At 46.1% G+C, this 142,900-nt stretch overlaps 1 protein-coding gene and 2 pseudogenes across 6 annotated transcripts; all 3 read left to right on the top strand.

The window, feature by feature from the left end:
- The first annotated feature begins 52,073 nt into the window (after positions 1-52,073).
- LOC311587147 (SH2B adapter protein 1-like) lies at positions 52,074-54,324 on the top strand (annotated as a pseudogene). The gene is made up of 2 exons: positions 52,074-52,089; positions 53,508-54,324. The product of its transcript is annotated as an SH2B adapter protein 1-like (transcript).
- A 63-nt stretch (positions 54,325-54,387) lies between these two features.
- LOC311587146 (SH2B adapter protein 1-like) lies at positions 54,388-55,292 on the top strand (annotated as a pseudogene). Its single transcript has one exon. The product of its transcript is annotated as an SH2B adapter protein 1-like (transcript).
- An 11,521-nt stretch (positions 55,293-66,813) lies between these two features.
- Positions 66,814-139,171, top strand: USP7 (ubiquitin specific peptidase 7). Of its 4 annotated transcripts, none has more exons than XM_084763144.1 (31): positions 66,814-67,093; positions 107,605-107,709; positions 112,603-112,801; positions 114,729-114,867; positions 115,800-115,888; positions 116,864-116,972; positions 118,018-118,148; positions 118,599-118,653; positions 119,591-119,671; positions 119,766-119,856; positions 121,565-121,647; positions 124,320-124,429; positions 125,992-126,148; positions 126,849-126,993; positions 127,321-127,451; positions 127,650-127,784; positions 128,187-128,288; positions 128,485-128,590; positions 129,307-129,399; positions 129,482-129,549; positions 130,687-130,787; positions 131,977-132,130; positions 132,696-132,763; positions 133,209-133,317; positions 133,415-133,492; positions 134,154-134,254; positions 134,828-134,927; positions 137,008-137,127; positions 137,276-137,347; positions 137,463-137,553; positions 137,902-139,171. In XM_084763144.1, exons 1-31 carry the CDS (start codon positions 66,889-66,891, stop codon positions 138,006-138,008), a joined length of 3,435 nt encoding a protein of 1,144 aa, XP_084619270.1. In that variant the 5' UTR covers positions 66,814-66,888; the 3' UTR covers positions 138,009-139,171. The 4 variants fall into 4 exon arrangements, with proteins under 4 accessions (XP_084619270.1, XP_084619269.1, XP_084619271.1 ...); XM_084763143.1 differs by lacking the exon at positions 66,814-67,093 and adding an exon at positions 87,323-87,693; XM_084763145.1 differs by lacking the exon at positions 66,814-67,093 and adding an exon at positions 101,939-102,024.
- Positions 139,172-142,900: the final 3,729 nt, after the last annotated feature.

Genomic DNA, 142,900 nt, shown 5'->3' with positions numbered 1-142,900 from the left:
CCAGCACCCAGGAAGCAGAGACAGCCAGATTTCTGTGAGTTTGAGGCCAGCTTGGCCTACAAAGTGAGTCCAGGACAGCCAAGGCTACACAGAGAAACCCTGTCTCGAAAAACAAAACAAGCAAACAAAAAGGTATGCTATATTTGTTCTTTTCTCTAATTTCTAACAGCAGAAACCCCTGTAACCTCTCTTCCCACAATATGGAGCATTGAGGCAGGAGAGTTCGACATAAAATCCCCTTTGGAGGCTTAGCGCAAACCAATTCTAAAAAAGGAGAAAAGAAAGAGGCACTGTCTTGGCTTTGGTTTCACAGCTCCTAAGCAGGCTTTTGAAATTCATGGCAGAGGTCTTAATTTTGAAGGCCAAGGCTTTTGATTGGAAAGACTTACTAAAAAGAAACTAGGAATGAGCAATATTTCTCTCTCTCTCTCTCTCTCTCTCTCTCTCTCTCTCTCTCTGTGTGTGTGTGTGTGTGTGTGTGTGTCTTTCTCTTTTGGTTTTGTTGTTGTTTGTTTTCTGTCCTGTCAATATTTTTGGAAGTTGTTTGCCTGCACTTCCTTCAAATTAGATAGCTTTTCCTTCTGGTGTCTCTGATGGGGTTGAAGACTAGATAGCCACAGTATTAATATAATTTTAGTGGAAAAAAAAACTTTAGACATTAGGCTAGGAATCAGTAGCATAGGATAGATAGTGGAATAATTTCTTAAAAATTGTTAACTACAAAAGGACAGTCCTTGTAAATGTGACTTAATGGGTAATTTTTATAATTAATGGATAATTTTTATAATTATTTTGTTGTATGTAGCTTATTTTATTTAATAGAAAGGGGGATATGAAGGAGAGATAAGCATGTGTTTTGCTTAGATCACAAACGAAGCATGAGAAAAAGACTTGTGAGAGAGCAGGTGATGCTTATCCCCTTAGAAGTCGGACCTCCATATTGGGGAGACTGGTTATTAAGCAGCTGAAAAACATCCTTAAACAAATGCTGAGAGGAGGTATAAAAATGAGTCAAAAACATGAGGCGGGGGCGTTTGGAGATGTGGGATAGTTCTGGCTGTTCATCGCTCCACTTCAAGATGCTCCTAGAGAGAACTGCTTGAAGAAAGGCTTCGGGGCTCTGGGCTCCAGCTAAGGTTCTGGGTTCTGGTTACTCCAGATTCCAGCAGAAGAAATCCTGCTGATTATACCAGGAGAATCATTCCTTGGAACTGATATCCTTATGGTTTTGTTATTGTATTCTTTAATCCTCTTTTCCTATTGTTTTGGTTAGTAGGGTTATAAGTGTCGTGCGCTTGGTTAGTAACTTTGTAATAAAATATATTTGTTAGGAAAATTGAGCCTACATTTTTTTGATGCAGCATTTCTCTGTTTTAGGCCCGGCTGTCCTGGACTCGCTATGTAGACCAGGCTGACTCGAATTCATATTGATCCACCTACCTCTGCCTCCTGAGGTTACAGGAGTTTGCCACTATGCCAGACTTGGCTTCTCTTTCTTAATGTGTGTGTGTGTGTGTGTGTGTGTGTGTGTGTGTGTGTGTGTGTGTGTAGCACAGCACAAGTGTAGGGGGCAGAGGACAACTTTCAGAGTTCTGTTCTTTCCTTCTACCATGGGTCCTAGGGATCAAAGGCAAATCAAACATGCTTGACAAGTGCTTTAATTACTCACTGAGCCATCTTGCTGAATATACATTAACTAATTTTTAAAGGGCCTTCTGGGGTTGAGGAACATAGCTTAATAATAGAGGGAGTGCCTGGTGTGCAGGAAAGCCTGGGTTCCGTCCCCAGGACTAAAAGTAAATAAATACACACAAAATAAGGAAACATGCCAGTCAGCTAGGGGAGGGGCTTCTAGTAAAAACAGAATTGAGCCTCTAAAAATAACCAAGAAAATAATTACATTATTGAAAGCCAGGTGTAGGGGCAGCAAGACCAGGAGTTCAAAGGCATTCTCAGCCACACAACCAGCTGGAAGCTAGCCTAGGTTGTAAGATACCCTGTCTCAAACCCATCCGCCCCGAAAGCCTACTTCAGATGAAAACAATTTGAGCGACAGCTCCCGAATATGGCACTGAGAAAACCAAAACCAGGTCAATAAGGATTGCATTTGGGGACCAATGTCTGGTCGGTCAGAAGAGGTAAAAATGACAGTGTGGGCTGCACTCCCATAATCCCAGCACCTGGGAGGTGGAGGCAACAGGGTCAGGAGTTCAAGGTCATGCTTGGCTACTTGCTAAGTCTGAGTGGAGAGAGGGCTTGCCAGGCAATCATGAAAACCCGGGTTAAATCTCCAGAGGCTGTGGGTGTGGTGGCACATCTGTAATCTCAGCGCTGAAGAAGGGGAGACAGGTGATACCCTGGGGCCCTCAGCCCAGTCAGCCTAGCCATTTGGCAAGTTCTAGTCAATGAGAGACCCTGTCTCAAACAAACCAGGTGAAGGCTACCTCAGACCAATGTCCGAGGTTGACCAGTTGACCGCTGGTCTCTCTACACAGGCACATGCATACATGCACCTACCTGCACACATTTATACACAGAAACGTGCATACACATAAAAACACACACACAGAAAAAAATAAAAAGCTTTGTGTGGGTTGAGCCAAGCCATAGCAAATACTGTCACTAAAGCAAAATTAGTCCAGGTTTTCAATTCCAGAGTTCCCAAATAGCTGAGGTCACGGCTGCCTTGTTATGGTGTCTGGACTAATCAGAGCAAAGGTCACACAGTGCTCTGATTCCCAGACACTGAGTCACCAGAGACCCAGCATAAATCCTGTCGCTCTATTTGCGTCTTGAAACCTACGTGTGAATGCATCCTCACCCAAGCCCTCCGGGAGATCCCAGAAGCTCAATTAATTAATATTTAGAAAACAATCTAATTTGTGTGTATCTGGCCTTGGAAACATGACATCAGTGTGTTTGGGATGCAGGGTTCCTTAATTAAATTATCCGACTACAACTCCAGGCATACTTAATATGTATTAAACTCCTACATATGAGCTGTGTTCTGGGGCAGAGCTGGAGGTGTGCACTAGAGCAAGGCAGAGGACCACGCCTTAGTGCACCTTGTACTTGGAAGGAGGGTAGATGATTAATAAGTAAACTCGATGGAAGCTTCCCAAAGCTGCTATGTGCTAAGAGGGAAAAATGAGGACGTCTATGGTAGCTACTAGCTGGAGGGGTCTACTTCTGAAGTAATAGGCACAGAGCGCTCCTGAGAGGACAATGCCGTGCCTGCGCATGAAGCTCCAAGGTGGAGAGACTTTACCCAGCTGTGGTGCTTTGAGTGAGAACCATGCCCCGTGAGCTCTCAGGTTTGAACATCTGTTCCCAGTTGGTGGCGCTGTTTGGAAAGTGTACGTAACTTTTAGGGGGTGGAGCCTTGCTGGAGAAAGTATGTCACTAGGGGTGGGCTCTGAGTGCTTATAGCTTTGCCCCACTTCCACCTCTCTCTCTCTCTCTCTCTCTCTCTCTCTCTCTCTCTCTCTCTCTCTCTCTGCTTTCTTTGTGCAGCTGAGATGCAATTCCCTCAGATGAATACTTTGACCACCTGTTCCCACTCCTTCCTTGTCCTTATGGGCACCTAACCCTCTGGAACCATAAACCAAAATGAACTATTCTGTAACTTGCCTTTGGTCTTGGTATTTATCACAGCAACAAAAAAGTGATAAATAGCTGGGCATGGAGCACACCTTTAATCCCAGCACTTGGGAGGCAGAGGCAGGCGGATCGCTATTCATTCGAGATCAGCCTGGTCTACAAAGCAAGTCCAGGACAGCCAAGGCTAACACAGAGAAACCCTGTCATGAAAAATTTTTTAAAAGTTAACAAATATACATGCTGTGTGTGTGTGTGTGTGCGCGTGTGTGTGTGTGTTTTGATTTTTTTGAGACATAGTTTCTCTGTGTAGCCTTGGTTGTCCTGGACTTGCTTTGTAGACCAGGCTGGCCTCAAATGCACATCGATCCACCTGCCTCTGCCTCCCAATTGTTTTGGATTAAAGGTATGCGCCACCACGCCCAGTTTGAATATATGTGCTTAACCCCCTACATTCAATCTTCAGTGACACACACACAGACACAGACACACAGACACACAGACACACACACACACACACACACACACACACACACACACACACACACACGATCCCCAAGAACAAGTCACGCTTTAGGCAGAAGTGGGGTTTGGACTGTAGCTCAGTGGGTAGAACACTTGCCTAGTATACACAAAACCCTGGGTTTAGCTGGGCGTGGTGGCACTTGGGAGGCAGAGGCAGGCAGATCGCTGTGAGTTCGAGGCCAGCCTGGTCTACAGAAGTGAGTCCAGGACAAGCCAGGACTGTTACACAGAGAAACTCTGTCTCAAAAAACCTAAAAAACAAAACAAAACCCTGGGTTTCATCTCCATCCACAGCACCAGTATAGACTGGTGCGGTCGTACACACCTCTGAAGGCTGGAAACCTTTCACTAACAGCAACAGCAAAAAGAAACAGGAACTGCAAAACTTACTGAAAGTAAGGGATTTTACTAATAATTTTATCTTATTCATTTATTTATTTGCTTATTTTTGTTTTTTTGGCTTTTTTTTAAAGACATATCTCTCTCTCTCTCTCTCTCTCTCTCTCTCTCTCTCTCTCTCTCTCTCTCTCAATCTGTGTGTGTGTGTGTGTGTGTGTGTGTGTGTGTGTGTGTGTGTGTGTGCGCGTGTGTAGCCCTAGCTATCCTGGAACTAGCTGTGTAGACAAGGCTGGCTTCAAACTCACCGAGTTCCATCTGGCTCTGCCTCCCAAATTCTGAGATTAAAAGTGTTTATCACAGTGGTGGCACACACCTTAATCCCAGCATTTGGGAGGCAGAGGCAGGTGGATCTCTGTGGGTTTGAGGCCAGCCTGGTCCACAAAGCTAGTCTAGAACAGCCAGGGCTACACTTGGAAACCCTGTCTGGAAAAGAAAAAAAAAAAAAAAGGAAAAAGGAAACAAGATCTGTAGTGGGGCTGGAGAGATGGTTTAAGAGCACTGTCTGTTTTCTCATAGGTCCTGAGTTCAGTTCTCAGCAACCAATGGTGGCTCACAACCATCTATGCTGGGATCTGATGCCCTTTTTTGGCCTGCAAGTATACATGAAGACAGAGCACTCACGTATGTAAAATAAATAATTTTTTTTTAAAGCACAGAAATGTCATGGAACTATATTTTTGTTTTGGTCCTAGGTGTGGGGCTGCTTCAGACAGTCTACAGCAGCTGACTATGATTTGCCTCATGCTCTGGCAGGGGCGTGATTTTGCCAGCTGAAAATAGTTTCTGCAGATGTATGACATTTGGAATTCTGGGGACTCTTGAGGAGGTATATAAATGGTAGAGTGCCAAGAGGGGGGCTTCTGCGGCTGCTGCTGGTTGTAGTTGTTGAGATTTGTCAAGTGACCATGTGCAAAGAGAGAAGAAGAAATTGAATATCCTAATGGGGTGAAAATCAAACTTGCCCCAAGGAACTGGATACCCCTAACCTTAAGACTACTTCCTATAGTAGTCTAAAGATTAAAACACCCCCCTTTTTTTCCTACTTAGTGTTGTGGGGTTAAAAGGGTGGAAGAAGGGTGAGAAGGGTGGAATAGAGAGCAAGAAACCCACAAAGTAGCAACGCCAGTTACAAAGACCAGACACAAAAGGCATGAACAGGTATGTAGTTTGTTGGTTGGCTGGTTGGTTTATTGGGACAAGGTCAAATAGTGCTAGGAGGCCTCAAACACATGGCCTTGCAATAGTTGGAGTTACAGGTATGCACTACTTGCTCAGTTCCAGAAATAGTGTAAAATGTACAGAAGGATGTACATAGAATACATATAAGTACTGTGCAGTTTATATAAGGGATTTGAGGATTTATAGGATACTATAGGCTTTACTTTAGTATCCATGGTGGAGTCTGGAACCAGGCTCAGTGTTCATAGGTAAGTTGGGTTGATTTTTGTTTGTTTGTTTGTTTTTTGTTTTTTGTCTCGTTAATTGTTGCTTTTGTTTGGTTGGTTGATTTTTGTTTTTATAGCAGGGTCTCTTGTAACCCCAGCCGGCCTGAATATATAGCCAAAGACAACCTTGAATTTTTTTTTTTTGACAACCTTGAATTCTTGATCATCCTTCCTCTATCTCTTACATATTAACATGTTAGCTTGCGGAGGCACACATAACACTCTAGTGTTGTTTTATTTATCACAAAGGGGTTTTTGTTTTTGTTTTTTCTGAAACAGGGTTTCTCTCTGTAGCCTTGGCTGTCCTGGACTCACAAAAACCAGGCTGGCCTCGAACTCACAGGGATCCACCTGCCTCTGCCTCCCTTTTCCAAATGCTGGGATTAAAGGCCTGCACCACTATGACAGGATTATACAGGGTCTTTTTATGTAGCTAAGGCTAGCCGTATACTGATGATCCTCCTGCTTTAATACTGGGATAGCCAGAGTGCAAGACTAGAAATAAGTAGAAGATTGGGGCAGATTCTTCCCCCAAGACATATCAAAGAGGCTTTGCTGTGAGATTTAGCTTAAGCCCAGCTCCTGGTTCCCATGTGACTTCAATCTAGCCATGTAACTTCTTTGAGCCAAGCATCTCAGACATTTGATAAGCAGGAGCATCCCCAAGATGGCCCAGCAGGTAAAAAGCACTTGCAGCTAAGCCTGATGACCTAAATTCAATCCCCAGGACCCACATGGTGAAAGGAGAAAACCAAGTCCTAAACATTGTCCGCTGACCACTATAGACACACTATGACATTCATACATTTGCATGTACACAAACACAGAGAGAAAAAAGGTAGGGGGAGCTGGGGGAGGGAGAGACAGGAGGATGGAGAGAGAGAGAGAGAGAGAGAGAGAGAGAAACACAATGGTGACGATGGTACCTGCCCTGCGCCCCCTTGCGGGCTGGCTTCCTACACATTCGCAAGGTACCAGCCAGGCAGGGTAATGCATGCCTGTTATCCCAGCACTTAAGGGGATTGCTGTGAGTTTCAGGCCAGCCTGGGCTATGTAAGACCCTGTTTGGATGACAGGCATGTGCCGCCACAACCAGTTTTATATATGATGCTGGGAATCGAACCCAGGGTTTCATGCATTCACTCTAAAACTATGTCCCTAGCTCTACCCGACCCCAAGTGTTGATACTGGTGTTTTGGCACTGGGTGGGTGGGTGGGTGTTTAAATGCTGGTCTTCAGCCGGGCAGTGGTGGCACACGCCTTTAATCCCAGCACTCGGGAGGCAGAGGCAGGCGGATCGTTGTGAGTTCAAGGCCAGCCTGGTCTACAAAGTGAGTCCAGGACAGCCAAGGCTACACAGAGAAACCCTGTCTTGAAAAACCAAAAAATAAAAAAAAATAAAAAATAAATGCTGGTCTTCTGCCACTCACACCCTTACCCCACCCCTCCTTAGCTCACCACCACCCCCTTGCTTATTCAGCAAGCTTCACAGTCTCTCCCAGGGAGGACATCTGAGGCAGTAAGTTCTTCCTCTGAACGGCACCTGGGGCACAGTAGATATGAGGGAAGCAAGTAGATATCAGAGGAAAGCAAGACAAGAAAGAACTGATACAAAAGAGCCACGTGTGGTGGCTCACGCCTTTAATCCCAGCACTTGGGGCAGAGGCAGGCAGATCTCTGGGAGTTCAAGGTCAGCCTGGTCTACAAATCTAGTCCAGGACAGCAAAGGCTAACATGGAGAAACCCTGTCTTGAAAAAAAAAAAAAAGGAACTGACTGACACAAGGTTCCCTCAGTCAAACAAACTTTCTAGAGCTTTAGTTCCCTCACACACACCCTACTTGCAGACAGCCAGCCCATGGCGAGCTCCATCCAAGACTACAGACACATCTGCCCTCTGCACCTGCCTTCTGGACTCCAGAGAGTCCTCTAGGAGATGGCTTGGAATACACGAGCATTCAGCTCTGTCTGCACTTGGCTCCAAACTGGAAAGGACTCTGCTTTTGGTTTCTGATTTTTCATGGATCTGAGGAGGCGGGGGTTGGGGGGTGGGGGGGTGGAGGCAGGGGGAGGTTTCAGCTTTATTGAACTATTTGTCCTTGGATCACAGAAGAGCCCCAGAGATAGGCACTAAGGATGTGGCCACTGTCCTTATCCCACCTTTATAGGTTCACCTGGAACCCAAAGAGGAACAGTTGTGATGCGTCAGTGGACTCTAGAGGGGGATGGAGTGGGACCCATGGGGCCACAAGAAGTGTCTTTGTTTTGTTTGTTTTTTCAAGACAGGGTTTCTCTGTGTAGCTTTGGCTGTCCTTGGCTCACTTTGTAGACTTTGTAGAGTGCTAGGATTAAAGGTGTGCAGCACCACACCCACCGAAGAAGTGTGTTTTAGCTTAGCTCTTGCTGTGCATCTTCAGTGTTCTGGGGAATCTAGCCCTTCACTCATTTTTAGATTCTGATTGGTTTTTTCCCTTGGAGGTGCTGAAAAATGAATCTAGGGTCATATTCATGCTAGGTGTTCTATCACTGAGCTACGTGCTAGCCCTGTGGGGGGAAAAGGCTTTTGTTGTTGTTGTTGTTTTGTTTTGTTTCTTTGGGACAGGGTCTAGTGTCCTACCTTCAAACTTGCTATATAGGTAAGAAAGGCCTTGAAATTCTGATTCTCCTGCCTCCACTTCCTGAGTGACAGGAATATGTAGGCGCCACCATGATGGGTCTATGCAGCACTGGGGATGGGTTCCAGGGCTTTGGGTTACTAAGCAAACTCTGAGCTTCAACCTTAGTTGTTTTGTTTTGTTTTGTTTTTGTATTGAAAGAAAGTCTCATTAAATTGCACATGCATGTTTTGAACTTTTGATCCTCCTGCCTCAGCCTTTGGAGTAGCTAGAATACAAGTCTGCACCGCCAGACATAAGATTGTACAACGGTATCAAAATGCTATAAATCAGCCCTGCAAGACTGCTTGGCAGCGAAAAGTATCTGCTGTCAAGTCTGGCAAATTGAATTTGATCCCCAGGATCAACACGGTAGAAGGAAAGAACCAACTCCAGAGAGTTGGCCTTTGACCTCCATACCGGTGTTGTAGCATGTGGCACAGGTGCCCGTGCGTGTACATGTAAATGCACGTGTGTTCAAACACGTGTACACACACACACACATACACACACACACACACACACACACACACACACACACACACACACACTGCTAAGTTGTGTTTATTCTTTGAACCAGCAATTCCCCATGAAGGAATTTCTCTCTAAGGAAATACTCAAAAGTGCATTCCTAAATGCTTAGCCACAAAGGTGCTTGTCCTAGTTTTCTAGAAATCCAAAATGTTGAACCCAATCCAATTATCTTGCAAAGGGGATACCCTTTAGGTCAGCAATGGCACATTTATGGCCAGGGCCAGGTGGGGAGATGGCAGCCTGCAGACAGAATATGGCCTGCCGCCTGTCCAGCCTGGGAGCCAAGAATGGTTTGACATTTATGAAATGGTTGGTAAATCAAAAGACATGCAGAATGCTCTGAAACTCCAATTTAACTTTATTCTGGAATACAGCCACGCTCATTCATGGATGTCGGATTATGACTGCGTCACATGGCAGAAGCCAGGCAGTCTATGAAGCTACATCCTACCCAGCCTTCGGACTAATCATAAACAGATGCCTGATGAGCTGGGTGCAGTGGCACAGGTCTTTAATCCCAGCACATGGGAGGCAGAGGCAGGCAGAGTTCCATGAGTTCGAGGCCAGCCTGGACTACAAAGCAAGTTCCAGGACAGCCAGAGCTGTTACACAGAGAAATCCTGTCTTGGAAAAATAAAAAAGCAGAGGAGAGAGAGGGGAGGAAGAAAAAAGACCAAACTTTCTTTTTCTTGAGGCAGGGTTCCTCTGTGTAGACCTTCCTTCACTTGTTGAAGTGGGAGGTTTATGTCAGGTGTCTTACTCTAGTGTTCTCTGCTTTGTTCTTTGAAATAGCCTCTCGTGGAATCTGAGAGTTACCATCAGCTCCATTGGCTAGTGAGCAAACTCCTCCAGCTTAGCATCTGCTTTTGCCCGTTACTGTGCTAGGGATAGAAACACTGGGGTCAAAGCCGCCACACTGGGCACTTTGTACTTGGGTCCTCATGTTTACACAGCAAACATATTACCCACAGGAGCTAATTCCTCAGCCCATTCCTAACATCTGCATACAACATCCTATCACCTGAAGTGATAGGAAGGGACATACAGCACATCTAATGTGACATCGCAGAGAGAGAGAAGCGGAGTCACAGGTGTTTAAATTTTGTTTATTTTGTGTCTTGTGTGTACAGTTTGGTTTTTGGTTTTTGGTTTTTCGAGACAGGGTCTCTCTGTGTTAGCTTTGGCTGTCCTGGACTCACTTTGTAGGCCAGGCTGGCCTCGAACTCACAGCGATCCGCTTGCTTCTGCCTCCCAAGTGCTGTATGATTTTGATTTGATGTTTAAGGGTGTTTTGCCAGTATGTAAGTCTGTGTTTGACATGTGTGAAGTGCTTTTGGAGTCCAGGAGAGGAAGTTGGATCCCTTGAAACTGGAGTTAGAGATAGTTGTGAGCTACCATGTAGGTGCTGAACATCAAACCTGGGTCCTCTGGAAGGACATCCAGTGATCTTAACTGCTGAGCCATCTCTCCAGCCTCCCCCACCTACACACACACACACACACACACACACACACACACACACACACACACACATACACGCACGCACGCACGCACACGCAGAGAGAGAGAGAGAGAGAGAGAGAGAGAGAGAGAGAGAGATTGATTTTGCAAGGGGAGGTGGTTTGTTTTTGTTTTTATTTTCAGATAATATATTTTAGTCATGTATTTTTCCCATCCCCAACGCCTCCCAGATCCTCCCCCACTTCCCTACCCACACATTATACGTTCTTTCTCTCTTTCAAAAACAAAGCGCTGTGCGCAGAATAAGCCCTGTGTAGTTGGTGCACCCCAAGTCATACTGTATGCAAGCATTAAGGAAGCTGATGGAAAAAGTCCGGCCTTGACACTCTGGTCTTGCCCCCACACAGATCACCTTTTAGCAAACAGTGACTATCCAGGAAAGCCCAGCTGTGGGGGACCCTGCAAACACCACAGATCTTCATGAGGCAAGGAAATATGGCTCAGTATGACTCAGTAGCCGGTGTTGATTCAAACTTCTAGAGTCTGGCCCCAGGTGGTTTATTTTTTGACACATTTAAACACAGAACAACTTTGGAAAAAGATTTCCTGGTGGCAAGTACCACCATAATGTTTAAGGTCAAATTCTTTTGCCAAGTACAGAGGCAGAATCAGAGGCAGGCAGATCTCTGAGTTTGAGGCCAGCATGGTCTTATGTATACCAAAGTGACTTCCAACCTGAGGTGATCCTCCTGCCTCTGCCTCCCAAATTCTAGGTAATAGGACTACTAAGCCCAGCAAAGGGCAAAGTGGTGCTGAAAGATACTAGAAGATTCCCACTCGACAGGCAATTGTTGAGACTTTATTTTTTAAATTTAATGTTTAAGGGCTGGGCAGTGGTGGTGCACACCTTTAATCTCAGCACTTGGGAGGGAGAGGCAGTCGGATCTCTGAGTTAGCGTCCAGCCTGGTCTACAGATTGAGTTCCAGGACACCCAGAACTACACAGAGAAACCCTGTCTTGAAAAACCAAAGCATGGTAGCATATGTCTTTAATCCCAGCACTTGTGAGGCAGAGGCAGGAGGATCTCTGTGCATTCTGGGCCATGTTGGTATATATACCAAGTTCTAGGACAGCCAAGGCTACATAGAAAGATCTTGTTTCAAAAACATCCCAAATAAAACAGCAAAAGAGCAGAGAAAGACTGAATTCGTGCATGCTTTCTGCTCTGTTAGCTCTCTCCCATTTATCCCAAGCCCAGGGAATGGTGCCACCCACAGTGGGTGGGTCATCCAACCTCAATCAGAAAAAACAAAACGTGCCCACAGACCAACCTGATAGACACAGTCCTCACTGAGACCTGCATCTCAAGTGACTCTAGACTGCATCAGGTTGATAATCAAAATTAAACACATGGACTAGTGAGATGAATCAGAAGGTAGAGACGCTTGCTGCCAAACTGTGCACCACAGGACCCACAGGGTGGAAAGAGAGAACCTCGTCCTGGCAGTTGTCTATCCAGCACCATGGTAAGTGTGCTTGCACACTCCTTCTCTCTCTCTCTCTCTCTCTCTCTCTCTCTCTCTCTCTCTCTCTCTCTCAAAAACACACACACACAAAATATGTTTATACATATATTTGTATATATATAGGATATATATATATAGGTTGTTTTTGGTTTTTTGAGACAAAGGTCTCTCTGTATAGCCTTGGCTGTCCCAGACTTGCTTTGTAGACCAGGCTGGCCCTGAACTCACAGCAATTCACCTGCCCCTGCCTCCTAAGTGCTGGGATTAAAGACATGCGCCACCACGCCATCAAAAAAAAAATAATTTTATGCTCTATTTTTTAAAAAAGATTTATTTACTTATGTATACAGTGTTTTGCCTACATGTCTAGCTGCAGGCCAGAACAAGGCACCAGATCTTCCTATAGACGGCCGTGAGCCAGCATGTGGTTGCTGGGGATTGAACTCAGAACCTTTGGAAGAACAGCCAATGTTCTTAACCACTGAGCCATCTCCCCAACCCTAATTTGTGCTTTAAACAAACAAACAAAACCCTGCTGCTTCTCTCTAGAGCTGCTGAGCCATTCCTAGGATGCTCTGAAACATCAACACACTTCTCCTTGCTAAACAGCTCCCTGAGGATCCCAGGGAAATGGAGAATGTTTAAGAGTCCTAGAAGAACAGCAGGCTGTGTGGCGCTGTCACTCCCAGCACTCTGGAGACTGAGGCAGATGGATAGATAGCAGGTTCCAGGCCAGCCCGGTCTATATAGCCAAATCTTGGTCTAGATGTAAAATATCTCCCATAAACCATCTCACACGTGTAAACACTTGGTCCCTGGGAGGCAGTGGAACTTAGAGAGGCCAGGCTTGACTGGAGGAAGTGAGTCAAGCCTTGAGGGTTCTGACACGGCCCTGTTTCTAGCTCCGGTCTCTTCACTTCCTGGTCTGAGATGTAAACAAACAGCTGCCCTTGGCTGTAGGCCAGGCCCTCCCTCCTGAAGTAGACTGTATTTCCTTAAATTGTAGCACATCCTGAACTGTTCATGTGACATTGCTGACATCAGCCAACAAAATGAATCCACGGGGTAAAAGTACTTGTTGTGCAAGACTGATGAGCTGAGTTTGATTCCGGAACCCAGCGTGGAAGGAGAATTCCTTTGACCTCTGAATTCATGCTGTGGCATATGCATGCCCAAACACACACACACACACACACACACACACACACACACACACACACACACACTAATAATAGTTAATAAAATAAAAACACTTAAAGGAAATGGGGAAAAGGGGTTGAGGCCAGCCTGGAGTACTGAGTTTGCCACAGTTTCCACCCGTCTTTATTATCCATCAGCAAATATTGAGGCTACAACCGAAGCAGTCTTAATCAGAGTATTTTAGCTATTGCTTTTAGCAAAGTGCTATTTCTCAATTAGAAAAAAAAAAAAGGAAAGGAAAAAGAGCCAGGCAGTGGTCGCACATGCCTTTAATCCCAGCGCTTGGAAGGCAGAGGCAGGAGGATCTCTGTGAGTTTGAGGCCAAACCTGGTCTACAAAGAGAGTCCAGGACAGCCAGAGCTGTTACACAGAGAACCCATGTCTGGAAAAAAAGAGAGAGAGAGAGAGAGATTATTCAAACCTTCCTGGCACTTAGATGCTTCAGTGTGACTTTATGAACTCTAGATGTACAAAGACACCTGTCAGACCCTGACAAGACGAGGAAGGCGAGGGCTGAGTTGGGGGACAGTGAGGGAGAAAGCCAGAGCTTCTAGGAGTCAGCTCAAGTTGGTGACACAATCTCAACAGAGGGGAGTCCCGCGAGGCACCAGAAATAGCAGGCGGAGGAACCAGCGTGTTCAGGATTGAGACAACAGAGCATATATTGGTTTATTTATTTACTTATTTATTTATTTATTTATTTATTTATTTATTACAGTATTCTGCCTGCACATGTGCCTGCACACCAGAAGAGGGCACCAGATCTCATTATATATGCTTGTGAGCCACCATGTGGTTGCTGGGAATTGAACTCAGGACCTCTGGAAGAGCAGCCAGTGCTCTTAACCACTGAGCCGTCTCTCTAGCCAAAGGAAAAATTTCAACAATGAGCATTAAAATGCAGCCACTTGATTCAGTGCACTTTCTCTCTCTCTCTCTCTCTCTCTCTCTCTCTCTCTCTCTCTCTCTCTCTCGCTCTCTCTCTCTCTCTCTCTCTCTCAAAAGAAATAATTGTGCATTTAGGCTGGGGTGTAACTCAGTGGTGACTTCTTGCCTAGTAGGTAAGAAGCCCTGGGTTTGAATCCCAGTGCTACCAAACACAGGACGGGGAGGAAGAGACAAGTGGGAGAGAAAGCTGGAGGCTGCACAGGGTGGCACAGATACTTTCAATCCCAGCATTGAGGAAACAAGGCCGGTACATCTCTCTGAGTTTGAGGCTAGCCTGGTTCAGAAGCCAAGGCTACACAGTGAGACCCTGTCTTGAGAGAAAGGGAGGAAGAGGAGGAAGGGGAGGAAGGTGGGTATACTATGATCATGTATGTATACTTGTAGGAAAACAGACATGTGGACCCATGGAGCTTTCCAAGAAGCCAGTACAGCCACATTGGAGAGCTCCAGGTTTGTGTGTTTCTGTTGGGGTTTTGGTTTTTGGTTTTTGAAGACAGGGTTTCTCTGTGTAACCTAGGCTCCCTAGGTTCCCTTTGTAGACGAGGTTGGCCTAGTGTGCCACCACTGCCCAGCCGAACCTTCAGGGTTTTTGTTTTGTTTTTCGAGACATGGTTTATATGTGTAGTCTTGACTGTCCTGGACTTGCTTTGTAGGCCAGGTTGGCCTCAAACTCACAAGAGATCCACCTGCCTCTGCCACCCAAGTGCTGGGCTTAAGGGCATGCACCACCACATCTGGCTCCCAATCTCCAGGTTTTAATGAAAGAAATTTGTTTCAAAAAACTACGGTGAGCCAGGCAATAATGGTGCCTCCCAACATTTAGGAGGCCGAGGCAAACAGATCTCTGAGTTTGATTGAGGCCAGCCTACTCTAAAGAGTAAGTTCCATGACAACCAGGTCTATTAAAAAACAAAACAAACCCAAAAACGCCAGGCATGGTAGCGCACTCCTTTAATCCCAGGACTCGGGAGGCAGAGGTAGGCAGATCGCTGTGAGTTCGAGGCCAGCCTGGACTACAAAGCAAGTCTAGGACAGCCAAGACTACACAGAGAAACCCTGTCTCTAAAAGAAAAAATATAAAATAAAATAAATTTAAAAACAAAACAACCAACTACAAAAAAAACCACAACCTTCCACAGTCAGGAGCGGTTGGCTGTAATGTTGCAGGTTCAGAGCCCACCCACAGTTGCTCTTCGGCCAGTGGTTCTCAACCTTTCTAATGCCAAGACCCTTTAATACAGCTCTTCATGTTGTGGTGACCCCCCCAACCATAAAATTATTTTTTGTTGCTATTTCATAACTGTCCTTTTGCTACTGTTGTGAACCACAGTGTAAATACCTGATATCTGACCCTCAAGGGGCTGAGACCCACAGGTTGAGACCCGCTACCTTAGACCACCTTTAGCCCCCCTTCCCCACCCCACCCCACCCCCGCATAGTCATTGTTAGCTCACCTCTGTCTTTAACCTCACATCTTGTCACGATTATTGGACTGAATCAATTTAACTGACTCCTGGCTTCCACCAACCCCAAAGCGAAGAACGTCAGGAGGTGAAATCTAAGGCCCATAGCAGAAGCTTCTCCACTTGGCTGAAACCTGCCTTCCCCGTGTGCTCACTGACATACTTGAAAGGTTCTTGATTTATGACTTTTCTTTGTTCCGACACTATAAAACTTTATTGCGTTCTTACTGTGTTGGGACACAGAAGTTGCAGTAACCTAAACCAGTGTTCCTGGTCACCCATATTTGGTTCCAGAAGAAACTATCTCTTATACCCCTTGAGGTAAAAGCTGTGTTTTTGTCAGCAGGAAGTCAGTAGGGACAGAGAAGCCAGCCTCAGGAGTTGACAGTGGTTGAGGCCTGATGGTGGCCCTAGGGCTGGGTCATTAGTTCTTTCCTTCTCATCAGTCAGTCTACTTTGCTTCCGTTAGAAATTTTCTTTTCAACGCCAGGCATGGTGGCACACGCCTTTAATCCCAGCACTTGGGAGGCAGAGGCAGGTGAATTACTGTGAGTTCAAGGCCAGCCTGGTCTACAGAGTGAGTCCAGGACAGGCAGGGTGACAGAGAGAAACTGTCTCAAAAAAACCAAACAAACCGAGAGAGAGAGAGAGAGAGAGAGAGAGAGAGAGAGAGAGAGAGAGAGAGAGAGAGAATGAGAGAATTCTGTGCCACCCTGCCTAGTTTAATGCAGTGCTGGTGACCTAATCCAGGCTTCATGAATGCCAGGCGAGTACTCTACAAGCTGAGCCACATCCTCAGGCCCTCCAAGGGATATTCTGTAGTGGATGAATATGTTTTTGTTTTGCCCCATGTGGGATATGAAACAGACTTGTGTGAAGGTGAAAAGACTTGTAAGAGAACAGGTGATGTTTGTCCACTAGAAGAGGAGCTGCCTCTTGCCAGGGCATGGTCTTTGCCAACTGATAAACATCCTAATACAATACAAACTCTGAGAGGAGATTTTATACACACACACACACACACACACACACACACATATACACATACATGCCCAAAACAAGAGGCTGGGCTTTTTTGGCTTTTTGGTCTTGGCATCATTTCCTATTGTTTGCAAGGGAATGTTATGGGCTACCTGGTCCTCATGACATGCCTTTTTTGTTTGTTTGTTTGTTTGTTTTGTTTTTCTAAACAGGGTTTCTCTGTGTAGCCTTGGCTGTCCTGGATTTACTTTGTAGACCAGGCTGACCTCGAACTCACAGCGATCCACCTGCCTCTGCCTCCCGAGTGCTGGGATTAAAGGCGTGCCCAGCCACATGCCATTCTTTCATACAGCATGGACATTACAGTTCAAACAGAGCCTTTCACCTGCTCAAAAATAGGGCAGAAATTTTGTCTTTAGATGATTTGTGCACCTTACATATTCCATATATATACATGAAGAAATGTATATATACTAATATATTTTAAAGTTTGTTTATTTTCAGAGCAAAAGATCAGACAATAACGAAGACAAAGCAGGTGGCCCAGGTGATTCAGCCTCGCAGACTTTTACCGCTACTGTTTCCTCAAGAATTCGCATGCCTATCAGCTTCAAAAAGGCTAGCCCAAAGGATGGATCTCATAGAGACTGGACAGAAAAAGACACAGCCAGCTCTTCCAGCACTTGGCCAATATCCTAATTTTCTAAGGGTACCCAAAAGATGTTTTTATCCCCAGACAGCAAAAAGGAATTTTGAGAACATGATTCCCCCGTTCCCAATAGGTGGAGTGAGTGTTTTTGGTGGGTTATCAATGTTTGTTACTGTCTAGGGGGGTTGGTTATAAGTTAATAAAGATTACATTTAGGGATCTCTTTCTTTTTCCCCTCTATCCTACTTTCTCTATTTCTATCCTATCTAGTGTTAGGGGAAATGAGGGAAAAAAAGAATGATAAAGGGGGGAAAATAGAATTATAGGATAAAAAGTAGATTATTGAATCTATTAGCCTCAAATATTATACATTGGTATTGTATATAGATAGAAATTTAAGCCGGGTGCCACCACGCACTCGGGAGGCAAAGGCAGGTGGATCGCTATGAGTTTGAGGCCAGCCTGGTCTACAAAAATGAGTCCAGGACAGCCAAGGCTACACAGAGAAACCCTGTCTCAAAGAAAAAAAAAAAAAGAGAGAGAGAGAAAGAAAGAAATTTAAATTTAATTCCAATTGCTGTTCCATGTTCCAGCTGCTGTGGTTGCAGTCACCTTTGCTGAATTGCTGGCTTGCTGTTTAACGGGTCTGCTGGAATCTTGCCCGATTACATCAGTGGAATTGCTCCAAGGAACTGAGTCTGAAAAGGTCTACTTCTTCTGCTCCCATTAGCCTCTTTTCTCTCCTATCTAGGGTAGGTGGGTTGGAAGGGAGGTATAAGCATTAAAAGAATTTAAAAGTAGGTTTGAACAAGTCCAAAGCCTACGATATTCTAATGACTTCAGGTCTTCTGACAATGCAGATTCTTCATTAGTTCCCATGTAGGAGAGAGCCCAGGTACCTGTGTCTGACACAGTGAGGACAACCTGTCTGTAGCCTCAAGGATGTCAAGGCACACGGAGACATTATGACAGTGTGGTGACACAGCCGCTAGACGTGGCTGCAGCCTGGCTCTGTGGCCTCACACCTAATTGGCTCCATGCCTATTCAGTGTCGGTTCTGTTCCAACAGGGTTTCTCAATCAGCCACTATGGGCATTCCTGGCCAGTTCATTCTTGCTTAATGATCCCTGCCCTGTGGATATAAGAGGCATGAGCAGCATCCAAAGTCTCCACCAATGGGATGCCAGAGGTACCCTGACACCCTCCCCCAGCCGCAATGACCAAATTTAGCTCCAGATAGTGGGATAACCCTTTGCATCACAGATCCTGTCTCTGTCCCCTGTCTGAGAACCTACAGCCTAAGCCAGGCTTAGTGGAAGAGGCTTTTAATCCCAGCATTCAGGAGGTGGGGACAGGAGAGCAAGTTAAAGGGTTAGACCTGTCAGATGACTCAGCCTGTAAAAGTCCCTGACACCAAACCTGAGAACTTGATTGCTTTCTGGGACCCACATGGGGGAAGAAGAGAACCAACTTCCACAAATACTTCTTTGAACTCCACATATGCTCTGTGACATGCACACACCCACACATATACACACAGTACATTAATTCGTTAATTTAAATAAGACAAACAAGTTTTTTTTTTAATTTAAAGTGTATCACAATGCTAAATGAGTGGTTAAATGTGAAAATGTAGGGGTTTTTTGTTGTTGTTGTTTCTTATTTGTTTGGTTTGGTTTTGGTTTTTCTTTTTTCTTGTTTTGTTTTTTGTTTTTCGGGACAGGGTTTCTCTGTATAACAGCCCTGACTGTCCTGGAACTCGCTTTGTAGTCCAGGCTGGCCTCAAACTTACAGAGATCCACCTCCTGGGTGCTGGGATTAAAGGCGTGCACCACCACCACCCAGGTCTTTCTTTCTTTCTTTTTTTAAACAATTTTTTAAATTAAGTATACAGTGTTTAACCTGCATTCTAGAAGAAGGCACCAGATCTTACTATAGATAGTTGTGAGCCACCATGTGGTTTCTGGGAATTGAACTCAGGACCTTTAAAAGACTAGGCTGTGTAATAGCACACTCTTAAACTCTGAGCCATCTCTCCAGCCCTGGTTTTGTTTTTCAAGATAGGGTTTCTCTTGTTGTCTTGGACTTGCTTTGGAGATCCACCTGCCCCTGCCTACCGAGTGCTGGGACTAAAGGTATGCGCCACTGTGCCTAACAGAAACATGGTGTTAAGTAGGGGCCTTTTCTGCTACCTGCCCTAGTTCCCAAATAATGACACAAAGACCTATTAATTTATTCAACGAGCCTTAAGCTCTATAACCAGGCAGATATTCACCTATTATACTAGTCTGGCTACCATCCAGTCACGTGTGCTTTTACCTGCCATCTGTCTTGCCTTGGCCTTCCGCTGTAACTCTCTCTCTCCTCATGGAGAACTCAGGGTGCCTTCTCATGGTGACTCCTTCCTCCTCCTCCTCCTCCTCCTCCTCCTCCTCCTCCTCCTCCTCCTCCTCCTCCTCAGGCCCCCAGACGGGGAACAGAAGTCCTGCCTACTGTCTCCTGATCCCAGTCAATCCAGTGCTCATAAGCTTCTTCATTAACCAACCAGAGATAATTGGGGAGCAATGTTTTCACAACATTGGTACAGGAGATTCTTCAATGATCATGACAGTGCCCACGTCTGGACTGTAACCGGGTCTCAGGGTCCAGAAATCAGCATCTGGATGCACAGTGCAAAAAAAACATCCTCCAACAGTTACGTGCTAAAATCCTACTGCTTAGGAAATGGAAACAGAAGGACAAAGAGTTCAAGACTAGTCTGGGCTACAGGAGACCCTGTCTTAAAAGAAAAAATAGGGGGAGGTGGCTGGGAGTGGAGAGGTATTGATCAAGTGTCTGTAGGTAAGCGCGAATACCTGGCCTCAGCACCCTCCTAAGACAGGGGTGACAGTGTGTTACAGATGACCCTAGTACCAGCGGGTGGGGGTGGGGCCAGGAACAAGTGGCTCACCAGAGTCAACGGCCAGCTAGTCCAGGCTCTGTGAGAGAACCCATGTTGAAAACTGAAGTAGACATAGAGTGAGGAAGATGCCTAATGTTGACCGCTAACTCCCTCATGCACAAACACACATGTGCACATGCAGACACACACAAAGCCAGTCATGGTGTTGCAAGAAGCAGGACAGGAAGATGATTATTTCAAAGCCAGTTTGGGCATCCTTAGCACCACCACAGAAAAGGGGCATGGTGTATGTGTGTGTGTGTGTGTGTGTGTGTGTGTGTGTGTGTGTGTGTGTGTGTAAATGGTGGTGCACGTCTTTAAACTCAGCACTTGGAGGCAGAGGCAGGTGGACCTCTGTGAGTTCAAGGACATCTGTTCTGTATAGTGAATTCCAAAATAACCAGCGCTATGTAAAAAGACTCTGTCTCAAAAAAAAAAAAAAAAGAAATAAAAATAAAACATTTTAAAATAAAAATTTAAAGTGTAACACAAAAATGTCAAATGTGGGTTCTTATGCCTGTACCACCCTTCCAACACTTAACTATCCTAGTCCCTTCCAACCTCCAACACTAGGTAGGAGAGCAAGAAGGCTACTTCCTTCTGGATGCAGATGTAGTTCCTTGGGGCAAGTCCAATCTTTGTTTCATGGTATCTTCAACTTCTTCTCATCAAACTGTATCAACAGCAACCGGGAGCACCAAGGAGGAGTACCAGCAGCCGCCTTCTTCGTTCTCAGAGCTCCCAGCCCCTCTGTCCCTGGCTCTCTCCCACTCTGGTACTTATACTCCCTTAGAGTCCTCAGAACAAAATTATCTATAGCTGGCAAAGTTCACGCCTCTCTCAGAGCACAAGACCAGCATAGTTAACAGCTGTAGACAAACCAAAGCAGCCCCATATATCTGGGATTGAAACAAAAACATGTTTACATAACCTAACCTAACTGAGGTGGAGTTTTTTGTTTCTTTGGTTGGTTGGTTGGTTTTGGTTTTTTTGAGACAGAATTTCTCTGTGTAGCCTGGCTATCTTGGACTCACTTTGTAGACCAGGCTAGTCTTGAACTCACAGAGATCCACCTGCCTCTGCCTCCTGAGTGCTGGGATTACAGGTGTGCACCATCATGGCCTGGCCTCATAACTGAGCTCTTTTTTTTGTTTTGTTTTGTTTTTGTTTGTGAGACCTGAGAAAACCAGAAGTACAGAGCAAGTAGCTTCTAAGACTATAGAAACGACAGAGGTTGCTGGCTACCTGGACAGTCACCAAAAGTTTCTCTATGTCACTGGGGCATCCAATCTTCAGCGTACAGGCCCAGAATATCTTACAGACTTTCCTGTGAAGCAGGGATTTTGAAGGACTGGCCTACCTTGGCTCTGCAAAGTTGGACAGTTGATTTCCCAGTGTCCTGCTTGTCAACAGTTTGGCCCATCTGCTGTCAGCGGTCGCGGTAAGGGCTGATTTTTTCTCAGTGGCTCGCTTTGTCATGTTTGAAGCAAACCCCAAGTGGAGGTTCTTTGGTTACCATCATCTTCGTTGAGGTAGATTGGGGTGCTGGCCGGAGCAGAACTGCCTCTCTGTCTTTTATTAAAAGTCTTTTTACTATTAATGCGTCTTTAAATACCATATTCCCTAGACCTCTGAAGAGCATCTATCTATCTATAGTATAATGGAATTTTGTTTCTAGCATTCTACTACCTGCTTAACTTTGACAACATATATAAAAGACTAAATAAAGCTTATTTCTATAATTAAATAAACTAATACCTAGCAAGACTACAAGTAAGATTATTTATAGGTAGCTAACTGCTAGCTTGCATTTCTTTTTTTCTTTTTTCTTTCTTCTTCTTCTTTTCTAAAGATTTATTTATTTATTATGTATACAGTACTCTGCCTGCAGGTGTGCCAGCATGCCAGAAGAAAGCATCAGATCCCTGTAGAGATGGTTGTGAGTCACCATGTGGTTGCTGGGAATTGAACTCATGACTTTTGGAAGAGCAACCAGTGCTCTTAACCTCTGAGCTCTCTCTCTAGCCCCTTCTTTTTTGTTTTTTGTTTTTGTTTTTTTTAAAACACAGTTTCTCTGTGTAGCCCTGCCTGTCCTGGACTCACTTTGTTGACCAGGCTGGCCTTGAACTTACAGCAATCTGCCTGCCTCTGCCTCCTGAGTGCTGAGATCAAAGGCATACCCCACCATGCCCAGCAAACTAAAGAATCTTGCGTTTCTATCAATATACAATAATCCATATCAATGTAAAATATTTGAGACTAATAAATTCAATAATCTACCTTTTAACATAAAATCCTATATATCTCTCCGCCCTTTTTTTTTAACACTAAAAAAAAAAAGATTTATTTATTATATATACAGTGTTCTGCCTGTATGTATGCCTGTGTACCAGAAGAGGGCACCAGATCACATTATAGATGGTTGTGAGCCACCATGTGGTTGCTGGGAATTGAACCCAGGTCCTCTGGAAGAGCAGTCAGTGTTCTTAACCTCTGAGCCATCTCTCCAGCCCCCCCTTTTAACACTCCTTCTCCTTCCCCCTAATACTAGATAGGAGAGAAAGAAAGAGATCCCTGATGCTAACTTTTACTTTGCTTCTTCCCTGGCCATGACCAATAACAACTTCTAACTATCCCCCCTAAATGACAACAAGCATCCATAGCCCACCAAATGACCAAAACCCACCCATGCACCACCTCTTGTTTTTGTTTGTTTGTGTTTTTTCTTAGGGCTGAGAAATAAAGATAAAAAGACAGTTTTAGGAGAAAAAGGCAGATTTCTAAACAACATTCCACCTGAACCATACATAAGATTTAAGGGCAGTGGTGATCAGCCAGAGATCTTTGGAACTTTGTCAAGCAAAGCCTCAACAGCTGCTCTGGATGTCTAGAGATCATGCTGGACAGTCGGAGGTGTCTGGAACTTTGTCAAGCAAAGCCTTTATGACTTATCCTCATGTCTGTGACGCTTAACCTCTGAGCCGTTTCTCCAGGCCATAAACAAACTTTTAAAGGTAATATTAAAGGTTCGTCTCTGCATACACACACACACACACACACACACACACACACACACACACACATATGTGCAGTGTGTACAAATCAGCTAAAGATAACTTTCTGCTCTATGTTTGAGCAGGTGAACTTTTTTTGTCGTTTTTTTCAAGACAGGGTTTCTCTGTGTACCCTTGGCTGTCTTAGACTTGATTTGTAAACCAGGCTGGCCTCGAACTCACATCAATCCGACTGCCTCTGCCTCCGGAGTGCTGGGATTAAAGGCATGCGCCACCACACCTGGCGAGCAGGTGAACTTTCTAAGTCCATTTAGACTATAATTAAATTCTCATCCATGCTATATGAAAGGATGGCATGTTATGGGGACTAGATAGCCAATAAGATTCATTTGTTATGAAAAGACATTCCTGCCTCAGCTAGTAGGAAGTCTTCCCTAGTCAGATCTAATCTTTATAAGTTTTGCTGGTAAGCATATTTTTTCATTCCCTGTAGATACACATATACAAAACTACATCCCCATCTCAAAACTATTGCAGTTTTCCACTCTGATGTCAATGCAGCCTTATAGTATTTGGGCTGATCTAATTCTGTAGCTTTTTTTTTTTCCTATAACCCAGTGTCTCTCAGCTGCTGTTATTCCTTTTTTTTTTTTAACTAATATTAAGAAAATTTAGGGCTGGAGAGATGGCTCAGAGGTTAAGAGCACTGACTGCTCTTCCAGAGGTCCTGAGTTCACCGCTTAGCAACCACATGGTGGCTCACAACCTTCTATAATGTGATCTGATGCCCTCTTCTGGCTGTAGATATACATGCAGGCAGAGCATGGTATACATAATAATAAATAAATCTAAAAAAGAAAAAAGAAAATTTAGAGTTAACAAAGAATTATTTAGTTTATCCCTGAGTGTCTTTACTCTTCCTTTTTGTTGAGTAAGCATCTCTTTTAAAGTACTACTAGCTGTAGGCTTTGAACTTTTCTTTTTTTTTTTTTTTTTTTTTTTTTTGGTTTTTTGTTTTTGTTTTTCAAGACAGGGTCTCTCTGTGTAGCCTTGGCTGTCCTGGACTCGCTTTGTAGACCAGGCTGGCCTCAAACTCACAGCGATCCGCCTGCCTCTGCCTCCCGAGTGCTGGGATTAAAGGCGTGCACCACCACGCCCGGCTGGCTTTGAACTTTTCACACCTACTTTATTCGGGGTTCTTTAATGTTTATACCTCACTTCCAACCCACCTACCCTAGACAGAAGAGAAAAGAGATTAATAGGAACAGAAGAGAATTTTTTTTTTAATACTCAGTTTCTTGGAGCGATTCCACTGGTGGAGTTAGCAGGATTCCAATAGACCCGTTAAACAGTAAACCAGCAATTCAGTGAAGGTGACTGCAACTGCAGCCACTGCAACCTGGAGCAGCAGCCGGAGCCTGGAGCCTTGAAGCCTTTGCTGGAGCGGTTCTCTCTAGGAGCGTCTTGAAGTGGAGTGGTGAACAGCCAAGACCAAAATAAATAAATAATAAAAACAAAAACCCTACCTCATTTTGGGTATATTGGGTATACACACACACACACACACACACACACACACACACACACACACACACGTATATATTCTCAGAGTCTCCACTAGGATGTTTATCAGTTGGCAAAGACCACGCCCCCACAAGAGGCGGTTCCTCTTCCAGTCAACAAACATCACCTGTTCTCTCACAAGTCTGTTTTCAGCGGAAAACACCGTACACCCTCACACAAGTCGGTTTCACATCCCACACCTGGGATCAAAACAAAAACATGTTCACTTCCACTACAATTAGCTCTTTCTACAACCACTTGTCCTGTAGGGTTGCGTGATATACCAGCAATGTGCTTTATATTATAATATGCAAAGAATTCCTTCACCTTATTGGATACATATATGGGAACATTGTTAGTCTTAATTTGTGCAGGTATCATCATAATTGCCATTATTTCTATTAAATGTGTAATTAAAATCAGCTTTTTCAGAACTCAAAACAGTTACCCATCAAAACCCCAAATATGTATCAATGGTATGGTGTACAAACTCCAGTTTTCCAAGTTCTGCAAATGAAACACATCCATCTGTCAGAGATCATTTATTTTGGCACTCCTATGGTTACTCCCAGCAAGCAATGGAGTTTGGTTATACAGAGAGCACATAGGACATTTTTAAAAATTAATTCTTTGACTTGTTGCCAAGTGACAGGAAATTTTTTTTCTATAAACTTATATTAGTTTTGGGTTTTGGTTTGGTTTGGTTTGGTTTTTTGAGACAGGGTTTCTCTGTGTAGCCTTGGCTATCCTGGACTAACTTTGTAGACCAGGCTGGCCTCGAACTCACAGCAATCCGCCTGCCTCTGCCTCCCGAATGCTGGGATTAAAGGCGTGCGCCACCACGCCCAGCTTTAAACCTTTGCTGTTAACACGATGTTTTTCATGAAATTTTAAGGCTTCTAACACATTTCCCATTAGAAACTGGTCAGTTTTCTCACTTTCTCGTGCCACCTGGCAAACCTGTATGAAACTGAACATGAGTAATACATATAATGGATAGTTTCTATTTCCGATTGCCTGTTGCAATTACATAAATATTCTGAATTATCAGGAATAGATTGAGCACTTTCTATATACAAGCAGTTCTTTCTACAAATGAGAGTTAGTAATTATATTAGGAAACTCAGGAAAATCTAATAATACCATAAGGATTGCATACAATTCAGATCTCTGACCTGAAGTACATGGGCTTTGGATCGCCTTGATTATTTTGTCTAATTTATAGCCTACCGTTCCCAGCTTATTTACATCAGTATATAATGTAGGTGCTTCAGGAATTGTAAGAATTCAATTAGTTCTTTTTTAGGGGGGGGGGTGTTTCAGGTGGTTGTTGGTTTTTTGTTTTTTTTTCCCAGACAGGGCTTCTCTGTGTATCCTTGGCTGTTATCCTGGACTCACTTTGCAGACCAGGCTGTTCTCAAACTCACAGACATCCATCTGCCTCTGCCTCCTGAGTGCTGGGATTACAGGTGTGTACCACTGTGCCTGGCTCCAGTTAGTTCTTTATATAAACTGTAAATGTTTGCTTTTAGGATATTTGTTATTGACTTTCTCCAAGAGTTACTCCAAGCTCTTTGCCAGCCTTCATTGACTATCCATAATGACATAATCTCAGCATTAGTGAGAGGGACTACAATTTCAGCCAGGTATGTTCCTGACAATTGACGTAGTTTTATTCTACCTTTTTGTTTTTTGTTTTTTGTTTTTGTTGGGTTTTTTTTTTTTTTGAGACAGGGTTTCTCTGTGTAGCCTTGGCTGTCCTGGACTCGCTTTGTAGACCAGGCTGGCCTCGAACTCACAGCAATCTGCCTGCCTCTGCCTCCCGAGTGCTGGGATTAAAGGCGTGCACGCCACCACGCCCGGCTTATTCTACCTTTTATAATTAATTCAAAACTTTTTTTTTTTTTTAAGATTTATTGGGGGCTGGAGAGATGGCTCAGCGGTTAAGAGCACCGACTGCTCTTGCAGAGGTCTTGAGTTCAATTCCCAGCAACCACATGTTGGCTCACAACTATCTATAATGTGATCTAATGTGCACTGTATACATAATAAATAAATCTTTTTAAAAAAAGATTTATTTATGGGGCTGGAGAGATGGCTCAGTGGTTAAGAGCACTGCCTGCTCTTCCAGAGGTCCTGAGTTCAATTCCCAGCAACCACGTAGTGGTGCACAAAACCTTTTCTATGTATAACTTCAATTTTATACTTTATGTCCTTAAAAAATCCATTTCATAGTACTATCTTCCTTTTGCATAATGAGCCTAATAGGAGACTGAATTTAAGGCAAAAATTACCAAAATACAATCAGATTTAGGATCAATTTAATCCATATATGCATCTTTTTTCCCTTTGACTCATTTTGTAGACCAGGCTGGCCTCAAACTCAAAGATATCCACCTGCCTCTGCCTCCCAAATTCTGGGATTAGAGGCGTGCACCACAAGCCCGGCTGTCCTCACATGCATCTTACAGTCTCTTCTACCATAAGCCAACTCTCTCTGCTTCAACTATTAATGAGCTTGTAATGTTTAAGTCTGAATCTCCTTGCAATGTTTGAAACAAACTACTTAACTCATGAGTAGTTAATACAGCCAATTAATATCTCCCATTAATTTTTGAAAATCATGAACAGTTTGCAACTGATCTCTACAGATCACTACCTTTGTGGTCAATTTTTTTGTTTTTTATCTTTTTGTTGTTGTTTGTTTTTTATTTTTCGAGACAGGATTTCTCTGTGTAGCCTTGACTGTCCTGGACTCACTTTGTAGACCAGGCTGGCCTCGAACTCACAGAGATCCACCTGCCTCTGCCTCCAGAGTTCTGGGATTATAAAGGCGTGCACCACCGCTGCCCAGCTGTGGCCAAATTTTTTTGCTGACTTATTTCACAACCAAATAGCTAATTGAATCTCCTCTCTGTATTTTTTTCTGGAGCAATCTGTAATCCCCAACACGGCAGAATTATTTGTGTTTCCTTAAACATTTTCTCTAAAGTATCTGCATTAGAATCAGCCAACAAAATATCATCCATGTAATGATAAATAATGGATTGAGGAAACTGCCTAAGAATTATTTCTAGTGTTTGTTACACAAAATATTGACATAAAGTTGAACTATTTAACATTCCCCATGGAAGTACCTTCCAATAGTATCTTTTTATTGGACCTCTGTTGTTCAGAGTAGGTATTGAGAAAGCAAACCTTTCCCTATGCCACTCATGCAAGGGTATTGTGAAAAAGCAAAATTTTAAATCAATTACTGTTATAGGCCATGGCCTAGGTAATAAAGAAGGTATAGGAATTCTAGGCTGTAAAGGACCCATTGGTTGAATTACTCTAGTGACTGCTCTTAAATCCGTTATTATCCTCCATTTTCCTGGCTTCTTTTTTTACAGCGAACGCAGGGGAATTCCATGGGCTGGTCAACTCTTCTATATATTGGGCCTCCAGCTGCTTTTGTACCAATTGTTCAAGAATGCCTAACCCCCACCCCCACCCAAAAAAAGAATACCTTCCTCCAGGAATATCCACCATTTTACCCATAATTTCATCATTGGCTGTTTCTGGGATTCCAAGAATATTAATTTGCGTACCCCATTGTTGTAAAAGATCCCTTCCCCCATAAATGTATGGGTAGGTAAGCCCTATATGGTCTCAACTTTCCTGTTTGCCCTTCTGGCCCCACACATTTAATCTGTTGTATACTTTGTCATAGTTGAGATAACTTGCCAATTTCTATATACTCTGCAAATCCTTCTGAAGTGGTCATTCTGGATTCCAAGAGTTTTGGGAAAGAATAGGGACATCAGCTTCTGCATCTACCAATCCTTCTATTTCAACACCATTCACTGCCAATATTAATTTGCGTCTCTGATCATTAACTACTGTTTGCCAGAATACATGTTTTTCCAGTACTCCCAAATGTCCCTGAGTTTTTTTTTGGGGGGGGGGTTGTTTTGTTTTGCTTTTGGATTTTTGAGACAGGGTTTCTCTGTGTAGTCTTGGCTATCCTAGCCTTGCTTTGTAGAGTAGGCTGGCCTTGAACTCACAATGATCCACCTGCCTCTGCCTCCCGAGTGCTGGGATTAAAGGCATACACCAAGACGCCCAGCCCAGCCCTGTTTTTTTCTACTGAAGCAGCTTTGCCCTTAATGTAAGAAAAGAGTAACAACTGATCGATTTTCCATTGTAATTTGTGAACAACTTCTAGCACAGCTGACACCAATCCCTTCCAATCTTGGGGAATAATTCTATGTTAGAGAGCCCAGTTACTTAATAGTTGCTTACAAAAAGGAAAATGCATTGCATAGGAAACAATAGACTCTTTAAAATGCATTAGCGGGCTGGAGAGATGGCTCAGAGGTTAAGAGCAAGGGCTGTTCTTCCAAAGGTTCTTAGTTCAATTCCCAGCAACCACATGGTGGCTCACAACCATCTATAATAAGATCTGGTGCCCTCCACATGCAGGTAGAACATTGTGTACTTAATAAATAAATTGATAAATAAACCTTTAAGAAAATAAAATAAAATGCATTAGCTCTAACATTTCTATTGAACACCATGTTATCTAATCACATTCATGACTATCATCATTAGGAGGCATATGCTACGTAATTACTGGGGAAACTGGTGGTGACTTTGTAATCCCAGGCAACTCCTCTGGCAGCAGACTTGGCTCAAGAGTAACTCTTTTCCCCTGCTCTTCCTGGTCCCTTGCCTCACACAGGGGACCTGACAGTGAAAGTGTGGGGGGCAGGGTAGGTGGTAATCGGCCTTCCCGCCTAGTGAACTTCCCTCTTTCATCCTACTGAAAGTTCCTATGCTCAGACACCAGACCTAAACTTTTTTGTTCTCCCCTCTCTAGCATTTTCTGTTTTCCAGGCACTTCAATCCCTACTCACAAACTCTCTAGTTGTACAGCCAACTTTGAAATCCTTTGAAAAATGAGAAAATTGAGTAACCCTTCTGATTTTTCAGCTATTCTCCCAACCATTTAAAAAAAAAAAAAAAAGAATACAGGGCCAGGGCAGTAGTGGCACATGCCTTTAATCCCAGCACTCAGGAGGCAGAGGCAGGCGGATCGCTGTGAGTTTGAGGCCAGCCTGGTCTACACTGTGAGACCAGGACAGCCAAGGCTACAGAGAAAACCAAAAATAAAATAAAATAAAATGTTTAAGCTTCCCATTATAGAGACAAATGCCCCCCCCCCCAAGTGGGAACACTGTGGTCTCCAAAGAAGAAAGAGGGGGCATGATGATGTCCCGGGAAGAGCTGCCCTATGCCTTGCCTGCTGCCAGGGGCCCTACACAAACTGTGGACACTTTAGAATTGATTGCCCTACTCTTCCTGATCAAAGTTCCCCCAAGTTGCTCCTCTACAGGAAAATCTCTCAGACTTGGGTGGGCTAGCTGAAGGTCTGCAGCTGTGTGGAGATTAAATGCTGTCCTGTATAACAGCTGGACACCTCCCACAGCTGCCCAGCCATGAGACCAAGGGGGCCTGAGGCAGTCATCTAAGTAGTCACGGGAAGTTGCTGTCACTGTAGCTGATGCATAGGCAATTTGGATTATACCACCTGCTATAATGTATTCTTCTTTGGTTTCTGATGGCATTGACTAACTGTAGCTCTGTCAGTTTAACATCCACAAGCCTACAGGCTCCTTTCCCAAAGCTGTAGCCGCCTTCTAGTAGAATGTAACATCAGGTAGCAGGGCCTTGTTGGAGAGCTACTAGGTTTCTAGAGAAGAAAGAGAAATTATTTACCTTGTTACTGGACTCTAAGATGAGATAAGCTCCCAAACAGGTTTCAAAGTAACTTTTTACTGTTCCTTTGTTTGAAGGAACTTGCTTTACAATGACTGACTTCTCAGTTATCAACCGCCTGTATCTCATAGTAAATGGTTAGATGGAAAGAAAAAGTTTAGGTCTAAGAAAGTGATAAAAGCCAGGCAGTGGTGGCGCATGCCTTTAATCTCAGCATTTGGGAGGCAGAGACTGGCTGATCTCTGTAAATTCAAGGCCAGCCTGGTCTACAAAGTTAGTCCAGGACAGGCAAGGCTACACAGAGAAACCCTGTCTTGAAAAACAAACAAACAAACAAACAAACAAACAAACAAAAAGACTTCAAACGTTCAGAGCTTTAACATTAAGCAATGGAGTTTTGATAAGCTATTAGTCTGGCTCTGGTAAACACTAACTGTTTTCATAGTCACACGCTCAAGAGTTTAATTTTCTGGGGCTGGAGAGATGGCTCGGAGGTTAAGAGCACTGACTGCTCTTCCAGAAGTCCTGAGAGTTCAACTGCCAGCAACTACATGGTGGCTCACAACCATCTATAATGAGATCTGATGCCTTTTTCTGGCATGCAGGTGTACATGCAGAGAGAGCACTGTACACATAATAAATAAATAAATCTTTAAAAACAAGATTTTAATTTTCCTTTGGCTCTTTTCTAAGTATAGACTTAAAAGCGCTTCTCATTTTGAGCTAGTAACATCTGTTCAATCTATGTGCACTCAGTCTTCTGGATAGAAGAAAAAGAGTTTATCCTTTTAACCCAAAATCACTTTGGGTCCCCAAGTGCCTACCATAACTGAAAGGCATGAGTTTACCACTTTTTCTACAATGTGGATTTCAGTACAAACAGTGTCAATGCTGACTTATCTAAAACTTAGCTTTTTTTGTAAACTTAAAATTTCATGTAAGCTTCAAGGAATCAACTTGAATCCACCTCTCACAGGCCAAATGGACTCCAGATACGGACTGTCAGTCAACGGCCTGTTTCCCCAGTTGTCTATTTTTTTTTTTTTTTTTTGAGATAGGGTCTCTCTGTGTTAGCCTTGGCTGTCCTGGACTTGCTTTGTAGACCAGGCTGGCCTCGAACTCACAGCGATCCGCCTGCCTCTGCCTCCCAAGTGCTGGGATTAAAGGCGTGCGCCACCACGCCCGGCTCCAGCTGTCTATTTCTGAGGGCGAGATCACTTCTCCTTTTCCTGCTCTTGAGACTCCCCTCCCCCAACCACTAGGACCTTGGGCCTGAAAGTTTCAAATGTACACCCAACGTCAGCAGGAAGTAGTCAGAGATTATTACATTGCCTCTTCACATTCATTTATTATCAACAAGAAGGCTGGAATGTTTAAGTTTCAAACCCCTGGATAAGCAGCCGAGGTGTCTATTTAACACATCCCAGCATCCCTCAGTCTCTACCTGAGGGTTTGGCTGGTATATCCAGCCTGCTGCCCTAAACTTCTCCAACCCAGGGACCGCCCTGACCTTCCCTATATAATCCAGCCATTTTGGTTACCTTGTCTGTTCATCTACCCTTTACCCTCTTGGCCTCTTGTTCTGGCTCTGCCCAGCCTCTATCTTCACCCGGCCTGGGTCACCCTGGTTGTGTTCACTCTGGACTCTCCCAGATGCCCCTGCTCTCCCTTTTATCTACAATAAATACCCTCCCCACCCACCCACCCCACCCCATACCCGGGAGTAGTCATGCCCTTTCCTTTCTTAGTTCTTTTTGTAATTCAGGAGCTAAAATGGTGGCTCAGTTTGAGGCTGAAGAAACGCTTCAGTGGTTAACAGTGCGGGCTACTCTTCCATTCCCAGCACTCACGCGTCAGCTCACAACTGTCTGTAACTTCCATTCCAAGGGATCTGATACCCTCACACAGACACACATGCAGGCAAAACACCAGGGGCCATAAAAAACAAAAAACAAAAAAAAAAACAAAGAAAAGAAAAAAAAGAAAGATGGCTCACTGGTTAGGAGTACATGCTGTCTTACAGGAGTCCCAGGTTCAATTCCCAGCACTCACATGGGGCGACTCCAGTTCCAGGGGATCTGAGGCCTTCTTCTGACCTCCTCGGGCATGAGACCTACACGTTGTGCATAGGCACAGATACAGCCAAAACGCCTACTCAAGGCTACACAGAGAAACCCTATCTTGGAAAAAAAAAATCAGCCTTTAATCCCAGTGCTCAGGAAACAGAGGTTGGTGGGTCTCTGAGTTCAAGGCCAGCATGGTCTACAGAGTAGGACAGCCAGGGCTATTACAGAGAGAAACACAGATTTGGGGGGTGGGGAGTCAGAAGTGGTGGCCTACCCTTTTAATTCCAGCACTCAGGAGGCAGAGGCAGACAGATCTTTGTGAGTTCAAGGCCAGCCTGTTCTACAAAGCCAGTCCAGGACAGCCTGGACAGAGAAATCCTCTCTGGGGTAAAAAAAAAAAAAAAAAAAGAAAAAGAAAAAACATTTATTATCATCACTTTTTAGTTTTCTCTCCTGCCTGAGCACTGCTAGCATTATTGTGGGAGCCAGTGCTTGACTGTCAACTCCTGCATCAAATCAGCGGCTTGTAAAAATGCATTAAACTGTCCCTTTGATGTAATAATTGCCTTTGGCTGTGGTGATCTCCCTCTGAAATTCAAAACCACTGTAGCCTCCTCCAGCAGAAACACAAACGTGATTTCCTCAGACCCTGGAGTTAAGGAGTGGCCTGCTGACTGGCCTGCTGGCTTGCCTTCTGCCTCCTTTCTGAAAGCAGGAAAGAGTTGACAACCTCTCATTTCCGGCTTCTTCCCAGCCAGGGAACCTCGGACATCCCAGTGCAGGCTGCCTTGGCTCCTAGATTGCTCATTCTATCTTCCTTTTACATTTTATCTTTTAAAAATATTTTTTTTTTAGGTATTTGGGCATTTTGTTTTTGTTTCTCGAGACAGAGTTTCTCTGGGTAGCTAGCCTTGGCTATCCTAGAACTTGCTCTGTAGAGCAGGCTGGCCTGAAACTCAGAGAGCTGCCTGATTCTGCTTTGCAAGTGCTAGGATTACAGCTATGAGCCGCCACCACCACTAGGCTTATTTAGGATTTTGCCTGCACTGTGCACTCCATGTGTGGCTGTTGCCAGTAGAGGCCAGAGGCCATGAAACTGACAATAAGGATCATTATTGTTGTTGAGTCAGGGGCTAGGGATGGAAGCCCAGTCCTCTGCAAGAACAGCCCAGTGATCCTAAGAGGCAAGCCATCTCACCAGCCCCTTTTCTTGTTTAAATTTTATTTGTGTATGCATTATTTATTTTTGTGAAAGAGGTGGGTACATATGTTCTGGTGTGTGTGTAGAGGTCAGGGAACAGCTATGCAGAGTTGATCAATTCTCTCCGTCCACCTTAAGGGGGTCCTGAGGACTGAACTCAGGTCCTCGGGCTTGCACAGCAAGTTCCTTTACCTGCTGAGCCAGCCTATCACCCCTTACTCCCACCCACCCCCCCTTTTGGGAGGGGTTTCAAGGCAGGGGTTCTTTGTATAGCCCTGGCTGTCCTGGAATTTGCTCTGTAGACCAGGGTGGTCTTGAACTCGCAGAGACTGGCCTGTTTCTATACTCCTGAGTGGTGGAGTACTTGCCTCAGATGCTCTCAAGTAGGCTCTGGGAATAAAGCTCAACAGTGCCACAGTGCTCCCAGCACCACACAGCCCCAGCAACAGAGGCTTCGTGGTGAGTTTCAGGTGTGCCATCTTCACTTGGGGGTGGGAGCAGAGGCAGGCAGATCACTGTGAGTTCGAGGCCAGCCTGGTCTACTGTAAACAAGTCCAGGATAGCCAGGACTACAAGAGAAACCCTGTCTCAAAAAACAATAAATAAATAGATAGATAGATAGATAGATAGATAAATAAATAAATAAGAAAAACTAAATCCCTAAGAAAGATTGGTTTGTTTTCCTTTTATGTGTACAGGTGTTTGTGCACCATGTGTGCACAGGCACTAGAGAAGACCAGAGCATGTTGGATCCCCTGGAACTGGAATTGCAGAGGGTTTTTAGCCAAGTGAGGGCTGGGACTGAACCACGGTCCTCTGCAAGGGCAGCAGATGCTTTTAAACACTGGGCCATCTCTCCAGATCGCCATTGTTCGTTCTTTCTTTCTTTCTTTCTTTCTTTCTTTCTGCCCTTGAGACAGGGTCTTGCTATGTAGCCCTGGCTATCATGGACTCACTTCGTAGACCAGGCTGGCCTTGACCTCAGAGATCTGCCTGCCTCTGTCTCCAGAATGCTGGGATTAAAGGCTGGCACAACTACGCCAGGCTGGCTTCCCTTTTTCCTTTTAAATTTTGTTGGTGGTAGTGTGTTTTGAGTCTGGGGTCCTGTTATGTTGCTCCAAATAGGCTCCAAATTTCTGGACTGACGTGATCCTCTTGCTTCGGTCTCTCAGATTGCCGAGACTAAGGCACAGCACATTCCTGGCAGAGACGTCAGTATTTTATTCAGAGAATCATTGTTTGGAATGAGGTGCCTGACGGAGCTTTTCCATTCTCCTCAACTCCATTTTTATCCGGTAATGTCCAAGAGAAAGAGACCAGCTTCCCCCATCTTCCGTACCTACGCCTTACTCCCAAGTGACCACGAGAGGGCGCACGGACCGTGAGCTCAGGCTGAGTTCTGGGCCAACGCGGAGAGCTGTTGCCAGAACTCTGAGCCCTCCCTTGCGGAACCCTGGGGGACCCAGGTCTGCAGGTAACTTTCCCCACCTCCTAGCGCCTCATGACCTCCAAGGCAGCTAGTTGTCTGGGTGCATGCACGAGTAGAAGTTCCAGGGATACCAGAAAAGCACCTAAGGTTCTGCATTCCCTAGCCTTGACCCCCAAAAGGCAGCTTGAGACCCTCTGGGTCCTCCTCCAGACAGGCTGGCTGTATCTGAAAGCCCACAGGTAGGTACATTACAGGCTAGAATAACATTGTAATGTATCAGGCCTCGCTTCCTGAACAAGTTTGGTTTCCATTTACTGTAAACAATCCTGCTTCTCCAATGAGCCACAAGACTGAAAGGAGGAAGAGAAAAAAGGAGAGCTGCGAGTTTGTTTAAAGCTACTGGATGAGGCTCAGCGGCAGCCAGGAAAATGGCTGGGACAGACAGAGCCTCCCAGAGCCCCGGTGGCTCTGTAAATACCAAGGGACTGCGGATCTGGGCTAGGATCCAGCTCTCGTTTACCTGCATCCTAACCCCTCCCTTCTCGGGCTTCAATGTATTCATCTTGGATGTAGGGGTGTAGCTCAGTGAGTGAGAGTGCTTGCCTACCACACGGGAAGACCTGGGCTCTACCTGCCACGCCACAGGAACTGCACACCTGTAATCCTAGTGCCTGGGAGGTGGAGGCAATGGTACCAAAAGTTGGAAAGTGGTCGGGCCAGCGGGGGAGGCCTGCAGGTCTGTAATGCCAGCGCTCTGGCAGGCAGAGAGAGGCAGCTGAATCTCTATACATTCGAGGCCAGGAGAGCCAAGGCTATATAGAAAACCCTGTCACGAAAAACAAAAGCAAACAGCCGGGCCGTGGTGGCGCATGCCTTTAATCCCAGCACTCCAGAGGCAGAGGCAGGTGGACCGCTGTGAGTTCGAGGCCAGCCTGGTCTACAAAAGTCAGTCCAGGACAGTCAAGGCTATACAGAGAAACCCTGTCTCAAAAAAATAAATAAATAAATAATAGATAAATGTTAAGAAGAACAAACACTACAAAGAGAGTCCAGGACAGCCAAGGCTACACAGAGAAACCCTGTCTTGCAAAAAAAAAACAAAAAACAAAAAAACCCAAAAAAACCCAACCAAACAAATGAAAGCTACACCTGTGATGGGCTGGCAAGATGGCCATCAAGCATAATGACGTGTTTAATCCCCAGGACTCACATAGTGGAGGAGAACTGACTCCCACAAATTGTCCTCTGAACTCCAGGGTCATCTACTGTGGACTATCAATCAATCAATCAATAAATCAATCAATGTATGTATGAAACTTTAAGGAATTAAAGATAAGCCTGTTTGCTTCCAGCTGGGTTTTCTGAGCTTCAGCAGAGGGGGATGAAAGGAGGCGAATGTGCCCAGAATGTAATTCATGTTAAAAAGTCTTAGCATAAGGAAGTGGGTGGCAGTGCAGCTACAAAAGCAAACTAGAAAAATTTAGCCACCAAGGAAAGGAAAACAACATGAACGGACATAGAACAATGGCCACTTTTTTTTTTTTAAACATCTTTAAACATCTTCACTCTGGCTTGGAACTCAAGAGTCTCCTGCCTCCCCTGTTGTGTGACAGGTGTGTGCCACCACACCCAGAGAAGGAGTCTCAGATGCCAACAGGAGGTGGCTGCTTATGCAAAGCAATAGCACACTAACTGGGTTCCCAGCTGCACCTCTATTACAAACCAAACAGGGGCATTTACAACTGTAGCCTTATTGACCAAGTGGCCTCAAACAGGTTGCTTAAACCTTTTGTGCCTTGCTTTCCCCCTTTGTTAATTAGGGATAGCAGTCACTGTGAAAGAATGAATGTTAGCAGAGATCCCTGAACTCTCGGGCTGGCTCAGGAGGGTTGCTGAGCCTGGAGGCCAGCCTGGTTACATAGTTTCAGGCCAGTCTAGTCAAGTAAGCAAGATCTTGTCGCAGTGAAACATGAATGACCCAAAAGAGGCAAGAAGGAAGGGCTGCTCTCCTAAAGGAACTAAGTTCAGTTCCCAGAGCCCACAGCAGGAGGCCCAGTTCTGCACCTGCTCCCCTCCACACACGAACCCAGAATTAAAATATGGTAGGTTTTTTTGTTTTTTTAAAGGATGGAAAGAGAGAGGAAGAAGAGGAGGAGGGAGAAAAAGGCTGGTGAAACAGCTCAGTGGGCCAAGGCACTGCCTGATGACTTCACTTCAGTCCCTGGAGCTCATATAAAGGTGAAAAGGGAAATGCAACTTTGCTTATTTTGTTGTTTTTTGCTTTTTTGTTTTGTTTTGTTTTTCTGAGACAGGGTTTCTTTGTGTAGTCTTGGCTGTCCTGGACTCACTTTGTAGACCAGGTTGGCCTTGAACTCACAGTGATCCACCTGCCTCTGCCTCCTGAGTGCTGGGATTAAAGGGAAATGCAACTTTGGAGAGTTGTTCTTTGACCTTGATCCAAGCAGCCAGGCACCTGTGCACGTGCGCTCTCTTGCTCTCGCGCTCTCTTTCTCTCTCACACACACGCGCACGCGCGCAACGCAAATATTATGTAAAGGAGGGAACCCTGGCCAGTGAGAGGTGCCCAACACATCAGACCTGGCTGCAGCCATTACTACTGTTGCAGTGATTGTTATTAATGTTATTATTCACTTTGCAGCAATGGTGGTGGGGCACAGAGCTCCAGCTGCTGTGATTCAGAGCATTAGCACAGCATAGCATTAGCACAGAAGCCAAACAGAGTCAGCTCTGCCACTTACTGGCTTGGTGATTCACTCATCTTACGTAAGTTCTCCGAGTCAGCCTTCTCCAGTGTGAGTCCAGGTGACACACATGTGTGATCTAAGTGTTTGAAGCTACTGGCAACAGGACTGAACTCTGATCTTAATAAAATAAAATTAAAAATCTCCAGCTGGGTGTACTGGGTGTAGCGGCACACGCTGGGCACCTCAGCACTCAGGAGGCTGAGGCAGGCAGATCACTGAGTGCTGGGAGCCAGCCTGGTCTACACAGTAAGTTCCAGGAGTTCCAGGTTAGCCTTGGCTACAGAGTAAGACCCCGTCTTGGAAGAATAAGAAAGAGAAAAAGAAAGAAAGAAGGGAAGGAAGGAAGGAAGCCGGGAGGTGGTAGTGCATGCCTGTAGTCCTGGCACTCAGGAGGCAGAGGCAGGCAGAACTCTGTGAGTTCAAGGCCAGCCAGGTCGCCAAAGAGAGTCCAGGACAGCCAAGGCTACACAGAGAAACCCTGTCTCAAAAATCCAGAAAAAAAAATAAAGAAAAGAAGGAAAGAGGAAGGGAGGGAGAGAGAGCAGGTAGAGGAAAGGAACGCATCAGGGACGTAGTAAGGCCCTCAGCAGCAGTGACTGCCATGGGAGCTGAACCTGGGCAGAGGCCCCAGCCAGTCAGCGGTTCTGTCCAAGGTTCCTCGTTTGTTTTTGTTTTCGGTTAGGTCGTTTGGTTGGTTTGGTTTTGGTTGAGACAGGGTCTCATTATATAGCCCTGGCTAGCCTGGAACTCTGTTTGTTTGTTTGTTGTTTTGAAACAAGGTTTCTCTGTGTAGCCCTGGCTGTCCTGGACATTGTAGACCGTGCTGGCCTCAAATTTAAAGAGCTCTACATAATCCCAGCACTCGGGAGGCAGAGGCAGGTGGATCACTGTGAGTTTGAGGCCAGCCTGGTCTACAAAGTGAGTCCAGGACAGGCAAGGCTACACAGAGAAACCCTGTCTCGGGGAAAAAAAAAAAGAGCTCTACAGCCTCCCTGAGTTCTGGGATTAAAGGCCTACATCACCATGCTTGGCCCTGGCCTAAATTTTTCTCTTTCTTTTCTTTCTTTCTTTCTTTCTTTTCTTTTTTCTTTTTTTCTTTTGTCTTTTTAGAGTTTTATTTTGTTTTTGACTTTTGAGACAGGGTTTCTCTGTGTAGCCTTGGCTGTCCTGGACTCATTTTGTAGACCAGGCTGGCCTCAAACTCACAGAGCTCCACCTGCCTCTGCCTCCCGAGTGCTGGGATTAAAGGCGTGTGCGATCATGCCTGGCAATTTTTAATTATTTATGTGTTTTGGTGGGTATCAGCATGTGCATGCAGGTGTCCACTGACCCTGTGTTACAACTGGTTGTAAGTGGCCCATCTGGAGTGCCTGGAACAGAAAAATGTGTGCGCATGGGCTCTTAACCACTGAGTCATCTCCCAGACCCTGGATCTCTCAAAAGTCAAAAAGTCACCCTCAGGGAAGGAGGGAGGCTAGTCCAACAGGTGAGTCCACAACAGCCAGGGCTACACAGAGAAACCCTGTAAGAAGAAGAAAGAAGAAAGAAAGAAGAGAAAAAAGAAAAAGAAAAGAAAAGGAAAAAAGATGTACCCTTAGGGTTAACTCCAACAGGTAAAGGGTTTTGATTATACAAAGAACACATCGGACACCTATTAATTATTTCTCTGGCTTGTTGCCAAGTGATAGGGAACCTTTACTTCAAACCCTCACCATTTACATGATGTTTTTCATGAAATTCTGAGGCTTTAAGCACATTTCCTATTAATAATTGGTCAATTTCCTCATTCCTTTTGCCAATGGACCTGGTAAACCTGTATGGGATCGAATATGAGTAATATACAAGGGATAGTTTACATTTCGGATGACCAGTTGCAGTTCTATAAACAATGTAGTTAATTCTGAGTTATCAGGAGTAAAGTCAGCAGTTTCTATATGCAGAACAACCCTTTCTGCATACTGAGAGTCAGTGATTATATTAACAGATTCAGGAAAATCCAACAGTAACATAAGGATTGCATGTGATTCTGATTTTTGAATGGAGGTAAATGGGCTTTTGATCACCTTAGTCGCTTTATCAGACTTATAACCAGCCACACCCAACTTATTTGCATCAGTATAGAAGGTGGGTGGCCCTGGTATCGGTGTCCTCTTTACAATACTTGGAAGGATCCAATCAGTTCTTTTTAGAAAGTGTATACATTTGCTTTTTGGGTATTATTAATGTCTCCCAAATAGTTACTGCAAGCCCTTTGCCAGCCTTTGTTAATTACCCATAATGACAGAATCTCAGAATTAGTAAGAGGCCGGGTCTGTTCCTGACAGTTGACGCAACCTTATTCTTCCTTTTGTAATCAATTCAGAATTTTTTTCTAAGTATGTCTTCAATTTTTTACTTTGTTTATTTGCTAAGAAAATCCATTCCATGATTCTATCTTCCCTGTGCATAAGGAGCCCAGTAGGAGAATATTTTGAAGGCAAAATAACCGGAAGGCAACCAAGTTTAGGATCTTGGTTAGTTCTTTTGTTGTTGTTGTTGTTGTTTTGTTTTGTTTTGTTTTTTGTTTTTCAAGACAGAGTCTCTCTGTGTAACCTTGGCTGTCCTGGACTCACTTTGTAGACCAGGCTGGCCTCGAACTCACAGGGATCCACCTGCCTCTGCCTCCCGAGTGCTGGGATTAAAGGCCTGCGCCACCAAGCCCAGCTCTTGGTTAGTTCTTATCCACATACGCGTTTTGCAGTTTTTGCTCTACCAGAATTAACTCCTTTTCCACTTCAGCTGTTAGACACCTTGGACTGTTTAAATCTGAATCCCCTTGTAACATTTGAAATAAGTTACTTAACTCATACGTAGCTAGTCCAATTGTAGGCCTCAACCAGTTAATATCGCCTATTAATTTCTGGAAGTCACTTAGTGTTTGCAATTGATCTCTATGGATCTGTACCTTTTGTGGTCTAATTTTTTGTTCCGTTATCTTATAGCCTAAATAGGTCATTGAATCTCCTCTTTGTATTTTATCTACAGCAATCTGTAATCCCCAACACGGCAGAACTCTTTGTCTTTCTTTAAACATTTTTTTCTAAAGTTTCCAAATCAGAATCAGCCAACAGAATGTCACCCATGTAATGGTAAATGAAAGCTTGAGGAAACTGCCTGCAAATTATTTCTAAGAGTCGTTGCATGAAATTTTGGCATAAAATGGGGGCTGGAAGTAACTTCCAGTGATATCTTTTCATTGGACCACTACTGTTCAGTGTAGGTACTGAAAAGCAAACCTTTCCCTATCCTTCTCATGCAAAGGTATCATTTTTAAAAATTCTTTTAAATCAATTACTATTACAAGCCAAGACTTAGGTAACAGGGAAGGTAAAGGAATTCCAGGCTGTAAATGACCCATTGGTTGGATCACCTTATTTACTGCTCTCAAATCTGCTATCATCCTCCAGCTGCCTGAATTTTTTTTTTTTTTTAAATCACAAACACAGGGGAATTCCAAGGGCTAGTAGACTCTTCTATACGCTGAGCATCCAGCTGCTCTTACCAAATGACAAAGCCACACAGGGCTGTTTGAAATCCATTTGAGGGGCAAGGCCATTGGTATCTCAGCAATGGCCCCTCTTATAAATTTGGAAACTTAATACCTGTCTGAGTTTGGACAGTGGGCATAGCTTATGGCTGCTCCTGATTATTCATTTTAATATCTCCCCCAGAAGCATGTACCATTTCACCCCTAGGTTCATCATTTTTTGTCTCTGTAATCGCAGGAATGTTAATCTGAGTTCCCCACTGTTGTAGGAGATCCCTTCCCCATAGATTTATGGGTATGTCAGCCACATAGGGTCTCAGCTTCCCTGTCTGCCCTTCTGGTCCCACACACTTAAAATACCGTAGGCTTTGTTGTATTTGAGATAATTTACCTATTCCTATAATTTCTGTATTAACCTTCTGAAGTGGCCAATTTGGATTCCAATTTCTTTTTTTTGTTGTTTTGTTTTGTTTTGTTTTTGTTTTTCAAGACAGGGTTTCTCTGTGTAGCCTTGGCCATCCTGGACTCACTTTGTAGACCAGGCTGGCCTCGAACGCACAGCGATCCGCCTGCCTCTGCCTCCTGAGTGCTGGGATTAAAGGCGTGCGCCACCAAGCCCGGCCTTGGATTCCAATTCTTTTTTTTTGTTTTGTTTTGTTTTGTTTTGTTTTTCGAGACAGGGTCTCTCTGTGTAGCCTTGGCTGTCCTGGACTCACTTTGTAGACCAGGCTGGCCTTGAACTCACAGCGATCCACCTGCCTCTGCCTCCCGAGTGCTGGGATTAAAGGCGTGCGCCACCATGCCCGGCTGGATTCCAATTCTTGTTTGAGATAATTACATCTCTCTACACCGGTATCGACCAGACCTTGTAATTCAACACCATTCATTTGTATTATTAATTTAGGTCTCTGATCATTAACTATTGTTTGCCAGAACGTATGTTTCCCTGTACTTCTGAATGCACCTGTTCATTCTACCGGAGAGGCTCTGCCCTTAACATAAGGAAACAGTAACAGCTGAGGAATTCTATCCCCTGCATTAATTTGCTTCTCCTTTTTTACCATGCCTTTCTTTTTATTTCCTCTTTACAATCCCCATCTATGATACTGGGATGCACAGTAAGACTTGGGGAAATCAGTCCACCTCTTCCCAAAATTATTCCCACTGTCCCTGGAGGCAAAAGTCTGTAAACACCAGTACTTATTTTTTAATACTCAACCTGTGGAGATAATGTAATAGATATATTTGGGGCCAGATCCAAGCCTGCTCTGGCTTTAGTAGCATGCATTAGATCAGTAATACCTAATTTCTGTTTTCCTGTGAATCTGTAACTTTTGGACTGGCCAGGGAAATCCAGCTGATATTGTTGATGGGACCCCGAGCCGATGGGCCTCTACTGCCATTTCCTGCCGGTAAGATATTACCTTGCACATCGCTTTTAGATTGACAATCCCTAGCCCAATGTTTCCCTTTCTCACATTGGCTACGGTACCCTGGAAGTCTAGGCACCTCACAGCCATCATGGCCAGATGCTCCTTGTTCTGCTTTGTGAGTACCATTTACTCAAAAGTGAGTGCACCTGTTATTCTGAGTTCTGGAACTTTTGACCTTACAGTTTCTTTGTACATGACCAATTCTGCCACAATTAAAGCACCAGGTGTTAGGATATCTGGGTCCTCTGGCTATAGCTTGTCCAACAATATTGTTTTGGTGTTCTGGAAAGCTAATATGAGACTCTGACCGGTGGAGTCTATTCCCAGAAGCGACCAATGAGAGGCAGAGGCTGGCTCAATGCAAATGCAAGAGGGAGTTTATTGGCCCAACGTGACGAGATCCACCTGCACCTGAGGGAGAGGCGACCCCAGTAACAAGAGCAATGAGTTCTTATACTTTTCTTAAAGTCAGATTTGTAAGAATCCTATTGGCCAGTTAACACGACCTTTAATTCTACTGGGTAGTTCTAAAACTATGCCTCAGCCTGGAGGTGTTCAGGGTCAGAGGGGAACTTGTTGTTTTACCTGTCTCGGGGTGAGGGTGAATGGGGTAATAAGTTCCTGTTTGTGCAGGCTAGAACTATCAGTTCTGCAGGGTGGAATTCCTCAGGGCCCGTCCCCTTTTTGACCCTGCTTCAAAACGGAGTTAGGTTGGATCTCTCATTCCCCACTTTCTTTGGGTAGCTGTTCCAATCATGAAACAGGTTGTATCTTAATTAGAGCTGTCTGAGAGTCCGAGGTATCTAAAGCAGTATATCTAAGCACCGTAATCTGAACAGTATTAATGTGTTCCTTAATAAACGCTACTAAACAGTTTAAAATGCAAGGTCCAAGGGCCAGCAACAAAAGTACCATGTACATCCCAAGAGTCTTGTCCCACCCCCAGTTCGCATAGGTGGACAAGGTAGGCCACCAGTGGGATGTTACCAGTGTCCCCAGTGGCTGACATGACCATCCAGGATGGATGAAAGGGGTGACTTTGGCTCAGTTCTACATACAGTTAGAAGAGGGGTCAGTAGCACAAACATCAGCAGGATCTTCATTTTTTCTCGGGGAGGTGGCAGTGGCACAACTTCAGCTTCAAAGGGTTGTCTGTCTTTTGAACTTCCCAGTCTGGATCCACGGGTGCTGGAGCCGGTTTCACGTGTGATGCAGGGACCCAGGCGGTGATCCCATCGACTTTCACGGCAGTGGGAGTGGGCAGTAAGACAGTGTAAGGTCCCTTCCAGCGGGGTTCCAGCGAGGTGGCCCGGTGCCTCCTGACGAGGACTGTGTCTCCTATCTGGAACTGGTGAGGGATGTTGGGAGACTCTGGAGCATAGAGGGCAGAGAGTTGGGACCAGATTTCCTTCTGTATAGTCTGTCGGGCCAGAAGTCTAGACATTATGTCCTTGTCATGATGTTTGGAGAGGTCCAAGTTGGGCCCCGTGGCTACCAATGGTGTGGGGGACCCATATATGATTTTTAAAGGGAGTGAGACCAAAACAGTAAGGGTGTTCTGAACTTGGAACAGGACCAAAGGAAGGAGCACCACCCAGTCTGCGCCAGTCTCTAAGGCCAATTTAGTTAAGGTCTCTTTAATGGTTCTATTCATTCTTTCTACCTGTCCTGAGCTTTGGGGACAGTACGCACAATGTAGGTTCCAATTAGTCCCCAAGGTGGAAGCCAGTCCCTGACTTACCTGAGACACGAAGGCTGGTCCATTATCAGACCCTGTTACCTTAGGTGCCCTGAAGATCGCTTCCAAAATCTTCTTGGACACCGTGGTGACTATTTCCTGCTGTGTGGGAAAGGCCTCGACCTAGCCTGAGAAAGTATCAATAAAGACTAGCAAGTACTTATAGCCGTGTTTACCAGGCTTGATTTCAGTGAAATCTACTTCTCAGTACACTCCGGGATGGTCCCCTCTGGGACGTCTTCCCTGCTGCCCATAGCCCTTACAGCTGTTTACCTGTTGGCAATATACACCGCTTCTGGTCACCTCATTTACAATGGCCCTCAGGTCTGGGACAAACATCTGTGATCCTTTAATGCTTCAATTAGTTTCTTCTGGCCTAAACGAGTCCATTTATGCATCTGTCCTATCCAATCAGTTGCTTGTTCTCAGGGAAGAATAGTTTCTCCCTTTAAAGTTTTCCAGTGTCCTCCTTTAGGCAAATAATAGTTGGTGGCATACCCAGTAATTTGGGCTTCCTCCTCTTTTGTATAGGTTAGGGGAGGCCATCCCTTAGTCCAGTCCCAGCAAGGGTCAAAGTCCTTGTTTTGTTTTTAGGTTAGGACAAGGGCTTCTGTTTGTGTGGCCACTTCCTTGGCTACTCACTTGGCCATATCGTTCCCCTGTGCTATTGGAGACTTAGACTTCTGATGTCCCGGACAGTGTATAATGCTTACCTCTTGAGGTAAGTGTAGGGCTTGGAATAGATTTAGAATCTCCTGTTTGTTTTTGCTTTCCTTCCCATCCGAGGTCAGGAGACCCTGCTATTGGTAGATGGCTCCATGGATGTGGACAGTTGCAAAGGCGTATCTGCTATCAGTATAGATGTTGATCCATTTACCTTTCCCTAGTTCCAGGGCTTTGGCAAGGGCCAAAAGCTCAGGGTTTTGTGCTGAGGTTCCAGGTGTCAGACTTGTAGCCCAGACAACATCATGTCCATCTACCACCGCTGCTCCTGCTTGCCGTTGTCCATCCAAGAGGAAGCTACTGCCGTGTGTGTACCAGGTAGCCTCAGCTTCCGACAAGGGCTGGTCAATCAAGTCCTTGGGGCATCCATGGGCCTCAGCTAATACCTGCTGGCAATCATGCTCTGGGATGTCCATTTCAGGGTCCGGGAGTAGGGTGGCTGGGTTGAGGCCCACTGGTGGTGCCAAGGTGATCCTGTCTGCATTTAGCAAAAGAGTCTGGTAGTGAGTCATCCGAGCATTTGTTAACCATCTGTCCAGAGGCTGATGGATGAAATTCTCCAAGGCATGGGGAGCTGACACAGATTTTGACCCAAAGTCAGCTTGTCCACATCCTTGACCAGTGAGGTGACTGCAGCCACCAGGCAGAGGCAAGGGGGCCACCCCGCTGCCACTACATCCAACCTCTTGGATAAGTATGCCACTGTTCTCCTCCATGGTCCCAGTCTCTGGGTTAGGACCCCCTTAGCTATGCCCTTGTTTTCTGCCATGAATAAGTGAAATGGCTTGTTGGGGTCTGGCAACCCCAAGGCAGATGCTGACAGTAAGGCCTGTTTGATAGTCTTAAAGGCTTCATTTTCCTGTTCACCCCGGGTAAAAGGGTGATCATTTTTAGTCAGTGGATAGAGAGGGGCTGCTAGTTCTGCAAATCCAGGTATCCAGAGGCTGCAGAACCCAGCACTGTCCAAGAATTCTCTCATCTGTTTTGGGCTTTTTGGAGGAGGTATGTGGAGTATAGTCTCTTTTCTGGCCTGTAAGAGCCATCTTTGTCCATCCCAGAGTAAATACCCATGGTACTTTACATCTCTCTGGCAAATCTGAGCCTTCTTTGCTGAGGTACGATACCCCAGGTACCCCAATTCACAGAGGAGCCTTCTTGTTCCTCATAGGCACTCGCGTTCAGACTCAGGTGCCATGAGAAGGTTATTAACATATTGTAACAGGGTTATCTGTGGGTTGGCGTCTCGGAAGGCAGCCAGATCCCGGTGTAGGGCTTCCTCAAAGATGGTGGGTAAGTTTTTGAACCCTTGAAGAAGTCTTGTCCACGTGAGGTGTCCAGTTAGTCCTTGTTTAGGGTTCTTCCATTCGAAGGCGAAGTAGTCTTGGCTTTGAGGTGTCAGGGTTAGGCAGAAGGCCTATTTGAGGTCCAATACTGTGTACCAGGCCCTAGTAGGTGGGAGAGAACTCAAGAGAGTATATAGGTTGGGTGCTGTGGGGTGAATGTCTGCCACTCTCCGGTTTACCTCGCCAAGTCCTGTATGGGTTGGTAGTCCTAGGTGGCCGGTTTTTTACCTGGGAGGAGGAGGCTGTTCCAAGCAGACTGGCATTTGCGGAGCACCCCGAGTTGTAACAACTGATCAGTGTGAGTCTGAATTCCGTCCCTTGCTTTTTGGGACATTGAGTGCTGTCATACAGACACAGGGGTTGCCTGTGCCTTCAATTCTACCAGGACTGGAGGTCGGTGTGTTGCCTTACCCATGCCTGTAGTTTCTGCCCAAGCTTGTGGATAAGCTTCTAGCCAGTAAGACCTGCCCTGTTTAACTGGCTGACTTTTAGGTTCAAATAGCTTGGACTCATCTTCCAGTTTGACAGTAAGAATTTGGAATACCTGTCCTGTAGGTCCCTTAACTTGTGGACTGTCGGGGAGGAAATGAATTTGGGCCTCCATCTTGGTGAGAAGGATCTCGTCCAATAGTGGGTAGGAGCAATCGGGGATGACCATGAACAAGTGGGATACCCAGGCCGTGGCCAAGTCCACCACTCTTCGGGTAGTCCATGAGTATTGTTTGGTCCTCCTGGCCCCTTGGACCCAAGATTTTTTGTTGGATATGGGTCCATTGGTTTAGAGCAATACAGAATGTTGGGCCCCTGTATCAACAACGAATTGGATAGGTTTCCCCTCCACTGTTAAGGTTACCCTAGGTTCGGGGAGGGGATCTGAGCCCTGTTCCCCCTAGTCACTGTCCTCTTCCAAAGCCAAGACCTTGACCCGAGGTTTATCTTGACAGAGTTGACGATTTTGACTCTTTTGGGTTTGGGCAGTTGTGGGCCCAGTGGCCCTCTTCCTTACAGTAGGCACACTGTTTTTTCTTGAAAGGCATACATCCCTTCCTTTCTTCCTGACGTTCTACTTTGCCTTCCCTAATTACTGTAGCTAAAATCATCCGCAGATTTCTTTCCTGGCACCTTTCTCGTTTTGTTTCTTTTTCATCTCTTTCTTTTTCCTTTCTCTCCTCCTTTTCTTCCTCCGTCTCTCTGTTATTGTAGACTTTCTCAGCAACCTGCACTATCTCTCTAAGTGTCTTGTCCTGTGGTCCTTCCAGTGTCTGAAGCTCCCTACGGATCTCTCTGCTAGCCTGTTCTACAAAGGCCATCGTGACGGTGGCTTTGTTTTCTTCCTTACTGGGATCATATGGGGGTGAACTGTCTAAACGCTTCTATAAATCTTTCTAAGAAGGCTGCGGGGGATTCTTCCTTTTCCTGATGAACCTCCCTTACCTTAGTCAAATTGGTGGGTCGCTTAGCCGCACCCTTGAGACCTGCCAACAGAGCCTGGCAGTAGACTTTCAGGTGCTCCCTACCTTCAGGGGTGTTGGGGTCCCAGACGGGTCCCCGAAGAGGGAATCCCTCGTTGATGTCTGCCAGGAGTTGAGATGGGTTCCCATCTGCACCCGGCACACTCTTTCCAGCCTCAAGCAGGATGCGTTCCCTTTCTTTGGTTGTGGAAAGAATCTGTGAGAGCTGCTGACAATCATCCCAAGTGGGCTGATGGGTAAACAGGATAAACTCTATAAGGTTAGTGAGGCCCTGAGGATTTTCTGAAAAAGGGGGGGTGTTGGGCCTCCCAGTTGTACAAATCAGAAGGTGAGAAGGGTCAATATAGCATAAATTGGTGACCTTAGGCGACCGGAAGGCCCAAGGCCCTAAGAGGAAGGGTCACCATGCAATCAGGTGACAGGGCCCGTCTGCTCTGGGTTCCCATTGTGGGTCCTGACGGCCAATGATCAGGGGTCTGCCAGGGCTGCCGGGGGAGTGGAGGGTAAAGCATGGAGGTGTAAGGGGAGGAGCGGGGATCATCCCTGGACTGCCTTTAGTCTCAGGGTGCTCCGGAGGAGCGGAGGGAGAAGCAGGTGATGGAGATGAGCCGGTGGGAGAGGAGGAGGGAGAGAGGCCGGCCTGGGGGCCAGCGGGGATGGAGGACCGGGATCTAGAAGCAGAAAGTCTGTAGTCTCAGGATCTTGGAGAACGGCAGGTTTCTGAATTTCTTCTTTGGGCTGCCGTTCCTGTAAGACAAGAACCTGTGGGATCGGATGAGGGTCGGATGAGGGAGAAATGGGCGAAGCCACGGGGGTGGGGGTGGGGGGAACAGTGGTGAGTTCCTTCCAGATAACAATGTAAGGAACCTAGGCAAGGTGGCCCTCAGATGCAATACCAAAAGTGACCTGTCTGATGGCCATGGTGGTTCTCAGGTCAAAGGTCCCAGCAGCTGGCCAGCCGACACCGAATGAGGGCCATTCGGAAGAACAGAAAGTAATCATTTTCCCTTTCTTGACCACCAGTGACATGTCCTGTGCTCTAGTTCTAACTGCAGTCCAATGGTCAGTAACCACAGCCAAAGGAGTAGACTCCGTCTGTCCCATAGTCAGATAAAAGTCCAAAAAGATCGTCAGTCCTAGTCCACAAGCAAACACAAAGATACAGACTACCAGAACAGCTCACTACTGCCACTGACGAGGAAGAAGCCAAGCCAGTGGGCAGAAGTCTGGATATCCACCAGACACAAGGCGCCCACGCTCCGGGTGGAGAGGAATTGTCTCAATTCCCTCCGGGAGATCTGGAGCATCCTCCAGATTCCTTCCAGCAGCCGTCTCAGCCACACTGGCGTGGACTCGAACCCCAACTTCAGGCTGAGGGACTGTCACCCTCACAGGCGTTCGTAAACAAACCGAAAGCAGAACGTATCATTGGCTGACACAGAATGAAACAGAGTAAGACAACACAGAGACAGACCGCAGTACCTGACAGACACTCCAGCAATCCTCTGAGCTGGGTCCTCTCTTCTCAAACTGCCTGCATGTACACCTGCAGGCCAGAAGAGGGCATCAGATCACATTATAGATGGTTGTGAGCCACCATCTGGTTGCTGGGAATTGCTCCTAACCTCTGAGCCATCTCTCTAGCCCCATTTTAATTTTTACTTATTAATATTTTTATTTTCTCTGCATGCATCTATGCGCACCACATACATGCGGGATCTGCTGGAACTGGAGTTTCAGTCAGGTGGCTGCAAGCTAGTGTAATCTGCATCCCCTGGAAGAGCAGCCAGTATCCTTAGCTACTGAGACAGTTCTCCAGCCCCATAGTATGCTTTTTTTATTTTTTTAATACTAAACTCTGTTTTGAGAGATAGGGTCTTACCAGGAAGCCTTGGCTGGCCTCAAACTCCCAGAGCTCTGCCTGCGTCTGCCTCCTGAGCAAGCCAGTCTTACATTCTTTCTGCAGGAGAGAGAAACTTGTTTTTGTGTTGATCCCAAGTGTGGGATGAGGGACAAGTGAGAGAGCAGGATGTTTATCCCTTTAGAACTCAAACCACTTTGTGGGGGAGCTTGGATGTTGCCAGCTGAAAAAAAAAAAAAAAAAAATATATATATATATATATATATATATATATATATATATATATATATATATACATACATATGCCCAAAACAAGAGGTAGGGGGGTGGGGGGGGGGAGGAGAAGACTTGGGATTTTTTGGCTGTTCATCAACATTTCGAGTTCAAGGCTTTGGACTCCAGCTGAGGCTTCCTGTTCCGGTTGCTCCAGGTTCCAGCAGCAACTTTGGTGGGATGGTTGATTTGCTGAGGTCCTAACTGACTATGCCAGGAGAATTGTTCCTCGGAACTAATATCCTTAAGGTTTCGTTATTGTGTTCTTTAATCTCCTTTTCCTATTGTTTAGGTTAGTTGGGTTTTAAGGGAGGTAGGTTCATTTAATAAGTTCATAATAAAATATAGTTGTTAAGAAAATTGAGCCTACAGGTGGCACCAAAGGTGCTTTGGGCATCATGGGTAACTTAACTTCTAACATTGCAGGGGAAGATACAGGTTTTCAAGATATAGCAATGCTCTTTCAGGGTGTCAGCAAAATCCCAGCTGCTGTGGCAAAGTGCTTTCCTGCTTTATACCCAGAGGGAATTTTTTTGTTTCTTCTTGGTTCTTTTACTGTAGTACATTTTTATAAGATTGGAAGAGAGGGGCTGGAGAGATGGCTCAGAGGTTAGGAGTGTTGTCTGCTCTTCCAGAGGTCCTGAGTTCCATTCCTAGCAACCACATGGTGGCTTACAACCATCTATAATGTGATCTGATGCCCTCTTCTGGCCTGCAGGTGTACATGGAGGCAGAAAGAATATTGTATAATAGTAAATAAATAAATCTAAAAAAATAAAAAAATTAATAACTCACTGTCTAAAAAAAAAAAAGATTGGAAGAGAGACTGATAAGATGCAAAAACTGGAAGGGTCAGTACATCCTATCGTTCTGGAAAGGACTGCAGAGTTGGCTACACAGCTAGCAAATTTAAAGGTAGAGATTGAAGCAAATAGAAAATAAATGGTGCCGTTGATAAAGGAGAAAAACCTGGTAACTGAGAGCAAGTGTTTCCCACTGTTGTCTCCACGCCCTGCTCCATGGACCAGGTGCTCAGAACACCATCCTGTGGAAGGGGGCAGAGAGAAACAGGAAGCCAGAGAGCCTGTAAATAAAGGAACAGGACAGCCGAAAAAAAGAAAAGGGTCTTTGGAGAAAAATGTTCCCATAGAGGAACCCTCCAAAGCCACACAGTCACCATCAGCTTTTCCAGTTACTGTAAGATGCACGCCTGCTCAGAATGGTGCTGCAGGTTATGATGAAGTGGCACTGAGTCCAATAGATATGTTAGATTTAAAACACTTTAAGGAATCTGTCGTTAGGTATGTTTTACATTCTGCTTTCATTAAACACATGCTGAGTAACTGGACCACACAGCATAGACTTGTTCCCCAGGATTGGAAAAGTTCGGTTTCAGCGGTATTAGAAGCTACACAACAGCTGCAGTGGTTATCATGGTGGCGAAGGCAGGCAGAGCACAAGAAGATAGGAGAAGGGACATAAATGTTAGTAAAGAGCAATTGCTTGGTGAAGGGCAATACGCTGACTTCAGACAACAAGTCCGATATGATACAGTGATCGAAAAATGTCTAAGAGCCTGGGACATGGCGGAGGAACCTGGTAAGATAACCGTTCCTTTTACTAAGATATTTCAAGGGCCTGGGGAAGCCTTCACAGAATTTTTGCAGAGATTGGGATCAGCACCAGATAGAGCAATAGCAGATGCTGATACCAAATAGGCGTTGAAACTTATTATGGCACATGAGAATGCTAACACGTAATGTAAGGGCAATTAGACTCTTAAAGGAAAGAGGAGCTCCATTAGATGAATGGGTAAGACAAACAGTTAATGGTAGTGAGAGATCCAACCTAACTCTGTCTTGAAGCAGGGTCAAAAAGGGGACAGGCCCTGTGGCCCGGGGGAATTCCACCCTGCAGAACTGATAGTTCTAGCCTGCACAAACAGGAACTTATTACCCCACTCGCCCCTACTCCGAGACAGTTAAAACAACAAGTTCCCCTCTGACCCTGAACACCTCCAGGCTGAGGCATAGTTTTAGAACTACCCAATAGAATTAAAGGTCGTGTTAACTAGCCAATAGGATTGTTACAAATCTGGCTTTTAAAAAAGTATAAGAACTCAGTGCTCTTGTTACTCGGGGTCACCTCTCCCGTTGTGTCGGCCCAATAAACTTCCTCTTGCATTTGCATCCAAACTGCCTCTGCCTCTCATTGGTGGCTTCCGGGAATAGACTTGCCCGATCAGAGTCTCACATTTTGGTGCATCGCCATTTGAGAAGAGAGGACCCAGCTCAGAGGATTGCTAGAGTGTCTGTCAGGGACCGCGGTCTGTCTCTGTGTTGTCTTACTCTGTTTCATTCTGTGTCAGCCGATGATCTGTTCTGCTTCCGGTTTGTTTACGAACGCCTGTAAGGGTGACAGTCCCTCAGCCTGAAGTTGGGGTTCGAGTCCGCGCCAGTGTGGCTGAGATGGCAGCTGGAAGGAATCTGGAGGACACTCCAGATCTCCCGGAGGGAATTGAGACAATTCCTCTCCACCCGGAGCGTGGGCGCCTTGTGTCTGGTGGATATCCAGACTTCTGCCCACTGGCTTGGCTTCTTCCTCGTCAGTGGCAGTAGTGAGCTGTTCTGGTAGTCTGTATCTTTGTGTTTGCTTGTGGACTAGGACTGACGATCTTTTTGGACTTTTATCTGACTATGGGACAGACGGAGTCTACTCCTTTGGCTGTGGTTACTGACCATTGGACTGCAGTTAGAACTAGAGCACAGGACATGAAACTGGTGGTCAAGAAAGGGAAAATGATTACTTTCTGTTCTTCCAAATGGCCCTCATTCGGTGTCGGCTGGCCAGCCACTTGGACCTTTGACCTGAGAACCACCATGGCCGTTAAACAGGTTGTTTTTGGTACCAGGTCTGTGGGCCACCCTGCCCAGGTTCCTTACATTGTCATCTGGAAGGAACTTATAACTGATCCCCCCTCCTGGATAAGGCTGTTTCTCCCCTACTCTCTCTCCTAGATTTTGGCAGTCCAGGAGTGGAAACTGGAAGGAAGTTCAGAGGAAAAGATTCTCCAGGATACGGGGACAGCAGACCTCCTTCTTCTGGATCCACCACCACCCCTCCCCCAAGCTGGAAAGAGTTCTGAGTTCTGTGGGAAGGCTGCTGCCCGGGATCTTGCCCGCCATTTTCACCTCTCCCCAGCCCTCCACCCGCAGTATGAGAGTCTGGAGCAGAGGCTGCCTTTTGGGGCAGTTTTGCTGAGCTCTTCCTGCAGCACTTCAAAGACGAGGTGGTGGCGGGGGCCTCAGGTTCACTCTCTCTGCCTGGCTTGGCCCCATTGAGCCCTGGTGTGGAAAGGCCACCACCACATGCCCTTGAGACCCGCAGGGTAGGTGGGCCCCTGGCAGTATTGGGCCCTTCTCGATCTTCTGAGGACCTGGCTGGCCCACTTCCTTCTTTCTCCCGCCGTTCGGTGGGTCACTCAGTCAGAGGTTCTGTATGAGGCATCCTGCAGTGGCTGAGGGCCGTTGACTCTCCCTCCCCAGCTGGGCCTCTGGAGACCACATCCGGTCCTCCAGTTCTAGGTGGAAACAGCAACTCCAAACTCTTCTGGTGGTGCCGGGACAGTTGGTAGGGCATTGGCTAGTGATGGCGCCTCCCCTGGGGAAAGATGGACTCACCGCTTTGAGAGGTTCAGACTAAGTCGTGGAGGGGGAACCTTAAAGGGCAGAGCAGGGATGGTACAGAGGGAAGAGCTGCTGAATTTTAAGGGGGGCTGAAGAGGCTGCCCCTGACCCAGCAGGAGTGGGTCGCAGAGGAAGGGCAACTGGGCTGACATTAGGGACAGAAAGGCAGCCTCGGGCAGCAGAAGTGTCACTTCCTAAGCCCAGGACCCTGGCCTGCTATCAGCCCCCGTCCCATGACCCTTCCCGTGGCCCCTCGGACCGCCATCCTCACAGAGGATAACACAGACAGCCTGGAGTTGCCCTGCCTGAGTCCTTCAGAGAGTCTGCCCAGCCAGCGTCTGCTGCTGCGACCCAGTGAGAGTAATGACCACTTGTCACAGGGAGCTTATGGGGACCTCTCAGACCAGCCATCAGCGTCCCCTAGCTCTGCCTCCATTGCTGCCTCCCATTTTGACTCAAAGGAACTGCTTCCTCCAGAATTGCCCCCTCGCATTCCTATTGAGGAGGGGCCCCCAGCAGGGACAGTTCAACCCCCTCTCAACTCCCTCCCCTCCCCTGGATACTCCAAAAGCAGCCACAGGGTCATTCCTATTCCAGGAGGAGTCAGAGGGAAGTGAGGGGGATCAGCCCCTGTCAGGCTATCCTTGGTTCCACGGCATGGTCTCTTGACTCAAGGCTGCCCAGTTAGTGCTGGAAGGAGACACCGGCTCACATGGTATCTTCTTGCTACATCAGAGTGAGGCAAGACATGGTGAATATGTCCTCACTTTCAACTTCCAGGGCAAGGCCAAGCACCTGCGCTTGTTAGTGAATGCGGAGGGTCAACGCTGGGTCCAACATCTGTGGTTTCTGTCCATTTTCAATATGCTTGAGCACTTCCGGGTGCACCCCATCCCTCTGGAGCCTGGAGGCTCCACTGATGTTGTCCTTGTCAGCTATGTGCCCTCCCAGCAACAGCAGGGCCAGGAGCAGGCTGGGAGCCATGCAGGGGGTGTGGGAAGGAAACCGATGCTACCCCATGCCTCCTCCACCTTCCAGCCCTTTGGAGCAAGTGACTGTGTCCATCGCCAGCCTCTGTTGGCAGGTCTCAAAGGCGCTGCCCACCAATTTGGCTAAGACAATGGAGGCTCTGAAGACCACGTGCACCATGCTGGAGGAGCAGGTCATAGACCTGGAAACCCTAAAAGATAAGCTGCTGGGAAAAGAGCGTCAATGGGAGGCCTGAAGGACTGACCACTCCCACTGCCATGAAAGTCAACGGGATCACCGCCGCGCATCCTCCAGCACCCAGGGATCCAGACTGGGAAGTCAAAAAGACAGACAACCCTTTGACACGGCAGTCGCCCATGCTGAGCTGAGTCCTCAGAGCCACGGCTGCTTCCTGTCACCCTCCGACGCCCGCCTGGATGCTGGACGAGTCGAGCAAGGTGCTGGAGAACATACTGAAGGTGTCGTGCCAGCCCCTGGCTTCCACGCCAGATGCCGTGTACGAGTTCACCATGTACCACATGCAGCAGTACGACACACAGGGCCAGCCACACGGCACATAGAATGCAGCGCAGAGTGGATGCGGACATGCATGCTGATGCTGCATCTGGACTTTTCCTATGAGCACTACCGGAAGGCTGTGCGACAGTCAGCGAGCGCCATGGTCATCATCCCGCCCTGTGTCATGGCTGCCGTGCCCCAGGACATTGTCTGGCAATTCATGGAGATGGAGCCTGAGGTGCTGGCCATAGAGATGGTGGTGCCCATGTACTTTGCCGTGGAGGACAAGGGCTTGTTGTCCATCTATGAGCAGACCCAGGCCACCTCTGCCTCACAGGGCTCTCTGCCTCTGCTACTGAAGTGTTGCTCCACATGGCCATGGCCAACTGTTTGCAGATGGTGACCAGCGGAGCTCAGAGCCAGGCAGTGAGCGATTGGCTGATCACCAGTATAGAGGGACAGCTGACAGGGCTGGGGGGGTAAGGACCTCCCCACCATTGTCATCGTGGCTCACTAGGATGCCTTTGGGGTAGCCTGTGGCTGTCTCTGGGCACTGACTCAAACAAGGGTGACATCTCTGTGCTGCTGGAGGTGGCTTGCCTCTTCTCGAGCCTCTACACGTATAAGCGCACACATGCGGCATACAACCTGACGGAGAAGGGGGCACCCCCAGACAGGCCAGTGTTCACAGAGCAGATACAGGATCAGCAGAAGCTAGACTCAGTGATGGACTGGCTCACCAACCAGCCGCGGGCTGCCCAGCTGCTGCACAAGGATGGCACATTCCTGAGTACACCGGAGCACTTCCTGAGCTGCTACCGGAAGGATGTGCACCAGCACCACGTGAAGGCTGACAAGTGGGACCCCGGGTTCGTCTTTTGTGACCAGCTAAAACAGGTGACGAATGCTTACAGGGTCAAGCCAGCCATCTTCCACCTGCTGCTTGCCGTGTGCGTTGGGGCGTACCTTGACATGGCGTACATGGCCGTCCAGCACTTCCACGTGCTGTATAAGGTGGTGCAGAGACTGCTGCTCAAGGCCAAGGTGCAGTGACAACCGCTGTACACAGGTGGCCCAGGAGGGACTGGTCCAGGCATTCATAGCATCAGAGCGAACCACAGAGAGTTTTGATAGGTCACTAGGACACAGGGAAGCCTCCCCCTGTCCATTTCCTTGAAAGTCTCTGGAGGAGAGCCATGCCCCGCCTGTCGTCACTTCGGCCACTGGGGACACTGGTCTATCACAGAGGAACATACCAATATATATATATATATATATATATATATATATATATATATATATATATATATATATATATATCTGGTGGCCTACCTTGTCCCCAGACCTATGCGATCTGGCAGTGGGACAAGACTCTTGGGATGTACCCACCCAGAAAACCAGATCAAAGAGGCTACCCAAATGTGAGGGACAGGCCTCCTGCACACAAACAAAACAAAACAAAACAAAAAAACAACTATAACCCAAAAAAACCAAAAACCTATTTTTGTGCCTCTTGGAGATGTGAGACCACTGGAAATAAGAGAACAAAAACTGAAAAGAGTAACTCCATACATCCATTATACAAGTCAGGTAATGACGATGGGGTCCTGTCCTCTATCTGCCTGACCTTCTAGTCTGTAAGTGGTTCATGTCTCTGCTTAGGAAGTATCCCAGAGTTCCTTCCCCCCACTAGACAAATGGTGGGGATCTGCATCTGGACTAACTCTGTGTCCTAGTCCAGTCGATCCCCAGAGTCACCTACCACCCGCATGATATCTTGCTTGATTCCTGGGATAGGGGCCTATACAGACAGCGCCTAGAGGTATACACTGGGCTCACGGTGTCTATCCTCTTAGGATTGGAGGTGACAGGAGCTGCCACAGGGATGTCTTCTCTAATCTTGCTGAACCCAAACTATCAAGGACTCCGGACAGCCATAGATAAAATCTCCATCTCCCATTAAAAAAAACTCTCTAACCTTCCCTCTCTGAAATTGTACTTCAGAACCGAAGAGGTTTTGATCTCCTGTTCCTACAGCAGAGAGGACTCTGTGCAGCCCTAGAAAAAAGATGTTACTTCTATGTAGATCATTCAAGAGTAGATAAGGATACTAAAGCGCTTAATAGCTTTTACTAAGGAAAACATTAATGCTGTTCAGATTATGGCACTTAAACAAGAATATATACCCCGTTAGATACTTTGGACTCTCAGACTTCTCTAATTAAGATACAACCTGTTTCATGACTGAAAGAGCTAGCCAATGAGAGTGGGGAACGAGAGATCCAACCTAACTCTGTTTGGAAGCAGGGTCAGAGAAAGGACAGGCCCTGAGGAATTCCACCCTGCAGAGCTGAAGGCTTTAGCTAGCACAAACAGGAACTTACCCCACTCGCCCCCACCCCAAGACAGTTACCTCCCGGCTGAGACATGGTTTTAGAACTACCCAATAGAATTAAAGGTCATGTTAAGTAGCCAAGAGGATTGTTACAAATCTGGCTTTAAGAAAAGTATAAGAGCTCAGGGCTCTTGTCAGCTTTCCCTCAGGTGCAGGTGGATCTCATTGTGTTGGGCCAATAAACTTCCTCTTGCATTTGCATCTAACCGGCCTCTGCCCCTCTCATTGGTCACTTCCAGGAATAGAGTCTTCCAATCAGAGTCTTACAATCGAGAACCTGTTTATGTAGTGCAGGCATCAGACCCAAAGCCGCTCGTTTGTTAGACTAGAACTGCTAACTGCTCCTCCCTCCCTTCCTCCCCTCCCCCCCTTCTTTCAAGATTCTGAAACAGGATTTGCCAAGTAATCTTTGCTGGCCCAGGGGATTTGTTGTGTAGACCAGGCTATCCCTTAAGTGTTCCAAGATCCTACCTCAGCTTTCTGACCCCACAACAAGTTGGCGGATCAGTGTCATGAAATCAAGGCCCTGAAACAGACAACACCCCGTCTTCCAAGGGGCGCTACAGAGGCGGGGAAACCACCACACTGACTATAAGACCACGCATGGACTCGCATGGAGTCAGACTGGCTCACTGGGTGCATTGAAGGTTTGTGGGGGGGAGGGGGGGCGTGTGGTTTGGTTTGGTTTGGTTTGGTTTTTCGAGACATGGTCTCTCTGTGTTAGCCTTGGCTGTCCTGGACTTGTTTTGTAGACCGGGCTGGCCTCGAACTCACAGCGATCTGCCTGCCTCTGCCTCTGCCTCCTGAGTGCTGGGATTAAAAGCCTGCACCACTTTGCCTGCCTCCCCCCCTTTTTTTTAAACACCCTCAGAGCCATCTCCCTGTGGAAGCAACTTACCGCTGCCAGATCCAGTTTCCTAGAATAGCTGTAGAGGGGGGTGTGGGGTGGGGTGGAGGTGGCACATTCTCATGTACAAGGAGCCAAATAACACGGTTTACCTCTCCCTTCAGGGAACCCAGAGCCACCAGCAGAAGCTCCTGGGTGCAGCCCCTGAATGAACTGGGCAGGAGACCCTCTCTGCTAGCCCAGGCGAGCTTTGACTGAAGGAAGAGACTTACTCTGATATCAGCCGTCTGCTGGATAGGAACAGTAGCTCACTCAAGCAAGGGGGCAGGGTATAGTACAGGCCTTGTGTCTCCCCCCCCCCCCCAACACTCACAGCATTAAGGAGTCTGAGCTGGAAGGTGGCAGGTTCAAAGCTAGCCTGGGCCACATGTATAGCAAGACCTCCCCAGTCTAAGAATAAAGGAGGTTGAGGTGGGGGTTCAGTTGGGAAAGAGTGCCTGTCTAGCACAAAGCCTTGCCTTCCCTCCCCAGCACTAAATAAGCTGGGCCTAGTGGCTCCGTAGAGGCAGAAGCTTCAAAAAATTTATGGTCTTTCTCAGCTACATAGTGAGTTAGAGGCTATCCTGGGTTACATGAGACCATATCTATAATCAATAAATAAAATAAATAAGTAAATAAAATGATGCTAGGGCTTCTGGTCTGAGAGCAGCCCTGGAGGGTGACTGGGAGGGGGAGGGGCTGATGGAACCTGCTGAGGTAGGAATGAGCAACCTGGATGTGAGAGAATTCCCAGGGGTCATTTTGTCTTGCCACCTCTCCCCCTCCGGAGCCACCCCCTCCCTCCCTTTTTTTTTTTTTTTTTTTTTTGTATTTTCTTCTTGAAACACAGTCTTGTGTAGCCCAGATTAGCTTGAGCTTGATACTGGTCTGGCTGTCCTGGAACTCCTGATCCAATGCCTCACCTTTCCAAGTGCTGGAAGTACATTTGTTTTTCTTTTTCTTCTTGTCAGACAGGTTCTCACTATGTGGCCTATGTGGCCTGGCCTCAAAGTCTTTTTCTTTCTTTCTTTCTTTTTTTTTCTTTTCTTTGTTTCTTTCTTTTTTGGTTTGTGAAGACAGGGTTTCTTTGTGTAGCCATGGCTATCGTGGAACTTGCTTTGTAGACTAGTCTGGCCTCAAACTCACAGAGAGCTGCCTTTTTCTGCCTCCTGGGTAGTGTTTGCTACCAACACCTGGCTAGTCTCAAATTCTTGATTTTCCTGCCTCAGCTTCCAGAGTGCTGGGACTACAGGCTAACAGCAAACTGTATCTGAAGGTGACCTGCGTCTTCAGCAGGTGTTAAGGACCCTTATACAGTACCATGACCCGCATGCCTAGCACTTAGGAGACTGAGGCAGCAGGGTCAAGAGTTCTAGGTCATTCTCAGCTATGAGGTAAGTCTGAGGCTAGCTTGGGTTACACGAGACCCTATCTAAACATGTACACACACACACACATTAATCTTGCCAACTTTCAGGGATTTCAAAATACCATGGAAACACACCTCTAGGTCTGTCTGTGAGTGTGTTTTGAAAAGGTTGACTGAAGGAGGGAACACTACACCATCACTTGGGCTGAGTTCCCAGACTTGAAAGAATAAAGTAGCCCATGGTGCCCGCGCCTCTAATCCCAGGACTGGAGAGATGGAGGAAGGATCAGGCGTTTAAGGGCAGCCTCAGCTCCACAGTGAGATAGAGGCTTGCCTGGGTACACAAAATACTGTCTGGGGGGTGGGGGGGGGGGAGGAGAGAGAAAGAGGGAAGGAGAGAGAGAACACACCACAGTTCTGACCAAACTCCCTTATGCTCTGGCTGGGATGGCCTCCCCTCCTATGACAGCCAGTGCCCCAGAAGGGTGGTAGTTGGCCATCTCATTAGCCTCCCATTTAGCAGCTGAAAATATGACCACGCTGACTCGGGCCATCTTAAGTGTCAAAGACATAGCCAGTGTCATTTTCTAGGTCTGTCTGTCTGTCTGTCTGTCTGTCTGTCTTCTTGGTTGGCTTTCTGGAACCAGGGCCTTGTGTTTGCTCATTAACAACTACAACAGAAGTCACAACTGACCCCTAGCTGTCCCGCTGGCCTCTGCCCTCCCCTTGCCCCCAGGCTTCTGTCTCTGACTCTTCCCTCCTTCTTTGTCTGGCTTCAAGGCTCAGCTTAAATGTCACGTCCTCAAAGATGTGTGGGAGAACAAGATGCAAGAAGAGGGAGGTGGGGGTGGGGTGGGGGTGAGAGAGCCAGGGGAGGCTTTGCTTAGATCTTGAGGCTGTGTAGAAACTGAGAGCGGCTCCCCTTTTTGTTTTGTTTGGGATTTTTATTTATCTGCTTGCTCATCTGCTTATTTTATTTTATCTTATTTTATTGAGATAGGGTCTCATTCTGCAGCCCTGGCTAGCCTGGAAATTGCTACATAGACCAATTTGTCCTCAAACTCACAGAGATCCACCTGCCTCTGCTTCCCAAGTGTGTGCGAGTGCCTGAGCAGGCTAGAGGCATCAGATACTCAGGAACTGGACTCCCAGGAAGGTGTAAGCTTCCTGATGTGGGTGCTCTGTGAGAGAAATATACTCTGTGACTGCTGGACCATCTCTCCAGGCCCACTTTGGTCCACTTTTTTTTTTTAATGTCCTTAGGAGGAAAAATGTATTGTTTGCTAATGTGCTGGTGACTATCTACTCAGTCATTTTATTTGTTTGTTTGTTTATAGAGAGACAGGGTTTCATAAAGCCTAGGCTGTCATGGTGTCTTTTGTTTTTCTTTTTTTCTCTTTTTGAGACAGGGTCTTTCTGTGTATCCTTGGTTATCCTACACTCTCTTTGTAGACCAGGCTGGCCTGGAACTCACAGCTATCCGCCTGCCTCTGCCTCCAGTGCTGGGATCAAAGGCCTGTGCCACCATACCTGGCTTTGGTGGTCATGGTGTCAAACTTATCTCCACCTCCAGGTGACAGGTATGCACCACCACACCCAGTTTGTGGGGTGCTAGGGTCTGAGCCTAGGGCTTAGTGCATACCAAGCAAGCCCTCTGTCAACTGAACCTGCATCCCCAGTCCCCAGCCTTGTCCCTTTATCTACAACAACCTTGATGATAAGACTTGTGGCACTGGAGAAGACACAGCCCAGCAGTTAAGAATGCCTGTTGCTTTTGCAGAGGAACCAAGTTTACTTCCCAGGACCCACATCCGATGCCGCACAACTGCCTGTGTCTCCAGCTCCAGGGAAATCCAGTGCCTCGGGCCTCCAAGGGCACCTCACCCACATGTGTATAATTAAAAATAAAATAAATCTTTATTTGGTTTGTTTGTTTTTTGTTTTTTCAAGACAAGGTTTCTCTGTATAGCCTTGCCTGCCTTGGACTTGATTTGTAGACTAGGCTGGCCTCGAACTCACAGAGATCCACCTGCCTCTGCCTCCCAAGTGCTGGGATTAAAGGCGTGCGCCACCACACCTGACCCACTTTCTGGTGTTTTGAGACAGGGTTTCTCTGTGTAGCCTTGGCTATCCTGGAACTCTCTTTGTAAACTAGGCTGGCCTCGAACTCACAGAGACCTGCCTGCCTCTGCCTTCCTGAGTGCTGGGATTACAGGTGTGTGCCACCATGCCCAGCCCTATGAATATATTCTTAAAGGAGTTTGGGCAATAACTCCATAGAGCCCTGTCCTATGTGAGACTCTAGGTTCAACCCATAGACCTGGAGGAGGAGCAGAGAATAAAGACAAGCATTCTAAGCCAAGCCAAGTGGGCAGTGCATGTCTAGAATCATAGTGCCCTGTGGATGGAGGCAGGAGACTCAGGAGTTCCAGGTCATCTAGAATTATATAGTTAATTGGAGTCCAGCCTGAGTGATACGAAACCATGTCTGAGAAATAAATCTTAAACATTCATCTCACAACATACTAACAATTGCTATGAAATACGGACAGTTTCAGGCAGGTACAGTAGGCAACCAGCCTAGCTATACATCAGATGAGCGCCAACTAATGGCCTTTTCTTTCCTTCTGGGGTCTGTACCTAGGGCCTTATGCACAATGGACACAAAATCTGCCGTATATCTTTGACCTATTTCTTAAACTTACTATCACGCAAAAGCAACAGACATGCAACAGAAGCCACACTTTGCATCCTGGATTGTTTGTTTCTATGTAGTTCTGGCAGACCTAGAACCCATTATGTAGACCAGGCTAGTCTTGAACTCACAGAGGTCCACCTGCTCTGCTTCCCGTGTGCTGTAGCATTTACCTTTAATCCCAGTACCTGGGAGGCAGAGGCAGATAGATCTCTGAGTTCTAGGCCAGCCTGGTCTACAAAGTGAGTTCCAGAACAGCCAGGGCTACACAGAAAAACCCTGTCTAGGAAAATAAACAACAACAAAAAAAGAGTGCCACTGAGCCCACTGAATCCCAGATTGTGTGTGTGACTGTCTGTCTGTCTGTGTCTCTGTCAGTATGTGTATACCTTATATGTGCCAGTGCCCATGGAAGCCGGAAGAGGGCATGGTTCCTGGAACTGGAGTTGCAAATAGTTGTGAGCTGCCATGTGGGTGCTGGGAATTGAACCAAGTCCTCTGGAAGAACAGCCAGGCAAGTGGCTGCTGAGCCATCTCACGGGCACTTGAATCCTAAGTTTAAATTTATTTATTTATTTTGGTTTTTTTGAGACAGGGTTTCTCTGTGTAGTCTTGGCTGTCCCGGACTCCCTTTGTAGACCAGGCTGGTCTCGAACTCACAGCGATCCGCCTGCCTCTGCCTCCCGAGTGTTGGGATTAAAGGCGTGTGCCACCACACCCGGCTCTAAATTTTAATTTTTTCCATAGTTGGTGATATTCAGACTACTCTGAAGATGCTGGGCTGTAAAAGGGAGTCCAGAGTTTGGGAGAGACTGTTTTTTACTTTTTTTTTTTGGTCATATCTTATTATGCCCACAAAACATCCATTTCTTTTCTAGTAAATGTTCTTTCACACGTTCATACATGTACAATATGTGTTTTGGTCACGGCCCCTCTCCTTATCCACCCCCTAGTCCTCCTCTCTAAATCTTTTCCCCCTGTTTATTAGTTTTGTCCTACACAGAGTTTGGGCTGTCTGTGTGAACCTGAGTTTGGAACTAACCATCAGAAGCTGGTTACGGACTCACCAGTAGCCTCACAATTGACACTGTGCCTCTCCCCTCCCCCAGAAGCCGTCCACAGATCAACTGTGTCAGTAGGGTCCTGTGAGGCCCCGCCTCCTCCATAGCCAACCATGAGACCCCGCCTCCTCCATAACCGACCATGAGGAGGCCCCGCCTCCCCCATAGCTGACCATGAGGAGGCCCCGCCTCCCCTATAGCTGACCAGGAGGAGGCCCCGCCTCCCCCATAGCTGACCAGGAGGAGGCCCCGCCTCCCCCATAGCTGACCAGGAGGAGGCCCCGCCTCCCCCATAGCTGACCAGGAGGAGGCCCCGCCTCTGCGGACCCAGTGCCAGTGTGCACAGCCATTGTGAGTTTGTAGTTGCGTTCAGTTTCATACCCTTTGTTCCCCTCGGCATTTATGTTATTTCCTCCCTCTCTTCTGAAATGTTCCTCCAAGTGGGTATATTGTCTAGCGCTAAGATCTCAGCTGCCACTTATTCTCTGCATCCTGTGGCCTTTGCCTTTATCATCTCCATCTGTCTATATAAGGCTGAGATTGCCAGTCCCAAACATCTATTTCTGTATGCATATGAGCTAATGAATACTTTGTGGAATCAGTCAGTCAGTCAGTCAGCCGTCAGTGTGCTAGTTAGTTTTATGTCAACTTGACACAAACTGTAGTCATTTGGAGATAAACTCAGTTGAGAAAATGTCTCTGTAAGATCAGGTCATAGGCAAGTCTGTAGAACATTTTGGGGGTTTTTGTTTGTTTTTTCTTTTCTTTTTTCTTTTTTTTTTAAATTTTTATTTATTATATATACAGTGCTCTGCCTACATGTACACCTGCAGGCCAGACGAGGGCATCAGATCACATTACAGATGGTTGTGAACCACCATGTGGTTGCTGGGAATCGAACTCAGGACCTCTGGAGGAGCAGTCAGTGCCCTTAACCACTGAGCCATCTCTCCAGCCCCCTTTGTTTGTTTTTTCAAGGCAGGGTTTCCCTGTGTAACAGCGCTCTGGCTGTCTTGGACTTTCTTTGTAGACCAGGTTAGCCTCACAGAGAGCTGCCCACTTCTGCTTCTTGAATGCTGTGATTAAAGGAATGCACCACTACACCCAACTTATAGAGCATTTTCTTAATGATTGACTGAGGAGGGGCTGGTACGTTGCAGAGGACGCCATCCCTGGCCTGGTTGTCCCGGGTTCTATAAGAAAGTGGGTTCTGAGCCGGGCTTCGTGGTGCACGCCTTAAATCCCAGCACTCGGGAGGCAGAGGCAGGTGGATTGATGTGAGTTTGAGGCCAGCCTGGTCTACAAAGTGAGTCTCCTTTGTTTTTTTTGAGACAGGGTTTCTCTGTGTAGCCTTGGCTGTCCTGGACTCCCTTTGTAGACCAGGCTGGCCTTGAACTCACAGCAATCCGCCTGCCTTTGCCTACCAAGTGCTGGGATTAAAGGCGTGTACCACCACTGCCTGGCAGAGGCAGGGGGATCATCGTGAGTTCAAGGTCAGCCTGGTCTACAAAGGGAGTCCAGGACAACCAAGGCTACACAGAGAAACCCTGTCTCAAAAAAACAAAAACAAACAAACAAACAAAAGGCATGCGCCACTAACGCCCGGCTCATTCTTTTTTATTTGTTCATCACACCTTTTATAATTTACGCCATTTAAGTGATACTTACTCATTACCGGTGCTACATTTGTGTATGTGTTTGGTATTCGTCACTACTATATTTGTTTAGTCAACGTTAAAATAACATAGGTAGTTATTCGGAGGGCTTGTTTGCTTACACTGCCCTTTCAGTTTTGTGTATTCCTGCTGCCCTCCAGCTCCCCGGGTAGCTGACAGTGGTACTGAATTCCTGTTCCTGCTTTTCTTCCTGGACACTAGGCATGGGCCACCATCTCTTTGTTTTTTCTTAATTTTCCAATGTGTATTTTATTGTACATGTGGACACTAAGAGGAACTTGTGGGAATCTTTTTACTTAGTTATTTGCTTTTTTATTTTGGTTTTTTGAGACAGGGTTTCTCTGTGTAGCCCTGGGGGTCCTGGACTTGCTTTGTACACCAGGTTGGCCTCAAACTCACAGCGATCTGCCTGCCTCTGCCTCCCAAGTGCTGGAATTCAAGATCTGTGTCACCAGCCCAGGCTGAGAACTAGTTCTTTCCTTCCACCATGTGGGTTGTGGGTATTGAACTCGGGTTGACAGGCTTTTGGCAGAAACTCCCCTTTGCTGCTTTTTGTCCTTTTGAGACAATATCCCACTTTGTAGCCCAAGCTGACCTTAAATTTAGCATGTCCTCAGCCTTTGAGTACCCAGCAGCCTCCGGGCCTGGGAATGTTTTGAATACAAGAGGGCTTCCTGTACTCTATCCTGGGAAAGGTGGGGGCTTGGGAATTAAATTAATTTAGTCTCATTCTTTATTTCTTTTTCTTTTTTCTTCTTCTTTTTTTATTTTTATTTTTTATTTTTATTTTTTGGTTTTTCAAGACAAGGTTTCTCTGTGTAGCCTTGGCTGTCCTGGACTCCCTTTGTAGAACTTATAACGAACGCTCCGCCTGCCTCTGCCTCCCTAATGCTGGGATTTAAGGCGTGCACCACCATGCCTGGCCTTGTCTTTTCTTTTTACCTTGCCTAGAGTACACCGTCAGGTTATGCAAATGATGGGGATTCCAGCTGCAGCCTTTTAGCCTGGGGCTAAATGGGTGGGGAAATGGGGGCGGTGCATTAAAGGGTCTGGAGGGGACCAGTCCTAGGTCTGAGACTTCTTTCCTCTCTCTGCTAGTACTGAGTACGCCAGCCTGGGGAAGCCCTTGGAGAGCTCAGCTCATGGCAGCCTCCAGTCCACCAGCGAGAGCGTCTTCAAGAAGGAAGTCTACTCAGGACACAATCTATCCTCCCTCAAAGAAAATCAACTCAATGTTTCTCCCCTGGTGCCTGAGGTATGTTCCCCCAGGGGTCCCCAGCACCAGCTTCATATCCAGATTTCTGCTGGTGTACTATCCCTGGGATGACAACAGCAGCCAAGGACAAGGTATGGATTGTTGTTGTTGTTGTTGTTGTTGTTGTTGTTATTGTTCGGTGGGGATCTTCTTAAGTTGCCAACGTGGGTTTTGAACTACATCTAAGCAATTCACTTGCCCTAAGCAAGTCACTTGCCTCAAGTCTCCCAAAATTGCTAGACTGTAGTGCCAGGATTAACACATGTTGTCACTATGTACCACCTTCCAGCTCTCTGGCTTGGTTTTTTGTTTGTTTGTTTGTTTGTTTTTTCTTGAGGGTTTTAGTTCACACGTATGCCATTTGCAAACAGCCATTTTAAGTGAACCTGTGCTCTGTGCCTCTCTCTGAGTTGGACAGTGCTGCCTGACAGTCATTTCAGCTATGAGAATGGTCTTGGGATTCTGAGCGTATCGTGAGCAGAGGGGAGAGGCAGGGGAGGCGGCAATGCAGGATGCGTTGGAAGAGTTGGAGGCGTCGGCATTGAGGCAGCCAAGGCAGAGGGCTCATGTTTAACCTTGGCAGATCCCTTAGTCACTTCAGGACCTTTTTTACCCCCCATTTGAGTTAGGGTTTCATTGTTACAAAGTTCTGGCTGGCTTAGAACTCCGTGTGTATCTCCAGCTGGCCTCAAGCTGCCTCACACTGGTTTACTTTGTAATCTTTGTAACCTAAGGAGAAAATGGCTTATTGAGTACTCTTTTTTTTTTTTTTTTTTTTTTTTTTTTTTTTTGGTTTTTCGAGACAGGGTTTCTCTGTGTAGTCTTGGCTGTCCTAGACTCGCTTTGTAGTCCAGGCTGGCCTCGAACTCACAGCGATCCGCCTGCCTCTGCCTCCCGAGTGCTGGGATTAAAGGCGTGCGCCACCACGCCCGGCCCATTATTGAGTACTCTTAAAGTACTTGTTTTTAGCAATGTCCTCATACATGGGCCCCGAATAAATGTCTTTTATGTCCAAGGATGGCATTAAATGAAATGACTTAAATTAACATTAAAAAACTGGCCTTGTGAGCCAGGCATAATGGCATGAGCCTGTAACTCTTACAGTCAGAGGCAGAGACAGGAAGATCTTGGAAGTCAAGGCCAGCCTGGTCTGTAGTAAACTTAAGGTCATTTGTGGCTACCTAGTGAGATCCTGTCTCAAAAACAAAGAAGCAAAAATAAATAAAGAAAGAAAGAAAGAAAAGAAAACAAGCTGGGTGTGTTGGGACACGCCTTAAATCCCAGCACTCAGGAGGCGGATTGCTGTGAGTTTGAGGCCAGCCTGGCCTACAAAGTGAGTCTAGGACAGCCAAGATAACATAGAGAAACCCTGTGGGGGGGGGGAGGGGGGGAGCAAAAAGAAAAGAAAACAAAACTCCTGTAGCCAGGCATGGAGAATATATATGCCTGTAACTGTCGAGTGTTGGAAGTGTTGAGATGGAGTGCTTAGTTTACTCAGTAAATCAGGCCAGCCTGGGCTATAAGGGAAGCTAATCTCAGGAAAACAGAAAGAAAGGCAGGTGTGATAACAGCTCATCTTTAATCCCTGCAGAGACTGTCGAATCCCAGCATTGAGGCACACCTGTTCTCCTTTGCAAAGTTGAAGGCCATCCCAGGCTTTGTGCTGTTAGTCGGTCTCAAAGCAGTCAATAAACCCAAGAAAGCTGTGCCTGCCGCCTTCCCAAGATTCCTAGGTGCTTCGCCTCCTCAGGGTCCATTTCTACCCTTTCGGATCAATTTAGGCAAAACGGGTGGGCGCAGGGACATTTGGTTTGCTGCCCTGCTGCCTTTTTCTGTGAAGTCTCTCAAGTTGCAGGTGCTTTCACTGGCTTTCTTTTTATCCTTTGTAACTACCTGGGGCTGTGTGTGTGTGGGGGGGGGGGGGTCGGGGAGATGGTTTGTTGAGTTGGAGTGCACGCAGTGTTGGAAAGAGGGTTGGGCTAACACCAGGGCTTGCTACCGAAATTTACAAAGGAACCCGCTATTTGCCTTGAGGCAGCTTTGTGTTTTTTCTGGTGGTACAGATTGGGGCAGTTCCTGGCTGTGGGGCTCTGTCCTTTTGGAGAGCCGTGCGCTGTGCCCGTGAAGTCCTAGATGTCAAACCCCAGGGACTTGACTGTGTCAGGCTGAGGACATCCGGATCTATTCCTTTATTTAGAAACCAGCAGTGATGGCACACACAGGCCTTAACCACCTGGAGACAGAGGCAGGGGGATCTCTGTGAGTTTAAGGCCTGCCTGGTCTATAGAGTCAGTTCCAGGACAGCCAAGGCTGTACAGGACAAACTAAACCAAACCAAATAAACAAAGAAACAATATTCACGTTGTAGGTTAGGTTGGCCTTGGAACTCACTGTCACTCAGGATGGCCTCTAACTCACAGAAATCCTCCTGCCTCATCCTTCCTCATGCTGGGACAACAGGCACAAACGACTCTAGCTGGCTAGATGTTTTATTTACATTTTAGTCTGACAATATTCATGTGACTGGGGCCTGAGAATTGTGGGGCTGGATAGTGGTGGCACACACGCCTTTAATCCCAGGCAGAGGCAGGCAGATCTCTTGAGTTTAGGGCAGCCTGGTCTACGGAGTGAGTTCAGCATAGTCAGGGCCACACAAAGAAACTGTCCTAACAAACAAATTAAAATAAAAATAAAAATCATATTTTAAAGCGGGAAAATGTGTGGCTTATACATGTTTGAGTCCTGCTATTCGTACATCTTTGAGGCCATCGTACTGGCTCTGGCGGAGAGGGTACAAACAGGAAGGGGTCTTGATTCATTCCCAAAACTCCGATTTATGGCACTGAAGTGTTCTTAATACCTGTGATGGCTTCCAGAACCTTAAGTGGGAAAAGATCATTTTGATCCAAGACCAAAGGAGTTCATTGAAGAAAGTGGGATCAGTTCCACACATCCCTTAATGCCTCTGGACCCTGCTTCCCCCACCCCCCCACCTCACCCCCATGCCTCCCCGTACACATAGGGTTTCTCCATGTAGCTCTGGCTGTCCTGGAACTCAGCTTAGACCAGGCTGGCCTTGAACTCAGAAATCAGCTTGCCTGCAGAGTGCTGGCATTAAAGGCTTGCACCACAACTCCCAACCCTATTGCTTATTTCAGAGTCTCACTATGTAACCCTGGCTGGTCTGGAACTTTTTATGTAGACCAGGTTGGCCTCTCACAGAGATCCGCCTGCCTTTGCCTCCCAAGTGCTGCGATTACAGGCATGCACCGCCACACCGCCCAGATCATTATATAAAATATAGCTTTTTTGGGTATTTTTCCATTGCTGGGTTGGAATTCAGAACCTCGAATGTGCCAAACAAAGGCTCTACCTCTGAGCTACACTCCTACTCCCACCCCGCCCCCACCCCCAAACCACGCATTTGTACTTTGGGCAAACGATAAATACATAGACAGGGAGAGAAAAAGCAGATGCTAAACACGTTAACTCATGATTCATTTTGTGCCATCAATATTTGTGTTTATTTTTAAATGACATTTATGTGCCGGCTGTGGTGGCACACGCTGTTAATCCCAGCACTCGGGAGGCAGAGGCAGGTAGATCCGATGTGAGTTCGAGGCCAGCCTGGGCTACAAAGTGAGTCCAGGACACCCAAGGCTACACAGAGAAACCCTGTCTTGAAAAACCAAAACAAGGGGCCCGGAGAGATGGCTTAGAGGTTAAGAGCACTGCCTGCTCTTCAAAAGGTCCTGGGTTCAAGTCCCACCAACCACATAGCAACTCACAACCATCTATAATGTGATCTGATGCCCCTTTCTGGCCTGCAGGTGTACATGCAGACAGAATACTCTCTATATAATAAATCAATAAATACATCTTTTTTAAAAAATAAAAATAAAAAAATTGCTGTGATGTGTATGTGGAGGTCAATGGACAAAATTGTGTAGTTGGTTCTCTCTTCCCTCTTCTGTAGATTCTGAGCTTTGAACTCAGGTCACCAGGGTTGGGAGGTGAATGCAGGGCCATTTCACCAGCCTTGGAACCTTTTAATCTCCCCGTTACATATAACCTTGCTCACTCCCTGTTCCTTCCTCTGCCAGCAGCCACCGATCTCTATGGACTTGCCTATTCTGGATGGCTCATGCAAACGGATTCATGAAGTATGTGATCTTTCCTTTTGACTTAGCATACGCTAGGCAGGTGCTCTACCACAGGGATACCATGGTCATCCTGTGCCGTCAAGGCTGCTCTGGAAATCTCATTCTTCCTGCTTCCCGAGTACTGAGATCACAGACGTGTACCATTGTATGCAGCCAATGTGTGATCTTTGGTATCCAAACTCTTTGCTAAGCTCAGTGTTGTCTCTTCATCTTGTCGGTGCTGGGGATGGCACCTGGCCAGGGCTAGATCTACAGGCAAGCTTTATACCTCGGAACTAAACCTTTAGCCCCAGGCTAGGCATGGGAGCACATATCTTTAATTCTAGCTTTTGAAGGTGGATCTCTTGAGTTCTACACAATGGGCCGTTGGGACTACATAGTGAGATATTATCCCCAAAGCAAACAAAAACTCTCCAAACGCTAACCACAGGCAGGAGTGTCCAACCCAAGGGGCATGGCTTGTATGGGGCCCAGGATGGCTGCGAATGTGGCCAAACACAAAATCTAACATCTGCCACTGACTGCTTCTTTGGCCCCCTATTATTGTCTTAAAAGATTTGTTTTTATTTTATTTGTGTGGCTGTTTTACTTGCATGCATGTCTGAGCCACATGCATCGAGTACCCTTGAGGTTGGGGTTATATAACCCCCTTTTTTTTTTCTTTTTTAAATTTGATTGCACAGTTCACAAGAATGAAACACACACACACACACACACACACACACACACACACACACACACACACGGTGTCTCTGTGTGGCCCTGGCTGTCCTGAGCAGCTGGCATTTGCTACTTTGTGGGTTCTTTTTTCTTTTACCCTTCTCCACCCGTTTCTGCCATTTTAACCCCCCAACACTAGATAGGAGAGAAAAAGGATAAGGGGAGAGAGGGTAGACCGCTACTTGCTGATAATGGGTGTCAAGTTCCTTGGGGAAAGTTTGATCTTCATAGGAAATCTAAGTTCTTGTTGCTTCTTCTTTGTGCACAATTACTTAACCAACAGCATCCAGGCTATGGGACTCTAGCATGATTATATACCATTTGAAACTATGCCAGGTGTGGTGGCGCATGCCTTTGGCCCCAGCACTTGAGAGGCAGAGGCAGGCGGATCACTGTAAGTTCCAGGCCAGCCTGGTCTACAGAGTGAGTCCTGGACAGCCAGGGCTACACAGAGAAAACAAAACAAAACAAAAAAGAAAAAAGAAACTATCACAGCTGGCAAACCCACACCGCGGCCAGAGCACGAGGCAAATCACAGTCAGCTGCAGTGAAGCGGCCCCATATCCCCACACCTGGGATTAAAATGAAAACATATTCCCATAATATTTCTTTTTTTTTTTTCTCCTTGAGACAGGGTTTCTCTGTATAGCCTTTGCTGTCCTGGAGTTTGCTCTGTAGACTGGGCTGGCCTCAAACTCACAGATACCTGCCTGCTTCTGCCTCCCAAGTGCTGGGATTAAAGGTGTTTACCACCACCACAAGGCAAGAGCGAGCTTCAAGGTGACAACCACTTGGAAAATTCTGCAAAGTCTAAAAAGACAGAAAAGGTATCAACCATTTTGGGCAGTCAGGTGATTCCCTCTCATACAAGCTCCAGTAACTTATGTATTATTTTATATGGTCCTCTCTGAGGTTGAGACAAGTGGTCACTGTATAGCCGGAGGCTGGCCTTCAGCCTGCAGTGGTTCTGCCTCGGTCCTCAGAATGCTGATTACAGGTGGAGGCGTGCCAAGCTTCCTCTGGCCTTGCCATGTACAGCTTCTTTGGTTTTACAGAGACAGGGTTTCTCTGTATAACCCTGGCTGTCCTGGAACTATCTCTGTAGACCAGGCTGGCCTCGAACTTGGAGAGATTCACTTGCCTCTTTCTCCCAAGTGCTGGGATTAAAGGCGTGCACCACCACCGTCCGGTTTCTATATTTATTCTTATATGTCAGTCTGCTTTCTGTTTTTCTTTCTTTCTTTTCTTTCTTTTTTCTTTTTCTTTTCTTTTTATTTATTTATTTATTTTTGTGTGTGTGTGCTTTCTGTTTCTAAGGCAAAACCCTCCACCCGGCAACCAAAGAGAGTTTAAGCATCCTGGTCTAAGCATTGTACTCCTACTCATAAGCTCTTTTTGGAGAGCAGCTCATAGGTGGAGAGCTTGTGTAGCCTGAGAAAGGCTCTGCCTTCCATCCTCAGCACTTGAGCTGGAAGAACAAAAAAGCTAATTTCCCATTGCTCTTTTGTTGCTCCAGAAATACTCAAAGGTTTTTTGTGTATGGGGGGGGGGGTTTATTTTTTATTTTTTATTTTATTTTTTTTGTTGTTGTTGTTTTGGTCGTTGTTGCTGTTGGTGGCTTTGTTTGTTCGAAACATACACACCTTTTTTCCCCTTTTTTCTTTTTCTTTTATGTTTTGGTTTCTCTATGTAGCCCTGGCTGTCTTTGACTTGCTTTGTAGATCAGGCTGGCCTTGAACTCTTAGAGAGCCTCCTGCCTCTCCCTCCCAGAGTGCTGGGATTACAAGTATGCGGCACCACACCTGGCTCATACACACTTCTTTTTCTTTTTTAAAGATTTATTTATGTATTAAGTACACAGAATTCTGCCTGCGTGTAACACCTTCACACCAGAAGAGGGCGCATCAGATCTCATTCAAGATGGTTGTGAGCCACCATGTGGTTACTGGGAATTGAACTCAGGACCTTTGAAAGAGCAGCCAGTGCTCTTCACCTCTGAGCCATCTTTCCAGGCCCTCATACAAACATTTTAAAGTAAACACTTAAACTGTCTCCTTTATGGTCTTAGTGTCCAGACCCAGAGCCCTGGGCACAGCAGGCAAGCTCTTCCTCTGAACTCTATCCCAGGCCTAGACTGTACAGGCCAACAGCCCTTGCTGCCTGAATTTGATCTCTGAAACCCACGTGAAAGGTGACGAACTTCAGTAAGACTGTCCTCTGACCTCTGTACTCACACCACAGTGTTTGCATGCACACACATAAACACACTAAGTAAATGTAATAAGATGAAGATTTACATTAAAAAAGAAAATATTTTTATTCAGAGAAAAAGACCGTGTGATACCTACATGTGCTGTGTACCCTCCTGTAGTATGTGTTGTATTTTTCTCATTATAGAGAATTTAACACGGGGGCCTAAATCTAGGTATTGCAAGAGTTCTGTTTCTGTTTCTGTTTTTTGAGACAGGGTTTCTTTGTGTAGCCTCAGCTGTCCTAGACTTGCTTTGTATACCAGGCTGGCCTTGAACTCAGAACCATCTGCCTGCCTCTGCCTCCCGCATGCTAGGATGAAAGGGATGCACCACTGCGCCCAGCTGCAAAGGGTTCTGTCTTAGATTTCCGGGGCTGGAGAGATGGCTCAGAAGTTAAGAGGGTTGCTCTTCCAAAGGTCCTGAGTTCAATTCCCAGCCACCATATGGTGGCCCATAACCATCTACCATGAGATCTGGTGCCCTCTTCTGGTGGGCAGGCATATGTGCAGGCAGAACACTGTCCATCATAAATCAGTCTTTTAAACAATGATTTATTTTTGCACATCATAAATCAGTCTTTTAAACAATGATTTATTTTTGCCTTTATATTTATGCATGGAGGTTTCACTTGCACGTATGCCTGCACCACTCACATGCAATGCCTTAAGGTTGAGGTATTACAGACCACCACGTAGTGCTGGGAATCCAGTCTGGGTCTTCTAGAAGAGTGGGCTAGTGTGTTTTGTTTTGTTTTGTTTTATTTTCAAGACAGGGCCTCTTCTGTGTACCCTTGGCTGTCCTAGACTCTTTGTGGGCCAGGCTGTCCTGGAACTCACAGCCGTCTGCCTGCCTCTGCCTCCCGAGTGCTGGGATTAAAGGGGTGTGCCACCACACCCTGCTGCATCACCCACCTTTAAAAAAAAATTTTTTTTTAAAACTCTACAAGGTGTATAGCTCAACAGTTGAGTACTTGTCTAGGTCCTGGGTCCTAAACCCATCACTGCCAACACGTTAACCTCTTTAAGAAAGCAGCCGTTGCCAGGCTGGAGGATTGATGCTCAGTTCCTGGCACCTGTATCAGGTAGTTTACAACCCCCTGTAATACTAGGTACAAGGTCCCAGACACTCCTTGCACCTGTGCAAGCATTCACCCAGACCCGTATTTACATGGCAACTCACGGCCAGCGAGCCGTCTGCAGCTCCGGTTCCAGGGGATCCAACACTGACTTCTGGCCTGCATGGGCACTGCAAGCATGTATGTGGTGAACATTCATACATACATACATATACATACATACATACATACATGCAAATGATCATAGACATACAATTTAAACATCTCTGGGACAGGGTTTCTCTGTAGCCATCTCTATATGTAGTTCTGGAACTCCTGCACACCAGGATGGCCTTGAGCTGACAGAGATCTGCTTGCCTCTGCCACCCAGTGCTAGGATTAAAAATGCATACTACCAGTGTTTAGTGCTTTTCTTGCCCAGTGAGTCCTGCCAAAGGCTGTCCCAAGTTTAACCCAGGAAGGAAGCTAGATTGCCCTGTTTTCACTACTTTTCCTAAAAGCAAAACCCAACAACTCTAACTGCCCCTCCCCCAACCAGAACAATCTATAGCTTCCCAAAACAGGATGTGAGGTGCAGGGAGAGGGTAGAAGGGCTGGGCTGGCCACCCCTGTTCTCACTTCCTGTCGCTACCACCAGCTTTGCTTGAGTTGGGTTCAGTGGGATCACTGTCCTGAAGCATTTGTTTTGTTTTTGTGAGATGCTTTTAAGAAGGTAAAACTCTCTCAGGGCGTGGTGGGACACTCCTGTAACCCCAGTCCTCAGAGTCAGAGTCAGGAGGATCTTTGTGAGTTCAAGGCCAGCCTGGTCTACAAAGAGATTTCTAGGACAACCAGGTTGTTACGCAGAAAAACCTTGTCTTAAAACAAACAAACAAACAAACAAAAAACATAAAAAAGGAAAGCTCTAAGGTTGAGGATGGCTCTTTCTAGTGGAACACTTGTTCCTAGGATGGGTAAGACACATGGTTTCCCTCTGCAGCACTGTAGAAAAATGTAGAAAGAATTACATAAAAAAGGAAATAAGACACCCTGATGCTTCACACGTCTGGTTAGTCTGTCATGTTGTGCCGTGCTTCCCCAAGCAGCCTGAAAGAATGTTAGTCACAAGACTTCCTTCAGTCTTACCACCTAATGTGTGGTTGGAGGCCACAGAGTTCTGCCCGCGGCTGTCAGAGTTCGAATCCTCCTGCCTCAACATCCCAGGTACCACACTACAGGCTTTTGTACCATCTGCTGGCTTTAGTTGTTTTCACGCAGTCTAGAATGACCCCTCCCTCATCACATGTAACCTAGGTTGGCACTGAACCGTGCTTGGCAGCGCTGCCATTTTTACTTGGTTCCCGGGACACATTTGGCATTAAGCCCACACACAGAACCCAGTGAGAAGCTAATGGACCTTGCATGGCCTGAGGAACAAGGGGGCCTTGTGGCTCATTTTTTTAATGTACTTGTTCTAACAATAAATGGACGTGGACGTGTCTCAACTTCTATCATTTTAGATACAAACTGTCCCCTACTTCCCCTACCAGAACCTTGAGTTTGGGTCTTACATGGTGGTCTTTCATGTTTTACATCTCACTCTGTGATTCCCACCAGGCTAGGCAGGGCTTGGCAAGACCCACTCCCAAGTAAAAAAAGCAAAAACCTACCAAATAAAACCTCTCATATTTACCCGGGCATGATGATATATGCCTTTAATCCCAGCAGAGATGCAAAGGCAGGAGAATCTCTGAGTTCCAGGAAAGCCAGACCTACACAGAGAAACCGTGTCTGAAAACACCAAAAACCAAGGGCTGGAGAGATAGAGGGCTCCGCAGTTAAGAGCACTGACTGTTCTTCCAGAGGTCCCGAGTTCAATTCCCAGCAACCACATGGTGGCTTACAAGTATCTATAGTGAGATCTGGTGCCCTCTTCTGGCCGGCACGTGTACATGCAGATAGAGCACTTACAGGCATTAAATACAAACAAAAACCAAACCCTCCCAAAGTGATTTCATCAAAAGGCTTGACCTTGGCCATAGCACTTAGCTGCTGAACGTGAGCCCTCATCCCTTATCTTGGGTGGGATTAGGTCTCACTTCCTTTGCGGATTCTGGAGAACAGTTGGGGAGGGCAAAAGCCTGTCAATCCCATTTCTACTCTGACACCTTATTTGCCAGGCACCAACATGGCTCCAGGTAGGTAAATATTTTGGTTCTGCAGAAGACAACCCAACCCAATGTTTATGCTGAGTCATAGCACCAGCCCAGGCCTGCAAAATGTGTTTTGCCCACAGCCTAATGATAGGGTAGCCCCTCCCTGCACTTTGTGGCTCTCATGCCAAGCCTGCTTCTCCCATGGTTCCATCTCCTGAGAATTGGGACGCTTTAGGTCTCAGGTGTTGAACCAAGGTAAAAGTTATGAATTAAAAAAACAAAACAAAACAACAACAACAAGAAGAGACTTGATACCCTATGAGCATATAAAGGGGGAGGAAGTCCCCCTCAGTCACAGTCATAGGAGAGGGGAGTAAGGGGAAAATGGGAGGGAGGGAGGAATGGGAGGATACAAGGGATGGGATAACCATTGAGATGTAATAAGAATAAATTAATAAAATAAAATTTAAAAATTTTAAAAATCTAAATTAAATAAAAAGTGTAAGTCACCATAAAAAAAAAAATTAGCAGTGGCCAAGAATGGTGCCCTAGCCTTCTTTCTTTCCAGGGCCTCCCCAGGTCTTTGGAGACAACATTAACTCTCCAAGGAGGCCCACAGTCCTTCCACCATACCTGCTGCTTTGTGTGCAAATGAGCTTTGTGCCTAATGCACTTTAGGTTCCATCTGGGCAAGGCGAAAACAGGGCAGAAGTAATTGAATCTGGGCTTGGATTTTTAGGCCTCTAATGGTGTTGGTATCTTTGTATTCCTTTTCACCGTTTTCCCTTAATTTCTTTCTTTTTTTTTTTTCCCCCAGATAGGGTCTCACTATGTAGCTCGCCCTGGCCTTTGTCACCCAGGTGATGGCATCACAGATATGATGCCACCATGCCAGACCCACACTCAAAGTTCTGTCACCACGCTCAGCTTGTACAGAGCTGGGGATTGAAAGCAGGACTCGTGCATGCTACACAAGCCAGCGCTCTGCTAACATAAGTTTATGCCCAGCCCATGTCGGGCAAGCTGTGTACTAACGGAGCTTCTAGCACTGCTTTTTCTGGAAGCTGGGGTGGCCTGGAAATAGATCTGCATGTGCAGCAACACCTGAAGGGTCTGAGCGGACCTGGCAGGAAGAAGCTGTGGCGGGAGAGGCCTCCTGCCAGCATCTGTGTTCTCACCGTTGTATCTCGGGGAGCCCCTAGCTTCCAGACCACAGTAAACATTAGCTGTGAGGAAATATGTTAGATCTCCATTGAGCCATCTATAACTCTGTGCTGAGGCTAAGGATAGCATGAGAAAGCTAGTTTCTTTCCAGAAGGTACTCTGGTATGTATATGGGCTAGGAATGAGATTAAAAACAAACAAACAAACAAACAAACAAAAAACTGATGTCTGTTCATGTGCATGCGCAGTCTCCAGGAAGCACAGGATAGGGTGTCAGTTACAGATGTTGTGAGCTATCATGTGGGTGCTGGGAATCAAACCTGGAAGAGCAGCCAGTACTATTTTTTATTTTATCTTTTTTTTTTTTTTTTTTTTTTTTTTTTTTCGAGACAGGGTCTCTCTGTGTAGCCTTGGCCTTGACTGTCCTGGACTCACTTTGTAGACCAGGCTGGCCTCGAACTCACAGCGATCTGCCTACCTCTGCCTCCCGAGTGCTGGGATTAAAGGCGTGCGCCACCACGCCCGGCTTATTTTCTCTTTTTTATGAGACAGTATCTCTTTATGTAGTCCTGGCCATCCTGAAACTCAGTATGTAGACCAGGCTGGCCTGGAACTCTCAGAAATCTGCCTGTCTTTGCCTTCTGAGTGCAGAAATTAAAGGTATGTGCCAGCTGGCAGTGGTGGCACATGTCTGTAATCCCAGCACTCAGGAGGCAGAGGCAGGCAGATAGACGTGCGTTCCAGGCCAGCCTGGTCTACAAAGTGAATCCAGGACAGCCAAGGCTACACTTTAGAAACTCTGTCTCAAAAAGCAAAAAAATAAAAGGGGGGGGGGCGGCGGATAACGATAACAGTAAGCCTCACAACAGTTTTAGAAATGACTTTTTATTACAGTTTTTTTGTGTAGAGGGTGTGCTACAGGATGGGTACAGAGGCCAAAGGACAACTTGAGGGAGTCTCTCCTTCCACCATGTAAATAAGTCACAGCACTCAAACTTCAGTCATGAGACCCAGTGGCAGGTGCCATTACACCCTGAGCTGTCTCTTCAGTCCAACGGTTCTATTGCATAATAAAGTGCTATAAATTAGCCAGGTGTGGCAGAGACAGAGAAACCCTGTCTCAAAACCAAACCAAACAAAATGAATCAAAAAATTGTTACAAATGTAGCGTCTTTAAAAGGACCAGCTAGGCCAGGCATGGTGGCACAAGCCTTTAATCCCAGCATTTGGGAGGTAGCTGTGAGTTCAAGACCAGCCTGGCTTACAAAATTCTGTCTCGAAAACAACAAAATAAAAAGGACCAGCTATGTTTTAGTTCTGTAGGTCAGAAACTGAAGTGGACTCCAAAGGTTTCCTGCTTTAAACCGTTCCACAAAAGTAAGGCCCAGGGCTGGGGTGGAAGGCCGCGTCACTCAGCCTTGGCAGGATTCAGTCCCAGGGTGGGGATTGCATGTAGAGGATGCTGAGCAGTTCAACTGAGTTACACACCCGGTCCTGGGGATCTGCTTAAAGGACAACATAATTATGAGGGACTTAACTGGATTAACCTTTTCTTGTGTGGTTTATTTTTGGCAATGGTCTCCCTGTAGAGCTCACAGCTGCCCTTGAATTTACAGCAGTCCACCTGCCTCTGGAGTATTGGGATTAAAAGCAGGATGGGGTGTGTGTGTGTGTGTGTCACTTATTCTGTCATAACCTGTTTTTTCCTTGTTTATTTATTTTTTTAGACTCTCTGTTATTGTTTGAGAACGTCAAACATGCATAGAATGTGTTTTGATTGAGTCTACCTCTCCATCCACACCTTCCCACTGAAAGAAAAAGAAAGAAAGAGAGCCCTGCGGTGTGGTGTCCCATGCCTTTAATCCCAGCATTTGGGAGCACTTTTTTTTTTTTTTTTTGGGTATCTTTGGCCTCCTGGCTGGGGCACCTGGTTCTGCCCTCTCCCTTCCCTTCTTCTCTTCCCACATGGCACAGCTCAGTCTAGTCACATCCACTCTGGATGCTCCCAGATGTCCCCGCCTCTGGCTGTGCTCTCCCACATGTCTATAATAACCCTCCTCCACCTCCACACCCAGCGGAAGTCGTGTCCCCTCCCTCCCGCCACTCTGTTGTTTTTTTGTTTTGTTTTGCTTTTTTTCTGAGATAGGGATTCTCTATGTCACCCTGACTGTCCAGGACTCACTTTGTAGACCAGGCTGGCCTCGAACTCACAGTGATCAGACTGCCTCTGCCTCCTGGGATTAAAGGTGTGTGCCACCACGCCCAGCTTCACCCATGACTTTTTCCTCCCCCAATTTTTTGGCTTGCTCACTGATTTATTTATTTATTATTATTTTTTTAACACTTGGAGTCACTTAGTGTTGCCTATGTGTCTGTGTCTGAGGTATGGTACCATCTTGGAGCACAGACAGCCTCTCAGGGCTCAGACACAGACAGCCATCAGTTGCTGTAGCTACTCAGCTAAGACTTCCTGGGGCCCTTCCAACTCACGCTGAGCTTTTGGTGGACTAGGTGTGTGTATGTAGGTCCCAGATGTTGTGACTTCCTATGTGGAACAGCCCTGTCATGTCACACAAATATGATTTGTCTGCCGCGGGCGCGCGGTGGCACACACCTCTAATTCCAGCACTTGGAGGCAGAGGCAGGTTGATTTCTGTGAGTTCGAGGCCAGCCTGGTCTACAGAGCGAGTCCAGGAGAGTCAAAGCCACACAGAGAAATCCTGTCTCGAAAAACAAAACAAAACAAACAAAAAATACCACTGTCTACCGCAGATGCCCACTCCTCTGGCTCTCACTGTCTTTGTCTCCTCAATGTCTTTGAGTCTTGAGGGAAGGGGTGAGCTACAGATCTGTCATTTAGAGATGAACACTCTGAAGGCTCTTATTCTCTGCATGTTGACTGGGATTTCTGCATTTATCACCAGCTACTGCTAAAAAGCTAAAGCTTTTCTGAGCAAAGTACTAATCTATGGGCATAGAGTAAGCATTCAGTTGAGGGGGGGGGAAGCAGCTTTTTTTACGTCCATTTAGCAGAACAATACTGGGTTCCCCCTGGCACCTATCACTTAGCCTGCTATAAGTTTGGGGCCCAGTACAAGGCATGAGTTCTGTCTTCTGGCGCTTTAAGTCCAATTGGATAGCCGGGCGTTGCTGCGTAGGACTTTAACCCCAGTACTCGGGAGGCAGAGGCAGGCTTGATCTCTTGTGAGTTTGAGGCTGGCCTCGTCTGCAAAGTGAGTCCGGGACAGCCAGGGCTGTTACACAGAGAAATCCTACCAGAAAAGCCAAAATAAATAAACAAGTAAATAAATAAATAAATCCAATCAGACTAGTTGGTTACTCTCTGTCAGTCCTGTCACTGTTGCACCAGTGGCTGTGTCCTGCCAGACCTGTCGTTTTGTAGCAACAGGGCTAGAGCTGAGTAAGACTGTTGTTCTCTCCCCACCCGCCCCCCACCCGCCCTTTTAGTTTTCTGTGTAGCCATGGCTGTGCTGTCCTGTAACTCACTCTGTAGACCAGACCGGCCTGGAACTCACAGTGATCCACCTGCCTCTGCTTCCCAAGTTGCTGGTATTACAGGCATATGCCACTGTGTCTGGCTCAAATTTTACTTACTTTCTTTTTCTTTCTTTCTTTTTTTTCTCGAGACAGGGTTTCTCTGTGTAGCCTTGGCTATCCTGAACTCACTTGTAGACCAGGCTGGCTTCGAACTCACATCAACCCGCCTGCTTCTGCCTCCCAAGTGCTGGGATTAAAGGCATGTGCCACCACACCCGGCAAATTTTCCTTTCTTAAAAGCCAGTTTGTTTGCCTTCATGGTATTCCCCCAAATCCTTCCTCCTATGTAATTTATATTTGCACTGCTGGGGATTGAACCCAGGGCCTTGGCCAGGCTATGCAAGGGCTTGAATACAGCGCTGCACCCTATGCTGCGCAATATGGCTTAATCACAGGGTTTAGCCGCAGTGTTGTGGTTCTATCCCCCTTCCCGGTTATAATGATAGCCAATTCAAGCCAAATTAGAGTAGATACATGCAAGTTTATTGGGGGGTAGCTCTTGGGCGGGTTCACTGATCTCATAGGTGGAGGTCAGTGAAGTGTCCATGCATGGGAATACAGAGAGGAGAGAGAGAGAGAGGGAGGGAGGGATGGAGAGAGGGAGGGAGAGAGAGAGAGAGGTAACCAAAATGTCTGGATTATACAGGGAAGCCCAGTCCCTGGCCTTGAAAGTTTCAGGGTAGAGGGCCGGATATGCAAGCCATGCCCTGTAACAAATAGGTAGGGACTGAGGGATGCTGGGAAATCCTGGAGGCACGGTCCGATTTGGTATGTAAATGAGGCACCTCAGCTGCTTGTCCTGGGTCTGGACCCCAGCGTATACCACCACACAGTGCCAAGGAGTAGTAACATCACAGCAAACGGTGTAACCGCAGGAAAGGCGATGCAGGGATGGACTCTCTACGTATTTCTGTGTTTGAGTATGCATGTGGTGAGGGGTGTTGGGGTGACCTGGCAGGCCTGTGGAGGTCAGAGGCTCACTTGTGGGCGTGGTTCTTTCCCCTTATCATAGGGATGGTAGGGATGGGAGGGAGTGAGGTCAGCAAGTGCCTTTATACCTTGAACCATCTCGCTCGAACATTTTCACTCAGATTGATGAACTAATTGTAACTTTTTTTGTTTTTGTTTTTGTTTTTGTTTTTTTGTTTTGGAGGGGGGGACAGAGTCTCTCTGTGTTAACCTTGGCTGTCCTGGACTCACTTTGTAGACTAGGCTGGACTCGAACTCACAGAGATCCACCTGCCTCTGCCTCCCGAGTGCTGGGTGGGATTAAAGGCGTGCGCTGCGTAACTTGTAACTAGATGCTACTTGGGTACCTCAGTAGGCTTTGTTTTGTTTGTTTGTTTTTCTGAAACAGGGTTTCTCTGTGTAGCCTTGGCTGTGCTGGATTATTTAATTGTTTTTACCTTTATTTGCATCTATTTTATTCTGGCTTCGGAACAATTTGTTCCTTTTCGGTGAGCATCGTCTCCGTTTGGCAGGGTAGCTCATGTATCGATGGACCTGGCCATAAGCTCTTTAAGCTCCTTGGTGCATCTTAGGTGCTTTCTTCACCTGGCTGTGTTCAATGACTAGAGAATCTGCTTCTAAAATTCTAAGGTCAGCATTGCTGCCTGCATTTTAAAGCATGTGCAGCAAAAAGTCAGCAGTTTTTGGGTCACGGACCCTGAGTCCAGACTCACTGTTGGTTTGGGCGCGCCTCCCCACTCTACCACCAGAAGGGCACACATATGGCTTATGTTTATTTTTATTTTATTTTTTGTTTTTGAGACAGAGTTTCTCTGTGTAGCCCAGGCATTTCAGATATGCATACCCTGGATGGTCTGAAAGGTTTCCTGAGTGTTTTTTTTTTTTTTTTTTTGAAACAGGGCTCTTGTGATTTACATGATCCTGTAGGGTTTTTCCCGTTAAGAGAGAGGCCAACCATTTTTAACTGGTCCCCTGGGATGTTCACACGCGGAAGCACAGTAGGCTTGTTGATGTAATAATTCATGTGGCATACGATTTACACATTTATAGCATACAGTCAGTGCGCAACCTCAGCATGGGAGGAAGGGAAGAAGGGCCCCAGAGCAAGCTGGCCCCCTAGACTAGCTCCCTAGGTTGGCTCCCTGGACTACCTCTGGCTTTGGTATGCTCTGGGTTAAAAGTAAACGTGGAAGGCTCCTGGTGTCAGTCTCAGGCCTCTGCAAGCACATGTGCATATGAACCTGCACACACATGCCCATAGAAATGAACATAGATACTCACCCAGTCACCCTACACACGAGAGAAAGAAAACAATGACTTCTAGAGACAAAAGGCTCTTAAAGGGTCAAATCAAAGCCTTGGAGCAATTAAACCAAAGCAGCGACTGAAATACATAGGGCTGAAGAGATGGATTGGTGGTTAAGAGCAGTTGCTGTTCTTAGAGAGGATTTGAGTTCAATTCCCAACTCCCGCATTGGTCAGCTCACAATTGCCTGAAAGTCCAGCTCCACAGGGTCTGATGCCCTCTCATGGCCTTCCCAGGTGGGGCATGCACATGTACACAGAATTAAAAAAAAAAAAAAAAAAAAAGAAACATTTTTAAAGTGTACAATTAAATTGTGTCTGGAATAGACACAGACTTGCCTATGACTGTGATCTAGTTTCAGAGTGTTTCCATTATACGCCAAAGACACCCTGTGCTGTCACCTTGTCTGTCAGCTGTTTGTCCTTGAGAACTTTAGAGAGAGAATGCATTTATTCCCCAAGCCCCAACACACCAGTCCCTGGCTGCCACTAATCAATCTGTTTTCCCCTTTTCCTGCATTTGATTTGCCTGCTAAAGAGTTTGATGGAGTTGGAACCATCTAAGATGTAGACTTTGGCCTGTAAGTTGTAGAGCATGGTTCAGCCCTGTGATAGGTAGCATGTATTGGTATTTCATTCTTTTTCACTGCTGTATAGTATTTCACTGTGCATCTATACTGGTTAATTATCTCTAATCAGGGAATCTTAAATCGAAAATATATTTCTAAAACTTGGAACTTGAGAACAACAACATGATGCTAGAAATAGGACTTAGTTGTATGTGTGCTCATGCATTTGTGCCCACATGTGCTATGGAACATGGTTGGCACATGAGTGGAAGTCAGAGGACTCTTTGTTTCCTTCAGTCAGTTCTCTCCTACCATGTGAGGTCCATGTAAAGACCAGATCTGACTGGTGAGGCTTGTTGGCAATAGCCTTTACCTGCTGAGCCTTTCTTTCTGCTGGCCCCAAGGAGAGTGGACAATTTTATATATGGGGTTGCAGTCAAAATACAAAATATAGTATAAGTTTATCTTTAAGCTGCATATAAGTTGTGTCAGAAATATAAGTATACAAATTATGTCTTGATTTGGGTTCCATTCTCAAAGATAATCTCCTAATGTACAGTCAAACATTCCTCAAATTGAAATGTGACACACTTCTGGTCCCAACCAGAACCATGTCTCCTCTACCCACCCTTTCCCCCTTTCATTTAAAATTTTACATGTATTTATTTGAGTACGTGTGCTTTTGCAGACACACCCACATGTGTCATGGCAGAGCGGAAATCAGAGGCCAGCATGCAGTGCTACTGTAAGTCCTGAGGATGGAATTCAGGGCACAAGACTTGGTACAAGCATCTTTGCCCACTCAGCCATTTCGACGCCTGTTTTTAGGGTTTCTTTGTTTTGTTTTGTTGCTTTTTTTGTTTTTCCAGATAGAGTTTCTCTGTGTAGCTTTGGCTGTACTGGGCTCACTTTGTACACCACGCTGCTGTGTTCAGGTTTTGAAGGAAGCAGGGTTGGCTAGTGTCCTTGGACAACACAGCAAATTGTTGCGGTATTTTCCTTGCAAGTCATGAAGTGCTAGGAAAGGCTCTTTTATTTTTATTTATTTTATGTTTTTGCGAGTGTAAGTTGTTCAGTAGCATTTGAGAGAATTTGTGCAACTAACCCTCACCTCAACCCAACCAAGGTCACTCTCCTATTGACCCTGGCAAGGGGTTGGTTCCTGTTGAGTCAGGTGTTGTTTATGTGGTCTGGTAGGAACTTCCTTAACAGTAAACCTTCAAGCCTATGAGATGTTGTTGATTTGTTATTAGAGACAGGGTCTCAAGGTAGTCCTGGCTGGCTTGGAACTGGCTACGCTTCTAACACACAGAGATCCTTCTGCCTCTGTCTCTCAAGTTCTCGGATTAAAGACATTTACTATCACACCTGGTAACCCCTTTTTAAAAAAATTATTTTTTAAATGTAGTTTTAATAAGCCACCACACCTGAATACCATGTCAGCTGGGGCTTCAGCCTTAAATAAATACAATTCTCTCCTCTCCAAATCCCTAATACTGGGAAAAGTCCGTTTTCCAAGAGAGGCAGGAGCATCAGGAGTTCAAGGCCATTTGCAGGTACCATAGCAAGTTCCAGGCCAGCCTCAAAACAACAACAAAAAGGAAAATAAATGAATGTTGGGACGGTGGGCGAGACCCTGAAGAACTACACTTCGCCTTACTGGATTCGGGTTGCAAAGTTTTCCCACGTATTTGCCTCGGAGAGAGACGACGAGGGGCCGGTTATAAGGGCGGTATAAAAAGGCGTCGCGCCCCGGGCTCCTCGTCGGGCCCAGTTCCCGAGAGCACCCTGCCCTCCGCGGGGTCTGCGCTATGCCGCCTCGCAGAGGGGGGGAACCCCGGCGCCTCGGCTCCAGCAGGGCGGGCGGCGGGCTTGGCGAGCGGCGCGCGGGGCGGCCGCGCTGCGCAGGGCGGGCGGGCCGCTCTCTGCTCCGCCTTCCGCTCCGCCTTCCGCTCCGCCCGCCGCCCGCCCTCGTCTCGCTCGCCCCGCTCTCGCCCCCCATGCGGATGTGACATTTCACGCCGCCGCCATTTTGAGAGCGAGCTGAGCCGAGCCGAGCCGCCCGGCGCCGCGTCCGCTGCCGGAGCCCCCGACGCCGCCGCCGCCGCCGCCGCCGCGGAGGAGGAGGAGGAGGAGGAGGAGGAGGCGGAGGCCTCAGCGCCCCGAGCGCGGCCGTCCCGTCATCCGCCCGCGCAGCCTCAGCAGCCACCGCCGCAACCCGCACCCGGGCCCGCAGGCTCGCCGCGGCCCGCCGGGCCTCCAGCCTTCCGCGCCCGGCCCGAGGCGGGGCTGACTCCGCGGCCCCCGCCCGGCCGCCCTCCGCCCCCGGCCGGCCCGCGGCCCCGCAGCCCCAGCCCCGGCGGCGGGAGGCGGGCCCTGCGGCGGCGGCGGCGGCAGCGGCGGCCGCAGCGAGAGAGGAGGCCCCCCGGCCCGGCCCGCCGGCCGCCCGTCCGCCTCGGCGCCGAGATTGGGCGAATCGCGAGCAAGTACGTGCGCGTCTCCCTGCCGCCGCCGCCGCCGCCGCCCGCCGCGGGCCGCCCCGGGGCCGCCGCCGACGACGCGCGGGAGGAAGAGGAGGAGGCCGCCCCGCCGCCGCCGCCGCCGCCGCCGTCGCCGCCTCCTCCTCCTCGGCTAGCAGGCGCCCGCCCGCCGGGCTCGCAGCCCGGGCCTCCGGCCGCAGGCGAGGCCCAGGCCGCGGCCGACATGAACCACCAACAGCAGCAGCAGCAGCAGAAAGCGGGCGAGCAGCAGCTGAGCGAACCCGAGGACATGGAGATGGAAGGTGAGGGCCGCGGCGGGGCCGGCGCTTTCATTGTGGCTCGGGCGGCCGCGGGAGCCACGCGAGGGGCTCGCCATCTTTAACCAGGCCGGGCTCTCGCTCGGCCGGACCGGGGCCAGCGCTCCTGCCCTGCCCGGACCGGGCTGCACAGTCATGCGGCTCGGCGGGGGGTGGCCCGGACCCCGAGTTCGCGCATTGTGCAGCGCACGGCCTGCCGGGCACAAAGCGCCGGAGTCGTAAATTAGGACCGAGGTGTGCTGGCTCCAGGCACCCAGGTCGGGAGGCGGGCCCCGGGGACCGTCCCCTTTCCGGGGTGTGTGGCTCTGGCCTGGCTGGTTGGGCCTGCTCCCCGGCCGCTGAGGTTCTGGGGTGGGGTGGGGGCGGGTACGCGGGGTTCACCTGCACCTGCTGCTGAGTGCGCCCCCGGAGATCCTCCCGCCCCCAAATAACTTCTGAGTGCGCTGCCTAGGCGTCGCGCTTAATTGCGAAGACACCTGCGAGGCGCGCAGCTGTCCTCAGCCTTTGGACTGCCTGGTAGCGCGCGCTCTCAGGTTTGCCTAGTTTATAAGTTACCTAGTTTATAAGCTTGTGGAGGAGTTTGGCTACCTAGCTGTAGGTGGTGCCGCCAACATCCGGCTGAGTGTGTGCTTGAAAGTTCCGACACACATGGCTGCCTACGACAGAATCAAACTAGACTCTGGAGGCAACTACGTTTTCTACCCGTGCGGCAGGAGTTTAATCTTGGTACTGAATATTACACTGTTTGTAGATAGGAGAAGTTTGGCTATCAGGATTTGGTGTAGAAACTCAGGCAAGGGAAGGGTCTCCGACTTGGGGATCCCATGCTGTGTTGGCCAGTGTCTAACACTTTTGTTTTTTGTTTTTGTTTTTGGACTTGGTATTTAGGACAAACTCAAAAAAAAAAAAAAAAAAAGAAAAGAAAAAAAAAGTGTGTTCCCTTAGCCTTAAGGGATCGGGCAGGCAGGAATCTCAGTGAGGGGTATTCGAATGGACCATTAAGTGGCTTGTTGATATTTTCAACAAGAGATAGTGGCTTTCTTAAATGAATGGAGGCCCTTAGGAAGTTGGGTAAAACCGTATTTATGGTTCTGTGGGATGCTGCATACTCTGGGATGACCCATGACTCCCCTGTGAATAACTTGATGCTTATCAGTGGGGTCTGTTAAACAATTGCCTGACCATGCTGCAGATGAGAAAGGCCCTTTCCAGTAGGTCTTATCAATGGCGGGAATGGGGAGGGGGTGGCAGAGAGCTGAGTTCATGCCAAGACTAGGCTGTTTCTCTTGGCCTCAGCAAGGCAGTAATTTCAGAGTGTCTGGCATGTGTGATTAAATCAGATAGCTGATGGGACTCATTGCAGAGAGAATAAATAATGTATTCTTTTCATGCTATACTTCATGCACATCTAAAGTGGAGAATTGTATTTGCACTTGCTTTTCAAATAGCATCAGGTGGAATAAAAAAACCTCACAGTGTGAGCATACCTGTTTCCCAAGAAAGTTGTCATAACTGCTTTTCAAGGGCTGTGTATAATGGTGAGAATAAAATTGGGCATCACCGGACAGTTTATTTCTGATACAGTGTCTGAAAAATGCCTGTGTGGAAAAGTTTCAAAAGCTTTGCTAAGAGACAAGGTGGTAGATGTCAGGTTTTCACCCTGTGATATCCCAGGCTTCATGTGTGCTTCCAAGATTTTTCTCATGAAGCTTTCTTTTCCTATCAACGTTTGCATTTGTGAGTTAACACAGTTTTAGTTGTTAATTGATGCCATGGATTTCAGTTTTACTCTTCTGGCTCTAATTCTCTAGGAAATGCAGTCTTACAGGGCTGTGGCCATGAGAGCTAGTAGTGCTTTGGTGTGGTTGGGTGGCCACAGGGGTGTGTGTGTGTGTGTGTGTGTGTGTGTTGTGTGTGTGTGTGTGTTGTGTGTGTGTGTGTGTGTTGTGTGTGTGTGTGTGTCTGTCTGTCTATTTTAACCTTCCCATTACACAGTGTGTGTGTGTGTGTGTGTGTGTGTGTGTGTGTGTGTGTGTTAGGCCGGCTATTTTAACCTTCCCACTACACAGCCAGCAGTTGGAGGGTGTGAAGGTTCTGAGCAACTTTGGAAGGAAGGCTTTGTGAGGAGCATCCTGTCTGCCTCCCCGCCAGGGGCAGGGTGGTTTCGATGGAGAAGGAGGCTGGGAGACTGGTTCTGTTGTTTTTTCCCTCCTATCAATAGGTCAGGGCAAGTTTGTTGCCCTCCTGCCTTACTTTGTTGGAGTTACATTTGTTTTTCGGTTGACCTCTGCACAGTACTTGCACATCCACTAGAGAATTGGTTATTTTTAAGATGTCCTATTATGAGTGGTGAGGAAAGTTAGGAAGGGAAAGTATAGGGAGAGAGAAAATGAGGGGCAGTGTACTTGTGTTGTAGCCACAGGCCTGCTTTCTTGTAGGGCCTGAAAAACACCTTGTCCTGCTTCCTGTTGGGCAGTGGAAGCAGGGCCCTGGCCTAGTAGATCTGACTGGGGATGAATTTGACAGTTTATTTTACTCTCTAGTTTCAGTGGTCCATAATCTGAAGAGGTGGCTTACATATAAGACTGGTGACAGTCTGGTCTGTTTGTGTGTCCTGTTGCGGGGGTTGGCAGTGGTGGCTCCTTTCTCTGTGTGGTAGATGGAGATTCAAGACCTCTTTTTTGCGTGCTTATGAATGGAAGGTGAGTTCTTGAACATGCCCACCAGCATAGACGGGCTGTGCAGCTTTCTTCCTAAAATAAGGCTCCTTGCAGATGGTGCTCTAATGAACTGAGCCTGTGAAGCTAATCTCCTTCCTTTTGTAGGCTTTGGTTGGTGGAAGAGTTTTTTTTAATTATTTTTATTTTATGCACATTGGTGTTTTACCTGCATGTATGTCTGTGTGAGGATGCCAGATCCTCTGGAGTTACAGTGTGAGCTGCCATGTGGGTCCTGGAAATTGAACCCTAGTCCCCTGGAAGAGTAGCCAGTGCTCTTAACCACTGAGCCATCTCTCCAGCCTCTTACCCCTTTTGAAATTTTATATGCGTTAGTGGTTTGCCTGCATATATGTCTAGGTGAGGATGCCAGGTCCCCTGGAACTGGAGTTGTGAGCTGCCTGCATGTATGTCTGTGTGAGGACGCAGATCCTCTGGAGTTACAGTTGTGAGCTGCCATGTGGATGCTGGGACTTGAACCCTGGTCCCCTGGAAGACCATCCAGTGTTCTTTTCTGCTGAGCCATTGCTCCAACCCCAGTGGGAGAATTCTTGGTAGAGTTTACAGAGTGTCAGCTCAGAGAACCCAGTAGAGGACAATTAGGCCAGGCCAGAACTGCTCCTCTGATGACAGCTAGTCAGGTTTGGTTGTTGCAGAGTTACTCCTTTTAGCCTGCCTACCGGATGGTTAGTTTGTCCTCCACAATCCATGTTTTTCCTTCCAAATTGTTTCTTTGGACAGGGAGGTTGTTTAGTTACTTCACTAATTGGGCAGTATTATGGCAGAATTGGCTAGGGTCTTATTGTGATTTTGTGTTTAGTTTCTATGTGGCTTCCTGCCTTTTGCTTAAGCTATTGATGCCTCAGTTTGTACATTCTAAGAAAAAGAGGTCATGCATTATCTGTCAAGGTTGTACTGAAACCATTGTACCAGGCATGTCACAGAAGGCACAAGGTAGAGCCACAGGTGTGCACTGAATGTTGTGGGCAGATTGAGGTGAGGAAACAGCACGGGTGAGGCATGCAGAAATGCCTGCTTGTAGCTCTGTCTTGGCAGAATGGGGTGGGGAGGGGCCACTATCAGTTTGGCAGTGTTATTCCTGAACCCCTGGGTGGATTGGTCTCATTCTTTATGTATGGAGGATCGACTCCAAGATTTCACAGAGCCAGTCTGGCTAAGTTAGACCTTAGCTTTCCTCATACGTATTTTGAGATGGGGTTTCATGCAGCTGAGATTGGTCTTGATCAGAATTCTGCTGGTCCTGCCTTTACCGCCTAAGTGCTGGGACCGCAGGTGTGGTGGACAGATAACCATGGCCAGTTAATTTGGCTCATGATAAGGATATAGAGCTAAAGGTTTTTAAAAAGGAGAAAACTAAATGGATCAGAAAACTAAATGGATCATGGGCTGAGTAGATTGCCTGGAGGTCTGAAGGTCCGGCATCTTTTTTTTTTTTTTTTTTTTTTTTTTTTTTTTTTTTTGGTTTTTGGAGACAGGGTTTCTCTGTGTAGCCTTGGCTGTCCTAGACTCGATTTGTAGACTAGGCTGGCCTCCAACTCAATGATCCTCCTGCCTCTGCCTCCCGAGTGCTGGGATTAAAGGCGTGTGCCACCATGCCCGGCCAGGTCCAGCATCTTGATGGCCTTTTCTGATTTAATCTTTTTCATTGCTTTGAGACAGGTCTAAGTGTAGCACAGGCTGGACTAGAATACCCTGAACCTGCTTTGGCTACCTCCTGAGTGCTGGGATTACAGGTGCGCACCAACACACAGGTGATTTATGTCTGTAGTGCTGTTCCTAGTCATCAAGTCTTTGGCAGCAGGGAAGACAGGTCACCTGGCCTCCAGGCTTAGGAGGTAGCCTAATTCTTTTCTGGGTCCATCTTTTTTTCCCTTGAGACAGGATTTCTCTATATAATAGCCCTGGCTATTCTGGAATTCTCTTTGCAGACCAGGCCAGCCTCAAACTCACAGACATCTGCCTCCCACGTGCTGGGATGAAAGGTGTGTACCACCACAACTGCCTCTGGAGGCACCATCTTAAATGGGGCCCTTGTTGGGACTTTTGTAGTACCCCTCTTTATGGTCTGCTACTGCAAAAACTGGCTACCTATGGAACTGTTAGCCCTGTGCTATAAAAAGGAAGGAAAGCTGCTCTAAGAAAGTGGTGCATAACACTAATGAGAGCTGGACAAGTGGCACTTGTAATGCTAGCTAGCAGTTGGGAGGCAGAGGCAAGAGACTCACAAGTTCTAGTCAGGCATATGCTACATACTGAAATTTCCAGTTTGTCTCCATTTGGATGTCAGTGTTCCTAAAGCTTTGCAGGTCATCTCAATCACATCCCTTGGAGAGGAACCACAGGGCTAGCTATTTGTGTACCACTGGATTGTTTGCTTGGAAAATGACCATCTCAGGCTCCTTTGGATTACTGGAGAACTGCAGGTGCTACAGTTTTCAAGGGGCTTAGTCTGGTGAGTAGTGCAGAAAGCTGGCAGGACACGCCCTCCACCTTGTGCAAGAGGGTGCAGTAGCCATAAGCAATAATGCTGTGAGAGCTGCTGACTCTCTCATTGCCTTTTATTGGAAGTTACATAGAGAAACAGACTTTCCTGCTCCCTCGGCGTCCACCAGAGCTTTTCTAGCCCTTCATAAGGTCTACTGAAGGCTTTTACCAGTCCCTAAGTTTACTTTTGTTACTGCTTTTACTTGGTTTTTAGAAGAGTAATACTTAGCCTGGATATTGCTGCCTATTCTCCAAGTAGGAGTAGAACTCTGGAGAACAAGGTTGTAACAGGGTATTTCTTGACAATGACAAGTGTTAAATGTCACCTGCTTCATAAAGTACGTTGTGAATTAATTTGGACTTAATAAAGTTGGAAGGATTGTTTTCAAGCATGATGCACAGACAAGGCAGTCCTGCTGTTTTTCTAGAAACTTAATATACACTGTAGTCAACAGAAAACCAGACATTTGAAATTACTGATGAGAAGCAGACCTGAGGCAGAAGGCTGGGGATTGAAGCTTAGTGGAAAGTCATCTCCGGAGTTTCTTAGGGCATTACACAACCCTGAACTGCAATGATGGATGCTCAGAGTGATACTAGCAGTGATCCAAACAGGAAGGAGAGAGGGATGCTCAGGAGCACCCCTATCCTGAGAAACAGTACATGTGCTGGAATGGCAGTGAGTACCAACACCAAGGTAGTCTGCGGTCAAGGCTGGAGACAGCTGTGGCCTTCCTGTTTTGTGAATTGAATTCTTAGCTCAGCTCCTAAGGGGTGGGGATCACTACTGAGTCATAGTTGTTGATAGCTAGATGCCCAGGTGTCCTGTTAAGCCACTCATGCTATCTGATTGACAGGAGCTGCAAATTCATTGGTACCCAAGACCTGGGAACCAGCCAGCGTGCTGTCTCAAGCTTATGGGTGGGCTTTCATTCTTTCAGATGACTGTGATTCTCCTGCCTGCTGCAGACTAGTAAAACTCTGGCCCTTTGTTCTGATTCTATGCCAGTGGCTAAGGTTCCCTGACATCCTATGCTTGAAGAGCAGACCCTCATGTTAGGTGTCATGTTTCCTAGGAAGGTCAGGTGCTTGTAGAGAATGAATTCCATAGGGTGGCTTCTCTGGAGTAATGACACCCTGGATGTAGCCACGGGTATTTGGGTGGTGAGCTGATCCTTCTGCCACCCACTGTACCTTAAGCAACAGTTAAGAAACAGTTAGGCATCACCTAAGAAAAAGCACGATACTGCTCTGAATATGTAGGCTGAGCAAACCTGCCACCTACAAGCCCCCTAGAAAGTGGCTGTGGGCCACTGCCTGGGTTGCAAGTCTGTTTCATCAATCACTTTGGGGAATAAGTTACATTTGAAGGCTGGCATCGGCGCTCGTGCGTGCCCCCCCCCCCCCAATATTTGAGAAAGGGTTTCTTTGCTGTGTAGCCTTGGCTGTCCTAAACTCCCTTTGTAGATCAGGTTGGCCTAGAACTCAAGAGATCTGCCTGCCTGTGTCTCCTGAGTGCTGGGGGTGTGTGCCACCACACCCAACTCATTTGAAGACTCTTAATTGACCCCAGTAATTTCTGTTTTAAAACAAAAACATGTAGATCTTGGCGTGTGAATGCCAATTTAGGCAAGCACCTTTCTTTAGGGGATAGGGTGGGTCCTGTGGACTTCCTTACCTCTTCTGGTTTTTAGGTCATGTGAATTCACAGGAGACTCTTTTATCAAGTCAATAGAGCAGTGAAAAACATTCCTAAATGCTTGTTGCTGGTTCTCCCCGACTTTGGCTATTTATTTATCTATTTTATTTATTTGGGCAAGGTTTATATGTAGTCTTAACTGGCCTGGAACTTGCTATGTAGACCAGGCTGGGCACACTTGCCGTTGCTTTGTTACTGGGATTAAAGATGTGTGCCACTGTCCCTGGCTGTTTTGTATTTTCAGAAATTAATAGTATGTGTGTGAGTATGCATACTGTGTCACCCATGTATAGGTCGGAGGATAAACTTATGGAATTGGTCTAATGTTTACTTCTATGGGTTTTGGGATGCCAGGTTTGTATATGGCACCTGTCTTTACACATTGAACTGTCTCGCTGGCCCTGATTTAAATGTTTGAAAATTTTTACTGCTTTGTGTGTTTATTGTGTTGGCGGGAATGAATGTTACAGTGGCTAGAGAAGCAGTTCTCCCTTCAGGGCTGAGATTACAAGTGTGTACCAACACACCAAATAGTCCTATTACTATTTTACAGCTATTTTAGATACTTCCCCCCAAAGCCAGGTGCAGTGGTACACGACTGTAATCCCAGCGCTTGGGAGGCAGAGGCAGGCAGAGATCTGTGAGTTCAAGGCCAACCTTGTCTAAAAAGCAAATCCAAGATAGCCAAGGCTACACAGAGAACCCCTGCGTTGAAAAACAAACAAACAAAAGAATTTCCCCCCAAGTGAATCTCCACCCCCCCCACCCCATTCTAAGAACTAAAGGTAAAGGGAAATGAGTTTAGGCACTTACAGACCTTTAAAATGTTCTTATGTTGATGGTGAAGTGGGGTTTGAGGTGCTCTTAGCTCTAAGCCTCTTGCTGCTGCTAATGATGAGAACAAACTTGGCTTTGCACTTTAAATTTTGAAACAGGGTCTTGCTCTCAGACAGGCCTTGAACCCTTAGCACTCAATCTGGGATAAGCATGTGCCGTAACATCCAGTTTCCATTTTTATATGGTGACAAAGAGTGGTATAAGTGTTAAAATAGATCACACACACACACACACACACACACACACACACACACACACACACACACAGACAGAGTTTCTCTGTTGTCTTTGGCTGTCTTGGACTGCTTTCTAGACCAGGCTGGTCTTGAACTCACAAGAGATCCGCCTGCCTCTGCCTCCTGGGTGCTGGGATTAAAGGTGTGCCCCACCATGCCCAGAAGAGTCTAACCACACAGGCTAAAGAGAAAGGGCTCAGAGGTTAAGAGCACTGACTGCTCTTCCCAGCAACCACATGGTGGATCACAGCCATCTATAATGTGATCTAATGCCCTCTTCTGTCATTCAGGCAGAGCACTGTATACATAATAAATCTTAAAAAAAAAGATAAGTCTAACCACACACTGTTAGCTATGCACAGCATCTTATGGTGATTGAAGTTAGAGATTTTCAAGTGTTAATAGCCTATGTGTCAAAATAATGGGGAATGTAGGTACAGAACGCAATACAACACAGCTCTATCGCCAGTGTTGGCCTAATCAACTTGATGGGACTGGATTCTTGCTTAGATGTTTCCCATGATATCAAAATCACGGTGAATGGTAGGCAATAAATATCCCAGAAAAGTAGAATGAAGAAAAGTGATGAAAATTCATGCATAAATGAGTCTCTTAATTGCGCAGAGCAGCTGTATCAGAATGTGAAGGGTCAAGCTTTGTTGTTGGGTTTTTTTTTGGTTTGTTTGTTTGTTTTGGTTTTTCCAGACAGGGTCTCTCTGTGTAGCCTTGGCTGTCCTGGACTCGCTTTGTAGACCAGGCTGGCCTCGAACTCACAGCGATCCACCTGCCTCTGCCTCCCGAGTGTTGGGATTAAAGGCATGCGCCACCACGCCCGGCTTGTTTTTTTTTTTTGTTGTTGTTGTTTTTAAGGTTTTCTAGTGCTGTGGATGATGCTGTTAAAATGCACCAGAATTAAAGTGGTCATAAAAAACACATTTATTATATAATTATTGTATATAAACTGTTATATAATGCAGTTTATTAGTAAGTTAAGCAAACATAAGATTACATTTCAGCAATTGTATCAGAGTGAACAAAATTTGGAAAAATAAATACTGAAGTAGGGTTAACCTGGAGCAAACCTTTAATCCCAGCAATTGGTAGGCAGGCAGATCTGTGAAAATTCTAGCGGGGTCTACATAATGAGTTCCGGGACAGCCAGGATTGTAAAGGGACACTATTAAGTAACAAGAAGAATAAACCAAGCAAGCAAACAAAATAAATATAGAAAGTATGGTGTTTAGAGGAAATATTTATAGGTGGCAGGCACAGTGTTGTGAAGGGACTGTGTGGGCATGAGCGTGCAGTGTCCTGTGGAGTGAAAGAGATGACCTCCTTGGGAAGGGACGGATCAGGGGAGGCTTCACAGATGAGCCTAAAAGAAGGGCTAGTGTGACCAGAGGTGGAAGGCATTTGATATTTCCGACTCTCTGACTAGGGCTTAGAGTTCATAGTAAGCAAAGCAATGTTTCCCTCCTCTCAAAGATATCTCAGTGCTCTTAACTTATGAGCCATCTCTCCAGGCACAAAGATGTTCTTTTTAATCCACAGAGCCAGTAAACTTGTCAACGTTTTTACAGATGTGACTAGATTCAAGGCCCCCATTGGGACCATACTACGTTGTTCAGTGGGCTTAGTGCAGTTGCCAGGGTCCTTGCATGCAAAAGGAAACGTTGACCTGATTCAAGAATGTAATCAGCCCTGCTAGTTTTATAGATTTCCAAGTTCAGGTGGCTTCAGGAAGCTGGAAAAAGGCAGGGACACATGTGGAACATGGGCCAGCCACACCTTTACTGTAGCCAGGGAAATCCACTTCATACTTTTGACCTCTAGAAGTTTGGGAAGTTGGCTCCAGCAGACAGGAAATCGGAAGGATCTAAGATGAATAGGAAGTAGTATGTGGATGTTGAATGGATGTAATGCTTTGGAACCCTTGGGGAAACTGCACTGAAGTTCACTAACCACAATGTGGTGGACAGTCAGGACATCAGTGGGTAGGTCAAGGGATGTGAAGTCACTCATTCTGGTGGTGGTGGTGTGTGTGTGTATGTATGTTTTCCCCCTTGTGTGGAGTATCACATAGAAATTAGGGCTGAGGGTGTGGGGAGATGGCTCAGTCACTATTTGTCCTGGAAAGCATGAGGATCTGTGTTCACATCCCAAGTGCCCACGTTAAAAATCCAGCGGTGGTGCAGACCTGTAATCCTAGCAGTCAGGGAGGCAGAGGCAGATGGATCTCTGTGAGTTTGAGGCGAGCCTGGTCTACAAAAAGAGTCCAGGACAACCAAGGTACACAGAGAAACCTTACCTTGTCAGGGTGGGCCAGGAAAGAGGGGAGCCAAGCATAGTGCAAAACTGTGATAGATCACTTTATCAGTTATTACTATTTTCTGTGTGTGTGTATATATATGTGGAGGTCAGACGACAAATTCCACAAGCAAGTTCTCTTTCCATTGAATGTATTACCCACGGAGCCATCTTGGTGGCCTGATCACTCTTGGTAATCAGAAGCATATTTGAATATGATTTTGATGTTGAATAAATCATCCCCAAAGGAAACCACTCTAGGATCTATGTAGTTGTATATGGAGAGACTGTGGGTGCTCATCATTTCATAACAACCAACTCTGTATTTGTGTGTGTGTATGCAGGATTTCTCTGTGTATCATTGGCTGTCCTGGACTTGGTTTGTAGACTAGGCTGGCCTTGAACTCAACCAGAGATCCGCCTGCCTCTGCCTCCCAAGTGTTGGGATTAAAGACGTGCAACACCATGCCTGGCTGGGGCTTCATTTTCATGTAACTAATTTAAATCAGGGTTCCTTTAGACCATAGAGCTGTTGTTCTGTAAAATGCAGCCTATTTCTAGCTTTCAGGCTCCACTGCCTTAAACTTGTGTGGGCACTGGCCCCTGAAGTGGGTTTCCTAATTTTACCGGATGGATGCCTGAGCTACATACCCAATGCAAAAACTCAAATCAGACCACTCTAGCGTTGGGAAGTCAGTTGAGAAAATCTTATTGCCAGTGAGATGAAGTATTAATAGGCTGACTGGGATATACATCAAATAGAGGCCTCCCTGGGAAGGGGGCAAGCTAGTTAGTTTTCATCTAGATTTTTGTAGAACTTTTATCTTGGAAGGGCTTTATCTTGCTTGTGATGGCCAGGAGAGAGAGGGCCAACTACTGAGTACTGACTACTTCATTCTTTACTGTGGGCTCTTCTGTCAGGGCTTTAGTGTAAGTGGCTTCCTCTTGGTCCACTGGGAAACGTGCTGGGGAGAGAGCTGCTAGAATGTGATGGGGTTCACTTTGGTCTTGCAGGTCTTGGTTCCTCCCCACCTTGCCCTTTATTTTGCATAGCCCTTGTTCCTGTTCCTTTTGTGGCTTGCTCCATCCATCTGCTGTAGATTGTTCTCTCCAGGGCTTGCTCACCTCACTGCTTTCTTTGTGAGAAAGGGTTTCTCTGTAACAAGAGCTCTGCCTGACTTGCTTTGTTGGCCAGGCTGGCCTCTGGCTTTGAACGCATAGAAATCAACCTGCCTCTGCCTTCCTGAGTGCTGGGATTAGAGTTATGTGCCTCCATGCCTGGCCATGATACTAGCTTTTAAGAACTGTCAGCTTTCAAAATCTCAAAATAAAAATAGTAGATCTGGACAGAAATGCTCTTCGGAGCTTTATCTGTAAAACTCACAGATCAGCAGAAGAATAGTCACACAATGTCCCCTTTTGCCCCCTCTGGCCATGAAAAGAAACATTGTTACATATTATATAGCATTTATGCAACATTGAAATACCAGAGGACCCCTCTCCAGACTCTACCTCCGTGAAGACAGGATCTCACTATATGGCCCTGGCTGTCCTGTAGACCACCCAGGCTGCCCTCAAAACTCTCAGAGATAGGCCTGCTTCTGCCCACTAAATGCAGGGTTAAAGGTGTGTACCACCATGGCCAGCCTAAAATTTAAAGAGATTCATTGTTGCCAGGGATAGTGGTGTCAGGTTATGGCTATAAAAGGACAACATATAGGATGGAGAAGTTGCTTAGCAGTTAAGAGCCTTCGCTGCTCCTTCAGAGGACCTGAATTTGTCTCCCAGTTCCCACTCTGTCCAGCTTATAACCAGCTGCCTGTAATTCTAGCCGCAAGGAATCTGTCCCTTTTTGGCCTCTGACTGGGGGAGGGATTTGTTGTTGTTGTTGTTTTTGAGACAGGGTTTCTCTGTGTAACAGCTCTGGCTGTCCTGGAACTTGCTTTGTAGACCTGGCTGGCTGAGACTTCACAGAGATCTGCCAGCCTTTGCCCTGCAAGGCTGGGATTAAAGGCATGTACTGCCACCCCTCAGCGTTTAGATAAAATTATTTTTAAAGGACCCTTCTGCTGGAATTGACTTTTTTTTTTTTTTTGGCTGCTTTTTCTGATAGTGGGTATAAATCTACAGGATACAAATCTATACTTGAGTAAAAGTAAATGCTCAGAATTTCTGGTCCAGATAGGTCCAGAACCTAGTTTTTTTGTTTGCAGTAGGGGAAACCAGGGAAAGAGTACACAGTCTCTGCATTGTTTTTTGAGACTCTCATAGTCCAGGTTGGCCCGAGATCCCTCCTTTGTCTCTCCTCACTCACCAGTGTTGGCCACCACCCACCACTGAGCTCTGTGATTCCAGTGTGGAACCTAGGCTACCATGTGTACTTCCAAGCACTCTACCAGGTGAGCCCCAGCCCTAATCCAGTTCACAGTGTAGCAAAGCATATATACAGCCAGATGCAGTGGCGCATGCCTGTTAGCCCAGCATTCAGGGAGGCAGAGGCAGGCGCATCAAGACTTGTGATTGTTACTGAGAACTTAAGTACCTGGTCTATAATAAGTTTAACCTTGCCCACAGCAGGTTCGTGTTCTCTTGCCAAGTCACATCCCTAAGTCCCTCAGTTGGAGTTTTGTTTTTAAACTTTCTATTCTCCTGTTTTATCCTTCCTAGAGCCATCCATGCTGTATTACCATGATCTTGATTAGTGAAATGTTTGTGAATATTTCTTTACTGCCCTTGCTCCAGCCCAGATGTAAGCTCTCCCACCTCCATGTTCAACATAGCCCAGGACATACCTGAATGGAGTGGTGAGGGAAGGAGGGGGGAAAGACACAGGTACAGAAAAGCTGAGGTCAGATGGACTGGGATCTCTGGAGAAGTCACAGCATCCCAGAAGCTCAGTGTATTATTATATACAGATAGGCAGGATGCTTACATACATACCCAGCTGAATCACAGAGGCAGGTTATGATACACAGCTAATCTTGGTAGGGGAGCAGGCTTCCGGCTGTAAATTGGGTGGGTATTTTGGGCATTTCCTTTACACATCAACTTACGCACATGGACCCAGAGTTTGTCATTCCTCTGAGCTGGGCTACTTGGGGTGGGGTTGGGGGCATTTGCCATTTCCCCCCCTTGAGCCTGAGGCTGTGGTCAGTGACATGGCCAGCTCACATCAACAACACACATTCACTTAGGGCTTCACACACTCAAGGATTTCCATGCCACCGCCACCCCCACCCCCTAACCCAGCACCTGCCACTTTCTAATGTACTTGTTGTTTGGTGTGGGAACCTTAATGCTTCAGGGGTCCACCAAGATGTCTCAGCCTGACCTGCATTTGATCCCACAATGGGAAAGAATCAACTCACTCGAATTGTTCTCTGAACTGTACATGGACATAACATGGCTTGTACAACACCCATACACCAATAATTATTTATATATATCCTCTTTTAACCCTTAATTTTTTTCCTCAGTTTTTGAGACCTAAGATACACCCTATATGATGTATAGTGGTAAAATAGTCTATTAGTCCCTTTCCTGGCTTCTTAGGCTTGCAGATTAATAATTTAAAATTTTTGGAGTCATTTAGATTTACAGAGAAGTTAGAGTTGCTACAAGGAATTCCCTGTTATTTTCCACTTGGTTCTCCTCTCCTAGATTAAAATCTCCATCAGTTCCCAGATATGGAAATTGACCTTAATTAATTTATTGTTGCTTACCAAACTCAAGGCTGCTTTTGTGGCTTCACTAGTGTTCCCATAAATGTCCTCTCACTGGTCATATGGTCAGTTTGCCTTATCTGAACTGATGAAGTTGTTGGAATGTATTTTTTGATCTAAAAACAAGAATTTTGCTGGATGCTTTAAAAAAAAGAATGTTGAGGTGTATAGCTCCTGGAGGTTCTATGCATTCACTCCGCTGTGGACGACAGAACCTTCCCTCTCCAGCCCCTAGACTTGCTGGGCTACAGAGCCATGAGACATGGCTGGGAACTGCAGGCTTGGGCAAGAAGGTGATTCACGACTTCCAGACCAGTACTGACATAGCCCACTCACCCCTCAAAAGACTAAGTAGTATCAGTCTAAGATATATGTGCAGAGTAATAGATCTATACCCATCTACCCCCCCTCTGTCCCCTTCCCTCTCCCTCCTTCCCTCTCCAGTCCGCCTTCCTTCCTTATTTTCTCTCCCCCCATCATTCAAACTCTCCCTCCCACCACCTTCCTTCTCCCCCCTTTTGTGGTTATGGAGATTGAAGATAGGACCTCATGAATGCTCTAGGCAAGACGTTAACACTCAGCCGTGCCCCACCCAACTCTTTTGTTACAGATAGCCTTTGTATTATGTAATATTCTGACTTGCGGTTAATGTGGGTTGGGGAGGAGGAACCATGGGGATGAAGATGTGTAGTTCTGTCTTGTGTGACCTGCCTGGGACCCATGAATTGGTCCTTGTGTTCTGTGTGCTGTGCTTTGTAATACTGGGTGGTTACTAGGGTGTTAGACGAGCTGAGTCTGGAGTGGAGTCAGAGTGGAGAGATACTTAAGGCTTCAGAGAGAGAGAGCTGAACTTGCAGCCAAGGCTGCTACATGGTGGTGGTGATAGACACAAGACTCTGGTTAGCAGATTCTGGTAACTATTTGGGGTGTTGAATGTATCTTCTGCTCTAGCCTTTTAAGGATAACACAAAGTTCTTCCTTTGAGCTCTATTATCTTACCCAGGATTGAGGCTGAGGTGCTAAATTTGTGCTATCAATTTCCATAGCGGTTGGTAAGCGTTCTTTGGTGAGATGGTAGTCCTGTTATGACATCACAAATGGAAGCATAGGCCTCCTCACTAAGGAGGAGGAAGTTTTAGACTTTAACTAGCCAAGCAGCTGTTGTGATGGTTCTTTTAATAAACAGACAAAATTAAACCCTGATACCCATAATGATGAAAACTGATAAGCCCTTTCTGAGTGACACATACTTTAGAATGGTGATTGCTTTATTTTCTGCAGATGCTGAGCATATGAAAGTTGGGGTTTTTGGAGATTGAGGGGAGGGAGCGCTCAGAATTGTACTAGTACCTCACTCATGCTAGGTTGGCACTCTTTTTGCTGAGCTACCCTGCCAGCCCCAGGGACCTTTTTCCTAGCCGCTTTAGGCATTGTACACCAGATGATTCCTCATTTGCGTTGGTTGTGTGTCAGAAAATTAATACTATGGTTCATTTCTGGCCTAATTAGAATAAAATGACTTATAAAATTCCAACCAGGGCCTGGGGAGAGAGCTCAGCAGATAAACTGTTTGTTGAGCAAGCATGAAGACGTGAGTTTAGAGCCCACATAAAGCCGCAAACACCTGTAACCCCAGTGCTTAGGCCTAGAAGTCAGCAGAGGGCTGAGACAAGTGGATCCTGTAGGCTCATTAACCCAAATGAGTGTAGTAGAACAGGTGAGGTATTCAGTTAGAATTCCTGACTCGAAAAATAGAAAGTGTGGAGTGAGAAGACAACCACTGTCTGCCTCTGGCCTTTTCATGTTGCTCCCGTGAGCAACTACTCACCCAATCAGTAGGACAGAAAATCCAGGAATAAAAACACTTTTATGTACTATAAACCAGTTCTTCTGGCGTGCCTTCCACAATAAAGGGACTAGTCTTCTGGTATAGTGTTCTGGCCCAGGAATTACTGTATTTAAATTTTTAAATGCTCTTGAAGAGCTTTACACACTAGGTAATCTGTCCTTTGGGAGATAGATTTGCGCTGCCTAGGCGGTTTAGTAGCCGATTTTTTAGTACCTGACAGACCAAGTCACCTTTTGACTTTATATTTATTTTGGTTTTTCAAGACAGAGTCTCTCTATGTAGCCTTGGCTGTCCAGAACTCGCCTTGTAGACCAGGCTGGCCTCGAACTCACAGCAACCCACCTGCCTCTGCTTCCCAAGTGCTGGGATAAAAAGAGTGCACCGTCTGACATTTTATTACCACCAGCCTTCACAACTTTCTGAACCTGTGTGATGGGTTAATTTGGGTGTGAGTTGGGCTACTGCTTTGGAGAATACTTTAGCTGCAGGGTTTTACTTGTTCTGCCCATTACTTAGATCTGTCATCTGTAGCTCAGCCTTTTTTTTAGTGATGGAACAAAAGCTGTTGACACCAGGCTCTCTTCAGTCATAACATTGCAGTTAACTATTGCTGAGAGTTGGGAATTTTTTCACTTACTTAGATACAATGTATCATTAGACACAACGGATCAGATGTGTCCTGTGGAGCCATAGCTGGTGTATTGAACTTGATTTTTATAATCAGTAGAACATTTATTGGAAAAGCACTTTTTTTTCCCCCTCCCCACAGTGTTTCTCTATGTACAGCGTTGGCTGTCCTGGAGCTCACTCTGTAGACCAGGCTGGCCTCAAACTCAGAGCTTCACTTGCCTCTGCCTCCTGAGTACTGGGATTAAAGGTGAAAAGTACTCTTATCTAGCACATCTTATTTAAACAGACAGACAGCCTTTAATCCTAGCAAGAACAACAAACCTAAAATTCTCTTTTAGCTGCAGTCTAAATTTACTTGTATCTTATTTGGATTTCAGTGGAACTAATAAAGGTAAACCTTGGTCTTCACAGTTACTAATGAGTTTATATAATGTTTTTGGGTGCTTGTATTTAGAAGAATGTTTTGAGAGTGGTTTGTCAGGTTGGTATTTTGACACAAATCATGTTTAAAAGCATTTGTGATAGAATCAGGCATACTGCTAAATGTAATTGAAGAAAATTCCCTTAGGATATGACACCTCCAAACAGGTGTGTGCAGCAGACTGGCCACTGTCACTTAACCTCCCATGAGGATCCAGATGTATAAGGTCAACACGAATAGCTTCTCACACACTTGAGTTTGTCAAGGAAGTGAATGATATGGTCTTATTTCAGCACACAACTCTCCCAGATATAGATATGTGATATTTATTTTGATTGAGTTTTCAAGATAGGGCTTCTCTGCAGCGTTGGCTGTCCTAGAACTTTCTCTGTAGACCAGGCTCTGTAAACTCAGATCTTCCTGCCTCTGCCTCCCGAGTTCTGGGATTAAAGGTGTGCACCACCACCACTAGGCTATGTTTATGACACAGGGTCTCACTGACTCCCTGGTTGACTTCAAACAGAACCACCTGCCTCTGCTGAGAGAAAGGCATGTGCCACTATGCCCAATTTACATTTTTAGTGTATGTGTGTTAAGCGTATTGGCTTGCGGCAGCGCACACATGCAGATGTACATGTGCTGTTGAGTATGTATGTGTGGAGCTCAGAGGACAGCTTTGAAGGTTGGTTCCCCCCTCCTTCCGCTGTGTTTCAGAGATGGAACCCAGGTTAGGTTCTCAGCCAGGGCTGAGTTGTTGCACTGGCCAAAGCCTTCCTCCTTAGTTACAGAGAGGTTTGCATGGGTACAGTAGGTGTGGAGAAGTAACACTGTGACCCTTTTAAATACAGGCAGAGTTAATGCATGCCCCATAATTTAGAGGCCTCGGTCAGGTTTTACCTCATAAAGCCTTAAAGGGTGATGTGATGCCATTTGAGGGAAATAGGTATAGGTCAAAGAAGTTCTGAAGTACCCAGTTCTTATTTTGTCTTTTAGCCCTTCTGTTCCTTATTTATTTAGGAAGCTTGGACTAGTTAAGTCACTTTAAAAAAAGTCTCACCATCTCCTGCCTCTTGCACAGCTTCCGTCATTCAAAACCTCCTCTCATTGCTTTGTCAGCTGGCATTTAAAGGCCAAGGCAGGGATGACTGAGTCTGAGGCTAGCCAGGGCCTTCTTTACTATAACTCCAGCATTTCACATCCCTCAAGACCAACCCTATCCAAGGGATTGTGGTTCTTAGAGATTAAAGGGCCAGTTTTAAAAAGTGTTTGTTTTTTTAGAAACAGCCTTTTATTTTATTTTTTAAAATATTTATTTATTTATTATACAGTGCTCCGCCTGCAGCTGACATCAGATCCCATTATAGATGGTCGTGAACCACTGTGTGGTTGCTGAGAATTGAACTCAGGGCCCCTGGAGGAGCAGTCAGTGCCCTTAACCTCTGAGCCATCTCTCCAGTGCTAGAAACAGCTTTTCTAATACAAATGTGTATTAGAACCCCCCCCTTTTATTTTTCCTTAAAAGAAGCCTTTTTAACTTGTGGAGATTGGAAGTGACCTTAAAATTGTCTGTCCAAATGTGGGTGGGAATGCCTACTTATTATCTTGAGAGTTTTGAGATACAGACATGGGAAAGCATCATTTAATTACACAGGAGTTGTTGGAGAGTTTTCTTTTTTTGTTTTTTTCTTTTCCTTCCCCGCCCCCCCCCCCAAAAGACAGGGTTTCCCTGTGTAGCCTTGGCTGTCTCATTTGTAGACCAGGCTGGCCTCAAACTCACAGCAACCTGCCTGCCTTTGCCTCCCAAGTGCTGGGATTAAAGGCGTGCGCCACCACATTAAGCCCCTGGAGAGTTTTCGAGCTCAGACCAGAAGGTTGCAGTTTGAGAGCCAAATAGGAGGAAACCAACTTGTCTCTGTCCATGGTCCTGAACTACCATGTCTCCCAGTGACAGTAAGACTTTGGACTATGAATTGAAGGTCCAGCATACAGCTACCTTGTTATTCAGAAAAGGATGCCCCCTGCTGGTAGTAAGGCCCATTTCCTGCTGGATATTTGGAGTGGCAGGGAAAACCCAAAGCCTCATGGACAAGATGGGGCAGCAATTCTGGAATTGAGCTGCTGCTTCATTCAGTGTTTTGGCATGGTATACAATGGGCAGAGTTAATCCCAGGATTAGCCAGATGTGGTGGCTGCAGTTGTAGCAGTCCCAGCATTTAGGAGGCATGATGATCACAAACCCAAAAGCAACCCATAGTTTTCCTACTTAATTTTGTTTTCAGATTTTTAGTGAACTTAAGAAAATAGTCTGAAGAGGTAAGGTTTTTAATTCAAAAGTAGGGAGGGGTGTGTGCGTGTGTGCGCGCGCGCACGCACTGTGAGTATAGGTACCATCAAAGTTCAGGTGAGGATCTTATATTCCTGCTTACTAAGAGTTACAGGCCCTTGTGAGCTGCCATGTTGGTTTTGGGGACTGAACTCTGGTCCTCTGCAGAAGCAGTGAATGCTCGTAACGTCTGAGCCATCTTTTCATTCCTGGGTTAAGTTTTATTGCTTTCTCGGTGCTAAGTGTGGGACCTAGGAATTTTTTGTGCATGCTGGGCAAGAGCTCTCCTAAAGATCTGTAGCCCTACCCTGGAGGATTAACTTAATTATTAGGAAACTCACTACAAAACGAAGGCTCTTAAATATAAGTCCATTAGCCTTTGCAGAATAAGAGTAAATAAGAAATGATATACAGAAGCATCTTATATATACAGAATAGTTTTTTTAATTAATTACAGATGGAGCAATTATCATGTATAATGGCTAGTATTCATCTGCTGTTAAGCTTTGAAAACTTATATTGGTAAATATAAGAGTCATGGTACAGTTAGAATTTACTGACTTACAAATTTATCAAAAGGGCAACTATATTCTTACTCCTCTAGTCCAATTATGAAGATCAACTCACAAATTTCTTATTTTTCCTTAAAGCTGGAGATACAGATGACCCACCAAGAATCACTCAGAACCCTGTCATCAATGGGAATGTAGCCCTGAGCGATGGGCACAGCAATGCCGAGGAGGACATGGAGGATGGTAAGTACCGCTCACTTGCTCATAGCCGAGGAGTGCTGTCAGAAACACAGGCCATCCGAATGTTTCCTGGAGTACTTTGTAGTCCTCAGAGTAGTTAGTTTTTAAGGAGGTTATATCTGCGGGCCATTTAGGATCCTACTTTTGATTTGAATTTCAAGGTAAGTTGCTTCTCTCCTGAGTCTAGGCAAGGGGGTTCAAATCCAGAGGTTTGTAGTGAGTGGGTGTCTGCTCATACCCACGGGTCTCCAGCCACTGTTAGCACCAGGGTGCTAGGTAGATTTTCTTTTCCCACTTGTTTGCAGCAAAATACTTCCAGGCATTGGGATTTAGTTTCCACTGCATTCCCACTTTAGTGTCTTATTAGCCCACTACAGATTGAGAACATCTCTCAACTCCTGTTAGGTATGAAGCGAGAGCCAAGCGTTGGGCCCTATACTTCCTCCACTCACTCTTCTCTGTAGCTTCCATGTGGAAAAGCATATGCATATGTATATGCATGGGCATTTTGTGTCAGGGAATCACTTTTCTTTTGAGAAATCTTCTTTATAATATATCATCTTAAGAGATGTAAACATTTGCAAGTCAAAGTCCTGAGAAGGGAGCAGCCAGTAATTTCATGCAGCCCCTGGAATCTTGCAGTGTAATATGAAACCATGTTCTGTACAAGCATGTCCATCAATCCTCATGAGGGTTGTGTCCTTCCCAGGGGAGTAACGGGGCAGTTGAAAGAAACCATCAGGCACGGGCTGCACCACCAGAAGGACTGCTGTTCAGACCTCCTGCCAAAAGTTCAGCCTCCATGCGAAACTGCAGCCGCAGTTGAGAGTTCTCTCACAGTGCGGTTTACCCCTGGCAGCTGGCTGAGGCAATTTCTGAGGAAGGTAAAGAGGCGTGGGCTACACCCCGCTGCTTTGTTCCCCGTGGAGTGCGCTTTCCACTGTAGATGAAGGGCATCGGTGTGGGTGTGGACTCATTGGTTATTGGGTGTTTGGTTTCACTTTGGACACCAGAGATGCCAGGAACGTTTCAGAGAGTACATTTGGGAAGGTGGCCAGGCAGAGGTGCCAGATGTGCATTTGGGGCCAGTTTGAGTTGTATGTAGAGCAGCAGCCAAGCCCACCCTATCAGGTCTCCTAGTGCAGTTTGTTTTAAGCAATTTCTCTCTTATTAGGAGTGTCTGGGAGACAGAGATGCAGCTTTGAGACAGTGGGTTATTGTGTGTATTAGAAGAGGCCAGTGTTTCCCTCTTAACCCTACCCACTTCCTACCTGCATTCACAACAGACAACCAGATGTCTCCAGACATTGCCAAAGTCTCCTGGGGGCCTGGGCGGCCTAGGTTGAGAACCATGTTAAGAGGTTATGAGCGAGCATTCTCTTACTTTGGGGCAAATAGTACTGGGTTCTTAGTGCTGATACTCATGCTGCATTGTAAGAGCTGAAAGTACCAGTGCCCCAGGTTGGGATCTCAGATGGAAGAAGCAGAGCAGTCCTCTTGGTTTTGAGTTGGAATTGTCTTAAGTGATGGCTCGGCCCCTAAGCCTGTTGACTGCACGTCAAGGCACAGGAGGGTGGGGCTCTGCTTCTGGAGCAGATCTTAAGGTCACGTGATTGTGAAACACTGATGGAGGTTGTATGTGTCATGTGGCCAGTGCCAGAACCATGGAAAGGTTGAGGAGCTCTGCATTATATATGCCTCAGCTGTCCATGCCCAAATTGCCTTCTACAAGGGGTTTCCTCAAGGACTCCCCAGACTCTGGCTTTGAACCCCTTTACTTACTAAATCTTTTTAAAAACACATCAAATTAGGACATATGATTAAAAAAAAAAACCCACCGGATTTAGGCCAATTTGTAAGCAAATGCTTAGTGACTTTACTGGAGGGTCTTTCTTAGTAAGAGCCATCTCTTGTGTAAGAACGAGAATAGCTTGGCAGTGCAGACATTAACGGAGAACGTAGTTGACAAAGAACATTGTAAAGATCTTGTTAACAGACTAATGGAATGGGCAAGTCTCAGAGCTGCTTTCTTATGCTGACTCTTCTTTCCTCAGGCATGGTTTTTCCTTAGATGACTAAGAGAAGTTTTAGAGCAAACACATGGGTTGTGAGGATCTGGATAGAGAGCTAAGTTAAAGTGTAGCACCTGGGAGCTACTCATTTCTTCAGATGAACTGATTTGTATTAGAATGACGAGTGTGTAAGAAGGGTTGAGAAAACATCCCTCAAGAGCTAGAGAAAACTGTCCCTTTAGAGGTCTGCAATGTCCTACCTTCATCTGTTTTCTCTACAAAATGGAATCCCAGGCCAGCCCGTTGGCATTGCTCTGGGCAGATAAGATAGTGAGCGTGGTGCTTTGGGGCGGGCAGTACAGCTTCTGCTCCAGTTTCTGTGGCAGGATTGATGCCTGTCCATTATCAAGGGGTCTGGCTGAATGGAAGTCTAGTGTGCAATTTAGAAAAAGAAGCAGGTATGTTGGGCTGTCTCCATTTGAATGATATGAGCATATAGGGTTCTGTGTCCTTCATGTTGATTCCTTGTGCATTTAAAAACAAAAAGCAGAAAACAAATGAAATACTTAAACTCACAGCTTTTTTTTTTTTTTTAAAGTATGTTGGTTCCCATGTACAACTGCTTTTAGTTCTTGGGCAAAGACCATTTTTAGGTCAGTCAGTCTCATATAATTCCCTGCTTTTAGTGTCAAAAAGGGTTCAGGTTTCTTTTAGGCCTTTCATTTGGCAGTTACAAATTCTTATATGTCCTACTGGTGTGAACAGCAACTTATGTCAACTATAGGCGCTACAAATGGATTGTATCCTAGCCCCCAAGTTATTCATAAGAAGTTTCAACTTCCTTAGCCTGTTCTAAGAATGTGCCTTCAGTATAACACAGAAAGCCGGTGTGGCGTGGAACAAAGCAGACAGAAGAAGTAGGAACCATAGACCGTGCCAAGTTCCCTTTGAAAGAATTAGGCGTTAATGTAAATTTCGCCAGTGGTTTTTTTTTTTCTTAATATTTAAATATTTTAAAGAATAATTTGGAGCCGGGCGTGGTGGCGCACGCCTTTAATCCCAGCACTCGGGAGGCAGAGGCAGGCGATCGCTGTGAGTTCGAGGCCAGCCTGGTCTGCAAAGGGAGTCCAGGACAGCCAAGGCTAACACAGAGAGACCCTGTCTCGAAAAAAAAGGAAAAAAAAAAAAAGAATAATTTGGGATCTGACTGATGTGGCATGAAAGAACAAAATAATTTATAGTATGCTTCAATTTTTGTGAGTATAAAATGTATCTGATAAATCTGAATTGGAGAGACAGGCTAGCTTTATTGGTCTCTGTATCGTGTAGAGTGCACCATCACTGTCCTTGGTGCCTCCACAGAAAGCGAACATTATTGAAGACTCACTGTCACTTTGTGACATGCTTCATGCCTTTATGCCTCATTTTTCTTAATTTGTAAAGTAGAAATTAATGATACTTAGGTGCGATTTGTATGTCCATTAAAGCATGTGGTTAAACCTTTTCTGCTAAGTCCTTTTAGACATACTCATGGACAGAGTTCTCCCTTCAAACAGGTGTATGAATACCCCACTCAACAGACTTAGGTCAATCATTAGCACCCTGCTGCAGCTTCCCAGAGTTGCTGTTCCTACTTTGGTGCTCCTGCCCTGACTGAGGGAGCTGGGACGCCCATAGTTACAAAAGAGGGCTGAGGGAACTCTCTGACTGTGACTTTGGTAAAGAAAACCCTCTTGTGAGGACTGATGGACATGTTTTCTTAAGAACAGACCCAGGTAGTTGCAAACTTCTAGCAACTTTAGTATATCTAGAAGCAGGTAATCCCACAAACTCCTTTTGTGTGCAGTTTGGAGATGGGGTTGTGGGACTCTGTTGTGATGGCCTTCAGCAATCTGGGGACTTAAGGGGGGCAGAGTGCTAATATACATGCTCCTCATGACCCAGTCAGGGGTGTCAGCACCTGATTCTGTCGGGGTTGGGGAGCCTTCAGGCCTCTTAGAGGTGGCCCTCGGTCCCTACCAGTCACGGAGCTATTCCTTCTCTGCAGCAAGGCAAGCACAGAAACGGTTCTTCCAGACACTTCTGCAGCCCCGTGGTTTTCTGTTACTTTAGTCATGCTTTACTAGTGCTTGTCAATAGCAACTGTGACAAAGTGGCTGTGGAGGACAACTCCCTTGCTGTAGCTTGAGAAACAAACAGTAAGACATTACTGGGACTGAGTCAGCTTACTGGCCTGTGGCCCCTTGCCAGTGATGGGTAAATGATGTCCTTGTTAAAAGATGATGCATTTTTGGTTAAGACACTGAACCTCTGAGCAGAGGCAGTGTAGGGAGAAAGCTTCATTCCTGTGCTACTTCATATTCATATTGGAAAGAACTTTAAATTCTTTATAAACAAATAAGGGATCCAGCTTATCACTTTCACAGAAGCTGAAGCTGAGGGACTGTACTGACTGTCAGGCATGCGCTGTGCTCCTCGCACAGTGGCTGGTCTCTTGAGCTGCCTTCCTCCCCCTCTCCCCAGCCAGTCTAAGGCTCATCTTCCCTAAGTCCCACTTAAGTACGGAAATACAAACCCTTCTTTTTCTTCCCAAGTCCAGCCCCTCACTTGATGCCCAGGTTTGGAGGTGAACACTGAAGTACATGTTCATCCCTCTAAACTCTTGGCTCTTGGGGGGAAGGCAGTGTGAGTGAGCCTCTCTGTTAGGAGGCCAGCCATGCAGAAACTGTCCTTACTAGCCTTTTTATAAATTGGAAATGAGACTATCATTTCCCCAGAGGCTTAAGCAGTTGGACTGGATTGATCTTGAAGAGCAGTTTATTGTAGTGTGATACACTTCTGGTTAATGCCTTGGCTCTGTGATTGATGGCATGTTTTCTTGCAGACACCAGTTGGCGCTCCGAGGCAACCTTTCAGTTCACTGTCGAGCGCTTCAGCAGACTGAGTGAGTCGGTCCTTAGCCCTCCGTGTTTTGTGCGAAATCTGCCATGGAAGATTATGGTGATGCCACGCTTTTATCCAGACAGACCACACCAAAAAAGCGTAGGATTCTTTCTCCAGTGCAATGCTGAATCTGACTCCACGTAAGAGTTTAAATGATGCACCTACAAATGCACAGATTTTCTGGAAGCCAAATTCCATCAGTCTTACTCAATTTCATTTTCCCTTTCTTTGTGACTCTATATGGCTCTAGGAATGGAATCTAGGGAATTAGCGCTACAGCCCAGCCCTGACTATGAGTGTGTAACATAAGACCAGGCTTACTGCATTTGAGCCTACACAGTACAGGCTGTGTACTGGCCAAGCTCTGAACTTCCCATCTCACTAAGCAGATGCTTTAAGTTGGGACTGTTGGGCTGACAGCCTTTCTGTTCTCTGATGGCTTGTGGGCTAGTCACAGCAGTTAGGTATTAGAAAACAGTATGCTCTGGCCTAGTTAGAGAGAAGTTTTGGTCATAACTTCTCAAAAGGAGGTTTATTATAAAATTGTCTTGATACCAATATTTGGGAAATGGAGGCAGGAGGTTCAGTTCAAGGCCATGATACTCTGTCTCAGTAACTGAGAAATCTTGGCAGTCCTTTCAGTTACATGAAGGAGGGTTCGTGTTCTGTGAGTCTTTTAAACTTTATCCTTCTAGTTTGATCTCAGACGTTTGTAGATGTCCCTTCAGTCTACATCCCTCACTGTCGGTGTTCAACTCATATTGGAAGCACAGTTGGTTGAGGGCCGATGTGGAATGCAATGTCCCTTTGTCTACACCAAGGAGCCTAACTGTCCTTAGGCCCCCTATCTCCTGCCTCTGGTCTTAGGAACCCTGAGGAGAATGTTCTCCAGAGGATAGCAGCTTTGACTGCTTTGTAAATGCTCCTAGGAAGACACAGTTTATTTCCTTCTCCTTTGTTGTTTAAGAAGTGCCAAGCTAACGGGCAATGGTGGCGCACGCCTTTAATCCCAGCACTCAGGAGGCAGAGGCAGGCGGATCAATGTGAGTTTGAGGTCAGCCTGGTCTACAAAGGGAGTCCGGGACATCCAGGGCTACACAGAGAAACCCTGTCTCAAAAACAAAAACAAAAACCAAGCGGCTCAGTGCTAAAGGGTATACCTAGCCCAAGCAGTGGGCCGTGTTTAAGCCTTAGCACCACTCTCTTTTTGCTCAAAAAGGTGTGAAATTAATTATGTCTAGTGAGGGACTTTTATAGATAAGGCTTTTCTTGGCTTGTCTCTGGTAGTAAGTTGGTGCCCAAGCTGGACTGCATAGATGGACGTCATGGAGCTGCCCTTTGGCGCCTCCATTGGCAATGCACATTTGTGTGCCTGATCCCTCTTGTTAATTGGGGCAGGTGTGTTGAGGGCCCCACGGCACAGCTGCAGCTCTGCTGGGGAATGCTGCGTTGTGGTAGAACCCAGAGGTGCATCCACCTTCATTAGGGTGCTGAAGTAGGTAGAGTTTCCCATTTGTTACCCAGGATAGCCTTGAATTCACAGTAATCCCCTTGCCTCAGCTTCTTGAGTGCTAGAGGTTATGTGTGCGCGCTACCATTTCTTCCTCTTCCCATCGATTTATTTTTGTATCTGCTGTCACAAGGATTTGTATGTGCCATGTAACCACTGCTGCTGGGCTAAACCCTTCACCTGCCCCCATGGTATAAAACCTACAACTGATACCTAAAATTTAGGGACTGGTGATTTATACTTAACAATTAAACATTTTAGGGGCTAAAAAAAATAAACACAAGCCAGGTATGGTACATACCCATAATCCTAGCTCTCAGAAGGCAGAGAGGCGGGTAGATCTCTGAGTTCTAGACCAGCTAGAGCCACAGGGTGAGAACCCAGCTCCAAATAGTAAAATAAAACCATGAGTTAAGCCACTGTGGTTGTAACCTCAAAATCCCTTTTCTCTATCCAAGGTAGATTTTTGTGTGCTCGTTTTTGATGTTTTAAAAATGTGTGATTCTCAGTTAAATATGTCAACTAAGGCTTGGGTGATTTTCCCCCTCCCCTCATAGGTCGTGGTCCTGTCATGCACAAGCAGTGCTGAAGATAATAAATTACAGGGATGATGACAAATCATTCAGCCGTCGAATCAGTCACTTGTTCTTCCACAAGGAAAACGACTGGGGATTCTCTAATTTTATGGCCTGGAGTGTAAGTGATAGAGTAATTAGTCTCAACTTAGCCACTGTTGTTGCTAGTTTGTTCTTTCATTCTTCAAAAATCCTGCTTTATGAGTTGAGCAGATACCTGGTAGTTGGTGTGGCTTTCTGGTGTTAAGTGTATAAGGATTCACTTAGTATCCTGTGTGTGCATGGTATGCAAACTTGATTCTCTTCTGTGTATGTACGTGTGGAAAGAACTGAGTCTGGGCACACATATGCCATGTGTGGCACATGTATGTGGGCTCTGTGGATTGAACTCAGGTCCATGAATTCAGAACGCACTAGGTAGACTAGGCTGGCCTCAACTCAGATCCTCTGCCTCTGCCTCCTGAGTATTCTGAGTGCTGGGATTATAGGTGTGCACCACCACTGCCTGGTGTCAAGTAGGAATTGTTAAAATATCTCCCCAAAGCTCCTTGTTTGTATCTGTGTGTGAGGGTGCCGCAGCAGTTGGGGGTGGGGGGCGGCAGTGGTGTCAGATTCTTTGGGGTTGGAGTGAGGCGTTTGTGAGCTATGGGGCACGGTGGAGCAGCAGACCTATTAAGCATCCCTCAAAAGCATGCATATTAATCACACATTGGAAGTCCTTCCTCGGAGACTGATACTCCTTGAGAAGACACAGTACTCTTGGGCCCCTTTCTGCAGTGGTAGTGGCCAGTGGGGTTTCTTGGCATGTGGTTCTCTAGTCAGAGTACTTCAGAACCTCAGCGGCTCACCCAGGCTATGGCACTAAGCCCTGAACACCTTTGATAAGTTCCCCCGTGGCCATGCTTAAAACAAAACAAACCACTTTCAAACTAGAGTAAAGTTGGGCAAACATTTTAAAGTAGTGCTTCATGAAAATTTGAAGTAGTGCTTTATGGAGTGCAGAGACGGTAGTTGCTTGTGTTCTTAAGTGAGTTGGATATTTTTATTTTACAGGAAGTGACTGATCCTGAGAAAGGATTTATAGACGATGACAAAGTCACCTTTGAAGTGTTTGTCCAGGCGGATGCTCCCCATGGAGTTGCGTAAGTTTTTGTTGAGTTGGGCACTGCTGTACTGTATCAATAAGCGTTAGCATATGTTTAAGAGGTGTGCTGACCCTGTAAGCCTGCCCTCTTGAGTTTCCCCAACACTCTGCATCGCAGCCGCCTGCTTCACACCTGTTGGTTAACCCTTTGTGCTTTTATTTTGAAGACTGCACAGGTGTGAAATGCTGTCACAGGAAACATCTGAGCACTGCCGACAGCTCCAGTGCCTTTTAAAGTGTGGGGTTCTAATCTGGACTGTAGGCCAGGCTCTGGAACTGTGTAGTAGCTGTCATCCTTGCTGGTGGTGTTGGTTCATATTGTTGTTAGTAATAGAGGAGAGAGGTTGGGTGGAAGTGGTGGTAGTTTTCTGTTTTCCCAGTGGATTTCTTCCTGGGTTGAAGATATCTGGGACACAGCTCAGACTACCCGTTCTAGGTAGCCATCCAAATAGCATAACAAAGTGAAAAGGCCTTTGGAGTTTAGAAGTGCGTTCTAAAACTTCAAAATAGACATTCCTGACTTGCTCCTGAATATGTTTCTGTAGAATTGGCCGGGGTGGGGTGGGGTGTGGGGGTGGAGTTGAGTGGAATGTTCAGCCGTGTCCATGTCTCACTGATCGAACACGTGAATTCCTAATGTGTGTGTGTGATTAGCCGCACTCGGTGCAAGGGGGGTTGGGTGGGTGGGATGGGACAGACGACTTAGCAGACAATGGATGCTGAAACCGAGCTTGAATAGTCATGGCAAAGAAAGGATCTGTGTGATGTGCAGTCAGGCCTCACTTCCCACAGTGTGGTACGTGGAGGAATGGTGTGTGGAAAGTATTCCTTTGTCAGGATGTTAGAAAACAACAGGTAATGGCATGAGACAGACACTCACACACACACATGTCAGGTGCAAACTGACCCTCATGTATTGTACAAACCAGAAGATGTCCTTGCAGGGGACCTTCAAGCTTGGATTATCTTTCAGGTGGGATTCCAAGAAGCATACTGGCTACGTTGGCTTAAAGAATCAGGGAGCGACGTGCTACATGAATAGCTTGCTACAGACTTTGTTCTTCACCAATCAACTACGAAAGGTAAATGAATAGTATTCCTCTCACCAGCGTTCTGCCTTCTGTTCTGGAAGGTATGTCAAAGGTCAAAAAAAAGTAAACAGCAGATGTTCCCTTCCCCTCCCCAGACTACAGTCCTTTTTCTGTAGGGAGGCCCTGCCAGGCTGCCTGGGTTGGGGATACCTGCTCTTGAACTAGCTTAGGTAATCAGCTTTAGAAATACAAACACCATAATGATAACAATTAATTGATCCTAGAACTAATGTTTAGACCTCTAAGTTATATTCTCAGGCTCCCTTCACCCTCCCTGTTTGTTTGTTTAGAGATAGAACTGGCTCTCTTGGAGCTGACATGCTGGCCAGAGAGATCTGCCTGCCTAGTCTGGGTAGAGTGCTGGGGTTAAAGATATGTGGCACCACGCCCTGCCCCACACCCTCTTTAAAGAACAAAGTTCTGGAGGAGGGAGGAGCTTAATACTTTGCTAGTGGCTTTAAACTCACTCAGTAGTCTTTGTGGTCCTCCCACCTCAGCTTCCTAGTAGCTGGGACCTATGTTTACATAGATTCATAGGAACAGTTTGAATCTAATGATGGAGGGTGGTGCTTTTCTGACCTGAGGGTGTCTGCAGGCAGGCTGTAGCTGCACAGGACCAAGGGACTTGTAGTTAGACTCTTTCAGTGCCTCATTTGCACGCTTTTGCCAGACAGGTGGCTTCTGAGGTGGGATTGTGTGGAGTGGCAGCTGAGCACAGTCTACATTCCATCACTTCTGTTTGTTCATTAATGATGGCAGGTTAAACTTGTACTGTCCCAGGAGCATACCATGAATGAGTTTTTTGCCTGGGTGGTGAGCTGTAGATGACTTAATTTTTGTTGTTGTTGTTGTTGTTGTTTTTTGTTTGTTTGTTTGTTTGCATTCTGTTTTGTGTTTTCTGAATTGTCTCTACAGACATTTGATGGTTTTCAAACTTGGGCAGAGTTGAGAGCCCCTAGCAAATTGCTTTACTCCTTATGATACTAGAAATGATATTTTTACGTAAAATTAAACACTTCTAAATCAATTCTTTTAGGCTGTGTACATGATGCCAACAGAGGGCGATGATTCATCTAAAAGCGTCCCTCTAGCATTACAAAGAGTGTTCTATGAATTACAGCACAGCGATAAGCCCGTAGGAACAAAAAAGCTCACAAAGTCATTTGGGTATGTATCAGCAATCCATCTCCATCTGCCTTCTGTGTAAGGGACAAGAGTGGAGACAGGAGTGAAATGGCATCAAGTTCAGGCAGGCTTACAGCTATCCCAGAGTTTTTATAGTTTCCCTCATTGAGCATAGCCTTGGCGTAGAATTTTTCTTCAAAGATCAAAGATTTTGCTACTTTATTTTTTAGCAAAGGGACGTGTATAGCTTTGAAATATATGTATATGTAACTTGTAGATACCAACTTCTAGGTAAGATTTTAGAAAACAGAAGTTAAAATGTCTTGCCGACTGCTGATAAAATTCAGTTTAATCCTTGATTTAACGACAATCAGAGATACCCACTGAATTTGAGGGTAGTAGTTGGCTCAACTTAGTTTACAATCTAGATGTCTTAATTACTCCTTCGAAATGCAGAAATTGAAATGTAGATACATGTTTTCTTTTTGAAAGGTGGGAAACTTTAGATAGCTTCATGCAACATGATGTTCAAGAGCTTTGTCGAGTGGTAAGTTTCAAGCAGTAACTGTTTGGATGTTAGAGTGAATCTTTGAGGCAATGCTAGAGGTCTTTACCAAGTAAAACTTCTATATCTAATCAGACCACTTACTGTGGCTTAGGACTGATGTGTAGGCCAGGGTGAGGAGTGCTGGGTTCAGACATGCACCACCATGCCTGGTTTAGGGCTTATCTACTTGTAAACAGTGGGAAGCACTGTGAGTCGGTAGAACTTGACTTGCTGGGGAAGGCTGGATAGTTGTAGCTGTAAGTAGTGGGTTTCTTATTAGTTGACTGAGCACAGGAGCCACAAAGCAAGAGATACATTGGCTTAGGCAGCCACATTCACTGCAAAGTGGTGCTGTTTGCTGCTGCTTAGTAACCCTTCTGTACCCACACCCACCCCCCCTGGGGCCTCTGTGCCATTGCCCGTCCCCAACGTTGTTAGTCACTAGATGGGTGTTCATGCAGACGTGGAATGTCTGTTCAAGGTGATTGGCTGGGCAAGGTGTGTTTTCTTTTTTGCAGCACTAGCTGGATTGAATCAGTTCATTAAATATCCATGGACAAACCAGTCAATCCTGTTGACAGGCTCAACCTCATTAATCTCTTGGTGTGGACCATTACGAGTTAAGTTTAGTGATCAATTTACATGCTTTTCCACAGAGGTAAAATAAATATAAAAAATGCTTCTAAAGGCACTACAGATTACTAATTCATTCAAAAGACTGTATAAAAGGTTAACCTCAACTATTGCATGTAGATTTTTTTTTGTAAAAGCAACAAAATCCAGCCAAGAAAGATTTGTATGTTTTTTTATAATTGCATGCCAAAGGTGATATTTTTATAGTCTAGAAATTCTTTGACTGTTGACCTTTCCATGTGTTAAATTACTATGTATGGCTCGAGTATAATTTTTTTTCAATTGCCCAACTCTTCTTTTTCAGTTGCTTGATAATGTGGAAAATAAGATGAAAGGCACGTGTGTAGAAGGCACCATTCCAAAATTATTCAGAGGCAAAATGGTGGTATGTGAGCATTAGTTTCAAAGAATGGCTTTGAAAGACTATACACGTAGACTTGATGACCAACCCTGAAGCTGCTTTCTGTTTGTTCTTACAGTCTTACATTCAGTGCAAAGAAGTAGACTACCGTTCTGATAGGAGAGAAGATTATTATGATATCCAGCTAAGTATAAAAGGAAAGAAAAACAGTAAGTTTTGTTTCTATACTTCATAAGCTTTTAATCATTGCTGCTCTACCTCAGTGTCTCAGTTTATACAGTGACTGTTTTATAATGAAGGGTAGATGGAGGGAGTGAAATTTTAAGTACTCAGCTCACTGGGTGAATATCTGCTTCTACCCCATCAAACAGTTAGAGCTGTAAAGGGGTCTGGCTGCCCAGAGCCATCTAGTGGCCTGCCCAGTTAGTCCCTGGCTCCCCTCATCCCCTCAGAGGCCAGCTTTGCTCTAGTCTGATGACTTTTGTTTAAGGATCATGTTCATGTGTGCATCAGGTATGTTCCTCACTGGAACAGTGGCTGGTTCCATTTTAGGGACCCCCCTCTCCCCCCAGACAGTTTCTCTGTGTAGCCTTGATTGTCCTGGACTCCCTTTGTAGACCAAGCTGGCCTTGAACTCACAGTAATCCACCTGCTTCTGCCTCCCGAGTGCTGGGATTAAAGGCATGTGCCACCACCACCTGGCTTCTGCTTGCATTTTTGATGAGGTGGCTCAACCTCATTTATTTCTTTGTATGGACTGATAACATTAAGTTTAGTAATCAGTGTACATGCTTTTGCATAGAACTAAAGCCAATATAAAAGTGATTCTAATCCCAGCACTTGGGAGGCAGAGGCGGGAGGATCGCTGTGAGTTTGAGGCCAGGACAGCTAGGCCTGTTACATAGAGAAACCCTGTCTTGAAAAACCTTTAAAAAAAAAAAGTGATTCTGCATATTTCATTTTAAAGCCTATATAAAATTAGCCTTCACTGTTGTGGATGAATTTTTCCTGGGCATAGGTTTAAGATTGGCAGGCCGTTTTTGCTTGTTTTGTATTGTACTACTGTCTTGGTGTTGAGACCCTTTTTCCTTTCTCGAGTGGTCCTCCCCACCCACCCCCGTCATTAACCTGTAGTTCCTGATTCCAGTGCATTGTGTTGTTTTTCCGATGGTCTGCATCAGTATTTACCAGCCATCGTACCGCTCTCCACATCCTGTGTTCCCACCAGCCACGTTCTGTCCGTGTCTCCTTTGGTGTTACAGCCTCCTTGCCTTCAGCTTCATTTTCCTCAGAATGAAGCTTTTTCTTTTTTTCCCCAGAATGAAGTATTTTACTCATTGTTAATCTTGGCTCTCCTCTGTTCCTTTCTCTCAGGAGCCCTGCCTCACACTACCTGTTGCCTTCAGTGTAACTGCTAACCTTACTGACGCCCAGTTGTGTTACTCCATCCCCTGTGGCTGGCCTTCTGTTACTCCTAGTGTTGCCATTTGTTTAATGACACCTGATTTTAGTGAAATCATTGTATTAGTGTTTGCTGTTTGTTGTCACTATTATAATTGTGTGTGGTCCAACTACAACAGGGGTGTGTCAAGACGCCAGAGCTGACCTGCTCTGCCCCTTGCAGGTCCCATCTTTGCTCTGGTTCTTCTGATTTCATTTCAAAATTGAGTTTCCCTTGTATTCTGCTATCTTACTGCCCTGGAGATGGCCATCAGCATCTTGAGGACCACCAGGGAAGGTGCAGTGGCCTGTGTCACTGTGTTCAGTAGACAGTGAGGCTGCTCTTCATAGTTGCAGTCACATACTCTACTGGGAGTCCTCAATAGTTAATAAACATAATTTATACCCACGTTCATATTGTGTGCTTGCGTTTCATCAGTCATCCCGGTTGACCTACCCTTCGTGTTTCTTTTTAAGTATTTGAGTCGTTTGTGGATTATGTGGCAGTAGAACAACTAGATGGCGACAACAAATACGACGCTGGGGAGCACGGCCTTCAGGTAACCTCCTGTGCCCAGCCACTGACCAGCACTGTCCGTGGGGTCTCTCTTGTGCACTTGGGGTTTTGTTTGTTTGTTTTGTTTTTGTGTTTGTTTTTGCTTTTCAAGACAGGGCTTCCCTGTGTATCCCTGGCTGTCGTGGACTCACTTTGTAAACCAGGCTGGCCTTGAACTCACTGTGATCCACCTGCCTCTGCCTCCCAAGTGCTGGGATTAAAGGCGTGCGCCACCACTGCTTGGCTAAAATGTGTAGTCCAGGCTATCGGTGATCCTCCTGCCTCTGCCTCCTTCAGCAGATCTCTCTTTGAGTGGTCTCCTGAGGTGGAGGGTTGCTTGATAAAGAAGTGCAGCCAGCACAGTGGGTGAGATGTGCTGAGACTTGCCATCTTGTTTTGTTCCTCATTAGAGCAGTTCTTTGGGGGGTGGGGGTTTCGAGACTGGGTCTCTCTGTGTTAGCCTTGGCTGTCCAGTTGATAGATCACACCTGCCTCTGTCTCCCGAGTGCTGGGATTAAAGGCGTGTGCCACCACGCCCGGCCATTCCTGATTTTCTTATCAGAAAAAGTTCTTGGTTGTTACTGTTTCCTTCCTTTCTTTCCTTTACCTCCCTCCTTTCTTTTTCTCTTTCTCTTCTCCTCCCTCGCTCCCTCCTTCTCTTCCTTTTTTTGCTTTCCTCCCTCCCTCCTTCCTTTCTTCCTTCCTGATATAAGGTTTACTCTGTGTCCTGGAATCTGCTTTGCAGATCAAGTTGCTCTCAAACTCAGAAGTCTACCTGCCTTTGCCTCTCTGGTAAATTTGCTGGGACTAAAGGCATGTGCTACCATACCGAGTTCTCATCTTTAGATGCCATTATTTTACTTTTCTAAGCAATAGTCTTTTAGACCCTAAGGAACTGGGGGTGAAACAAGTGACCTGTCCATGGTGCAGTGGAGAACTGAGCTGTGGTTGCTAGTCAGGTGGGCCAGCCACATGCAGTAATCTAGAGTCTTGTTTTCAGAGCGCGTACCAGGGCCGCCAGCTTTGTAACTCATGGTACCATGGCTCTGTTTTTTTGCTGGTTTAGACACTGACGGCTTCGCTACATGTAATAGTGAGAGCTGTGAGGAGTGCTTAAGGAGCACCGCAGTCAGCTCTTTTCCACCCTGGGTGTTGAGTAAGCAGTGCAGAGTGCTCACTTGAGGGAAGGGTGGGAATGGAGCACTCTCACTCTTTCTTTCTCGTGTGTAGTAGGTGCCTGAGCCTCTGCTTTTTTCTTTCATGAGGTAGCCCTATTTCCAGTATCTTTCTATATTACAACTAATGTTGCCATATAGGTTTTTCAGGTTTCCAGCTGTTATTGGGCTTGAAAGTGAAGATCAGGGGAGGAGTTGAGGTGCTAGTGAGAATTAAGGCTGAGCATTGTGAGCACTGAGCCTGTGCTCCAGCATTCAGGGGAAAGGGTCATTTACTTCAAATCCTTCTTGCCTATACATTTCTGCTTGTTTTTATTGGGGTTTCTATAGCATACCCCCTTTCACTTAACTTTGACCATGGTTTGTTGTTGGGTTTTTTGGTTTTTCAAGACAGGGTTTCTCTGTGTAGCTTTGGCTGTCCTGGACTTGCATTGTAGACCAGGCTGGCCTCAAACTCACAGCTATCCACTTGCCTCTGCCTCCTGAGTGCTGGGATTAAAGGCGTGTGCCACCACCGCCTGGCCTGCTTTTTTTTTTTTTCTTTTTTTTTTTAAGATTTATTTATTATTATTCATACAGTATTCTGCCTGTATATGAGCCAGCAGGCCAGAAGAGGGCACCAGATCTCATTGTAGATGGTTGTAAGCCACCATGTGGTTGCTGGGAATTGAACTCAAGACCCTTGGAAGAACAGCTAGTGCTCTTAGCCTCTGAGCCTTCTCTCCAGCCCCTGTTTTGGTTGGTTTTTGTGTGTGGGGTTTTTTGTTGTTGTTGTTGTTGTTGTTTTGTGTGGTTTTTTTTGGCTCTGTACTTACTCTGTAGGCCAGGCTGGCCTCAAAACAGTTTTATTCTTAATAATTTTTCTGTGGTTTCCTATTTTTCTTAGTGCTTAATGACTGTAATATTTCATGTAATAAGTGGCCTTTAAATAACCCCTGTTCCTCTGCTGGTTGTCCAGGTGAGGATGTAATCTCCCACACATTGTAGACTTACACTTGAGGCACTCCTCACCTTTATCACTATAAGTCCCTAAGTATATCCTTTATGGTGTCTTCTTGTAATTTCATGTGCGAAGACATGTTTGGAGGTCAGAGGTCATCAACTTTGTGGACACGGTCTTTCCTTCCATCTTGATGTAGATTCCATGGAGCACAGACCTGTCACCCTTGAGGGGCAATTATCTTAAACTCTTGAGCTGTCTCCCCAGCTTTAAGAAACATAAAGCTGGATGTGATGTCGAACACCTGTCTATAGTCGCAGTATTTGGTAGATAGAGGCAGTGGATCTCTTGAGTTCCATGCCAATCTGATCTACATAGCAAGGTGATGTAGTGAAACTATATATCAAAAAACAAAAAGACTGGTAAAACCTGGTGTGATAACTTAGGCAGAGGTAGGAGGATTACATTGGAAGTTGAAAGTTTATAAAAGTGAGACCATGTCTCCAAAATAAAAAAATAAGTAGAAGTGAGCTAAATTCACCATTTCTTCTCAACTGCTAGGAAGCAGAGAAGGGTGTGAAATTCCTAACACTGCCACCAGTGTTACACCTGCAGCTGATGAGGTTTATGTATGACCCTCAGACGGACCAAAACATCAAGATCAATGACAGGTAATGGGGAGGGTTTGAAGGGCTTGGTGTGCTCTGTGCTGTGCTGTCTCTACTCTCTTTTCCTCCTATGTATTGGGTCCTTGGTCTTGTAAGAGTAGAGCTGTCATCTAATGGACGGTTGTTTTCAGCTGATGGTCCCTCTCAGGGATACACTGCCTTTTACTCCAGCTCTCTGCTGTGCCACATTGAAGGCAAAGGGCAGGGTTTTCTCATGAGGTCAGAGTTTGTATTTAGCTTTTCTATTGCTTTATTTAGATTTTGACTAAATGCAGATTGACTACAAACTATGTTTTGGTTTTTGCTTTAGCTTTTAGAATGTGCTAGAATTTTCAAGAATGATGAAATAGTCATTATAGTTTCCTTTCCATATTTTTAAGACAACAGATTGCAGGATTTAGGTATGTGTTTCCATCCCTAAATGGATATAGAGTAGCAGGGTATGAAGCCCTGGGCTTTATCCTTTTGTCTTCTTTCAAGACAGGGTTCCTCTGTGTGACAGCCGTGGCAGTTTTGGAACTCAGTCTTTAGACCAGGGCGGCCTCTCAGAGATCTATGCCTCTGCCTCCACTGCGTGTGGTTTATCTGAGTTTGTATACACAATTTTACTCTGGTTAGTTTGAACATCAAGTTTGAGTAGGACAGGTGATGGTTAGTAACCATTTACTTTTGAGGTAGAGTGACCAAATTAAATTATTTTCACAGAATGTGTGCTCACCTGCCTGTGTTTTCCAACATCTTTTCTGTACACCACATTTTTTTCTTCCTGTTTTTAATGGAATTGTTGCCACTGATCTTTTAAAAAGTGAGATTTTCTTATGTCCAGGTTGGACATTTTCAGCAAGTGGGCCCACTGTCCCAAGGTAGTGAGGCTGTATCCAACCAACCCTCTGAGATCTGGCAAACTAGTCACAAGTTAAGAAGCTAGTACTTAGCCGGGTGTGGTGGTGCACGCCTTTAATCCTAGCACTTGGGAGGCAGAGGCAGGCAGATCTCTGTGACTTCAAGGCCAGCCTGGTCTACAAAGTGAGTCTAGAACAGCCAAGGCTACACACAGAAACCCTGTTTTGAAAATCAAAAAGAAGAAGAAGCAGCAGCAGCTAATACTTTAGGACTGTGTCAAATGCAATATGCTCATAAAATCTAAGAGGAAAGATGTTTCCACACACACCTTCTCTCCCGATAAGCTCGTTCTTGTTCCTTAACATCAAGGTGTCATGAATGCCTTAGGTGTATGTACGTACGTGTACACACACACACACACACACACAGAGTTCAATGTAAATTTACACTTTGAACTTGAACCTGTTAGTATCTGAGTGCTCTCTAAATTTTCTCTCAACTTTAAATTGACATAAATCATTTTTTCTGGTAAGTAGGTACTCTTTCAGAAGTAGCTTCAAGAGCTTTCAGAGTCATCCGAAATTTATGTCCATAATTTATGATTAACGATGAACAGTTAATTATAAGAGTTCATAACAAAGCTCTAATGGACACCATGTTTTGCATGTAAATCAGTATTGAGTTTTTTTGTGTTTTTTTTGTTTTTTTAATATTTTGAATAGGTTTGAGTTTCCAGAACAATTACCACTTGATGAATTTTTGCAAAAAACAGACCCCAAGGACCCAGCAAATTATATTCTCCATGCAGTCCTGGTTCACAGTGGAGATAATCATGGTGGACACTACGTGGTTTACCTAAACCCCAAAGGGGATGGCAAGGTAAGTGCTGGTGTTCTAGGTCATGCTTCATGAGTGTAGTGGAGTCCTTCCTAGAACTTGAATGCTTGTGTTTTTTCGTGGCAAAAGTACTGTTTTCTTGTCTAATTTTCAACAATGTGAAGGTAGAGGGCACATTCGTATGTGAGTATTAGTGCTAGAGATTAACGTCACAGAATCTCCTTCTCATACAACTGACAAATGCTGACCTCAGCAGTTTTCCTGGCTGGATGGGGCGGCTTCATTGCATCAGGCCATATCCTTCATCCCTCACCGTCTGTGGTGCGGCACCTGCCATCTTCATAACCGTGGGAACCAACCCCAAGTGTAATGCCATGTGGCAAAGGTTTTCATTATAGATAACTTTTTTGGTTTAGGCATTATAGCTAAGACAAATTGGGAAGATCATTATTGTATAATTTTGTCAGAAGCTTGCACAGCATTATGGGGTTATGCTATTTAAAATTAAGATGTCCTATTGAGTTGCATTCTGTGCATGCTAATTCTCCAAAGGGTTGGTTGGTGCGATGCTGATGATTGTTCCAAAGTTGGAAAACAGTCTATTTGAATAGGTAACAAACAGTACCAGTGGGCACAGGGTTCTTCCTGCAAATTTATGAACAAGAAATACTCTGTAGGAGGGTGTCTGCCCAGCACTGCCTTTAGTGCTGTGTCTATTCACATCTGTCTGCTTTCCCTCCAGTGGTGTAAATTTGATGATGATGTGGTATCCAGGTGTACTAAAGAAGAAGCTATTGAGCACAATTACGGGGGTCACGACGACGACCTATCTGTTCGACACTGCACAAATGCCTATATGTTAGTGTACATCAGGGAATCAAAGCTAAGTAAGTACCAGAGGCTTGTGTTACACTTACTTTGGCACATTGACGTAGTTCTGCAAAGAACCCCTTATGGCCTTGACTTTCCTTACCATAAGGCAGGGTGGACCCAGCCATGTTGCCTGCCCAAAGCCTTTCCCCCTTTTTCTTATTCTGTCTATCCCCATCATCTAAAAGCAAGCTGCACTGGGTTATAGGCTTTGAAATGGATGTGTGGTCCAGGTCCTTCCACATTTTTAGGTTATTTTGTTAGTGAAGGCCTAAAATGAGGCCCTTGTAACGAGGGGAAAGCAGAGTCAGCACCAGGTGAAAGAAGGTACATTTGTCCTGCAGGTGAAGTGTTACAAGCTGTCACCGACCATGATATTCCTCAGCAGTTGGTGGAACGATTGCAAGAAGAGAAAAGGATCGAGGCGCAGAAGCGGAAGGAACGCCAGGAAGCCCATCTCTACATGCAAGTGCAGGTCAGCCTCGGGCCAGGAAGACACCTGTGTTTGTAGTGCAGTGGGCCTATGTTGTCTGTTCTCAGTAGCTCAGAACATTCTGGTGTGGCTTCGGGGGCCTTCACTGTAGGTGGTGAGGCAAGTGGTTGAAGCCTTTTGAGATTTGAGTTCAGGGTGTCATGTCTCACTGGTTGTAAGCTTGGCTCTGTGTGCCTTCAGATAGTCGCAGAGGACCAGTTTTGTGGCCACCAAGGAAATGACATGTACGATGAAGAGAAAGTAAAGTACACCGTGTTCAAGGTTCTGAAGAACTCCTCCCTGGCTGAGTTTGTTCAGAGCCTCTCCCAGACCATGGTGAGTATAGCTCCTCTGCTTACACCTGACAGCGGGAGAGATCTGCTGCCTTGGGTGGTCACTGTGTCTGGGCCCAGCCTGAGAAGGAAATGTTGAGCTGAGCTCCTTAGCTGTTATCAGAGTATTCTCAGAATCTGCTTCCTTCGGTCCCCAAAGCTAGCCTTATAGCAGATCTTGGAGAAGGGGCTTGTGGGGAACTCTTGTACTGCTGCCACCACCAGTTTTTGAGCTGAGCCCTGGAGTGAGTGTAGTGAACTTTGTAGAAATCAGAGTCACAAATTGTCCCAGCCATGGGACAAAAGTTAAGTTTGAGCCTATCCCCTTTTACTCACAAAAGCATTACATTGATGCAGGAATATAGGCTTGTCGTTTATATATGCTTTTGGGGTTTTTTTTTTCCAGGGGTTTCCACAAGATCAAATTCGATTATGGCCTATGCAAGCAAGGAGTAATGGAACAAAGCGGCCAGCAATGTTAGATAATGAAGCTGACGGCAATAAAACAGTAAATATTGTTGGTAGATCCTCGGGTATCTCGTGTGAAACTCTGCGGGAGGCTCTTGTCCTGCAGTTAACAGCCTTGTGTCCCTTTGGGTTGCGTTCAGTAGAGCTGGACATGCTCTGCACTACTCAAGTATAGTTGTCGCCCTGTCACCTAAGCGATTGCAACCTTCTAAAATCAGCATCTCTTTTGGAAATAGATGATTGAACTGAGTGATAATGAAAACCCTTGGACAATATTCCTGGAAACAGTTGATCCTGAGCTGGCTGCTAGTGGAGCAACATTGCCCAAGTTTGATAAAGATCGTAAGTGCCCACGAGCTGCCTGCTACTTACAGAGCAGTCAGTAGGCTTGGAGTGGCCCTCATTGATCTCAGCAGAGGGCTGAACCTTTCTTCCCTTGGAGAAAGATCTCCTGCTGCCGCCACGTTACTCATTCAGTCCCTTCCATGTTGCGGGCTCCTAAGGAAGCCACCTGTGAGAGGGAGCACACATCAGTGCTGCTGTGGTCTTGGCTCCTGGCTTGTGTTTATTATTCTGGTCAGATGGTTAGTTGGGTTGCGGGCACGTGCTAGGTCACTTGGCCGATAGTTCACCTTAGGGCCTCCCGGCCTGTGTGAAGCAGTACTGGAGCAATCATGTGGCTGCCCCACACAGCTACCTGACTTTTGCATTACACATAAGAACAGCTGTTTATTGCTACAAGGGGGTCACTGTGGAGGGCACCCAGCTGTGTTAGATACAGTTCCCTGGGAATCCTGGTCTCAATACCCAGTCCAGGACTCAGTCCGTTGCACTGGGTATCCTCTTCGCCACCTCTGTAGTGGTTCGTCCAGGTGTGACTTGTGGTACCCACCTTTACCACCACAGGATCAGCCCTCCTGAAGGAGCCTCATGTCATTGTTATTTCTGGGGGGCTTCTCACCCTTGACGGGTTGTCGCTTAACCTAAGCTTACTTGTTAGCATTTTCACACCTTATACTAAGGGTTAGGATCCTAACAGCCTGTTCATCAACTTGTAGATGATGTAATGTTATTTTTGAAGATGTATGATCCTAAAACACGGAGCTTGAATTACTGTGGGCATATCTACACACCTATATCCTGTAAAATACGTAAGTCCTTGCTGTGCTTCCTTCAGACTAGATTTTGTTTAATGCATTACTGCTGTGTATTTAACAGATTTCTTCACTCTAGGTGACTTGCTCCCCATTATGTGCGACAGAGCAGGATTTATCCAGGATACTAGTCTTATCCTCTATGAGGTTTGCTTGTTTTTCTTTTCTCTGTAATCACCATATTATTTCTGCATGGGAGGGAGGTGGTTCTGTTGACCTTGAAAATTATTGTTGCTTACTTTGTAGTTGATTTATGTCTTCACTTTTTGAATAGAGTGGGTGTTGACAGGGTTTCTCTGTGTAGCCCTGACTGTCCTGGAACTCATTCTGTAGATCAGGCTGGCCCCCAACTCACAGAGATCCACCTCCTTCTGCTTCCAAAGTGCTGGGATTAAAGACGTGGGCCACCCACCAGGTCCTCTATGCTTTAATTGAGAATTACAGTCTGTTTTGTTTCTGTAGTTTATTGAGAAAGGGTCTCATGTAACCCAGCCTGGATTCAGACTTGTTTAAATCTAACTCCGTTGGCCTCCTAATCTTTTGGTTTTTTGAGACAGGGTTTCTCTGTGTTGCCCTGGCTGTCCTAGACTCACTTTGTAGATCAGGCTGGCCTCAAACTCACAATGATCCTCCTGCCTCTGCCTCCTGAGTGCTGGGATTAAAGGCGTGCGCCACCACGCCCAGCTGGCCTCCTAATCTTATTATCTCTACTTCTCAAAGTACTTGGATCATAGGTATGCCCCACCATACCCTGTTGTACATTTTAAAATATGTTAAGTTTACCTGTTTAGGATTGGTGATTATTGAATACTTAGAGACTTGCTTTTCCTATTTGTTTGTTTGTTTGTTTGTTTTTATTTTTGGTTTTTCGAGACAGGGTTTCTCTGTGTAGCCTTGACTGTCCTGGACTCGCTTTTGTAGACCAGGCTGGCCTCGAACTCACAGCGATCTGCCTGCCTCTGCCTCCTGAGTGCAGGGATTAAAAACATGCGCCAGCCACCACCGCCTGGCCGCTTTGCCCATTTTTAACTTAATAAAAATGTGCATAACCCAAGTGTGGTCATATGAACTTGGAATCCTGGCTGCTCAGGAGGCTGAGACCAAAAGGATTGCTTGAGCATGGGAATCCAGGGCCAACCTAAAGAAACAAAGAGGCCTTGTCTCAAAATTAAAGCACACAAGATGTAGATGAAAGGACTTGGATATAGAAGAGGCATAAGTAATAAAGAGATCTGGTCATAAAAGATGTTCTTAAGTGTAACCATTTGCTGTCGTTTTCTATAGGAAGTTAAGCCGAACTTAACAGAGAGAATTCAGGACTATGACGTGTCTCTTGATAAAGCCCTTGATGAGCTGATGGATGGTGACATTATAGTGTTCCAGAAGTATGTATCTTTGACAATTTCCATCTCTTTGTGTGCATATCAAATGTTTTTGTCAGCGCTAGGTCCAGCACACATTTGTGCTATGCTCTGAGCTGCAGTGGAGTGTCCTCATTGTGGGCAGTAAGCATTGACTTAAAGGTCTTTTAGTAATAATGGTGGTGAGTACCTGTAATCTTAGAACTTGGGGGGTAGAGGCATGAGGATGTTTTAGATCAGCTGGGGCTATGCGAGAGCCTGTCTCAAGCCCAAGTTCTCTGACACATACAAATGCCTGTGGGACCGCTCCATAGAATATAAGTCCATTTCCTTCTCTGAAAGTACTTGAGCTTGGCCTTCTTCAGAAGGTCCCTCCGTAAGCAAGTCAGATCACTGCCTGCACGCACACAGTAATGCTTAACAGTAGTGTCCCAGTAGACAAAAGCTACAGGTGTGGGCTGCTGGTAGACACCAGGCCAGGTGTGCTGCTCTTCGAAGAAGCCTATTTGTGGAGACGTGCTTTGTTGTGCAGCTGGCTCTGAGTACCTTCCTGTAGAGCCTCCATAAGTTCTTGCTTTGGGGGTAGGGTTGGTTCAAGACAGGGTTTCTCTGTGCAGCCTTGGCTGTCCTGGACTTCTCTGTAGACCAGGCTGGCCTCAAACTCAGAGATCCACCTGCCTCTGCCTCCTGAGTATTGGGACCAAAGGCATGCGCCACCACACCCAGCTATACTTAACTTTTTAAAATATTTGCGTATGTTTGAATGTTTTGTCTGTCGGTGTCTGCACAGTGTGCATGCCTGCTGCCAGGAGAAGCCAGTAGTGGGTTTCAAGATCACTTGGGGCTTGAATTTGATATCAACCACCATGTGTGTGTTGGGGATGGGACCCAAGTCCTCTGGAAGTGTTCTTAACCTCTGAGCCACCTCTCCAGGCACATACTTGCCTTTGTTGTTGTGCCTTGTTACAAACAAAATAAAACCCAAGGCCAGCCTGGTCTATAAAGGGAGTGCAGGACAGCCAGGGACTCTGTTTGTTACAGAGAGAAACCCTGTCTCTAAAAACAAGACAAAAACAGAGGCAGACTCCTTGTAGTTTCCAGTGAGAGCAATCTGTCTTCCAGCATACTGTTTGACATTTGGTGCCACTGATTCCTAAAAAGACGGCACCTTTTGCCATACATTTGATTCAGTCTGCAAACCTTTCCTTCCCAGGGATGACCCTGAAAACGATAACAGTGAATTACCCACTGCAAAAGAATATTTCAGAGATCTCTACCACCGTGTTGATGTCATCTTCTGTGATAAAACAATCCCCAATGACCCTGGATTTGTGGTTACATTATCAAATAGGATGAATTATTTTCAGGTATGAAACATTGCTGTTTGCCACTTTAGCCTTTCTAGAAGACGCATTACATGTTTGTGAGAGAAAGTGTCTAATGGCTTCCATAAGAAGAAGACAGTTCCTTCAGAAATCCTGAGTTTCAGACTTCCCTGCACAGCAGATTTAAGACCAGTGTGAGCCACACTGTAAGGTCCACAACATAGAAATGATGACTAAATCTAAAGAGATAAATACCACTTACATACTAAACATATTATCACATAATAAATGTGTAAATACAGTTACTAATGTAACCTATCACATATTGTGCTATGTAAATACACACAGTTCAATTGAAAACCTTGCACAAATAGGTCATTTCCATGGCGACACATTTAAGAATATTGCTTTGGTATGGCTAATAGTACATTTCTAGGGATTTTTCAATTTAGGTTGTCCGTGCCTATTGCTTTTTTTTTTTTTTAAATTTAAACTTATTTAAATTTAAAAACGTAACTAAGTTATGACCCCTAAGTTTTTATGAGCTAATGTCCACCTTACCCCAGAGAGCCAACCTCCTTTCTTCTGCTCCTTCTCTGCTTCCTAGGTTGCAAAGACAGTTGCACAGAGGCTCAACACAGACCCCATGTTGCTGCAGTTTTTCAAGTCTCAAGGGTAAGTGAGCGTCACTCTGGATCTTTGCTGGCTACTCCTTCCCTTTTGCGGTCTGAGTTGCTCCAGGCCCCATGTGAAGACAGCTGACTGGATTGCCAGCTAGATCGCCTGCATGTATTTCAAGTGGTTTTGAAATACAGATCTGTCATCGTTTACGTCTTAGCTACCTGGCCCTGACGGGGCTCAGTAATTGTCCACCACCTCTGCCGCTGGACTAGATTTTGGTTGGTCCTTCATGCTTCTTTGGATCCAGCCTATGCAGCTTTAGAAACTTTTATGTGCTCTGTCCTCTCAGAGTATTTTTAAATGCCACAATGAGAGCCTAAGGTCTGGGGAACAGAAGTGGGCTAGGTAGGTGCACAGTCATATGTTTGCTTTTCTCAGCTGGTGTGTATTGTACACCAGAAAACAATTCTTTTTATTTATATGGTTTTTTTTCTTGTAGTTATAGGGATGGCCCGGGTAATCCTCTTAGACATAATTATGAAGGTACTTTAAGAGATCTTCTACAATTCTTCAAGCCAAGACAACCGAAGAAACTTTACTATCAGCAGGTATGAGTCCAAGTCAGTGTAACCAGGTGGTAATGGGAGGGCTTGGATTTTCTTAGGGGTGTATTTGAACAGGTGTCTTTTTATCCCCCCTCTATAGCTTAAGATGAAAATCACAGACTTTGAGAACAGAAGAAGTTTTAAGTGTATATGGTTAAACAGCCAATTTAGGGAAGAGGTAAGCATCTTTACCAGGTGTCACTATTAAGCCCCTATTATCTCTTTCTTCCGTCCCCTAGAACTAAAGAGAGTACTCTCAGTATGGGCATCTGGTAGAGGCCTATAAAAGCCAGAAGTGAGCTTTGCCAAGAGCTGAAACAGGAGCTTGAAGTGTCCTCATGGCTCCTTGGCTTAGCGCCATATCATCCTCACACTGATGCATAGCCTTTGCCTGCCTAACTTGAGAACAGCCTGCCCAGAATATGCCCAAAGCCAAGCTGTTCCCCTGTGTCACATCTGTCCAAAAATATCACACTTGTGTGGTTACCAGACCATGTTACCTTCTGACTTCATCAGAACTGAGAAAACTGAAACATAAGTAGTGTGATTTATGTAGTACTGATGAGGCGGGAACTACTGAGTTACTGGCACCTTTTCTGTGGACTGGTCTCCTGGTGCTGAGAACAGGAGTGCTCTTGGGGTGATGCAGGGGTGAGTTCTGGGAAAGTTGTGATCTATAGGCAGTCCTGGTTTGGAGGATACGGTCCTCCTACAATGTGTGAATGCACAGTTGAGCTGTTAGGTGGGATGCCCTGCCTCTCCCAACTTGAACTTCTTGAGTTTGTTGTAGCAGAAACCTGTGTTCTTTAAAGCTCTACTAACACCCTTTTGTCACTTAGGAAATAACACTATACCCAGACAAGCACGGCTGTGTCCGGGACCTGTTAGAAGAATGTAAAAAGGCCGTGGAGCTCGGTGACAAAGCATCAGGGAGACTTAGGCAAGTATCCCCTGAGCGCTGGGTGCGTGGAGCAGCTGTTGGCTCCAAACCCAAGTAGAAACCAAACGGCCCCATCTTCTCTGCAGGTGCTATTTTGTAGAAGCCAAGCCACTCTCCCCACTTGTCTTCAGCTGTTACCCATAGTAAATGGGTGTGATGTCTGTGGCAAAGGGGCAGTAGGATTCCCAGGGCATGTGGTGTCCATTCGTCTTGGGTGGTTGAGAGGAAAGACTTGTGGTGTATCCCCACACTGTAAAGTTAGGCCCCACGTTTTGCTTTTCTGAGTCTTGACATGTATCTATGGATGCCTCACAGACAGGAGTCTTTGGGACTCTTTGGTTCCCAAAATGCTTTCTTAGGAATTTTAATAGACAGTTCAGCCTGCTGCCCTCCTGTATTGTATTCAATAACTAAAGAATGATACATAAAGCATAATTAAGTTAAGCCTATGCTTGTCTCACCTGGCGTTCCTTCTCCTGAGTGTACAGACATGTGTCACCACGTCAATGCTTGTATCTTTGAGTATCTTTACATGAGTGTAAATATTTCATTGTTCAATTTTTCCTCTTTTAGGCTGCTAGAAATTGTGAGCTACAAAATTATTGGTGTGCATCAAGAAGATGAGCTATTAGAGTGTTTATCTCCTGCAACGAGTCGGACTTTCCGAATAGAGGTAACTGTCGCCTTGCTGGCCTGAGAAGCTGCGGGTGCGGTGGCCTGTCTTTTGCTGTCGTGGATGCTGCCATGGGCTGTATAAAGTAGCTTGAGTTGTTTGTTCATCAAGTCTTAAAGTTCTCAATTGAGGTTCATTTCAATTCCAGGCTGTAAAAATGCTGCAATATGAAGGGAAAAAAAAAATACACACAGCATAGAGTAACCCTGATAAGTACACAAACAGTGATGCCAAGCACATGGCCTTGTGTGGCCATTGCCTCCCTCCACTCAGAGCCCGCTCGTCACGAACTGTGGCGGCGGCTGCTTTTCATCCTGCTGCTCTTGAGCCCCTGTCAGGGAAATTATGCGAGATTTGTCTTTAAGTTAATTTGGGCCAGTGTGCTGGAACACGCTTTTCACTTTGTTTTTGTTTGGTGATTTGGTTGCCTGCATGGATGTCTGTGTGCTGCTGCATGCAGAGTCCAGAAGAGGCCGTCAGATCTGCTAGAGCTGGGCCACAAATGAGCCACTGTGAGCTCTGGTAGTCAGGCTCTGGGTCCTCTGAAGAGGAATCAGTGCTCCTAATCACCGAGCCATTTCTCCAGCCCCGTTGTTGGTGCACTCATTAGGTAAAGACAGGCCAGTCTGCTCTACATACCAAGTTCCACCAGCCTGAGCTCCATAGTTAGGACAAGTATAAAAGTTTTAAAAAAAAAAATTAGCTTGGGAACAGTTAAAATGGCTTAGCTGGTGTGTAGTGTTTCCTCCCCCCAAAACAAAAAAAAACTTGATGGCCTGAGTTTGATTCCCCTGAATCCACATAGTGGGTGGGATTGGCTCCTGCAGATTATCCTCTGACCTGAATGTGCACACTGGCAGGCATGTGCATATCACACTGATCAACAAATGTCTTTAAAAGCTTTAATTTGGGGCTGGAGAGATGGCTCAGTGGTTAAGAGCACTGCCTGCTCTTCCAAAGGACCTGGGTTCAATTCCCAGCACCCACATGGCGGCTCACAACTGTCTGTAACTCCAAGTTCTGACACCCTCACACCAACACACATAAGTTAAAATTAAATAAAATATTTTTTTTAAAAAAAGAAAGAAAAAAACCTTTAGTTTGATAAGTGGGTACTAAGTAAGTCTAGGCAGAAACTCTTGAGTCAGTGATAGGAATAAAGCCACTGACATTTCTTTTTATTTTTCGAGACAGGGCTTCTCTGTGTAGTCTTGGATAGATCTGGACTCGTTTTTGTAGATTAGGCTGGCATTGAACTCACAGAGATGCACCTGCCTTTCCCTCCCTAAGTGCTGTGACTACAGGTGTGCACCACTATGCACCACTATGCACCACTGTGCCTGGCACCACTGACCTTTCTTTCTTTCTTTCTTTCTTTCTTTCTTTCTTTCTTTCTTTCTTTCTTTTTCTCTCTTCTTTTTTTGATTGATTTGGTTTTGGTTGGTGGTTGTTTTTGTTTTTGTTTTTTTGAGGCAGGGTTTCTCTGTGTAGTCCTGACTGTCCTGGAACTCATTGTGTAGACCAGGCTAGCTTCAGACTCAGAGATCTGGTTGCCTCTGCCTCCTGGGTGCTAGGATTAAAGGTGTGTGCCACCACTGTGTGACATTTCTATAGTAACCGAATTATAAGTGTTTTGGCTTCTTCCAAAAAACCTGGAGTGTCTTCTGACTGAGTCAGCTGAGTGTGGCATTTTGGTAGAAATATGACTGTGAACCAGCAGTGTCCATTGCTTTAGCAAGCTACTGAAGATGATCAGCTTAAAATGGTTTGTGGTGCTCAGAGTTTTGGTGGTCTCTGTCCTGGCCCTGGGCCTATAGAGCAAGCAAACATCTAAGAAGAAGCCCCTCACACTCTGCTGGAAAAGGAGACCTGTTCCTATAGTTCCCTCCAGGCCATAACTTCAGTGACCCTCCTATACCCACTCAGCCCAATTTCTGTCACCTCCTTGTAGTGCCAGTCTGTCTGGTGAACACATGAGCCCTGGAGACTGTTCATCTGGATCTAAATGGGAATGTATCCATTGAGTGCCGGCTCAGAATTTAAGTGATAAGCACACTTTGTGTTTCAATTGTGTCTCCAGGAAATACCTTTGGACCAGGTAGACATAGATAAGGAAAATGAGATGCTGATCACAGTGGCACATTTTCACAAAGAGGTGTTTGGGACGTTTGGAATTCCGTTTTTGCTGAGAATACACCAGGTAAGAGTCAGAAGCCTGTGCCTTTGAAAGACTTGCTGGTCTCAGCTGCTTGGGCCGACAACCCTGGCTTTGCATCTACCACACAGCACTGCATGGGGATGGTGATGGGGGTGTGTCTCCTGAGCACACCTGTCCTTTGTCTTCCCAGGGCGAGCATTTCAGAGAAGTGATGAAGCGGATTCAGAGCCTGCTGGATATCCAGGAAAAGGAATTTGAGAAGGTGTGTGCTCTTAGGAGCCTGGCTCTGCCTCCGCCTACCACTTGCAGCTGAGCCGCTGCGGCAGCCTTGGCGAGCAGCAGAAGATAATGGGGGGAGTTTTGCTTTTGTTTTCCAGTTTAAATTTGCAATCGTCATGATGGGCCGGCACCAGTACATCAATGAAGATGAATATGAAGTGAATTTGAAGGACTTTGAGCCACAGCCTGGTAAGAGGCTCTCAGCAGAGGGCCTTCATTTGGATTGTAGGCCTTGGAACTGTGCAGCCCCTGGGAGGCCGGTCCCTGTTCATCTGCAAGCATTAATGCTCTGGCTGTGCGCTGATGGTGCATTGATGGGGCTGAGGCGGTGGCGAACTCTGCGTCAGGCCTCCTGTGGCTATTTCAGCATTTGACTTGTGAAAAAAAGGGGTCTAAGTAACACAGCCCAGTGTTGGCTTGGCATTACCAAACAGCTCCTGGTCTCCAGCTTGAGTGAGCAGCCACCTAAGGTGGTGACTGAACTGGTACTTGCCAAGAACCTTGAGGTCTTAATGATTTGTTCTTTGTCCCTGCCAGGTAACATGTCTCATCCTCGGCCTTGGCTAGGGCTCGACCACTTCAACAAAGCCCCAAAGAGGAGTCGCTACACTTACCTTGAGAAGGCAATTAAAATCCACAACTGACTTCCTTCCCATGTCTGAGGCAAGGGACAGCGTGTGGGTGTGTGCCCTTTTTAACAGCCGTAGAACTTTGGTGCACGTGCACTCTACCCGAAGTCTCCAGCAAGAGGATTTGCTGCTGATGTTATTTTATTTTGTTGAGGCTGTTCAGTTTGGCTTCTCTGTATCTATTGACTGCCCTTTTTGAGCAAAATGAAGGTGTTTTTATAAAGCTTGGATGCCAATGAGAGTTATTTTATGGTAACCACAGTGCAAGGCCACCATCAGCATGACGGGGAGAAGAGGTTCCTAGGATGTGAGTCCCTGGCACAAGGTATCTGATTGGCCAGGTGCTGCCACCAGCCCCGCAGCTAGTCAGGCTGATGGGTAGGCTCGTCCGATTTCTTCTTCAGTTAGACTTTCAGTGACCTGTATGCATCTGTAAAGGCAAAACAGAGAAACAACCCTAATCAGTAACACTCTCCTCCACCGTGTGCATTGCTGGCCCTTCCTGGGGTTCCTCTCCTCAGCTGCCTGGGGTCTTTTTAATAGACATGTCACTTCGCCAGCCAGTACTGTGCAGCAGCCCATTTGCAAAGTGGATGCACTGAATACAGTCCTGACAGCTAGGATCTTTTTGTACACTGAGAACATTGTCAGATACAATTAAGGTTTACTCTGTTGCCTCTTAGCAAATGTCATGATCTGAGCAGGTGAAAAATCACTCTAGGCTTCTGTGAGGACAGAGTGGACGAGCAACAGAGGAGAGAGCCTTTTAGCAAGAGCGCATGCTCGCTAGTGGTTAGTAAGCTGTTGACTTTGTAAAAAAGATAAAATAAAAAAGGAAAAAATGGAAAATGAAATTGTATATTTAATGAATGAACCCTGTACTGTTTGCCCCTGGGAGGAGGTCATTTTCTGTTCGGCGAGTGCAAGTGAACTTGGCCTACTTGGACACTGTGCGTAGCTTTATTTGAGCCCTCTCCTCGTTTCCCTTTTTGTTGGCGCTAATGCCAGCTGCGTGTCTAGTTTTGAGTGCGAATAGAATCAGCAAGCCACACTTCTTCCCCTTCCTCCCCACTACTTCTGTTTGTTTCTGTAGCAGCAGTGTACACCAACTCTCCTGTATATTGCCTTTTTGCTGGAAAATGTTGTATGTTGAATAAAATTTTCTATAAAAATTATAATCCAGTGAGTGCTGTGGAAGCTGAGGGTGAGTGTGCTCCCCTGGACACAGGCCTTTGGGAGCCTTGACATTGAGACAGGATTTCAGCCGCCATGAATTTTTCTCAGCTATAGGTTTTTTCCTTTGGGTGGCAGTTTTTATTTTCTTTTTGAGACATGGTTTTGCCCTGCAGGCCTGAAACTTGCTATGTAGACCTGGCTGGTCTTGAACTCACAAAGATCCACCTGCCTCTGCCTCCCAAGGGCTGGGCTTAGTGGTGTGCACCACCATGCCTGGCTTCGTTGGTTGGTTTTGGGCTTGAGAGGAGGTTTTCGTAAGGTGGCACAGGCCTCTAATCCTGACAAAAGTTGAGATAGGAGCATCCAGTCAACACCTCTTCAAGTGTAGGATGTAGCTGATGGTATGGAAGTCATCTAGCGTGTGCAAGGCCCTGGGCTGTATCCCCAGAATCTAAGGAAAAAGCCGGAGTCCTTGGGCCTCACGCATGTATTCAGACTGAAGAAGAGCAAGGTCTGGCTGACATGTCTAGGGAAGGCCACTGGTGTGCTGTGGGTTACCTCTGGCCGCCTGGTTCTGAGCCAGTCTGTAACCTGACTTCTTTCTCCATTTGCACTATGAATTGTGTGCCTTCTGAGAACTTGCTGTACAGACATCAGCGGGATAAGTAGCAGGTTGTGGGGACCCGGTAGGCCTTGATCCTACTGGGCCCTTTGGCCTCTGCAAATGAGAAGCTACAGGCAGTTGTAGGCAAGGCAGTGATGACTGCTTGCCAAATGTTGGCCTTTGAACCCCAAGGTGGTCCTGTTTCCAGGGTTTGTTGGGGCTGGTCAGTCTTAGGTACTCACAATTTCTATTCTCCCTTAAACATTAAATGACTATTTTTCAAAGAACTTCTTGTAGTGTTTCTTGTGTGCTGCATTCATTTTTCCATTTACTCCCAGCTCCAAAAATACTGAGAGTTCATTACCTGATTTGGGGCAAGGTAGAAGCAGATGTTTTAACATTTAAGCAACAGGTGTCTGTACGGAATTATCACCTGTCAGTAAAAGCTGATGGCCTGTTAGCTGAGGCAGGAGATGAGGTGGGAGCTCAGCAGAGAGAGATGAACTCTGGGATAGAGACACAAGGATCCTGCCCACGGACTCTGAGAGGGAGGGACGTATGAAATAAGGGAACGTAGCCAGCCATGTAACACACAGAACAGAAATAACCGGCGATCTGAAGAAGCAGTCAAGGGACAAGCCAAGCTTGTGGCCTAGGCATTTATTTAAAAAAAAAAAAAAAAAAAAGGCTCAGTCATTTATTTCCAACTGGGCAGTGGGAGCGACATCATGTAATGACAAATACCGCTCCATGTTGGGTGCCAAATGTTGATTATTAAGTATCTGGCTAGTTACCAAGTAGTTGAGACAGACATACTGATTTATTTCAACAGCTTTAGCACAGTGACTGGGCAGGTAGGATTTAAACTAGTTTTCTAAGCTAATCTAGCTACCTCCTAGCTGCACTCCCCAAATGACTTCTCAAACAGCCTCCTCCTAATCTTGTCCTCTTCATCTCTTTCTCCTTCCTCTTGCTCTTCTTTCATTCACCCCCAACCCCTGGTGGCAGTGACGGCAGCTTATGGTTCCCTACCCCAGACCTTAAGCCTGGGAACAGAAGTTCCACCTACTATTCTGCCCAGTAATTGTCAGCAACTTTGTTCCGGGTTTTCGAGGCAGGGTTTCTCTGTAGCCTTGGCTGTCCTAGATTGATTTGTAGACCAGGTTGACCTCGAACTCATAGCAGTCTGCCTGCCTTTGCCTCCCGAGTGCTGGCATTAAAGGGGTATACTACCATGCCCAGCTGGTCAGCAACTTTATTAACCAAATCAAAGATAATTGGGGAGCAAAGTTTACACAGCAAAGACTAGGTTTGAGACTACACGTTGAACTGCAACCAGATCCTGGAGCCAACACAGGTACCTTCCTACCTGCTCGCTCTAATCCCCTGAAGGTGCCAGGTCTTTCTGCTCTGGCATGTGGCTGTTGATGTAGGGGGGTCCCCACCCATAGTGGTGGTGTCTTGGGCCAGAGTGTGACCCCCTTGAGGGCTTGTAGCCATGGTGATAATGTGGTTCTGCTCTGGATGTGAGTCTGGTATGGTGCCTAAGTAAACACAGCACTATAAAGAAGTGGACGCAGGAAGATGAGTTCAAAGCCATTCTTGGCTATATAGCAGATTTTGGGACAGCTTGAGTTACGGGAGACCCAGTCTTAACAGGAACATTGCAGGGTGAGGTGGCGCACGCCTTTAATCCCAGCACAGAGAGGCAGGTGGATCACTGAGTTCGAGGCCAGCCTGGTCTATACTACACAGAAACCCTGTCTGGGGGTGGGGGGCAGGAACATACCATGAAGGTACATTATCTAGGATTGGCTCAACAGCAGGTCCTTGCATGCTCTTATCCTTGTGACATTAAGGCGGTGTTCCCAGGTCTCCCTGTGACTCCTTGGGGCCCCCCCTTTTACAGTAATTAGGCCTTCAAGAGCCTTGCACTAGCTGCCCTTGTGACCAGTGCATCTGGCAAGGAGAATCAAAAGGAATCCATTAGTCCCTGGCAGGGGGGTGATTCCAGGCGTGAGACTAGTCTGGGCTACATAGTGTCATCCTGTCTCAGAGTAGAAACTAGATCTGATTGTGCCACATGGGAGTGAGGCATAGCCCCGGTCCCAGAGCCTTGCCACCCAACAGAGTCAACTGCATCATGCAGGTCCTCGTCTGCAGTGACAGGCTGCAGTTTAGTCTCCTGAGGTTGGGTTTGCACCCACCCACACACAGCAGAGAGTTTTAACACCTTCAAGTTGTAAGAATTGTCACAGTGAGGTGTGGAGTTCTGTGGTAGATTGGGTTTATGGTACTGGAGCCTGGGTTGGCAATCACACAAAAGACCTCGTGGTTAATACTGGCCCCTTTTGGACCACAGATGATTGTTGTGCCAGGCTTTGGGGCTGCAGTCCTGCTCTGGCAGTCTCGTGAGTGGGTTGGGGTTGAATTCCTGGGGTACTTTATTGGTACAGGCCTCAGCAGGGTATAGCAGCCTCTTAAGGGGGAAAGTGGTGATTAGGGACAAAGTAAAGCGCTTCTGTGGGACATAGGGCTGTCTCCAGGTCCAGGCCCTTCTCTGGCATGCTGTCCCTGTCCTAACCCTGAGCTGTTGAGCAGAAGCTGCTCCTGTGGCTTAGTGCTCTGTCCACTCTCCCCTGCAGTTTCTGGCTGCTAAGCAGCAGGAACGGTGCTCAGTTCCTAAGGGAGTGGGCAGTCGACTTTGATATGATCCACTGGTGTGCAGCCCAGCTGCGGGCCAGCTTCCCCACCCCGTGACAATCCCTTCACTCTAGGGGGCTTGTTGAACTGCAGTACTTTAACTTACAACCTGTTGGCTTGAAGGAAGCCCCAGGGGAGTTCATTTCCTTGGTAAACAAAAAGTTCCATCAGGCCCAACTGTCCCTGTGTGTCCTTTAGGTTTGCTGGTGGTGGCCATGGGCGGTTGTGTACCTGTGAGTGAGGCCTGCAATCTGAGACCCTCCACGCTTCCATCTGAGGGCCGAGTGTGGGTATGCTAGTCTTTGTGCCTGCCAGGGGTCACTGGCCCATGCTAGGTCACATACCTTGTGCTGCTGGCTGAATGGCAGGTGTAGATGGCAGGGTCTCAGCTTGTACCTTCAACCCAGGACACATGTTAGGAGAG

This window comes from Acomys minous (genome assembly GCF_964271855.1).
Source record: "Acomys minous genome assembly, chromosome: 16".
Lineage (NCBI taxonomy): Eukaryota > Metazoa > Chordata > Mammalia > Rodentia > Muridae > Acomys > Acomys minous.
Note: the sequence above shows the minus strand (reverse complement) of the source record. Positions and strands in the feature narration are given on the sequence as shown.

Bases quoted from the DNA above. Each gene is read 5' to 3' on its own strand.
- USP7 (XM_084763144.1), top strand. From the start codon at position 66,889: ATGGCAGCCTCCAGTCCACCAGCGAGAGCGTCTTCAAGAAGGAAGTCT. The intron at 112,802-114,728 runs GTAAGAGTTTAA...CTCCCCTCATAG, and splicing joins AATGCTGAATCTGACTCCAC to GTCGTGGTCCTGTCATGCAC. The intron at 127,452-127,649 runs GTCAGCCTCGGG...GTGTGCCTTCAG, and splicing joins ATCTCTACATGCAAGTGCAG to ATAGTCGCAGAGGACCAGTT.